The following is a 144,179-nucleotide window of genomic DNA, read 5'->3' as shown; positions in this document are numbered from 1 at the left end:
AGCCTTCAAAATGGGCACATTTGAATTTACAAGTTCAAGTCCTATAGATTTGCATTATGTTTGAAGTTTGCAGTCGAACTTTCGTTGGATTCAGATGTTTGACTTCAAAATGAACAGGAAGGTGTTTGGCTCATCACTAGTAGGGAAACAGTAGTTTAAACACAAGTCTAGACTGAACTTAGGCTGCTTGGGCGTGTGTCCAAATGTCAAACATTTGGCCTATTCGGTGGGAGCCAAACATCATATGTAGTAGTGGTGTATCTTCAGCTTCCTGTTAATGGATGCTAAGGAAGCACCAGGCACTGGCACCCACTACATTCTTAGCAACAAGTAGAGGTCATAGTCTCATTCATTCCCTGGTCGGGACATAGGGCCAGGGCTAGGATTTTTGTCTACTCAGGCAAAGGTGATTTTTCCCTGTGGACTGATCCCAATGATTGACAGCTCATGACCAGGAAGTGATGGCATACACATCACTTCCTGGTCTGTGCACAGGAGAGAATCTTAGAGGATGGTCAACTGAGCCCCCACTCTTCACTGTGACAACTGCCATGACTGCCCCGGGCCCACAAGTGGGACAGCGGAGCCTGGTGAACATGGCGGGGGGGGCACGCAGGAGGGGGCCTTTACATCACGGCGATGGTTGTAGAAGTGATAGGCGGCTTCACAACCACTTGTATCACTTCCACATGAAAGCCAACAGTCAGTTTTACTAAAGTACACACATTGAGTGTAAATAAACAAGTCTGCAGAACAGTTAAAGATTTTAATCCCCAGCAAGTGCGTGGGGATTCAGATTTTACCTCCCTCCCTGTGCTGGCTCCCTAAGACGGCTGCTCTGGCCCTGTTGGGACATCCTGTCTATGTAAACAAAGGGGCAGTGTTAGACATCACTGACTAAATATGGCCATATGGCTATATTTGGGCAATTACATCATCTGGGACATCCTGCCTCTACTGGCACCATGGGGGATTAGATGTGTCTGTCGGTTGGTAGAATTTATTTCTTTTGGCAGGCATCATTCATCATGGTTGATGTAGACCTGCATAGCTTGGCAAAGTGATTGACAAAGGATGTACATGATGGGAGTTTTTTTTAATAAAGAACGTTTCAAAAACTGTGTCTTTATTTACAGTTTACTTTTCTGTTTGAACGAGTAGTACTAATGTAAGTACCCATTACTCATTCACATGGGGAAGGGAGCCAGTATCTGGGTATCCTCTTACCTCAGGGTTTTGGGGAAAAGGTTCTTGTCCTCATCAACCTGGAGAAAAGTACCCCACCCCTATGCTAATGGTTTGTTGCCTGGTATGGTGCAGGAGGGGGACAAAGCATGCTCGTGCTACCCTTTCCTGACCAGACAGGCTGCATGCTTGGATAAGGGTCTGGTATGGTTGTTTTGAGGGGATCCTATGTATTGTTTTTTGTGTGGAGTTCCCCCTTAAAATTTATACCAGACACAAAAAGTCTGGCATAACAAATCCATATCGTGTTTGTGGGCTATCCACAAGGACACCACATCACAATTATATGGGAAAGTATACACTGTGCTACTTGAAAATGGACTTCCAAAGTGCCAAAGGACTACACACATTATCATAAAAAATGTAATAACAAATTTTAAAATATTTACCGCAATATGTTAAAAAAGACCCAATTGGCATTATGTAACTCCCTCCTATTTAGGGAATGCCTGGACCAATCATTTTACAAACCTTATGAACACACATATATTATTAGAAAAATGAATATGTCAAGGTTTATCCTGTTTATCCTGTTGATTCAAACATGTTGATCATAGTAGATGTTTGGTTTTCATTTTCTTAAAGCACCACAATTTACTTTACAGATGAAAATACTCCCTACATGTATACATGGAATCCTATATGTTTTGACACTATAACTGTGAAAAGGGAGGGCGTAATTTTAGCCTAGACTCACTCTACTCTTAGTATGAGTTTTCTTGTCCACCCTAAGAATACAATTTTATTTTCCCCCCTCCAGTTATCCCTTAAATGTGCCCCCGTACTCGCCCTGGGAGATCCAAAGTGTAGAATCAATACATATGAGATTTCATGCACAAGTGTAGAGAGGTAGGCAGGTTAAGGGCACCCCCTAGACATGTTATTTAAAGGATTTCTACATTTTTAATGTTGACCTGAAAAAATTATTAAAATCACTGCTCCCTGCAAATTGAATTTTTAAAAATGTTTTTTGCTTTGGTTCATGTCCCCCAGGGCAGGTCCCACCCCCCAATGCCATTTGTTTGACAATCTCTTGCCTGTTTGCCTAGAAAATGGTCATTATTGTTTTTTTAACCATCGGCTATCATTATCTTCAGTGGGGTTCAGGTTCAGCCTACGAACTTTAGCCATGTTCTTCAAATCTGCCTCAGACAGAACCCAGGTAGATTCAGTTTATCTCTACTCTGTGGTATCTTGATTGTGTCGTAAACCCCCAGCCTGTACTCTTTATCACTAGTAAATTTAGGCCTAGTCATGCTCATTAAAGTGGCCCTACTGTTGGCTAGTTTTACTCTACTGTATAACCTAAAGTCTCCTAATTTGTGTAGCAAAACACTTGCCTTTACTCTTTGATTTTAGTAAAATTCAGCCTATTTATCACGGCTTAAAACTGTCCTGCTATTGGCCAGTCTTATACAGCTGTATACTCTGCAGTATTTCAATTATTGTAGTAAAATCTCAGTCTTTGCTGTTCGTCTTTAGTAAATATATGCCTAGTCTTGCTCAATAAATTTGCCAATTTTGTACTGTGTTTCATCATTAATTTTGCACTAATAATTCATATAGTAAGACACCAACCTGTACTCCTTTTCTCCAGTACATTTCAGCCATTTCTCCCTTATTAAAACTTCCTTTTGCTGGCTACTTTTACACTTTATCATCTGCAGTGTCCTAATTCTTAGTAAGAGCCTGATAGAAAATGTCCAGCAGTAGGACAGGTTTGCATCAGTGATAATAGGGACAGCTAGAGTGAACTACTGGACAATTTCTATATTTCGATCAAAGCAGGTCTAATACCATTTGATGAAAAAAATGTGTTGCTGCTAAAGCTACCGGAAACAAAAGCCTTTTTTTCTCACTGAAATGAAAACAAATTCTGCAGAATTTATGAAATGTATAAAGTCTGAAAAAGGGTTCGTAGTTATCTTGAATTCTTCCATCTTTAATAGGTTTGCCAATAAAGGGTATCACTCCTCTGCATTAATCAATAGCTAACACAATACATTACTCTACTATTTCAAAAATACACAATTGAAAGCCTTTTGTTACATCTGATTGATAAATGCAAAAAACCAACAAAAAAATCAGCTCCTAACATCTTGTACTGGCTGCAATGTTTTTTCAAACAACGTTATCCGCCCTGCTTAGTTCTCCTCTCCGAAGTACAGAATACCTTCCCCTATGTCATGGAGACAAGGATAGGGGTAGGCGTTCTGTACTCACAACACATTTCCTGTCCTAAGGCGATGTTGCTTCTCTTATATAGATACAGTACTGTGAGTGAGGGCAGTAGGTGTATTATCACCAAATGAAAACAAAAGAAAGCCTAAGACTAGAAAACTAATGAAGCCACCACATCTAAAGACTTGTAAACTGCAATATATAAACTGTTTATTCTTGGGTTACTTTTTTATATAATTTTCACATTTATATATGCTTTGTGTTTCCATTTTTTTTATAGCAGAGATTTTAGCCTTTTCAGTAGAAGGAGGGTAAATTAGCAATTGCAATATCTGCTAGCTTAACAAATGTTGATATAAGATGTCAACCACAAGGGAAGCTCATGGTTTTTGGCCAACTCATAGGGGAAGGAGCAGTAAATCCTCACCATTGGGTAACACTGCAAATCAGAACGCAGAGCATTTGAGCACAAATGTTTGCACCCATGTACATTCATAATTAGCGGAGCATGTGTTGATGCAATGCGTTTCGTGGGGAGTGCATGGTTTCCTGGAGAAGTGTCAGGGGTGCCAACAATTTCGGCCATGACTGTATGTGAAAAATGTGGTTGAAATTCATATTTAGGATGATAGCACACAGGTGTCTCTGAGCCCATATAAAGTGTGTAAGGAGTGAAAACACCACCAGTGAGTCCTTTGCAAGAAGGTCACCCATAGGCCACCTACATTGTCACTGTCTTGTGGGTAAGCCATCTTCAGTGAGATATTTAGAGTAGTATTACATTCTGAGCGGTTTTCAGCTTAACACATTGAGCACAATAAAATAAACATTCCTCAGTAAACTATTTTTAAGATGATTACCCCAGCATCTGCTGTTTCCTGCTCTCTCAGTACTACTTTCCTAAACTTCCTAAAACAGTTAAAAGTGAACAGTGCAATTTCCAGAAAGTCTGCTAATTTAGAGAAGGGAGCGGGGATTGAAGGGGAAGCAAGGAAGTGTCTTGCCATCTCAAGCTATAGGTCTTTGTGTTTCTGTTGATGCACACAGTGTAGGGAGACATAACACTGGTCCCTGCATCCCTGCATGAAAGGATGGCTCCATAGGATGCTGCAAGAAAAAGGAGCCACCCTGAAACCCGAAATATAGATCAGCAGTCATGGCACCAGCCCAAACAGGGACATACTGTAAGGTGAACCAATGCATTTCAGGAATCTGTGTCTCCTTCATAAAAATGAATAGTGTACCAGTATGACAAGACAAAGATAAAAAAATTAGGAGTGGGTCATAACAAACAATAACATTTACGCCACCCCCCTCTGCCAATCCCTCCACTGGCTTCCGATTGCGCAACGGATCAAATTCAAAATCCTAACACTGATGTACAAAGCTGTCCATCATACTGCCCCAAATTACATCACCGACCTAATATCCAAGTACCACCCAGCACGCACACTCCGCTCCACACAAGACCTCCTTCCCTCTAGTTCCCTGGTCTCCTCCTCCCATGCCCGCCTCTAGGACTTTTCCAGGGTGTCACCCATCCCCTGGAACTCCCTGCCCCAACCCATCAGATTATCACCTACTCTCCTCTCCTTTAGGCGCACCCTGAAAACCCACCTCTTCTAGGAAGCCTACCCCACCCCCTGCTAACTTGTCGACCTCCTCCACTCTTCCTACCACTCCATCCCCCACAGCTTTCTCCTCCTGTGCCACCATCCCCTCCCTCCTAGATTGTAAGCTCGAAAGAGCAGGGCCCTCGATCCCCTCATGTTTTGCATTGTATTGTATTATTGTTCTGTCACATGTTCTGTCCCCCATTGTAATGTACAGCGCTGAGCGAACTATTGGCGCTTTATAAATACTGTATAATAATAATAATATAATAATTACTAGTTATGCACATGTATGACCTGCTGTGTAGTATATGGTCCATAAACACAAACCTTTCTGTCTGTATGCACAGACTCATCAATTGCAGAATCATATGCTGAAGAGACAGCATAGTTTGTATTGCCTTACAGATCCCAGTATGAGTGAACACATTCTGCTAGTAAATAACAGTGGGATTCTCATTGTATCAACAGAAACACATAGCGTAGTCAATATGGCACAATATGCCAACAGTCAAACCCTTACAATGGCTTATTGTGGAGTGGAAAGATAGTTCTTTAATCACTCAAAGATAGCCACTTTAATCTTTTCTTGAATTAATTTACTCAATAAACTCTAGAAAAAGTGTTAGGGGCCCAGGATACCCACAAGTAGTAATATATCCCAAGTCTCTTCTAGTAGCAGTTAGTATTGTTGGTGGCAGCCTTCTAATAGTAATTGGTCCTTCAGGAGCAGCCAAATAGGTTACAGAGATTAGTAGATTGAGCAGTGAGACATTCTTGCAATGTCTACCAGCAACAGGTTCTCCCAGGTCCCAGGCTCTCCAGGATACTCTTCAGCACAAAGACTCCTTTGAAGACACTTGATCCAGGCAGCCATCTTCATGATCGGCTCCTTCTTGATATACCATCCAGCAGGGCAGCTGAAATTCCACTGATTCTTTAACATAAGCCCCCAACCAGGGCAAGACCCAAAAGAAAGAACTCTTACTGTGATATTCTCACCAGGCAGAAGCCCAAGAGGGAAGAAAAAGAAGCTTCTTGAAGTTTGCACCAAAGATTCATCACCCTCTCTTAGCCAGCACCACTGGACCAAAACCCTCATGATTGGCTAAGATGGATAAACATTCATAATTCATACATTGTTATCTTTCACACTAACTACTGGAGACAGCTCAACAGGGGTAGGCAGGAATAATCAATGTCCAAAGCTTAGGAGAAACCTACAGAGCACCAAAAATGGGCACTCCCTCTTAAAGCAGGGTCCCCACATGTACATCTGGAGAATAGTTGATGGATGGGGTTGTGTAGTTCTGTCTTGTTTCTCTTGTGCAAATACAGAAGGATGAGTAGACATCCTAGTCAACCTAGGACAGGAAGTGTATGACTGGCAACATCAGTGGGTGAATATAAAGGAAAAAAAAAGCAAGACAAATAAGAACTGCAACCAGCACATATAAGGACTGGCAATTCGCTATATATTACATTTTTGGGGAGGTTTATTACTTTAAACAAAACTATTCAATGTAACGTGTTCCATAAACTACCCGTTCCTACACTGAAAGTGACAAAACCACATACATTAATATCTGACCACAACAAAAATGAAAGTCAGGAGGTACCTTTAGCAAACTGGCACCTTGTGGCTACTCTTAGCTCTAATTAATAAGATAGAAAGCAGAAACTTGAAAGTTCCAGAAGACTACATTGAACATCCTTGAGGCACCTGGAGCAACTGAAAAGCTAAGCAGAAAAAAATGGTGGGGGCACAAAACACTTGGATGCTAAAGTACCATTCAAAGATTGTTAATTGCTTGTGCTTCCCTCATTTTATTTTGGCTGGAGAGAAAGAGGTAGAGAGCATGCTCCATAAATTGTACCGACACATGAACTGGCATGGGATTCCAAAGATCACTCTACCAGTTCTTAGAGAAAACCAGTTTGCTTGGCGGTGAACTGAAATTCTTTCTCTGAAACAAACTGGGTTTAGCCCAATTTTCTGCAAATTCCACTTATGGTGGGGAGATCTACTCACATGGGCAGAGCTTGAAGTGTTACAGTGGTTGAATTGGTGATCCCGCCCATTCTCTAGGTCACCCATGCTGCCTCCCTGTCACATTAGGATTTACTGTTCAATAAAGGAATTACAGTTTTGCACCTAAGCTAGTGTCGCCTAGTCTTGGGTGCAATGCTCAGCTATAATACCTTGATCCTGTGGCCCAGCAATGAGGAAGCAGTTCTCTGACGTAATCACCCAATTGGGGTGACAGGTGGTCCGTCACACTGTGTCACTGGGGAAAAGTGCTCACTGTGTCACACTGTATAGGTAATTCAGTAAACATAGAGGGCCCGGGCAGGCTGGGCAGGGGCTCGCCCAGGTCCATCCCAGGCCTTCTGAGTTTCCAGTTTTACCTACATAGGGTGACAGAACAAGCACTTTTCTCCAGGGACTCTCTGCTCAGCCCCCCCTACCCACCTCAACACAGTCCCTCCCATCTCATAACTGTACACACAAGGTGGGGGCAGGCAGGCCACATTTCATGCTGCCAGGTGAAAGTGGTGGGCTTGTATGTGAATCTAGAAGTCAGAGGGCCCAGGCGGGGACCTCTGAGTTTCCTTTTTACATACAAGCCCAACACTTTTACCCAGCAGCTCAGAGTGTGGCCTGCCTGCCCTCACCTTGTGTGCAAGGGCTGCCATCAGCAGGAGAAAGAGAAAAGAGACAGCCACCATAGAGTCACAGAGCATCCTTGTGTAAGTAACACTGGCGTAGAAGTGGTGGGTGGCAGTGGGGGTGCCCCAGGTCAACTTTGTATCGGGGCCCATAAGCTTCGAGCTACACTGTCTTCTCATAAAAATCCATAAAAAATTTGGATCCATCATCTCATGCCTCCTGTTAATTGGCCTGATTTTGGGCAGGAAGCCATAGACAAAACCATTCCTTCCCATCTGTTGGAAACCCTTGACAAAAACAAACTTAATCTAAGAATTTGCAATTTCCCTCTTTCTAGTTCTGAAAACAGGTAAAAGTGAGTTTATCTGAAACCCAGCCAGCAGAATGTATGTCAGACCTAGGAAATACGGTACCCTCGCTCCATCGTTAGCCCGTATTTGCCTTTACGCAGAAGTCCCAGCTGTGAAATCCCAGTAGTGCTAATTACTAATCTCTCTCTGCAGTGTTACTAGGAGGCGACTCACCAAATATTCCCGCTCAGTAGCAGCTCCGGCATGTGGTTACCAGAGCTATTCATCAGCCTGACAGTACATGTTTTCACATTCATAATGACGCTTTTTAGAATAATGTAAAAACAACCAGAGTATATAATTCAGAATTTTCAGAATTCATAAATATTGAATCTGTGATTTATTACCTGCAAGAGGAGGGTGGCTTGGGATTTGAGACATTTTATTACAGCAGCAAAGGAGGGCAGATGTTGGAGTCAATAGCTGCTTGTTTTGGAACAAAAGAAACTTGTCATAGTTACAAGCAATGGCAGTTTTTTTTCTGCAAATGAGCAATCTTTTCTGTTATCATTTTATTTTTTGATTTGTAAAAATTGTTTAATAAAGTGAATTCAGATCTTCTTGAAAGGCAAGATATGGTCTTTAAGTCAAACGCTGCAGAAACCACAAAATATAACCAGCTAAAAATACATTCCAAACATTCCAAATGAGCTTGCATTACAGTGCAATGTCAGCCAACTTTTTTTGTTAACATGGACATGGGCTAAAATCTCTGTTAGGATTTTATTTTTCTTCACCCTTTATGTCCCAGGGACATTGATCACTGGGACAGGAAATGATGGACAATCTCCAAAAGGCAGAAAGCATTGAACAAAAGTTTATTATACTCAGGAGGGATTGGTACCCCCTCATGCTTTTATTTACTGTATGTCTGCAGGCCTAACTTTCACATCAGTATCAGCCGCAAAAGGAGCTTACAATTTAATGGGTCTGTTTATCAATGTTGTCACCCAAGATTCACATATTTTGTAAGGTCACATTCACAAGGGATGATAAAAACAGATGGTTTATCTCCATTTTTATCTTCCTTTGACTGCCCATCTAAAGCTTAACATGGCAGCCAAGGAGGTTCTTTCACATGCTGCAGCCTTTATGCTTTACTTCACAGGCATAGCAAACTTAACTTGGCATTCCAAATTTTACAGTCAGCATCACCTCTCAAATTCACCCATTGAAGCCAAGCACCTACAGTATCTCCCAGAAGTGAGTACACCCCTCACATTTTTGTAAATATTTTATTATATCTTTTCATGTGACAACACTGAAGAAATTACACTTTGCTACAATGTGACGTAGTAAGTGTACAACTTGTATAACAGTGTAAATTTGCTGTCCCCTCAAAATAACTCAACACACCGCCATTAATGTCTAAATCGCTGGCAACAAAAGTGAGTACACCCCTAAGTGAAAATGTCCAAATTGGGCCCAATTAGCCATTTTCCCTCCCCAGTGTCATGTGACTTGTTAGTGTTACAAGGTCTCAGGTGTGAATGGGGAGCATTAAATGTGTTAAATTTCCTCTCACTCTCTCATACTGGTCACTGGAAGTTCAACATGGCACCTCATGGCAAAGAACTTTCTGAGGATCTGAAAAAAAGAATTGTTGCTCTACATAAAGATGGCCTAGGCTATAAGAAGATTGCCAAGACCCTGAAACTGAGCTGTGGCACAGTGGCAAAAACCATACAGCGGTTTAACAGGACAGGTTCCACTCAGAACAGGCCTCACCATGGTTGACCAAAGAAGTTGAGAGCGCGTGCTCAGCGTCATATCCAGAGGTTGTCTTTGGGAAATAGACGTATGAGTGCTGCCAGCATTGCTGCAGAGGTTGAAGGGGTGGGGGGTCAACCTGTCAGTGCTCAGACTATACGCCGCACACTGCATAAAATTGGTCTGCATGGCTGTCATCCCAGAAGGAAGCCTCTTCTAAAGATGATGCACAAGAAAGCCTGCAAACAGTTTGCTGAAGACAAGCAGACTAAGGACATGGATTACTGGAACCATGTTCTGTGGTCTGATGAGACCAAGATAAACTTATTTGGTTCAGATGGTGTCAAGCATGTGGGGCGGCAACCAGGTGAGGAGTACAAAGATAAGTGTGTCTTGCCTACAGTCAAGCATGGTGGTGGGAGTGTCATGGTCTGGGGCTGCATGAGTGCTGCCGGCACTGGGGAGCTACAGTTCATTGAGGGAACCATGAATGCCAACATGTACTGTGACATAGTGAAGCAGAGCATGATCCTCTCCCTTTGGAGACTGGGCAGCAGGGCAGTATTCCAACATGATAAAGACCCCAAACACACCTCCAAGACGACCACTGCCTTGCTAAAGATGCTGAGGGAAAAGGTTATGGACTGGCCAAGCATGTCTTTAGACCTAAGCCCTATTTAGCATCTGTGGGGCATCCTCAAATGGAAGGTGGAGGAGCTCAAGGTCTCTAACATTCACCAGCTCCATAATGTCATCATGGAGGAGTGGAAGAGAACTCCAGTGGCAACCTGTAAATCTTTGGTGAACTCCATGCCCAAGACGGTTAAGGCAGTGCTGGAAAATAATGGTGGCCACACAAAATATTGACACTTTGGGCCCAATTTGGACATTTTCACTTAGAGGTGTACTCACTTTTGTTGCCAGCAGTTTAGACATTAATGGCTGTGTGTTGAGTTATTTTGAGGGGACAGCAAATTTACACTGTTATACAAGCTGTACACTGACTACGTCACATTGTAGCAAAGTGTAATTTCTTCAGTGTTGTCACATGAAAAGATATAATAAAATATTTACAAAAATGTGAGGGGTGAACTCACTTCTGTGAGATACTGTAGCTCGCAGTTGTGGCATGGTATCCTCATGCAAAATCTCTGTTTGGCTGCCTCCACTGAGAATCACTTTTCAGTTAACACTGCCATCCATGTGAAAGAGGCTTTATGGAATCTAATGTGAAAATTGGGTGAAGGTTGAGTGAATCTTGAAAGAAAATATTGATAAATAGAACTCCAAGACTCTTCTTACACCTATTGGGCATACAATGATGAGTGTTATAATGTGTGTTATTGCATATGTGCTTTTGCCTATCAGTGTATATTTTTGAACATGCCCTATATTTATATTTGAAGGAACTTTCAAAAAGTATTCCCCAAAGTACAGTTACAAAAGATTTCAATGGGCCTGTTCAACATATGTTATAGCTCAAATAATGCATCATGCTGAAATGTTTCGTAGTACTGTATAATGGTATAAACTGGCTTCCTTGAAATTAATCAGTGTTTCCTAAATAGTGCTTTGGCATAAAAGTATGTCACCCTCCATATGGGTAAAATCAGCATTTATAGGAATCCATTAAAAAAGCATCACAGCTTGTGGAAGAAAATACTACCCTATGTGCATATAACGCATTTTGACCTGAAGATTGGATTAAAAGAAACATTCACGACAAATGCATTATTTGCATATAGCACAGTGTTTTCTTACAGCAGTTGTGATGTTTTTTTTATTTGATTTCAATAAATACTGTTTTATTCTTTATGTGGAGGCGCTGATCATCTCTCATTAAACTTTACTTTGCCTTACATTGGAGCATGCCGACCCGGGACAAGCACATTCGGTGTGATTCAACTGTTCTCTTTTATGTCTCCTTCCACCTTTACTATGAACAGTTGAATACAGACAGTCCTATTCAATAATAGAAATTTTTGGTGCAGAGACAGTTATAGTTTATTTAACTGAAGGAAAATAACTAGAAAGTGAACTTTGATTTGTTGTTTGGTTATTACATGCAAGAATCAGCACTTAAAAAAATAAAGCAGAAATAAAGCTTAAAATTGAATTTAGTTTGCTAAAGCACTATGTATTACTTATGGTTTCCTATGGGCCTAATGCTCTAATGTTACCCTCACATTTCCCCCAGAGAAACACATACAAACAATATTACATTGTTTTTTTCAACACACATTGGTAAATGTGCCTTTTAGACCTGAAAATTGCTGAAATACCCCAAAATATTATTTATTTTTTGAAAGCAGAGAATACATGGAATATAATGATGGATTGTGAACATTTTTATGTTACACAGTTTTTATTTGTAGCACTAAACCCTCAGGATCCGCTGAGTTTTGGGTCCCCCTATAGTCCTGCACAGCCAGGCAACATGCATTTTCCATTCACACTTGCATCCAGGAGACACTGACCAGTCCTTTAGCTTGATTTTTATGTTTTATTAACCTCCCTAGCGGTATGATTATTTCTGATTTTTGGTGCTGAAAGCGGTACCATTTTTTTGCATGGAAATATGTATTTTTTTTTATTGTAGGCCTGTAATTTAGGAATAACTCACGAAATCTGTCCGAACAAGAGTCTAGTACACATTCCGGATATGATAAAACTTGAAACGCAAAATCATAAATTATAATTTAATAAATAATCATAAAAAATAATAATATAATAATAATACATTTAATTCAATAATATAATCAAACCAAATACACTGAAATTTGAAATATAGCGCCAAGTTCGCACATCGCTGAGCAAAGTCGCAAAATCGTTTTCAGTGTCTGATGACGAATTTCCCCACGAATCATTATCACTCAATTCTGCAAGTGGTTCTGATTTACTATCGCTGTTCTCTAGCCGGTCTAAAACCGCTTTTGAAATAAAGGGACGCTTTTTGGACGCCATGGACTTTTCTAAGTTTCCAGGCAGAAAGAACAGTCAAAATGCAGGCAGGGCACAGGACAAAGCAGTAGGGACAAAACGTATGTGAAATGTTTTGAAACAGCAATGTTTTACTATGTAATAATCATTTTTTTAAAAATGACATTTTTTAAAAAATTTCAAATTTGCCGCCGGTTCGTGATAAACCTGGATGGGGTAAGGGATGTATGGAATGCCCAAGGGTAATGGCAACAGAGGACAATTGTTCTGTGTGTCCAATCTAAGCATTGATAGTGTGATCTCTGTAACTTACAGTTATGATGAGATAGTGATAACTTCAACCTCAGTTGGGGTCCACAGTCAGTGACTCAATCAGAATGATATCTTGCATATCTTGTGAAGTTTATTCCATAAACTGAGAGAATCTTACAAAAAGAAACATTTGATAGGTCAAAAGAACATACTATGTATTGCTCCATGCCATGAGGCTAACTGCAATGCATCTCTGGGAAGGGGGGAGGGCTATCTATGAAACATTAGCTAAACTAAAGGAAAGGGAGGAACAGAGACAAAACGCTGAAAACATTTAAAGGTATATGACAGTCAATATGACAGTCGTGTGAAGCATGACAACAATCCTCCTGAACTGGGGTTCGGCAAAATCCCAATCCCTCCTTCCAAGCTTACTGCCTGTAGGTGAGCTCCTTCCCATCTGGGCTCCCTCCCAGGCTCCTGCTCTCCAGCCTCACTTGTCCATCTTCCTCTCTCCGTCTGCTGCTCCTGAGCAGGCTCTCTCACTTTTAAGGGCTGTCTTAACCCCATGCCAAGTCTCCTTTTGGGGATTGGTCAGGATTCCTCAAAAGTGCAGACCAGCCACTCCTTAACTCCGGCCACTGCTTCTAGAACTTTCTCCAAATTTCCAGTGCAGGGCTAAGTCTCAGAGAGCTTATCTGCAGAGCCTCTCAGCTCTGATCACAATTTGACCCTGCTCTGACTGTTACACCTGGGCTGCTACTCAGCCCTTGTAACTAAAGAATCAACTCTAGCTCCCCCTAGTTATCTAGGAGGGTGCTACATACTATTATACACGATTTGTATAGTCCTAACCACCTTTGCAAGGTGCTTTACAATAGGCAAACAGTACAGTTGCAATACAATTCAGTGCAAGAATCTTAGAAAGGCCTCCTTGTGATAGCTTTCAATCTTTGAGGAGAGGCAAATAATACAAAAGGTAATAACTGTATGGGATAAACTCATGGAGAAAGGAAATGCAGGTTTTTAGGTGGAGATAGGATAGGTTGTCTTGAAGAGATGCATTTTTAGGAGTAGAATAAAGAAGGACAGAATAATAGATAGTCAGAAAGACCCTTGGTGTACAGAGTTCCAGAGGATGAGTGAGACCCTGGAGACGTTTTAGAGGCAAGCATGGAAGGAATTTGCACAACTGTTGTTGAAACATACATTTTCAGCAAAAATACACTAGAAGTAATTCTAGTGCATACAAACAAAATATAATTCACGTATTTGTGAAAATTTTAAAACAAGACTGTGTTGAGTAATAAGAAACCAAATATGTCAAGCCTTCAAGTTGCGCATATCCATGAATAATAAAACACTCAAATAGGAGATACTTTAAAAACCTTAACATCTCATCAGTTTAGAGTTAACCATAAAAAATAGCCCCAGAATTACTTCTCTCTCTCTGTTACACAATGATATTCAATATGTATTAAAGCAATTGTTGTGCATATATGCATGAAAATACCAGAAGACTGCTGCTGGCACAGATATCCTTACTTCTGCCCAAGAGAATGCTGGTCAACCAGCTACTGGTATTCGTAATAGCGGTAGCTGGTTAGTGCAGCAGAGGGTAAAAGAGCCCTGAGCTTTACGGAGCTGGCCTTCTGTGAACGTTCCATGAGGTTCACAGAATATAGACAAGAGATGACACTGGAGATCCAACTGGGAGTTTTAAAGAGGAGTATAATCAATTTACATAGGGTACGGTGCATGACCTGGAAGGGAGGTGAGGAGCACTAGTGGTGGTGTGAATATCTGAGGAGGATGGTGCACTTGATACACTAAGAATATTCTGAGGAGGATTGGTGAAGAAGATACACATATAGACTAAATGCATGGAATCTTTTCTGGAGGGTGAGTAAATATTGAGAACGTTGATTGGTGATGATTACGCAGTGTTAAGGACCGACTGGCAGTAGCCTCTAGCGACCCACAGACCGGAATCCCTCAGGGCGTGGGATGGACTTGAAGCAGCCTGAGACCAGGTTGCGACCCCCGAGTTCAACCAGCTGTGGTAGAGGTGGATTTGCCAGTGGTAGGTAACAAGTGAGAGCCAGATGTGAAGAGGTAGTGTGTAACGTAGTCAAACAGGCCAGGTCGGTAACAGCGGAGGCAGACGGTACAGATCGGCAGGCAAAAGGATAAATGGGTCACAGGCCAGGTTCAGCAACAGGAGGTCAGGTAAATAGGAGAAAGCAGAAGAATGGTCAGACAAGCCAGGGATCAGGGCAGGAGAGAGTCACGATAATCCGGGTCAGGCATTTACTAGGAACAGGAACACAGGAATAAGACCATACGGCTATGTGAGCATTGCAAGAGCTGGTTTAAATAGCCCGCCCGGCGCTGACAGGCGCGCCTGGGTCCTAGTGCCTGCCCGCGCCGTCATTGGTGACAGGCGCTCCTGGGTCCTAGTGCCCGCCTGCCTGTATGTCTTGTCGGGATCCTACGCATGTGCAGATTCATGCGTCGTGGCGATCTTCTTGTTCTCTGACACGCAGTAATTGTGAGGCACACTATATCATTTGAAAAAGTGAGCACATTATATATTTCATTTATTTAATTATTTACAACATACTACACTATATTTGTTTTTTTTATTTTTAAGAACACGGGTAGAGGAGTGGATGGAAGAGAAGAGGAGGATTCATTTCATACAACTCTTTATTGTCGGATGAATCTGGTGAGAGCATAAGGAGATCTCATATTTCACATGGACTTTTGGATGACTATTGCCCTGATTTATTACAGACTAATTGGTCTGCCCAGGGGAGCAGTAATATTCTCAGCTGCAAGACTTTTTTGCAGTAGCAAGGGGTAATTATTCTCAGGGCAGTAGAATCATAAAGCAAGGGGAGAAACAGTCCACATGGTAGAGACTCATGCTGAGGATGCTGGTTGGCCCCAGGCTGCTGGTTAGGTGGTCTGGGTGATGGATGGCTTGTTCAGTAGGGCCTGTGGAGGCAGGTCCCTGGGCAGGCATCTGTTGGGTCCAGAGAAAAATAGAAAGGAGCGCTGAGCACCCTGGGCACAAATCAGGAACCAATGAGAGCAGAAGGCACAGGAAGAGGGGTGGCATACACCTGAGCCAGGGCGCAATCTCGTGGCCCAGGCAATCTGATGCTTAGCATCAGATTGCCTGGGCAACAGGCTCAGCCTCTTCCCATGTGGCCACATCAGGTGTAAGGCTATGGGCAAGCTCTTTGTCTCCAGGTGGGCACAGAGTGGGAAGAAAAGCTTGCTGTGCCCACCAGATGCTGGCTCTGAAAAAAGGAAGTCTGAGGCTGGCATGAGGAGATCTACACACTGCCTGCCACAGGGAATCTGATAGCCTGGCATCATTCACACAGGAGAAGTGAAGTGGCAGGAACTGTGTGTGAGATGCCAGATGTTGGCTGCATGTCTCCCCACACCTATGTGGTATAGGAAGGGAGGAGACGTGCAGAGCAGGGGGAGAAGTCAGCTACACATTTCTGCAAATGTGGATACAAGGTGATAAATATTATAATAATAATAATTATTATTATTATTATTAATAGTTAACAATTTATATTTTTATTTTTTTCTCCTCTACTTCCTCCATATTCTCCTATAATCCAGAGTGGGTGTTTCTTAGTTAGAGAATAGCATTGTTATAATACTATTCTTCATACTATGTAAAATCTATGTGTGATGTTTTAATGAAAGAAATTTATGTGTATATGTTGTTTCAGCAACTCTATATTAAGATTCAAGGTCCTGAAGAAGTGGGTTTTCCACTGAAACACGTCAACCATTTACAAATTCGATCTCAAGAATTTGTGCATGGCTATATTGGATGGGTAAGATGTTTACACGTTTACATTTTTTTTAATGGATTCATGTGATATATGCTAAATAAAGTAACATTATATGTTTTGTCTTTATCATATTTTTGGAGATATATTTAAAGTCCCAGCTCACATTTCTCTTCTTTATATATTAGGTATAGTGAAATTAAACTATTAGTAACATTTCAAAGAAAATCCAAACAAATGTTGAAAGAACATACAAGATTAATTAGGACGGTTTCTCTTGTTTGATGGTCTGCCCATTTGAAAAGTATCTGTATGTATAAAGCAAATAGCATGCATTAACCAACAGAACATTGTAGCATTCACCTTTTCTGAATTAATCACAGAAAAAGGGATAGAACTTTACTAAGAGTCATCATCATTCTGGTTTCATGAGGAAGGCATGATACGTTTTTGTCAAAGTGGAGCGCATTTGCTATTTAACCCATCCTTCCCAGGCTCAGGGTAGTAACCTTGTTTTAACAGCATACTATGGGCACAGTACCCTACAGGGAAATTATCCTACTCTCCCTTATGTGTGGGAACGTATGCAGGTACATGTTGACCACCCTTTACCTTCCTGCTTCAGGTTTTAGACCAACTGACCCTGCTTTGCTCCTTGGGCATCAATTTGATTTCTAAGAGACCTCCCCTTCTGGAGGTTAGGAGAAGGAAGAGTCCAAACCAAGAATGAATTTTAACAAATTACTGAATCAATAGAGCAAAGATATTTAAATACTTCAGTCATCCCTTGACGGTGGTGGAACTCAGTTTAGGTTACAAACAGTCCAGCATAGCTCAGAGACATGTGGCATGAGAAGAGAGACATGAGGGGAGAGATGGGTATCCCAAACCTGTGGATGTGAGTAGTCCTATGAAATGCGTACAAACCTTCCACCGCTTCAGGATTTGCTCCTTAAAGGAAAGCTAAATGAAAAAGGTCCAACTGCCTAAATGTTGCTCTGGTCTGGCCCACCCACATACTGTAGAAAAACAGTATTCCCTCTCCTTGTGGCAGCTAAACCAGACAGCCCTGTGCCTTACATATATACCCTTTCCCAGGGTGCTCCTCACTCCGCAGTGGCAGGGCTGGCACTTAACTCTACTAACTCCTGAGTCTTCTTTGATTTTTTGTGGACATCTAGTGGCCAAGAATGGAATACCAATGAATGATCTCTGTGCCCTAATCTGCAATGCCTAATTACAGCCCTGAGGGCAAAACCATGTTAAAGAATACAGTAATTGAACTTTTGTATAGTGATACTTTAGGTTACTCCAATCCCCTCAGCACCCCCTAAAGTCTTATATTGATCTTTCTTGCCAGATTCATGCTGCATGGCCATTCCTAGCTTTGGAATGGCTGTCTATCATGGGTCAACCTCGGCATAGTAACACGTGTTGAAGAAACAAGACACTAGCCAGGAAAATTTGCAGCAGTGGCCATGTGGCTCACACAATGTTGATCTGGCAGGAGAGTGCTCAGGTGAGTATAAGACTTTGTGGGGTGCTGTGAGGGGAGGAGGGGGATAACTTAAAAGATAACCATACTAAAGTATTGTTACTTTTATCCAATACTGCCTCTGTTAATCACATGTATTTTCAAATCTGTAAAAAATGTATTCATTGGTACATTTTGTTTAGTGCAGTACATTTTATTTCTTCATAGGTGTCCCTTATAGTCTACAGTTCTATTCCTAGATTTCATTCTCTCTTTGTCATGGCAGCTATCCCTGAGGAACAGTCTCAGGACCTCACATGAACTTATACACTCCAAGATGTTAATCTGAATCCTGAAGTGTTTTAGAGTAAATAGCATTGTAGTAAGAAAGTAAAGATCTTTTTTTTCTGTACATTTAATTTTCTCTGCTTCCCCGTGTAAACACTGATGACATTTTTTTCTACCCCAATCAATGGCCTGACATGAACATAGAGAAGCCTATTCTAGTGGGATCTTTTATTAAGCCATTCTTCCACCTCTGAGCTGCTTAAATTTGTGTGGCAAATACATAATCATGTGCCAAATACCAGATTAGCTGTAGCTTGTCAGCAAAAAAGAATTGCAGGGAGGGGACGACGGAATGTGTAAAGAAATATTTGGGATTAATGAAAAGCCGCCAAGGTTCTCCATGAGAGTCTTGAAAACTATACTATTTTCTCCTGAGGTGAAATCCTTTCATTCTCTTCTTGGATGTGCTTGGCCAATACACAGCACTTGAGTGCTTAACATGCTGGGAGACTCTGAGTCTGAAGTTTCAGAGAGTGAAGTGCTTTTGGGAATTTGGTAATGAGAAGTGAAGTGTCTGTCCTGCTTGTCTGTATTGTGTCAAATTTTCTGCTTTATTTTCCAGCATCTGGCTTCTTTTGACCATTTTGTTTAGAAAAGAATTGCAGAGCTATCTTTATAGGCAAGTACGTCCTTTCTTCATTGTCAAAGACATGTATATTGTACGGCCCTAATTGGGATTGAATGGGGAAAACAATGTAGACCTCAACAACTGTACAGGGTCATTTCATACAGAGCAGACATTTCAGCTTTTGGTAGATGCTAGCTAGTTGAATTCTTCTATCTTTGAAGGACTCGAGGCAATGAAAGATTTGCACCTGAGTTCTCATACCACCATCTGTCCAGTCAAATCCAGCGCATTAGAAGAGTGCAGGCATGTTCTCCAAGGTGCTACCATATTAACTGTCTGGTACATGCAATGTTTGAAAAAAGACTGTATGACTATTCCTAACCAGCTCATACTCTACGCTCTAATTATTATATAATAAAAATGACAAAAATTTAATTAAAAAAGCACAGTTGACCAGAGAAAGAAGACACATACTATTTTATATATGAAAATGCATAAGCTAGCCCCTCTTTGATGAAGGTGATGTTCCAGGACCTTCTCCTCGAATGCTGGAAAAGCTGAGGATCCAAAGTCCCACAAGAATGAGCTGGTACCAGGGGTGGACTGACCATTTGGAAACTCGGGCACTGCCCGAGGGCCCGGGGTCAGTAGGGGGCCCCATGAGATGCTCCTGGCACCTTTTTCATAGCCTTTTTTGAGTTTGGGCAAGGACACAGGGGCCCCATGATCCCCTATCGCCCAGGGGCCCCATGAGTTGTCAGTCCGCCCCTGGCTGGTACAGAAGGACTTTATTGTTTTATAGTTCTGATGAAGAGAGGGTACCCTCGAAACACACCAGCTGTCGTGAATCCAGGACAGCGATTCTGTTGGCGCTGGGGTCATTTGGGTCTTCACATCTATTGTGCCATGAATGTTGGTTTCACATGCCATATATTACATGTGTTTCCAAGTATGTTTTTAGCCTTTCATACTACCAGTAAACCCATGAGAATAATGCACTAGACTGGTGTGCCTTTCTATCTTTTCTTTGAATCAAACAGCCATGCCTTCTTACTGCTGCTTACTGCAGGCAGTGCCAGAATATCATTAATATACAAATAACAATGTCTCTATCCTCATAATCATCATCATCATTTCTCCTGGAGTTTCCAAACTGCTAAAGTTACTAAATCTTGCTTTGGCATGTGGTGTTGCTGCATCCCAGGGTATATAAAAAATTAAATTCTTTATTGTTATTACACTCTCTCTCTCTCGATCTAAGACTTGTTGACCTTTTCTGTGATGTTACTGAACTTTGTAAAAATAACTTATAAACAGGTTTTTAATATTTTAACTGCCAATTTCCCAGCCTGATATTGTCAGTGGTCACAGTTCATTATGAAAGTTCATCACGAAATTTTTTGTGATGGTTCTACACCCCCTTGAAGAATATTGTGAACATTCCTGTCTGGTCCAAGTCGAATTTCCATGATGTTTTAGGTGTCGCTGGACCACCCTGGAAAAAATAACATAAGATTTTAGTTTTTAGTTCATCATGAGCCACCCTGACCAGATCAAGATGTTGATGGAAGTATTAGTAAAAACTGTAGAATATTTATTTGCTTTCAGTAAATCTTCATCATCTTCACATGCTAATAAGGAGCCTCAGCAAAACAATTTCCCCACTATTTTATTTATTTTTACATTTTTATATTTTAGTATTTATAATTGGACATACTGTATTTGTCTTGAAGACAAATAGAGATGAAAAAAAACTGTTAGCTCTTAGTAAAATATTGTTGAGATTTGATTTTACTTCTAGGCACTTAACTTTTGCTTAAGAGGTTTTGAAAGGATAAATAGACAACTTTAAAGTCCAAGTGAAGACATTGTACTATCCATCTACAGTTACATAGTCTTCTGTCCACTTTCCTGTTACAGCAGTTGGGAAGGTTTTCTAAATATGACAATGGGAACTCGAGTATAGCCTGGTACACACTAGCAGTTTTCTTCATTCAACCCAGCAGGCTGAACCAAAAAATCTGCAGAGCTTGGGAGGAGCCGCTGTGCTAACAATCCAATGTTAACTAACAATCCAATGTTAGTACAGCGGTCTCCCACACTGAGCTATTGTGTTCTGATAGGGGGATGGACCCCTGCCAGAACACACTGGTCAGCGATCTCAGCCATTGGCTGAGAGGGCTGATCTGGAGCTGATCGGCAGACTTTTTTCGGTCATGCCCCTTCGACAGAAGCCAGCTGAAAGCCTGGCTTATGTCGGACCTGCCGTCGTGCACACAGGCCAAATATCGTTCATTTTTTATTGAACCTGCCAATGCCGCCCGACAATCGGCCTGTGTGTACTAGGCTTTAGTTCCAGTTCTCTCTGTAACAGGCTCTGAGTAACAATTCTTTACAATTCAGGACCCCCTCTCTACAATGAGGACCCCCTGTTGTGAGCTATGTGGCCATTACTCAGCTACGTATATTTGAAAGCATTTATGAGAACAATCAATCACAAAAATAATATACTGAATTATAAGAAAATAAAAATAAGTGAGACTCCAAATGGTCTTTATCTGAAAATAGTCTCAGTTCACAAAGAGCCCCGACAGAAAAATACAATAGTTTTTTTCTCTGGCATTTCTACACAGAATATACTGTATAATGTTTGGGCCACAAAAAAAAAGACTTTCCCAAATGGGACCGTTGCCCCACCTTACCCCATTTCTTTCTTTAAAGTGTAATGACAGGCAAAAAAAAAATTACATATAATATTAAGCTTTTCACTTGTGTACCACCCTGCTATAAATGTTTGATGCAGGATGTTGAAACCAACACAAGATGGCAGTGTCCTCCAGAACAGTGGCGTTCACACATTGAAGAACAGGTCTATGGAAATTGTATGCTGAATCGCAGGGCTTTGCTGAGAAGCATTGCAATTGGAAACTACATTTTCCAGAGGAGCTGGCGTGTGGGTTGGGGCATAGGTATATCAAAGCCCGGAAGACTGGACAGGAAGTGAGAAGGGAGAGATCTAGAGAGAGGAGTGTGTTGATCACCTGAGAACTGGACCAGCCACGGGAGGAGAGAGAAGATAGGCAAGGAGAATCTGCTGATCGCTGACCTTACCACTTGATCTAGAGAGCTGATCTGCCAGCAGCTGACCGGAAGTATCGCTGTAGGCGAGACCGGAGAGAGAGAGAGAGAGTTGGCCCGATCTGGAGAAAGAGTGCAAGGATCTGTCAGAGGCCATTCTTCGGGTGAGAGAGTGCCAGGCCTTGCCTACGGAAAGAACACTGACACTTGCTCCATAGTTGCTATTTCCTCCACACAGTTGCGGACATCGCATATAATCACTATAAGTTGTGGCCTAGTTCCTCCAGCTGCTATTGCTTAACCACACTTGCCACAGCCTTGACACCAGCACTCATAGCAGAACAGCCATCCAGCAGGCCAAGCCCCATCTGTGTCACAGTCATCATCAATTTACCCTTTTAAAGAGACCTTTTCAAATTGTGCCAATAGTCTTGCAGTCCAGAGAGGAACTACCCTGTATCAACAACCACGTCTGCCAGCTCAACATCCTTTTTTCAAATCTACTAGTGACCAGTGCACTTAAAGGGACATTACACCAGTCCACTGCCACTTTCAGGGGGAGTGCTGTTCCTTCTTTGCTTTATTGCATTGCATAGAATCACTATGCATACTTCTTCCCATTGTGAACCAACTGGGCCCCATCTCGCACGCAAAAGACTCTTCACTGCACTTAAAGGGTCATTGGTTACTTTAGGGGTAAAGAGCTTTTTTATTTTAGGCTAAATCCCTGCCATCAGGTCCTGAGGGCCCAAAGTGAGCTAGAGCTGCCTATTTTGATAGTTCTTGCTGCTCATTGGGGACTATAAAGTCACGTCAGGTTGAAGGTTTAGGGTTAGTTTCTGAAAAGCAGGCCTGCTAACACTATTTGTGGTTCTGTTATAGTTTTGTCTTTTCTTTGTTTAACCACCTTCAGCCCACCCTATAGTACAAAGACGGGCGCAAGGTGGTTCTCTCACTCTGATAGGACGTCGTATGACGTCCTACCATTCTCACTGCGCATGCGCGGCTCAGGGAGAGCGGTGATCGCTGGTGTGCTGTGTCCCTCGGACACAGCGGATCACGGAAAGAGCTGAAGATGTCAGCTCGGTCATGTGATCAGCTGTGTCCAATCACAGCTGGTCACATGTAAACACGGAAATGCCGGTTATCGGCATTTCTCTCCTCTCGAGCTGTCATGCTGACAGCTCGAGAGGAGAGCGGGTAATCAGCTTTCCGCGGAGGGGACATGTACACTGATCATCAGGGCACTGATGATCAGTGTGCCCTGATGATCAGTGTGGCCCCAGACGTGCCACCTGTCAGTGCTCATCAGTGCCACGTGCCAGTGCCCATCAGTGCCATGTGCCAGTGCCCATCAGTGCCACATCAATGCCACATATCAGTGCATACCAGTGCACATCAATGCCACATATCAGTGCCCATCTGAGCTGCCTTTCAATGTCACCCATTAGTGCCAGTCAGTGCCACCTATCAATGCCAATCAGTACCACCTATCAGTGCTACCAATCAGTGCCACCTATTAGTGCCAGTCAGTGTCGCCTATCAGTGCGCATCAGTGCCAGTCAGTGCCGCCTATCAGTGCTGCCTATCAGTGCCATATATCAGTGCCATGTATCAGTGCTGCCTTTCAGTGCCCATCAGTGATGCCTGTCAATGCCCATCACTGCAACCTACCAGTGCCTCCTCATCAGTGCCCATCAGTGCCACCTATCAGTGTCCATCAGTGCAGCCTATCAGTGCCCATCACTGCAGCCTCATTAGCGCACATCAGTGAAGGAGAAAAATCACTTATTTACAAAATTGTATAACAAAAACTAAAAAAAACTTTTTTTTTTTTTCAAAATTTTCAGTGGTTTTTGGTTTGTTTAAGAAAAAATAAAAATCCCAGAGGTGACTAAATACCACCAAAATAAAGCTCTGTCTGTCTCAAAAAAATGATAAAAATTTCATATGGGTACAGTGTTGCATGACCGTGCAATTGTCATTCAAAATGTGAGAGCGCTGAAAGCTGGAAATTGGCCTGGGCAGGAAGGGGGTATAAGTGCCCTGTAGGCTAGTGGTTAAAATTGACACAAGTAACAACTGACTCTGCATATGCTGATCTTGTTAGTACGGTGTAACCAAGCTACTTTGGAATCTGCTATAAACCTCTTACCAGTTTTCTCCAATCAGTGTGTGATTTTACTTCCTGGTGGTAATTTCATCCGGTTAAGAGTGTACTGTGGTGTCAGCAGGGGTCGGGTTTTCAGAGAGGGGTCCAGAGCAACAGGGAGCCCAAAAATAATCCAGCAAGGGGGTAGTGCTACACTAGCATTAATGCAGAATTATTTTAGCCCAACCCTTCTTATATACACTTTTATTTTACCTTGTTAATCCTAACAGTTGATCCTTCATGTTTCCACTTCCTATAACAGTGAGACAATGCTGTTCATTCTGCAGCAGGGGCAGACTGACAACTCATGGGGCCCCCGGGCAATAGGGGATCATGGGGCCCCTGAGTCCTTGCCCAAACTCAAAAAAGCCTATGAAAAAGGTACCAGGGGCATCTCATGGGGCCCCCTACTAACCCCGGGCCCTAGGGCAGTGCCCGAGTTTCCCAATGGTCAATCCACCCCTGTTCTGCAGTGACGATGTATAGCTGATGTTGTCACCTTGTGGACAGGGTAGTGTTCTATGGACATGTAGTCTTATCAATACTGCTTTCTCTTTCTATTATAACTACACTCTATAATACAGACACCCAATGCAGACATACCTTCAGTTTTGCTTACACTACCACTGCAGTTCTCTTCCATCCTGTCCTTGAATCTGCCATAGAAATGGAGGAGTCTGTATCCAGAGACATTTTGGTCTCTTTTGTCTATATGGAAGATGTGACACTTGTGTTATAACAGTTGGGGTAGTATATCAGGGATATAGACTACACTATGGCACTGGGATGGCAAGGGCTTTTAACTACAGGTGCGACTAAGCACAGGTGCGCTTCTGCCTGTTTTTGCACATTCCCACGTGTCATGTGTAGGGCAGTCCATCATTGAATTTGGGTTTTGCGCACTTGAAAACACACAAATTTGGAGATTCATGGGGGTGATATTAACTATTAATGGCAATGTTGAGTTTTTGATAAGTGGAAGTGTTTATATGTGTCAGGAAAGGATACGATTTTGCGCATGCTTGCGGACACAAAAATCTGAACCTTGGTTTAGGGTGTGTATGTACATGGAGTCTGTAATCTATAGCATGGGAGTGATGAGGAAGGCAAGGGGGTGGTATAGGGAATTGGTATTTTTTTGTAAAATGTTGTAAGACAAACCAGATTCCCAGGAGCAGAAAACCAGTATGGACTGTTGCTCATCCTCCTGGGCGAATATGCTGTGATGGCTCCACACGTGCGCATATACATATAGCAATTGGCGTGCACACTTGGTGCCCAGCAACCTATTTAAATGGACGTATCACTTGGAGAAGTTGCTGAATGGACTTCAGCTTGTTCCATGTGTCTTGAGATCTGATCAGTTGTGTTCACCTACCTGTGCATGACCCTGCTTCCTGCCAAACTTGCTCACCTGTTTCTCTGACCTCAGCCTGTTTTCTAAGCTTGTCTCTGCTTGCTGCTTTTGTACTGTTTTGCTTGTCTGTTACTGGCCTTTGGCCTGCTTCCTGAACTTGTTCTGCCTGTCAATTCGATCCCTTGCTGCCTGGCTGTCACTGACTACCGTTTACCATCTGCTTTCTGGCCCTGCTATCATCTGCTGCTCTTGTGCCAAGCTGCTTCAGTATCCTGTCCTGAGGACTGCACCATCCAGCTCTACCTACCTAAAGACCATATACCACCAGCCAGCTACTCCAGCACCTATACCACTCCATGCTCCCACACTGTCTCCACCTTCAGGAGTGTTGGATATGAGACGCAAGCAGGGGCGGACTGACCATTTGGAAACTATGGCACTGCCCGAGGGCCCGGGGTCAGTAGGGGGACCCATGAGATGCCCCTGGTACCTTTTTCATAGGCTTTTTTGAGTTTGGGCAAGGACACAGAGGCCCCATGATCCCCTATTGCTCAGGGGCCCCATGAGTTGTCAGTCTGCCTCTGGGCGCAAGAGAGGCCTCCAGAATGTTCCAGTCTTCACCAGGTATGTAATAAGTCTACTGATTCTTTAAGTTTCAGCAAAAAGCGATACATTACTACAAATGTCTCTTTCAGACACTGTCTCTCTAGACTGCATATGTGAGAAAAATCCTCCCATATATAAAGTGGCAGTTCTTGGTTTGGTTTGTTAGTGTAAACACTTTAGGAACAAGTAGGAGCTGTAGAGTTTGGCTGGGAAAATAGAAGTGTACATAATATTACTGAAACTCGGCTGCCCACTTTAGTGTCTATGGCACGGTACATTTAACATTCTGTCCATGGCCCCCATCCTGAAAAGCTGCTGTGCATCTGTCATCCTGTCCACATTAAGCCATGTTCCTCAGTTCCTATGAGAAGGCTATAATATCTCCATTCAGCTAGAAGAATTGTTTTTTCTCTGACGTGGCCTCAAGCTCATTGTCAGAGATGGTGTCATGGGAAACACAAGTCCGGCAAGGGGACATCTTAATTCTGTGCTGAAAGGAATAGGCATGGCAGTTGCAAGACACAGCAAATCATGAAAACATTAGGCCATGCTAGTTGTTTGTAGTGGCTGTGCTACTACAGTTGAACTGCAAGAGATAGTATGATCTAACCCACATGTAGCAATGCACTAACTGAGAAACTAAATGATGTGGACAGCAGCCCCCCTTATCACTAACCATATGACTAAAGCCATAGTACTATACATATATTTTAATTTAAAAACAAATAATTTTTTACTTTCCTACTGCCCCCCCCCCACAGCGGAAGTGCAAAATCACGTTTATAAACATGATTTTGCACAGAACATCCTCTCTGTAGCAGTAAGTCTGCTATAGGATGGACTAAAAGTGGTTAACAACAATAGTGAGGTAGAAACAAAATTACAAATTTGTAAAGAGTTGAATGCCTGCATTTGAAAATGTAAAATATTCATATGCAATACTGCATATACACCTTACTATAAGGCTTTCATTTTTATAATGCAAAATGTGCTTGAAAAAAATCTGTTCTATTTTTTTAAATGTATTTAAATGGTGTGTTTGTTTGGAGGGCACATTTAGAGCAGTTTGATTTATTTAATTTAACGCTCTCCTTTTCTTTTGTACTTGATCATTATTTGTGTAAAGTCACTTTATATTTTTTATTTTACTTTTTACAATTAATTGTTTTTTTTCTTTGAAAAAAATGTGAAATAATGAGGGTCCTTTTTAGCACAAAAACCAATACAAGATAGATGAATAGTGCTATATAAAGTCCATTGCATACGTCATGGCGTTTTCCCAATTCTTCTGAAATCCTTTCTCCTGTCAGGTGAAAAGCAGTGCTAAAATCATTGTTTCATTCCATTGGCTAGAATATTAATGAACACTCAAGTGATAAATGTGCCTATCATTTAGGCATGCTTAGGAATGTTTACATGTGTTTAGGCGGATTGGGCATATTTTTCTGACCAAGCTTTCCTCTCCTGAATGCGATTGGTGCAGTCATATTTCTGCCCCTAAGCACTCTTACCTCTAAACGCCTGTAAACGCCTATGTGTGCATGGACACATATGGGAAGAATTACAAAAACTGGAGAGTGCAAAATCAAGTGCAGCTCTGCATAGAAACAAATCAGCTTCCAGATTTATTGTCACAGCTTAACTGAACAAGCTGAAGTTAGAAGCTGATTGGCTACAATGCGCAGCTATACCAGATTTTGCACTCTCTGCTTTTAGTAAATCTCCTCCATTGGCTAAACTAGAGGAGCGTTTAGAGGCAGATAAAAAGTCAAATGTTCGTTATTTAGCTGCAGTGTGCATGAGGCCTTTAAAACCAGCAAAAACACCTTAATTTTGTCTTCCGCATTGACTACAAAGTGATTTACAGAGATGTCAAAATTTTGCCAGAGCCTTCCAATTTTCACAGAAATTTCAGAGAAAACAAAACTCTCAGACTTGCTTACTCGTAATACCCATCCAATCCACTTTTTTAGGTAAGAAAATATCCCCCACATCATTACACCCCCACTAGCCTGAACCGTTGATACAAGGCAAGATGGATCCATGCTTTCATGTTGTTTACGTCAAAAATTCTGACCCTACCATCTGAATGTCATAGCTGAACCAGTCTGCCCATTCTCCTCTGAACTTTGACATCAACAAGGCAGTTTCGTCCACACAACTGCCACTCACTGGATATTTTCTATTTTTCGGACCATTCTCGGTAAACCCAAGAGATGGTTGTGTGTGAAAATCCCAGTAGATCATCAGTTTTTAACCTCCGTAACGGTATTCCCGAGTGTAGCTTGGGGTAAAATGACTGTACCAAAAGCGGTAACCCCCTCGGGCTTAGCATGCGGCGCTGCATAGGGAGTCCCTGCAGAGCTTACCTTGTCCTTCGCTCCCGCGATGTGTCCCCTGCAGCGTCCCCGGCCATCTCCTCCTGCTGATGCCGGCATCCGGCTCCTGTGTTTCGGTCCCTGTGACGTCGGGATGTACGGGCGCCGGCGGCGGGAAATTTGAAAATTTTAAAAAAATTTCATTTTTTTCAAAACGATTTTACATAGTAAAACATTGCTGTTTCAACCCATTTCACATACATTTTGTCCCTAGTGCTCTGTCCTGTCCCCTGTCTGCATTTTGACTGTTCTTTCTGCCTGGAAAGTGTCCCTTTAGGTCAAAAGCAGGTTTAGATCAGCTAGAGAACAGCGATAGTAAATCAGAACCACTTGCAGAATTGAGTGATAATGATTCGTGGGGGAATTCCTCATCAGACACTGAAAACAATTTTGCGACTTTGCTCAGCGATGTGCTGGCGCTATATTTCAAATTTCAGTGTTTTGGTTTGATTATATTATTGAATTAAATGTATTATTATTATATTATTATTTTTTATGATTATTTATTAAATTATAATTTATGATTTTGTGTTTCAAATTTTATCATACCCGGGATGTTTAATAGACTCTTTTTCGGACAGATTTCAGTGAGTTATTCCTAAATATTACAGCCTACAATAAAAAAACTACATATTTCCATGCAAAATAATGGTACCGCTTTCAGCACCAAAAATCTGAAATAATCATACCGCTAGGGAGGTTAAAATACTCAGACCAACCTGTCTGGCACCAACAATCATGCCATGTTCAAAGTGACTTAGATCCCCTTTCTTCCCCATTCTGATGCTCGGTTTGAACTTCAGCAAGTCGTCTTCATCACTTCTAGATGCTTAAATGCATGAAATTGCTGCCATGTGATAGGCTGCTTAGAAATTTGTGTTACCAAGCAATTGAAGAGGTGTACCTAATCAAGTGGCCAGAGAGTACATGTCCCAGAGACCTCTGCAGAAGATTTCCCCTCTTAGATGTTCCCAGTGTGATGGGTCCTTGTTCTGTGGCCCTCTGTCCTACTTCATAAAAGTGAATAAACTTTACAGTAATTAACATATTTGAAAGAAGCCCTCTAATATATAGATGTGGGCAGGATATACACAGTTTTGTGGTAAAAGGAAATATTGGCACAGAGTGGTAGACACTCGCCCCCTCCTGCCGGATTCTCACACACAAAAACAACTTATTCCAATAGCAGGCATTTATTAAATGTATGATTTGTGTCACTCTCTGGAAAGCCGTTACATATACTTTCACTCCCCCCTCTGCTTCAACTGAAAACACATACATTAACAGTATTAGTCATTTGGTCTAAGATAGAAAAACCTCACAGTTCATTAATAATGTTACATTTATCGCACACATCAAATGAGCTTGTGTGATTGAGGGAAAATGGCTTGAGCTTATCGCCGTGTGAGACACATTTGTCTTAATACAAGGATAAAATCATCTACTTCTTAATGGCTGGATTGAATCTGTAACCAATCTCCCTAATTGGAAGCAGTTCTCCCGATGTGGAAGATCGGGTAAAAGAGAGGTTAGTAGGAGCTTGTGGCTGTTCTTTGTTGACAATGTTGACAGGGCTATGCAGAGCTGACTTTCATTTAGCAGGCAGTAAAAAAGAGTTGCATAGCTGCATGATGTAATGTAAAGTGGACCTGTGCCAAGACTATTTACACTAAAGTTTTTACACATTCTAAAGAAGCAGCAAAAACACTTTAAAACACACCCTCATTCACCTATGTAACTATGGGCATTGTGAATAATTCCATCTTAAATTTTTCTACAGAGGCATTGAAATCTCATCCTTTTTTGCTATAGCTTTCTGAGGATGGTGAAAGAAGGTTTGCAGGTATAGAGAAGGCGATACCTCCTGATGTCTGTTTTTGTTTTTTTTTTTTTGCTTTCTTTTATTTTTTAATTTTTATTTTTTGCTGTGGAATGGTGATTTTACATTGTGGGACCACACAGCAACTGCATAGGAGAGTTTAATAGACAGAAAATTGCATAGGAGAATTTCAAACAGGAAACATTTCTCCATTTCTCCAGGCTTTCTTCAGTATTGGTCATATGGCAATGCTGCTCTATTGGTATTTGCCTGATAGGGCTGGGAATATGGCATTTAGCATAGCCAGCTAATTATTGGCTCTTTAGTTTACATTTATACTCACCTAAGTGGATGCAGCATCTGTTCTCAATTCTAAGACTGAGAACTTAGCAATCAAATACTGCTGACCGCTCAGTTCTCAGCCTTCACTGAGCAGAGAGCCGGTGACTGTCAGTCACCAGCTCTCTGCTCTGCCCCCCAGCACTAACTGGAGCACCAGGCTGTGGAGCAACTGGCTCAGGCTCTCAGCGGCTCACTCAGAGACTGAGCTAGCTGCCAGTCCAGGCATTTGGGTGGACCCTGACTTCCTGTTGGTTGAAAACAGGTCATAGGAGTACAGAATGGACTGCACTCCAGTGACCCACAGGAGAAGTAGAGCTAACCGAGCTGTGGCTGTACTTCTCCTTAAACAGCTGTCTTCTTATCCAACAGCCTGGAGGACTATTTTTCTCTTCAACTTTTTACCATTTATAAATTTGACAAATCAGAATTTGAACAATAAAGCCTTACAATTTGACTATAGGTCAGCCACAAAGCAAAGGACACTGATAATTGTCAAAAGGAAATTGCCAGTCTCTGACTCTTGGGCTGCCTAAGTAATGATGGAGCCTGGAGCCGTGATGAATGCAGCCTGAGAAGTGAAGTGCTACTGAGACATTCATCCAAAACAAACAAAACATATGCTCAAGCTACTAACTAAAGCCAGGTCAGTTTCTGAGGAACAGGGTGTCCACTAATTGGTTCCTCAAAACAGTCAAACAGCACTTGTACCTTTTTGTGTTCTGTCAGCAGTCAACCTTTTCATCCAGCAGCAGGCTCCCACAGCAGATAAAGAGAGAGGGAGCCAGCAGCATCAGTCAGCTCCCATATATAAAGGCCTATGGACAGCTAAGACTAATTAATAAGCTTTAGCTACCAGGGATCGTTGTGGACTTTAGAATGGAGGCTTTTCCTACCCAAAGCTCTATAAAGTCTCTGGGCTCCAGGAACTAGGACAGAACTTAAAATTCCAAGGAAACAAAGTTTGTTTCCTCCACATCAGGCACAAATCCTGGAGCCTCTTACCATGTGTAGGTGAAAGTACTGGGTGATACATATACACTGTTCACAATCTTGCAACCCTTGCCTCACTATATACTGTATATACAGTATAACAGCAGAAGTTATGCAGGTATGCAAAAATAGTTTCTGCAGAACGGAAAAAAAATGAAAGTGGAACTTTCATCCCCCCCCTCCTCAAAAAATTGCCAACGGACAGTCTTATTAATATGGAAGAGACCCAGTATGTCCCTCCTGCATTACAGTTTTTAACTTGCTTGTCCACATGTTACACTTTTGGCATCTGTTGAGACAAGTGAACTCCCACACTTGTACAGGAGTTATGTCATCTTGGCATGGCTAATCAAAGCAGCAGAAGATCAGAACCCAGAAGCCCTGGAAGAAGATGTCAGTGGTCGGTAGGGAGCTCTTGGACACTAAATCACTGGAGTAAGTATAGTTCCACTTTAAATGAAAGCAGATGATGGAGCAGAAGCAGAGAGATGTACTCCCCCATGTGTTCTGTGTATGGTGTATATCTGGAAGTTACAATAAATTAACCACTGAATGGTGAACCCATTAAAGCAGCGGAAAGTTGGGTCCGTGACGTAGGTATGGCTTGACAGAGCAGGAGAGAGTGATGGGAACAGAACCGACAAGAGCACTGCCTGGAAAATGAAACACACGCACTAATTGATATTTATGGAACTGGGTTTTCACGGCAAGACGTGTTTAGGTTTTAGGTGGAAAGTGTTTACATTGTAGTCAGCATGAAGCCTGGATGCAAAGCAGACTGTGTAATTAGAGTGTTTGGCATTGACTTATAATGATGTTTCCACCAATGTACGCACTGCGGATACAACATATGTGGACAAAATACAGGCTAAAATAAAAATAGAGACTGCTTTGTATTGAGGAGTCTTGAAATGAGCTCCTTGTTTTGTTTAAACTTGTCAGACGTGTCATCATGTAATATAGTGTGTAGTACTACCCCTCTTAAAGGGTTGCTTAGTGATTTTTGGGTTCTCTGTTGATCTGGACCTCTTGTTGAAAGCCCAACCTCTGCTGACACCACCATGCTCTTGTGACCAAAATAAATCACAACTGTAAAATGGACTCACACACAAGTTATTATAAACCAGTATGATGTTTATACTGGAATTAAAATTAACTTGGTCAAAAAGATCAAAATAATACTGATATATGCAGCAAATATAATCACTCTTGGCAATTATGTAACAACATTCACAGTAAAGCAACAATAACTGTTAGCAGGTCTACTTTCACAAATAATCCATTGTCTGCAACCTGAGGGGACTGCTGAATCCCCAGTGAGCAGGAACAACTTTCAAGAAATAGGTAAGCTCACTGTGGGTTCTCAGAACTGGATGACAAGGATTAGATGTGAAGTAAAGAGAATTTTCATTTGAAGTTGAGCAATGTCCCTTTAAAAACACTACAGTGTCTTCTGCATGCTTGTTGGGGCCCAGTTGGTATGAAGTTGAGTTGAGGTGTGGAGTATAGTTCCTCAGGATGGTAACACAAAGATAGTGAGGAAAAAGGGGAGATTTAACACTTTTCCTGTTGGCAGTAGTGAATTAGTGGGGGGTCCCCTTTAATGCCCTAAAGATAGTCCAGGCAACGAATAGCAACAATTGGCATAAGTGTCTATGGACAAAGACAACCACCTATGAATATCAAAGGCAAAATGAACAGTAGTAAGAATCCTGCTTTGCTGAAAAAGGGAAACTTGTTGTTTCAGTTGGCACTGCGGTATCCTGGCCTGCAACTGTATGTCCAGTGGTCAGCTTGTACAATAAACTGTAATGCAGATGCATTGCAACAATGGCGGCTTGGAGAACCAGGCCGCAAACTAGGGCAACCATATGTAATGTTCACAACTATGTGTAGGTAGATAGCTGAGGTGGCAGACTGTCAGTATTCACTTGCTTAGTGGGTGCATGGGTCTCTCTCTCACTCTCTCCCGATAAAAGTAGTTTGGCAGATCATAGCAGTCTGTCTTTCCCTGCAGGCAGGGTCAGTCCACGGACTCTGCGGTTCAGACTCGGTGTCCCGTCTGGTCTCCTGCTGTCAGATTGGCCTGCTTGGCAACGTGGCAGACTGGGTGATCAGTAGACTCTTTCCGCTCTTCCTCTCTCTCCAGCCCTGGCTCCGCGGCCTAGTTCAGCACTTCAGCTGTCAGCACACCTCCTAGTCCTTAATTCTGTCCCCGCTCTCTCCTGGCCAATCTTCCGGGCTTTGATATTTATATGCCCCTACCCACACGCTACCTTTCTTGGGAAATGTAGTCCCTGACCGCCCTGCTCACCACTCCTGGTGTTCAGCATACAAGTTCCAGAGGGCTGTTCTGTCTATGTGAGTTGCCCTGAATGGCAGGCCATCTAATGTCCATCTTAATGTATTGCAAGTAATAACATTTCAGTGAGTTACAAGTGTATCAGTCACTTGAAGTCATTTTAAAAGTTTTTTCATTTATAAATGCATTTTAATTACTACAAGATACTGTATATTAGTTTTTTTTATTGCACACTGTATTTCACAAATTTTGTAATAAAATAAAAACCTAAAAATCATTTATACTAAAGCTGGTCATAGACTATGTGGATTTCATTTGGTTCCTGAGGAATTAGCCAAAATTCACTCCATGTGTCGGAATGAAAGACTGTCACACACCCGTGACATCACTAAATCCAAGTTTATTCTATAGAGCAATCATAACCCACACAGTAGCACACAAGAAGCAGTTTCTACCTTAGGACCACCCCCACTAACTCATTTCACTGCTATTGTGTGCTATGGTGTGCATTCTGGTTGCTCTATGGAATTCCTACTGTAGTGATGTCATCAGTGCGCGGTGGACTTTCATGCCTGCAGCATGGACATCTCTAACATTCCTCAGCACCTGGCATTCAGGTGGCAGGGGGAAGATCCAGCATTAAAGCGACGATGAATGGGACATGTCATCTAAACATTGGTGGCCTGATGCCACCATCCCACGTAATACTCTTCTTTTACAAAGGATTTTATTGCAGAATAGATAACAGCAGAGAACCAGTCAAAGACAGATGCACTGACCGACATGAATAAAACATACAAGTATTCTGGTGAATAATATAGAGTATGTACTGATGGAAAGACAAGAAAATAAACTTTGTACACAAGTGTCGTATATAAAAAAGGAAAACAAAACAATAGGTTGCAAAAATGGTAGACATTTAGAAACCAATGACATAATAAACTATAAGAAAAAGTTGTCACCATATCAGCATACAGAAGGCGGGGAAGATGAGAATCGGAGCCTCACTGAATGCAAGTAGGTACTCCATATGCAGGGCTCTCGATGGAGTCCAGCATATGGATATAGTATTGCTGGTATGGCACTCAAAGCAGAAATCACAATCAGCACAAATAGCGTAGAAACAGACTAAACAGAAGGAAAGAGAGGAACGAGGAGAAAAGGAGACAAAAAAAAAAGATAAGGGCTCCAGGGGGACTGCGACGGAAAAAAACAACAATATAGTAATATGTAAATTTTATATCGACAAGAGGGACTGATCGAATCTCGACGGTTGGGCTATATCAAGCCAGGGACACTAGGTCTGCAGGAACTTTGTATGGGTGTCTAACAGTATAGCCGTCAGCTTTTCGTTAACCATTATAAAGTTCATTCGGTTTTTGACAGCCTCGAAGCTGAAGAGGGGAGTCTTCCAAGCCCTTGCGATCGTCAGCTTGATAGCCATGAATAGATGCGATGCCAGCTGCCGTTTGGGACGAAGTAGGCCCACTAATGGTTTAAAAAAGAGCGCTTCACATGGGTTGCGTTTAATGTCTGTGTGAAACATAGTACGGAGAAGGGCATAAACTCTGATCCACAATCTGCAAACCTTGGGGCAAGTCCACCAAATATGGACAATGGTGCCTATTTGTTGACAACCCTGAAAGCAAGTCGGGAAGTATGCGGGAATAAAACGAGCCAGACGAGCAGGCGTGTAATACCATTAGAGATGAGCGAATCGAACTCGGCGAAGTGGAATTCGTTTCGAATATTAGGAAAATTTAGGAAAATTCGCGCCGAATCCGAAAATTAGCAGACTTCGGATGCGCGAATCGAAATTTTTCCAAAAATGGCGACGACATGTGCGGCGACGGAGCGGGGATCTCTGGGAAGGCGCGCAGACAAGGCGCGCTGACCCATAATGCATTCATTCATGACATGTGATTGCATTAGCCAATCAGCAGCCAGCCAGCCAGCACTGTGTAATGGTGGAGCTATAAATTGCGGCCATCTTAAAATTCTCCATTTGCCTCTGGTCATTCAAGAGAGACAGACCTCTCTGTATTAGGGACACAGAATCGTTACTTAGGGACACAGAACCATTACTTAGGGACACAGAACCGTTACTTAGGGACACAGAACCGTTACTTAGGGACACAGAACCGTTACTTAGGGACACACAATCGTTACTTAGGGACACAGAACCGTTACTTAGGGACACAGAACCGTTACTTAGGGACACACAATCGTTACTTAGGGACACAGAACCGTTACTTAGGGACACAGAACCGTTACTTAGGGACACAGAATTGTTACTCAGGGACAGACACAGAATTGTTACTCAGGGACAGACACAGAATTGTTACTGAGGGACACAGAATTGTTACTGAGGGACACAGAATTGTTACTGAGGGACACAGAATTGTTACTCAGGGACAGACACAGAATTGTTACTCAGGGACAGACACAGAATTGTTACTCAGGGACAGACACAGAATTGTTACTCAGGGACAGACACAGAATTGTTACTGAGGGACACAGAATTGTTACTGAGGGACACAGAATTGTTACTCAGGGACAGACACAGAATTGTTACTCAGGGACAGACACAGAATTGTTACTCAGGGACAGGCACAGAATTGTTACTCAGGGACAGACACAGAATTGTTACTGAGGGACACAGAATTGTTACTCAGGGACAGACACAGAATTGTTACTCAGGGACAGACACAGAATTGTTACTCAGGGACAGACACAGAATTGTTACTCAGGGACAGACACAGAATTTTTACTGAGGGACACAAAATTGTTACTCAGGGACACAGAATTGTTACTCAGGGACACAGAATTGTTACTCAGGGACAGACACAGAATTGTTACTGAGGGACACAGAATTGTTACTGAGGGACACAGAATCGTTACTCAGGGACACAGAATTGTTACTGAGGGACACAGAATTGTTACTGAGGGACACAGAATTGTTACTCAGGGACACAGAATTGTTACTCAGGGACAGACACAGAATTGTTACTGAGGGACACAGAATTGTTACTCAGGGACAGACACAGAATTGTTACTGAGGGACACAGAATTGTTACTGAGGGACACAGAATTGTTACTCAGGGATACAGAATTGTTACTCAGGGACACAGAATTGTTACTCAGGGACAGACACAGAATTGTTACTGAGGGACACAGAATTGTTACTCAGGGACACAGAATTGTTACTCAGGGACAGACGCAGAATTGTTACTGAGGGACACAGAATTGTTACTGAGGGACACAGAATTGTTACTCAGGGACAGACGCAGAATTGTTACTGAGGGACACAGAATTGTTACTGAGGGACACAGAATTGTTACTCAGGGACAGACACAGAATTGTTACTGAGGGACACAGAATTGTTACTGAGGGACACAGAATTGTTACTCAGGGACAGACACAGAATTGTTACTGAGGGACACAGAATTGTTACTGGGGGACACAGAATTGTTACTCAGGGACACAGAATTGTTACTCAGGGACACAGAATTGTTACTCAGGGACAGACACAGAATTGTTACTGAGGGACACAGAATTGTTACTCAGGGACAGACACAGAATTGTTACTGAGGGACACAGAATTGTTACTGAGGGACACAGAATTGTTACTGAGGGACACAGAATTGTTACTCAGGGACACAGAATTGTTACTCAGGGACAGACACAGAATTGTTACTGAGGGACACAGAATTGTTACTCAGGGACACAGAATTGTTACTCAGGGACAGACACAGAATTGTTACTCAGGGACAGACACAGAATTGTTACTGAGGGACACAGAATTGTTACTGAGGGACACAGAATTGTTACTCAGGGACAGACACAGAATTTTTACTGAGGGACACAGAATTGTTACTCAGGGACACAGAATTGTTACTGAGGGACACAGAATTGTTACTCAGGGACACAGAATTGTTTCTCAGGGACACAGAATTGTTACTGAGGGACACAGAATTGTTACTCAGGGACAGACACAGAATTGTTACTGAGGGACACAGAATTGTTACTCAGGGACAGACACAGAATTGTTACTGAGGGACACAGAATTGTTACTGAGGGACACAGAATTGTTACTGAGGGACACAGAATTGTTACTCAGGGACACAGAATTGTTACTGAGGGACACAGAATTGTTACTGAGGGACACAGAATTGTTACTCAGGGACACAGAATTGTTACTCAGGGACAGACACAGAATTGTTACTGAGGGACACAGAATTGTTACTCAGGGACACAGAATCGTTGAATTAAAGAGTATGTCAGACAACACGCAGAGGAGTGGCAGAGGAGGCAATGTTTTAGGAGCGAGCAGACGTGGCAGCAGAGGAAGGGGTCAAGGCAGCACTAGTCGCAGCCAGAGGCCAGTGCTCCCGGTGTCATCCAGCGGTCGTGTCTCCACCGACAACCCTGCCGTCATCGATTGGTTGGCTCGGTCGTCTTCCTCTTCCCAGGTCACCTCTGACACCTACAGCCAACGATCGGTGGGTACGTCAGGCACAACCGTTAGTTGGCATGGCCCGGGAGCAAGCCCACTGAAATCACGTGTCCTCTACCTGCCCCTGTCCTTTGGTGTTCCCTCACCAAGCGAAGTATCGCATGCTGTGGGCTCAGCCCCACTGTACAGTGAGGAAGAGCTAACAGAGGGCGGTCAGGAACGGGGGGAGACATCCGCCTCTTCAGCAGCCAGGCGAAGAAGTACTGGCGAGGAGAGTGGCTCGGTAGCCGGTCTAGAGACAGGTCTGTCTCCTGACCCACACGCAGCCGAGGGGGCTAGTAGTGAGGCGGAGACCCTAATTGATGATGATGAGGCTGATCGCACTTAGCAGCCTCGTCGTCATCAGGCTATTGCTTCCACATCATCAGGAGAAGAGGGTGCCAGCTTGGCAGCGAGCAAAACAGTCGGTGGGTTGCCCAGGAGGCAGCAAGGTCGCAGCAGTGTCAGTGGAGGCAAACGGCCACGGAGTACAGCACCAGCTCCACTGCAGCCTACCACCACGGCCAGTAGTGGTGCCGGTGTGCACGGAGGAAGTAGCAGTCAGCCAGTGAGGAGTAGCGGGGGCAAAGTTTCCTACTCGGCTGTGTGGCAATTTTTTGTCAAGCCACCCGAGGAAGTAAACGTAGCCGTATGTCAACTATGTGGCCAGAAAGTCAAGCGTGGCCAGGGGGCCCATGTTGGGACTACAGCGTTGCGTCAGCATATGCAGCGTCGCCATTTGGTGGCCTGGGAAAACCGTGATAAAGATACGGCGGTTCTGCCTGCCTCCTCATGCTGCTGCCAGGTCCAGAGTGTGTCATGGGTCCCTGTACGGCCTCCCATTGCTGCTGTCTCCATCGCCACACTCTGCCATGTGCCACTTTCAGGTCTCCTCACACTGCTGGTGTGTTCCATTTTGTCATAGGGTGCTGGCAGATTACGGGCCTCCCATTGCTGCTGCCAGGCCCGTAATCTGCCATGGGCCCCCGTACCGCCTCCTCATGCTGCTGCCAGGTCTAGAGTCTCTCATGGGTCCCTGTACGGCCTCCCATTGCTGCTGTCTCCATTGCCACACTCTGCCATGTGCCACTTTCAGGTCTCCTCACACTGCTGGTGTGTTCCATTTTGTCATAGGGTGCTGGCAGATTACGGGCCTCCCATTGCTGCTGCCAGGCCCGTAATCTGCCATGGGCCCCCGTACCGCCTCCTCATGCTGCTGCCAGGTCCAGAGTCTCCCATGGGTCCCTGTACGGCCTCCCATTGCTGCTGTCTCCATTGCCACACTCTGCCATGTACCACTTTCAGGTCTCCTCACACTGCTGGTGGGTTCCATTTTGTCATAGGGTGCTGGCAGATTTCGGGCCTCCCATTGCTGCTGCCAGGCCCGTAATCTGCCATGGGCCCCCGTACCGCCTCCTCATGCTGCTGCCAGGTCCAGAGTGTCTCATGGGTCCCTGTATGGCCTCCCATTGCTGCTGTCTCCATCGCCACACTCTGCCATGTGCCACTTTCAGATCTCCTCACACTGCTGGTGTTTTCCATTTTGTCATAGGGTGCTGGCAGATTACGGGCCTCCCATTGCTGCTGCCAGGCCCGTAATCTGCCATGGGCCCCTGTACCGCCTCCTCATGCTGCTGCCAGGTCCAGAGTGTGTCATGGGTCCCTGTACGGCCTCCCATTGCTGCTGTCTCCATCACCACACTCTGCCATGTGCCACTTTCAGGTCTCCTCACACTGCTGGTGGGTTCCATTTTGTCATAGGGTGCTGGCAGATTACGGGCCTCCCATTGCTGCTGTCAGGCCCGTAATCTGCCATGGGCCCCCGTACCGCCTCCTCATGCTGCTGCCAGGTCCACAGTGTCTCATGGGTCCCTGTACGGCCTCCCATTGCTGCTGTCTCCATCGCCACACTCTGCCATGTGCCACTTTCAGGTCTCCTCACACTGCTGGTGCTGTCCATTTTGTCATAGGGTGCTGGCAGATTACGGGCCTCCCATTGCTGCTGCCAGGCCTGTAATCTGCCATGGGCCCCTGTACCGCCTCCTCATGCTGCTGCCAGGTCCAGAGTGTCTCATGGGTCCCTGTACGGCCTCCCATTGCTGCTGTCTCCATCGCCACACTCTGCCATGTGCCACTTTCAGGTCTCCTCACACTGCTGGTGCTGTCCATTTTGTCATAGGGTGCTGGCAGATTACGGGCCTCCCATTGCTGCTGCCAGGCCTGTAATCTGCCATGGGCCCCTGTACCGCCTCCTCATGCTGCTGCCAGGTCCAGAGTGTCTCATGGGTCCCTGTACGGCCTCCCATTGCTGCTGTCTCCATCGCCACACTCTGCCATGTGCCACTTTCAGGTCTCCTCACACTGCTGGTGCTGTCCATTTTGTCATAGGGTGCTGGCAGATTACGGGCCTCCCATTGCTGCTGCCAGGCCTGTAATCTGCCATGGGCCCCTGTACCGCCTCCTCATGCTGCTGCCAGGTCCAGAGTGTCTCATGGGTCCCTGTACGGCCTCCCATTGCTGCTGTCTCCATCGCCACACTCTGCCATGTGCCACTTTCAGGTCTCCTCACACTGCTGGTGTTTTCCATTTTGTCATAGGGTGCTGGCAGATTACGGGCCTCCCATTGCTGCTGCCAGGCCCGTAATCTGCCATGGGCCCCCGTACCGCCTCCTCATGCTGCTGCCAGGTGCAGAGTCTCTCATGGGTCCCTGTACGGCCTCCCATTGCTGCTGTCTCCATCGCCACACTCTGCCATGTGCCACTTTCAGGTCTCCTCACACTGCTGGTGTGTTCCATTTTGTCATAGGGTGCTGGCAGATTACGGGCCTCCCATTGCTGCTGCCAGGCCCGTAATCTGCCATGGGCCCCTGTACCGCCTCCTCATGCTGCTGCCAGGTCCACAGTGTCTCATGGGTCCCTGTACGGCCTCCCATTGCTGCTGTCTCCATCGCCACACTCTGCCATGTGCCACTTTCAGGTCTCCTCACACTGCTGGTGGGTTACATTTTGTCATAGGGTGCTGGCAGATTACGAGCCTCCCATAGCTGCTGCCAGGCCCGTAATCTGCCATGGGCCCCCGTACCGACTCCTCATGCTGCTGCCAGGCCCTTAATCTGTCATGGGCCCCTGTACCGCCTCCTCATGCTGCTGCCAGGTCCAGAGTGTGTCATGGGTCCCTGTACGGCCTCCCATTGCTGCTGTCTCCATCGCCACACTCTGCCATGTGCCACTTTCAGGTCTCCTCACACTGCTGGTGGGTTCCATTTTTTCATAGGGTGCTGGCAGATTACGGGCTTCCCATTGCTGCTGCCAGGCCCGTAATCTGCCATGGGCCCCCGTACCGACTCCTCATGCTGTGACGTTGCAACAAGGTGGAATTCAACCCTACATATGTTAGACCGCCTTTACGAACAGCGAAAGGCCATCACCGATTTCCTGATGTTACAAGCGGATAAAGGTACTCCCCTGTGTAACTTCGATGTCAGCCATTGGCAGCTCATGCGTGACACCTGCCGCTTGCTCAGGCCCTTTGAGGAGGCCACGCTATTCGTGAGTCGGCAGGACTATGGGATGAATGACGTCATTCCTCTGTTGCACGTCCTGGAACAAATGCTGTTAACAATGGCTGGTCAGGGTGCGGTAGACGTGGCGCACAGATCTCAACGCCACATGACCCCTGTGGGGGCAGGACAGGAAGAAGAGGAGGAGGTAGAGGAGGACATTGGTGCTCAGGAATTATTGAGTGAAATGGGTGGTTTTTCCACTCAGCGGACAGGAGTGGAGGAGCAGGAGCATCTGGTAGAGGAGGAGGAGACAGAGGACCCAGACGCACCGTGGCAGTATGCTGTGGAGATGGAGGCAGGGAGTCCCTCGAATTCCTTGGCACAAATGGCCCATAGCATGCTCGGTTGCTTGCGTAGCGACAGCCGAATAACAACCATCAGACACAGGGATGACTTTTGGCTGTCCACCTTGTTGGACCCTCGCTACCGTTCAAAAATGGTGGCCTTTTTCACACCTGCTGAGAGGGAGGCCAAAATAAAGTACTATAAAAACCACCTATGTAGTCAGTTGGTCTCTGCCTTTCTGCGCCAACGTCCATCCTCAGACACTGTGGGCCCTGTGCGCTCGCGTTCCGCTGCCATGGCAGCAGGGGAGGGGTGGGGTGGTAGGAGCAGTGGCAGCTCCAACAGCAGCGGCTGCCTCAGTCTGCAGCCGATGATGAGTAGCTTTCTTCACCAGCGCAGTGAGGAAACTACTAACCAGCCGCAGCAGCAGCAGCATCAGGTGGACCTGGAGCAGGACCTCAAACAACAGGCTTGGGCCTACTTGGACAGCACCCTGCCAACCGAGGTAGACAATCCCCTTGACTACTGGGCAACGAAACTTGACCTTTGGCCCCAACTAGCTGAATTTGCCCTTGAAAGGCTGTCATGCCCGGCCAGTAGCGTGGCATCGGAGCGCGTGTTTAGTGCGGCAGGAGGTATTGTAACTCCACGGAGGACACGACTGTCCACCCAAAGTGTGGAGAGACTCACGTTTGTGAAAATGAATCAGGCGTGGATTAGTCTGGATTTCAAACCACCAGTTCCTGACACAACTGACTAAATCCGCCATGAATCATGCCCCAAACATGTGCCACTTTCAGGTCTCCTCACACTGCTGGTGGGTTCCATTTTGTCATAGGGTGCTGGCAGATTAAGGGCCTCCCATTGCTGCTGCCAGGCCCGTAATCTGCCATGGGCCCCTGTACCGCCTCCTCATGCTGCTGCCAGGTCCAGAGTGTGTCATGGGTCCCTGTACGGCCTCCCATTGCTGCTGTCTCCATCGCCACACTCTGCCATGTGCCACTTTCAGGTCTCCTCACACTGCTGGTGGGTTCCATTTTGTCATAGGGTGCTGGCAGATTACGGGCCTCCCATTGCTGCTGCCAGGCCTGTAATCTGCCATGGGCCCCCGTACCGCCTCCTCATGCTGCTGCCAGGTCCAGAGTGTCTCATGGGTCCCTGTACGGCCTCCCATTGCTGCTGTCTCCATCGCCACACTCTGCCATGTGCCACTTTCAGGTCTCCTCACACTGCTGGTGGGTTCCATTTTGTCATAGGGTGCTGGCAGATTACGGGCCTCCCATTGCTGCTGCCAGGCCCGTAATCTGCCATGGGCCCCCGTACCACCTCCTCATGCTGCTGCCAGGTCCACAGTGTCTCATGGGTCCCTGTACGGCCTCCCATTGCTGCTGTCTCCATCGCCACGCTCTGCCATGTGCCACTTTCAGGTCTCCTCACACTGCTGGTGGGTTCCATTTTGTCATAGGGTGCTGGCAGATTACGGGCCTCCCATTGCTGCTGCCAGGCCCGTAATCTGCCATGGGCCCCCGTACCGCCTCCTCATGCTGCTGCCAGGTCCAGAGTGTCTCATGGGTCCCTGTACAGCCTCCCATTGCTGCTGTCTCCATCGCCACACTCTGCCATGTGCCACTTTCAGGTCTCCTCACACTGCTGGTGGGTTCCATTTTGTCATAGGGTGCTGGCAGATTACGGGCCTCCCATTGCTGCTGCCAGGCCCGTAATCTGCCATGGGCCCCCGTACCGCCTCCTCATGCTGCTGCCAGGTCCAGAGTGTCTCATGGGTCCCTGTACGGCCTCCCATTGCTGCTGTCTCCATCGCCACACTCTGCCATGTGCCACTTTCAGGTCTCCTCACACTGCTGGTGGGTTCCATTTTGTCATAGGGTGCTGGCAGATTACGGGCCTCCCATTGCTGCTGCCAGGCCCGTAATCTGCCATGGGCCCCCGTTCCGCCTTCTCATGCTGCTGCCAGGTCCAGAGTGTCTCATGGGTCCCTGTATGGCCTCCCATTGCTGCTGTCTCCATCGCCACACTCTGCCATGTGCCACTTTCAGGTCTCCTCACACTGCTAGTGGGTTCCATTTTGTCATAGGGTGCTGTATGGCCTCCCATTGCTGCTGCCTCCACCGCCACACTGTGGCTCCACACTCTGGTTTTGGCCCCGTGACTGCCCAAATGAGTGAAGTGTGCGGTGATTCTAAGATCGACGGCACTCATCTGCATGTCATACTGACTGACAGTATTATTTCTCTTCCCCAGCAGACTCCAAGGGCATTTAAATTAAAGGTACAGTGTTCTGCACTAATATAAAGGCTCTCTGAAGCCTAGAAACACCCTTTTATAAGTTAAATTCGCAGCGAATATATTCGCCTCGAATCAAATTTATTCCTCGATTTCGCCGAATCAGCCGAATCGAATTTTTGAATACTTCGCTCATCTCTAAATACCATCTATAACGAACCTTATAGGCATTTCCTAAAATGATAACATTCCTAGAACATTTAGATAATGCTTGGGTCATAGTCCGCCAATCCTGCTGATCCAGAGTGCCCCCGAGTTCTGACTGCCAACGCTGATGATAAGAACGGACCGGAGGCGTTCTTATCTAGGTTTATTATACTGGTATGGGTTTATTATACTGGTATTGTTATCTTAAAGTATTAATGTTGATGTAAATTATCTGATACCTGGGCAAGTGACTTATACTCCCCAGAAGATCTCCACAATCTCCTTGGCTTGTAGTGTGATGTAAAAATAGTTGAAATTGAAGCGCCACACCACTGCTAAGAGGACCGGATACAACATTATTTCCTTAAAGGTCAGAAATACTATTCAAAAAGTAGCCAACACGTTTTGGGGGTCTAAGTGCCCCCTTCATCAGGACTTGACTGTCAACAATGTGAACAAACCAGAAGTGAACTGGACCTCTACAATGGTAGTCTTTCCAGTGTGAATTAAAAGCACAGACCTAATTAGCAGCCTGTTTGGCAGCCTAATTGTACCCCTGACCTTTAATGGAATGAAGTTGTATCTGGACCTCTTAGCAGTGGTGTGGTGCTTCAATTTCAGCTCCTGGGATGTGTAATATAACCATTCCAGGAACCATTTGTGATATGTTGTGGGCATGTACACACACACACCACAGGCATAGGACCTTGCAGAGCCTCAGGATCTCAATTAAAGAAGATGATGCTGGACAAGAATGGAGAGCTTTTGCTTCAAGCAAGGTAATGATGGACTCCATGGTCTAGTAAGTATTTTTTTAAGATTTAGAGAAATGTTAGGGATTTTATTTTGTTGGGAGTTGTGCAAAGTTAGGTTCCTCTGTAAGGAACACAGTAGCATCAGTAAAGCTGGCAATACACTTTTAGAATAAAGATCTAGCAGATAAACATTCAACCAATCATTTGAATCTCCCCTCCCTATACTCTGGATACTTCCTTCAGAGGCAGTGGGAGTGATCAAACGCTCAGCTCAGGAAACATTCAACAGGAAAATGCAATCAGTCACTGCTCCACTCACTACAATAGAGCCAAAATCTACATTTGTACAGCAGCCTAACTAGAAGAGGGTGCTACAGGTCAGGCATAGCTGCACGTGCAGGGGATCGTGATGTCATTCTGGCCCAGGCCAGAGTCAGAAAATAAAAGAATAAAATAAAAAGCAAGGTTTTACATTTCAATGTTTTTTTTCTTAAAAGGAAGGCGGGAGGAGTCACGAGAAGCAGGAGAGAAGATCGTGGGTAAGGTTCAACTTTAAGTCTTGCAGAAAGTCTTGCAGAATAAAATTGCTGGTAGAATCTTTAGCATTTGCACTTCCAGGAGTGTCAGGTGACTGCATCCCCCGCCATGTGCTGTGGTTCCATCTGCAGATACCTACATCATCACAGGATACAACAGACTTAAAGCGGTTGTAAAGAAATTTTTTTTTAGTAAAATAATAAACATGTTATACTTATCTGCTCTGTGCAATGGTATTGCACAATGTGGTCCCAGTTCTCTTCTGGGGTCTCCTGCTGGCATTCTTGGCACCTCTTTTTCTCTGTGTGTCCCTATAACAAGCTTCTTTCTATGGGGGCACCCCTGCGGGCTCGCTCTCGAGTGGGGCTGTGTGCGTCTAATCGACACACACAGTGCAGTTCGGCTCCACCCCCTGCTCCCTCCTCACATAATTTGATTGACAACAGCAAGATCCAATGGCTCCTGCTGCTTCCTCTATGTCCTGTGAGGAGAGGAACACAGGTTAGCTCTGCTGTTGATGGGCAGATTGCTAGATCAAGGTAGGACAGTATTTAGAGGGGTGAGGGGGGCGATACAACTAGTGGGACATTTTTCATATTAATGGGGGGAATGCATTAAGGTAAAAAATATCTTGGCTTTAGAACCACAGTTGTGCTGAATATAACCATGGGGGGCAGGGGGACACACATCCATTAGTTGGATGTGAAGATTCTGCTGGTGGTTCTGCTCTGCAAGAGGGCAAAGACTGCAAAAACAGGCAGCTCCTTTGGTAAGTATAATGGGTTTTCCTCTGCATTTTTTAAAATGTATTTAAATCTGAGTTTTTTTGCAAGTATATATCCATCCAAAGTATTTTTTTTTTTCGCTTTGGATAGTGTGGTGACAAGTTAAAACCACACTCAGGTTATTATGTTTGTCACCAAGACAGGAAGTGAGGGGAAATCTCCAACAGGGACACAAACTACAGGTCAATGATGTTTTAGATGCTGGAGAGTTAAACCCCCTCTGGCATCAGGCTCAATTTGTAAAGGAAATACGGAAAAAAGTTACAGCTATTTTTAGCTGAGCCCAATGAGATTTAAAAATTATAGTCACATGGCTAAAATAAAGATCCTTATCCTTGTGCTAAAACTTTGTGAATTGAGCCTAATGACTTTCAATAAAATGCTTGAATTGAATATGGAATGCAAAGGAGCCCCAGCAGAGACATAAAATTGTTTTTGCTGGCTTTTATACACAGGATATCCTTTCAGCAGATTCCAATGAGATTAGAAAATTAAAGTCAATTGGCTTAAATAGGTCCTAATTATTAATTGTCATCTGTGTGTTAAAGCTTTGTGAACTGAAGTGTAAAATATATATAACCACATTTTCCAATCATAAAATGCTTTGCATTAATTTATAAAAAAGCAAAGCATTCTCTGATTGGCACACATGCCGAGCTTTTGACCCCCTGTGTTCAGAAAGTACCCAGAAGCAAGTGGAGATGACTGGAGTAGTGGTGGTCTACTGCAATGATTTCTAGCTTCCAGGGGCATCAGCCAGGTATTGGACCAATGTAACTATGAATAAAATATCTATACCTGGAATTCCTCTATAAAGTACAACTGTACTGTAATAATAAACACAACATAATAGAGGGGAATGTACTGTAGATGGGTATGTGTTGTGTTTGGTTCCAGCGATGAAGTGTTTAGTGCATTTTGGGAAGATAGCACCCTACTCTACACTTGTGAGTAGTGCCAGATTTTTTTAGGGGACTAAAAAAGGGGCAGCACTACACAAAAAATAAAAATGATTAAACATAATGACTTTCTTTAGTAAAATGTATCCTGGGAAGCAATAGTTCTAGTCCAATAGACTTACCTTAGAACGAAGCCCTCCAGTGGTGTGCTATCACCGCTGATAGAACTTCCATCTTTACCTGGTCTTCTGTTCGGGTTAGCGGGCTCTGGACGCTTGATTGGCTGATCCGCAATGCGCACAGGAGTCTTGGCCGCAGCACAGAGCTCTGAAAAAAAACAGCACAGGTATGCTTCAGAGCGCATGCAACGTTGATGCCATCAGCTACAGGGACACTGAATATCTCCTAAACGATGCAAGTTTAGGAGATACTCCTTGTACCTACAGGTCAGCTTTATTATAAGCTTGCCTGTAGGTACACGTGTCCAGTGGGAGTTTACTTCCACTTTAAGGATAGGTTCACCTAATAAATAAATAAATGCCCTTTGTTTTTGTTTTTTTGTAGGTACATGTGTATTTACAAATTTTTTTGGAGCCTGGAAAGCATTGCTTTCAAAAGATTGCTGGTGCCATGCAGGACTTTTACAGACTGTCAGTGTATCTGTGTACTCGTATCCCGTAAGGGCAGGCAGTTTCACACTTACAGGAAGAATCAGTGAACTACGACAGTGCTCCACAGTGCCATAATAGTTCATTGAGAACTACAAGTCGACAGCCGCAAAGGCTGTCGGGACTTGTAGTTCATTCATTCACAGAACTCTGTCAACGAATAACACAGCTTTGTGGGCAGTGCCCCATGTGGCCACGCTGTTTTCAAAAAGTGACAGCTGGTATAGGGAACCTCTTCCCGTACTGTTGTCACAGGGAGAGTGGGCAGCGGGCGGAACATGTAACATGTTCCCAAAGGTGAACTTATCCTTTAAAGTTGAGTTCTGGCCCTCCCACCAAAAAAAAATTAAAAGTCATCAGCTACAAATACTATAGCTGCTGACTTTTAATATTATGGCACTTACCTGTCCAGGGATTCAGTGGTGTCCTCACCCTGAGCTGATTCTTCAATTGGCCGTCGGGTGTTGGTGCTGCCGTTTTGACTTGTGGCTTCAGAGCCAAATTCCTATGCTCATGCATGAAGCGTGCTGAACTTTGCGAAAGGGCTGCAGTCCTCTGGGACTTGTGAAATGTCCCATAGTGCTGAGGGGGGGGGTCCGAACTTCCAGCTTAGTTAGCTGCGGCGATTTGAGCCAGAAGTGGGATAAGGTACCTGTCAAAACCCGGTACCTGATCCCCCCTCCCCCCCAAAAGGTGCTAAATGTGGTAGCAGAGGAGGCAGATAAGTGGAGCTTCTACTTTTGGGTGGAACACCGCTTTAAGGAAGGTAGGCTACAACACGCAACTTCATGATGACTTTGTGTAGAAAGTAGTGTTCTAAAAATGTTACAGCTTGTGGAGTCCATTAAAGGTCTTTCAGATGCCAAATATAGAAAAAAAAATATTTTGTAGATACTGAAGTGTGATGCTATAGTTGTAAGTTGGTAAATTGATATAACTAAGGGGCTTCTTTCTTCTTTCACACTAGTAGAAGTTCTTAACCCCCCCCCCAAACATGGATCACTGGAGGAGGTTTGCAGGCGTTGAGGAAGTGATACTGCTACTTCCTGATTCCTTTTTTTTTTACTTCCATTGTAGGACCTCGTGAAAATGTCAGCCAAGTGACTAGCTTTTGGTTGAGGCGTAGTCTCATTCACATAACATGGGAGTGTTTTATAGGTAATGCCAATTGTCAATCTTGGCATATCACATTAAAATCACTGTGGCAATGTGTACTCACCTGAGTGGCATCATGTCCGCTTGTGTGGTTGGCAGCAGGTGGTTGATCCCCGGACCGCAATTGTGAAAGGATTATTACTGTACTTACTTACTTTAGATAAACTTATATATTTTACAACTAAATGTTCAGAGTTTAATTTTGTTGTGTAAATTATTCAGTCAGTCATCGTTATCTATGAAAACTAAAAAGTACATATAACAGCAAACCTATGTTTTTTGTAATTCGTCTTACCTAAAATGTATATTTAATGTTACTGCTATATATATACATGTAACACACATTTACTTCAGATATATAACTCATTTGTATACCTGTTGTGACACTGCTAGGCCCTCCCACTGTGTGACTAAGGAAAAGCAACGCAGGGTTCATATTAATGCAGAGTGCGGGGCCTCGGAGTATTGTGTCTGAGTGGAGAAGGCAGAGGTTTTAGTTTTCTTTGGGTTTTGTATTCTCAGATTGGGGTCTGGAGTTTGGAGTCTTCAAAGAGATTTGGGTGAAAAGAAGTCTCCAATCCTGTGTCCAGGTCTTACCAGACACCTGCAGGTTGGGTGTGCACACCAGCTATACACAAGTCCTGGCCATAGCTCAGAGCTCCTATCAGGAGACAGCACTCCATGTTGGAGGAAAACTTCCTTACCCACAGGACTGAGAGAGCCAGGACAGCTAAGCGAGTCTGGAGGACTTGGAGAACTGAGGCAACTAGGTGTGTTGGGGACTGAGGGAATCTGTAAGTCTTGGAGGACCCTCAGATGTCTGGAAATCCTCTACTGAGAGGCCAAGGAGTAGGCAGACTGTAGAATGCTGCTGCCAGACTTATCTACCTTACCAACTGCTCACTGTGCCAATCTTTCCACTGGCTTCCAATTGCCCAGTGAATTAATTTCAAAATGCTAACAACAATATGCAAAGCAACTCTGCCCCCAGCTACATCACCAATCTTGTCTCCAAATATCACCCAAACCGTCCTCTCTTCTCCTCTCATGATCTCCTGCTCTCAAGCTCCCTTGTCTCCTCTTCCCATGCTTGTCTCCAGGACTTTGCCAGAGCCTCTCCCATCCTCTGTAACTCTCTAATTTTGTTATGTTTTGTTTTATATATGAAAATCCCCTGTATGGGCAACTTTTGGTGAACTTTTACTTTCCTTGTTTAATAACAGTGGGCCGGCAAACTTTAAAATCACAGCTTGGACTGGCATGGACTCACTGAAACACTGATCTGGATTCTCCAAGATTACACTGTATTTCATAGGTGCTCAACCTGTTGCCCTACAGGTGTTGCGGAACTAAAAATCCAATGAGGCATTGCAAGGCTGACAGTTACAAGCATGACTCCCAAAAGCGGAGGCATTATGGGATTTGTAGTTCCACAGCAGCTGGAGGGCCATACGTTGAGCACCCATTTACTCCAGATATATAACTCATTATAACCTTATACATACGTATAACCTGTTGGTTCCAATGACATGCAACTAATGGAATTTGATACAAAAATGTGGGGATTTGCCATGTATTTTAAAACCTGTGTACCGTACCTCTTGTTCCCAGGGCCACCCAAGGAATAAATCTGGCCCTGGCAATGTGCCTTTATGCTTTATGATGCTTACCATTTAACCATTGCACTAACAGCAAATTAGTCGATGGAAGAATAAAAGAGCAACTTCTTTTTTTTTTTTACTAATTTGCCTCTGCCATGTGCATAAATAGGGCTTAGGAATTAATATTTACCATATCCACCATTCTGTTTTCACTGCCAGGTTCAACTGTCATTTAGCACTTCAGAAAATCTAGGGACACCAGCCTAACCTTTTTAAGGGAACATAGAAAAAAGGTAATTCCTAACAGTAAGTAGGTATGTAACACACTACATTGTTGCTGAATGAAGATTGTAAAATGGCCACTAGATAGCAGCGCTCTACAGCTCAGTTGTCACAGGAAATCGTACAGCAATGCTAAGAATGCTGGGACTTGTATGCTGCAAGCAGAATTTCTTTATTCAGTTTAGCTGGCATATAGCTACACATCCCAGGTTAGTCATCAAAGGGGTGGGAACATATAAAAGGAGAAACCTGAGAAGAGAGAAGAAGAAAGATGAGAGAGTGTGTGAGAGCAGAGTGCAGATCCAGTGGGCCTCAGGCTGGATCAGGTTGGACTGGAGGGTGGAGAAGTGAATTTCCAGATCGCTGATAATACTGAGTGGCAGGATAGTATACCCTGCATGAACGTAGATCAGGTCATCGCTATTGGCACCAATATCTCCACAAGAAGACAGCGAGAAAAGGGAGCCCCCCAGTGACAGGACCATCAAAAAAACACGAAGGACTACTTTGAAGGACTGGATGAGAGGGTTCCTAACCCATACCGCACCACCACATGTTACAAATTCAGTTCTTGTTCCGTTCTTACTTCCATGATTCTTACAACACAGACTACCACATAGAAACACAGACTCTGTAGCCCAATTAGTGCTGTGGCCTATCCACACCAGTAGCCCATGGAAGTACTGCACACAGTATATCAGCCTTAATCATTTCTGCTTGCCTGATGAGCAGGAACTATAAAAACTATAAGCATAGAACCTCAGGCCTATTCAACTCAAAGAAGCAACAAGTTCCACCAGCCAAGTCTCGTACTTAAAGGGACATACTTCTGCTAAAGTCTGCTCCCACCCCTCCTCAGATGAATAATTATTATACCCTTTTTGAGGCATTTAAAGTAAACTCCCAGATTGTTGCCTATATTAAAGGGGAACTTTGCTTTCTGTGTCATCATTTCTAGGGAAGTAACATTTCTCATAAAAAGGGACTGCAGCTCCACTGTGCACCAATGTAAAGAGCTCCACCAAAGCCAGCAGAAGAGTTTCTCCTGCTTGCAGAAACCCACAAAGAGTAAAGCACTGGTTCTGGTTACTGGGAGCCCACAAGCATGCTAGCCTAACGTTCTTGCTCTCTCCTTTTTCACTCCTTTGTGGAAAATTCTCTTGGTAGGAGAATTCTGAGTCCTGCAGGACAATTGGGACTATTTAAAGTGGTATTGTGCTGTATTCTGTTGTTTATTTCTCCTGTGTGGTTCACTTTTATGCACATCAGTCACTGATTCTTCGTGTGTATATCTTTGCTACTTTGACTTTAACCACTTACCGACCGGCCGTTGCATATAAACGGCCGGACGGTGGCAGTGCAGAGTCGGGTGGCCGTTTATAAACGGCCTCCCCACACCCTGCTTGTGCACAGCACCGCGATCCGGTGCCCGCTGTGTCCTGCGGACACAGTGAAACACCGATCATCGGATGGGACCTCTGTACGAGGTCCCGATCATGTGATCACTGATTGGCTAATCAGTGATCACATGCAAAGTAGTAAGCAAGATGTCACTTGTGACATCATTGCTTACTACGTGTGAAATCTGTGAATGATCACAGAGGTCACATGGTACAAGGCTATTCACAACAGCCTTGTACCATGTGACAAGCTGTGACCAATCACAGCTCACTCAGTACTTCTCAATGAGTGCAAGAATGCACACAGAGAGAAAGAGAAATGATTGCTTTTACATCCTATATGGGTGTAAAAGCAAGCAGTGTAAAAAAAAAAAACCGAAATCTTCATCATCCCCCACAAGTAGTACAGTGTCACCATGGTGACACTGTACTGCTAGGGTGACAGTATGTAAAAAAAAAACAAAATAATAATAATATATAAAAATAAAGTAAAAATGTAAAAAAAAATAATAATTAATAATTTGTTTTTTACTAAAAAGATAACGGAATACATTTTGGCAAAGATTTATGATGAAATATTATTTATTTGCAAAATTTTATTTAAAAAAACACTTTTTAAAAATTTTTTTGGACTTTTTCATTTACATAGCAAAAAAAATAAAAATCCCAGCGGTGAATAAATACCACCAAAATAAAGCTTTATCTGTCTCAAAAAAATGGTAAAAAATTAATTTGGGTACAGTGTTGCATGACCGCGCAATTGTCATTCAAAGTGTGATAGCGCTGAAAGCTGAAAATTGCCCTGGTCAGGAAGGGGGTAAAAGTGTCCGGTCTGGAAGTGGTTAATACAGACTGATTTTCTGTTCATCAAATGCTGTGTAATTATTTTGTGTGTTATAGCCAGGGGAATAAAGTAAAATATTATTGACATAACATAAAGGGAGCCCACCCCTCTATAACACCTTATAGAATGGGTGGGCTCCCTTTATGTGCACCTGCCCTTGGTCTATCCTTTAAATGCATGTGCCTCTACTATGGAGACTCAAATTTGTAGAGTTAGGACCACAGAATATCAGGGTGCTGTGATGTGGCTCTGTGGCTTACGTATGTATTTGCAAATGTGTGCTAATTAAACCCCTGTTTTTAACGCATACTGTTAGACAGGTTAATTTGGTTGTTGGCAAGCTGGCTGGCGAGTTGATTTTTGAACACCCTTTTTTTATTTTTCCTTTTATTACTGACATGCGTTGCCTGGTTCATGTGGTCCTTGCTTCATAAGCCAGTTATAGACCGAGGCAGGTGCCATGTTTTACTTTACTGCTGTTTTTAAGGTGAGTGCATTGGGCGCCCTGGCTGCCATTGTGCTACCTGCTGGGTGTTCTTTTCACTCCTGTACCTTTAGAAGGGGTGAGCTCCCTTTATGTGCACCTGCCCTTGGTCTATCCTTTAAATGCATGTGCCTCTACTATGGGGACTCAAATTTGTAGAGTTAGGACCACAGAATATCAGGGTGCCGTGATGTGGCTCTGTGGCTTACGCATGTATTTGCAAATGTGTGCTAACTAAACCCCTGTTTTTAACGCATACTGTTAGACAGGTTAATTTCGTTGTTGGCAAGCTGGCTGGCGAGTTGATTTTTGAACCCCCCTTTTTTATTTTTCCTTTTATTATAGCCAGGGGAATACCTGGGCCAAGGCATCTTGGTGGTGTCAGCAGGGGTTGTGCTCCAGCCAGGGCTCAGAAGCGGACGGGAAACAAAAAATATCAGCGGCTCTTGAGGGGGGTAGCGCTACAGGTGGATTAGCAGGAGGAGTGGGTGAATTGGTTCAGTAGGAAGTGCTTAGTACCATTATTTCAAATTATTATTATTATTATTATTATACAGGATTTATATAGCGCCAACAGTTTGCGCAGCGCTTTACAAAATGAAGGCAGACATTACAGTTACAATACAATTTGGTACAAGAGGAAACAGAGGGCCCGGCTCGTTAGAGCTTACAATCAATTACAACACTTTTATAATTACAAAAAAAAAAAAGAAAAAGTAATGCCTATGCCATCCTAGGGCTTCCTTATAGTATATGTGAACCCTTTCTTTGTAAAACAACTCATTCAGTTTAAAAAAGAAATGAGAACCAAAACATTTGGTATATAATATATATATATATATATATATATACTTTTTTTTTATATATATATCATCTCTGTTCTCAGCTGCATAAGGGGGTTAGAGAGGTAGAGGTGGAGAAACAGCACTACACTGATCTCCCCAGTGAATAGCTGTTCAAGGGGGTGTGGCAGCACAAGTCTCACCTTTCGAGGACAGGCAGGCTATACTCCCAGCACAGCCAGAAAACTGACCACACCGATATTAATGTACTCTCATGCCTAGCGTGGTCAGAAATGCAAGGGAACTTCCAGGAATACCAGGTATTTCACATAAAGGAAGCAATACAAAGAGAATAGGATACTTTCAAAACCAACCAGACACATACACATATCAGGAATATGAAATTTTGGGGTAATGTATTTTTTTACCAGCATATCTTTGATGTGTTATAAGCTAAGTACATTCAGATGCACAATAAATCTGAAACAAAATTTTAAATGATTACACGTTCCCTTTAAGAAAACAAAAGTAATATATTTACATATAATTGGCCCAAATCTCCTCTTAGCTGGGTAATCTACAGTCACTTGCCCACGCCTCACCTCCTTCACAATCCCTATTGAAATACCATTGGGAGCTACGTAAGAGAATTACAGTGTATTATAAATATGTTAGCATATAAATAACTTTCTCTTAACATTCTGGCAAATGGCTGCTCGAAGTTCATAGATGTTCATTATAAAGTTTATAGAGACTCATTATTAAGCTCAATAAATCTCCCCGGATCAAGACCTCCATAAGGGTGATGACTGCATGATGTGGACTTTATAACTGACATACAGTTCTTGCCGTCATCTTTATTACTTAGGAGATGCACATCACATTTATTTTGTTACTTTGATGTGTTCTGTATCATTTAATGGTGTCTTCCCTTTTTATTGAAATCATTGGGAGATAAAGCCTGTGTGCTCGCAGCCTGCAACCTGCAGACCAGTAATTGCTGCTGGCAGTGCGCATGGGAACAGGATGACTAGTGTGATACAGATGTTAACTTTCATCTTCTTCCAAACACACAGAGACTATTCTCATCATCTGCTACTATGAAGCTGCCTGTCTGTTCATCTCTTCATTACGTGACAGGTACAATCGCCCACAATTGCGCTGCATTGTCTCTTTACAGAATCCCAATTCCAGGGAAAATGGGATAGAGGTAAATCTGATAGACAGAGATTGGAATAAATCTGGACCATTGCAACCAGACTTAAAGAGGTAATAAACCCAAAAGCAAACATGTATTATATTACAGCTTACCAATTCTTAGATGTCTGCATTAGTTTTCTTTTTAAGACTTTCTTTCCTTTATTTTCACCTGGTGATCCAGCCACTAAGTCTGTTGTTTTTCAACAAAACAAGCTGTCCTGTGGATGTAGCAGTTAGGGAGTTGAGACAAACCATTTAACACTGATAGGGGTATGTATAATGATCAGCTTTTTTCATTTATGTAAAACCTTTATCACAAAAAAGGAAAAAATGTGGCTGTAACTGCTTAACCTCCTTGGCGGTATGATTCTTTCCGATTTTTTGTTCTGAAAGCGGTACCATTTTTTTGCATGGAAATATGTAGTTTTTTATTGTAGGCTGTAATTTTTAGGAACAACTCACTGAAATCTGTACGAACAAGAGTCTATTAAACATCCCGGGTATGATAAAATTTGAAACACGAAATCATAAATTATAATTTAATAAATAATCATAAAAAATATTAATATAATAATAATAAATGTAATTCAATAATATAATCAAACCAAAAACACTGAAATTTGAAATACAGAGGCAAATTCGCACATCGCTGAGCAAAGTCGCAAAATCGTTTTCGGTGTCTGATGACGAATTTCCCCCACGAATCATTATCACTCAATTCTGCAAGTGGTTCTGATTTACTATCGCTGTTCTAAAACCGCTTTTGACATAAAGGGACGCTTTTTGGACGCCATGGACTTTTCTAGGTTTCCAGGCAGAAAGAACAGTCAAAATGCAGGCAGGGCACAGGACAAAGCAGTAGGGACAAAATATATGTGAAATGCATTGAAACAGCAATGACAGCAAAAATGACATTTTTTAAAAATTTCAAATTTCCCGCCGGTTCCGGCGCCCGTACGTCCCGACATCACAGGGACCGGAACACAGAAGCCGGATGCCGGCATCGGCTGGAGGAGATGGCCGGGGACGCTGCAGGGGACACATCGTGGGAGCGAAGGACAAGGTAAGTGCTGCAGGGACCCCCTGAGCAATGCCGCATGGTAAGCCCGAGTGTAGCTCGGGGTTACCACTCTTGGTATAGAAATTTTACCCCGAGCTAAACTCGGGAACACCGCTAAGGAGGTTAAAGTGGAAATTATAATAAAGCTTACCTGTAGGTTAAATGAATATCTCCTAAACATGCAGCGTTTAGGAGATATTCGCTCTTTTTGAGAGTTGGCGCATGCACTCTGAACAAACTGCGTACCCATGCCGTTCCTTCAGAGCACTGTGCTTTGGCCTGGGACTCCAACATGCATATGCGAAAGTGACGTCATCGTGGCTTGGCCAGTCAGATGGCCGGAGCTGGCGAACCTGGAAAGAAGACTCTGCAGCAGTTACAGCGTGCTTTGTTTTAAGGTAAGTCCTTCATAATGTACTAAAATGTGATGCATACTAGCACATTATGACTTTACTGTACCGCTTTATAAGGTATTTGCTGTAGTTTTGACTTTAATTTGTTAGTGTATCTAAATATGCTAGTCCATCTAACACTTCCCTACCCCCAGACTGACATTGCTGGTGTCCAAAGGTGTCTCTGTTGCTCCTTCAGAGTAGAGGCACTCTTAATACAGGAGGGTTGTCACTGGCCAGATCACCAGGTGAAAACAGCCTAAAAACTGGAAAAATAATGTAGCCAGAACATCTAATGATTGGTGAGCTGCAATATATTACATTTTTTTCTTTGGTTTTAATACCACTTTGACTAATAAAATACCCTTATTGGTGAAGGGTGACCACAGGTTTTTGGTCCTTACAAAAAGCAGTGACAATGATTTTTCAAGGACATCTCGGCATCTGTATTTTCTACTGTAGGAAGTTAGTCTGTTATATAGAGGATCTTGGTGCAGGAGGGGTGAGCTTAAAAATTAAGGAAGGGATAATGTTAGGATTGCATAAAGTGCTAGTGTTAGGGTTACAGGGAAGATTAGTATTAGGATTGCATGGAAGGTTAGTGTTAGGGTTACAGGAATGTTAGTGTTAGGGTTACAGGGGAGGTTAGTGTTAGAATTGCATGCAAGGTTAGTGGTAGAGTTACAGGAAGCTTAGTGTTATGGTTACAGGAAGTAGTATTAAGATTGCATGGAGGGCTAGTGTTAGGGTTACAGGAAGGTTAGTGTTGGGGTTACAGGGGAGGTTAGTGTTAGAATTGCCTTGAAGGTTAGTGCTAGGGTTACAAGGAGGATTAGTGTTAGGGTTACAAGGAAGGTTAGTATTAGGATTGCATAGAGGGTTAGTGTTAGGATTACAGGAAGGATTAGTGTTAGGGTTACAGGGAAGGTTAGTATTAGGATTGCATGGAGAGTTAGTGTTAGGCTTACAGGAAGGATTTGTGTTAGGTTACAGGGAAGGTTAATAATAGGATTGCATTGAGGGTTAGTGTTAGGGTTACAGGAAGGATTAGTGCTAGGGTTTCAGGGATGGTTAGTGTTAAGGTTACAGGGAAGGTTAGTATTAGGATTGCATGGAGGGTTAGAGTTAGGGTTACAGGAAGGATTAGTGTTAGGGTTACAAAGAGGATTAGTGTTAGGGTTACAGGGAAGGTTAGTATTAGGCTTGCATGGAAGGTTAGCGTTAGGGTTACAGGGAGGATTAGCGTTAGGGTTACAGGGAAGGTTAGTGTTAGGGTTACAGGGAGGATTAGTGTTATGGTCACAGGGAGGATTAGTGTTAGGGTTACAGGAAGGATTAGTGTTAGGGTTACAGGAAGCATTACTATTAGGGTTACAGGGAGGGTTAGTGTTACGGTCACAGGGAAGGTTAGTATTAGGATTGCATGGAGGGTTAGTGTTAGGGTTACTGGAAGGATTAGTGTTAGGGTTACAGGGAAGGTTAGTATTAGGATTGCATGGAGGGTTAGTGTTAGGGTTACAGGAAGGATTAGTGTTAGGGTTACAGGGAAGGTTAGTATTAGGATTGCATGGAGGGTCAGTGTTAGGGTTACAAGGAAGATTAGTGTTAGGCTTACAGGGAAGGTTAGCATTTGGATTAAAGAGAGTTTAATGTGAGGGTTGTAGGAAGAGTCAGTGTGAGGTCTTCAGGACTGAGATTGAGCTCTGCAGTCACTTTTTTCTTATTCTGGGTCACAATCCTGCACAATGTCCTTTTGTCGCTCTTGGTCAGTTGACCATGTCAACCGTGCCTATTGTTATCACACATTGTTTTCCCAGAAACTGTATATGCCGTCACATCCTTTCATACTGTACCTTGCGACATGTCAAATAAATTGGCAACTTCAGTCACAGAGGCACCAGCTAAGCAGAACCAACAATTTGCTCTCTTTGAAGCACAGTAAGCTCTGACGTGACTCCGTATTACTAGCAGCGCACACAGTAAATTATGAAAGTGAGGCTTCCCACCTATTAGGTGTCTCATCACACAGCAGAATCAAAAGAATATTACATCACTTCCACTTTCAATTCGAAACATGTCGTCACTTTCACATCTGCAAATCAATTCATGTTTCCATTTTTTTGTCTAACCCCTGTACCTCTCTTGTTCCTTTAATTTTGCTACCCTTTTCCTTCTCTCCTTGAATATTTGACCCATGGTGTGTTTTTTATTGAACAAAACTACAACCTTTGGTTTATGCTGATATATTTAAACTTCATGGTCGTCTATGTAGATTTTATATGGTGACCTTATTAACATTTGTCCATATGATGGTTATGTACTCTCTGTACATTGTTTCTTTATCCTGCTGTTCCTAGCCTTACCTGATGGTATCTTCCCATTCCTTGTCAGAGATTGAAGATTTGATTTCTTTTTTTCTTTGTTAAATTTGTAATTCTTGAAATACCCAATAAATATACAATTATAAAAAAAAAATGCTTGCGGCATTCCTATAGATGTGACAAATGTGTGAGATGCCTCCACTGTCAGGGCATTGGGAAAATGTAAGACTTTTTCGGTACACATTTTGAACATTTTTTATGCGCATTTTAAATCACTTTTTCCTGCGATTTATAAATCAGCAACACAAATATTATTCATCATATAGGAAAATCGGGACCTAACTCCTCAATAAGCCTACCTAAGGATGAGCGCTTTGTATGGAGATTGTTCTCTGTTGCTATAGTCACAAAATGTTATGCAAAGTAAGTTGTTTATTGAAAAATGTCGGCATTTGTCTGCGCGGCTAGAGAAAAGTTTTATGAAAATACAGCACTTAGGAACAGATGTTCCACCCTTTCTGCGCCAAGGATTCCAGACAGTAAGAACTTATCATTTTCTTTCTGTTATGTCATTTTTTTTTAATCTTAAGCAATAGAGTATCGTGCTACTGCTGCTGATTTATTCCTCACATTGCTTGGTAGACTTGAGAGCTATGTAACCATGATACCACAATCATGAAATAAATCTAGAGGCTTTTTAAAAACATACACTATATTGCCAAAAGTATTGGGACACCCTTCTAAATCATTGGATTCAGGTGTTCCAATCATCTCCATGACCACAGGTGTATACAACAAGCACCTAGGCATGCAGACTGCTTCTACAAATATATGTGAAAGAACGGGTCGCTTTCAGGAGCTCAGTGAATTCAAGCGTGGTACTGTGATAGGTTGCCACCTGTGCAATAAGTCCATCTGTGAAATTTCTTTGCTCCTAAACATTCCACAGCAGCAACTCAGCCACCAAGTGGTAGGCCATGAAAAATGACAAAGCGGGGACATGCTGAAGTGCACAGTGTGCAGAAGTCACCAACTGTCTGCAGAGTCAATAGCTAAAGACCTCCAAACTTCATGTGGCCCTCAGATTAGCACAACAACAGTGCATAGAGAGCTTCCTTGAATGGATTTCCATGGCCAAGCAGCTGCATCCAAGCCTTACATCACCAAGTGCAATGCAAAGCGTCGGATGCAGTGGTGTAAAGCACGCCACCACTGGACTCTAGGGCAGTGGAGATGTGTTCTCTGGAGTGATCAATTACACTTCTCTGTCTGGCAATCTGATGGATGTGTCTGGGTTTTGCGATTGCCAGGATAATGGTACTTGCCTGATTGCATTGTGCCAATTGTAAAGTTTGGTGGATGGGGATCGTGGTGTGGGGATGTTTTTCAGGGGTTGGGCTTGGCCCCTTAGTTCCATTGAAGGGAACTCTTAAGTCATCAGCAAACCAAGACATTTTGGACAATTTCATGTTCCCAACTTTGTGGGAAAAGTTTGGGGATGACCCCTTCCTTTTCCAACATGAATGCGCACCAATGCACAAAGCAAGGCCTATAGAGACATGGTTGAGTGAGCTTGGGGTGGAGGAACTTGACTTGCCTGCAGAGTCCTGACCTCAACCCGACAGAACACCTTTGGGATGAATTTGAGTGGAGACTGTGAGCCAGGCCTTCTCATCCAACATCAGTGCCTGACCTCACAAATGTGCTTCTGGAAGAATGATCAAACATTCCCATAGACACACTCCTAAACCTTGTGGACAGCCCTCCCAGAAGAGTTGAAGCTGTTATAGCTGCAAAGGGCGAGCCAACTCAATACTGAACCCTACGGACTAAGACTGGGATGCCATTAAAGTTCATGTGCGTGTAAAGGAAGGCGCCTCAATACTTTTGGCAATATAATGTATGTGTCAATGAGGATTTGTTTAAAGTGGTATCAAACCCAAAAACAAATATTTAACCCCTTGGCGCCAGCACCTCCCAATCCTTTAAGGGGGTTCAGATGTCAGGAGACGGGGTTTGTGATTATGTGACCGCCATGATTTGCTGTCACAGCCATCGCATGATTGGAAAGCTCCCAATCGCAAATAGAGAATGAGAGCTTTCTGTTAGCCACTGATAACAGTGCCGGGAGCGTGCACAGTGTACTCTCTCGGCACAGTTCTGTTTTTCTTTGGGTACGCATATATGTGGCCTCTCGGCATTAAGGCCCACCTGCTGAGAGGGCTCATATACGCATGTGGCTGGCGGGAAGGAGTTAATATATTGCAACTTATCAATTCATAGAAGTGATGACTACATTATTTTTCTTTTTTAGGATTTCTTTTCTCTATTTTCACCTGGTGATCCAGCCACTAAGTCTGTTGTTTTTCAACAGAACAAGCTGTTCTGCAGATGTAGCGGTTAGGGAGTTGTGACAAACCATTTAACACTGACAGGGGTGCTTACAATGATCAGCTTTTATTTATTTATATAAAACCTTATATAAAACCAAAAGGAAAAAAGAAACTGTTTCTGTAACTGCTGATCCCTCCATTGGCTTCCGCTCGCCCAACAAATAAAATTCAGAATACAAACAACTTACAAAGCCATCCACCTTACCTCCTGCTCTCTATCTCCCTTGTCACTTCCTCCTATGGTTGCCTCTAGGATTTCTCCAGACCCTCTATTATCCTCTGGAACTCCCAACCTATCCGACTATTTCCTACTGCATCCTCATTTAGGCAATTCCTGAAAAACCATGTCTTAAGAGATGCCTATCCTGCTTCTAACTAATAAACTGTACTTTTACTTTCGCCATCCGCTCATCCCCACAGTTGTTACTTTTTTGTATCACCTGATCTTCCCTCTTATTAATACTACTACTAATAACAATCATGCTATATATGACTGTCAACATCCTCTAGAAGAAATCCCATGAAGAGTGTTTTTGTAGTTTTTTGGAAACAACAGTAGGGTTACATCAGTTCAGATGTAATCTGTTTAGCAGTGTTCTTCTTTAATATGTCTCTATTCCTGAAAAATGGTCCTTTCCAACATACTGCATAAACATACAAAACATGAATGTTCACGGCTTACTGAACAAAAACTTTCCTACAGGTCATATAAAAATCATAGGAAGCTGGAAGCCTCAGTTTTATCTCTTGCCAAAGCAGGATTAACTCCCAATCATTCCCAGGCCTACTTGTTTTGCTATTTTTCCCTATTGAACAGTAATCTAGCGGAGACAAGTCAGCTCTCCAAACAGCTGTCTGTTATTTGAACAGAGTCAGCTCCTAATCCGACACAACTGCCACTAGAAGCCAGTGGAGTGGAAATGTTACGAGCGCCCAAACAAAGCTCCTGGCAAGAAGTTGTGTTTAAGGGGCTTTTACCTTCCCTCCAGTTTCCAGGCAATGCTCCCGCAGAATGCAAACTATCCATTATAGAAATCATTAAGAAAAGACGCATTGTGCGTTGAAACAAGATGTCATCAGGCTTCAGGTTGTATATCATTTTCTTCTTATCCCACAGGATAAGCAGGGTGGGACTATTAAGGTGTAAAAATATATATCTGAGACCAAATATTTAAAATCATACAATTGTACTTTATTACATATATTATTATTATACAGTATTTATAAAGCGCCGATAGTTCGCTCAGCGCTGTACATTACAAAGGGGGACAGAACATGTGACAGAACAATACCAATACAATGCAAAACATGAGGGGATCGAGGGCCCTGCTCTTTCTAGCTTACAATCTAGGAGGGAGGGGATGGTGGCACAGGAGGAGATAGCTGTGGGGGATGGAGTGGTAGGAAGAGTGGAGGAGGTCTGCAAGTTAGCAGGGGGTGGGGTAGGCTTCCCTGAAGAGGTGGGTTTTCAGGGTGCACCTAAAGGAGAGGAGAGTAGGTGATAATCTGATGGGTTGGGGCAGGGAGTTCCAGAGGATGAGTGACACCCTGGAGAAGTCCCGGAGGCGGGCATGGGAGGAGGAGACCAGGGAACTAGAGAGAAGGAGGTCTTGTGAGGAGCGGAGTGTGCGTGCTGGGTGGTACTTGGATATTAGGTCAGTGATGTAACTTGGGGCAGTATGGTGGACGGCTTTGTACGTCAGTGTTAGGATTTTGAATTTGATCTGTTGCGCAATCGGAAGCCAGTGGAGGGGGGTGGCGGAGATGGAGTGGTTGGAAAGGTGAATGAGTCTGGCTGCCGTATTCAGGATCGACTGAAACGGGGATAGCCAGCGGCGAGGCAGGCCAGTAAGGAGGGAGTTGCAGTAATCGAGTCTTGATATGATGAGGGAGTGGATGAGCTGTTTAGTGGTTTCAGGGGTTAGGAACGTGCGGATTTTGGCGATGTTGCGGAGGTGGAGTCTGCACAAGCTTGTTAAAGATTGGACTTGGGGCTGGAAGGATAGGTTGGAGTCCAGAATGACATTGAGGTAAAAAAAGCAGAAGAAATGCCTAGCTATAAGGGTTTGCTCACACTACTGGGCCCCATAGTTTTAGCTGCAGAAGCAGCGGCCGGGGTGTATACATGCTTTGGCAGTAATTATAACCCTGTCACTTCAAGTAAATAGGACCATACTCCAAGTGCCCCACAAATGCATGCAATGCAAACAGTTGAGGCATGCTGGTGTGAGGTTTGAGGGGTTAAGGCAGATGTTGAGGAGGCAAGTTTTCAGGAACCATTAACCAGGTGAAGAGGGAAAGTACAGTTAAAATCACACCTTTAATGAAATAGCAAAAATAACACAGTTCAGGAACGTAGTCAAAGACAGAAGCCAGGGTTTGGATTCCAGAGCGAGTGCTCAGATGAGCCGAGGTCAGGAAACCAGAAGTCAGCATAACCAGAAGCAAGGAGGGCATGAGCAAAGCTGCTAAAATAGCATAAATGGCTGGCTGTGGGCTGGACAAATGGTAATGGTATCCAGGTGAGTCACTGTAGAGAGAACGAGTGGCTGGTTAAGTAGCAGGAGCCCAGCCCTGACACAAGTGTGTGCAGTTTTTAATGCTCTCCAGTCCTGTCACGTAATACTGCAACTCCAGTTCACAGCATGCTCTACAAAAGCTCTGAATTCCGGAGCTGTGAGGCCACCTTCAGACTCCCATGGTCCAGCCATTGTGGGTGCTCCCTGCTCTCCCCTGCAGCAGCTGCTTACTGTCACAGGAGAGCTGGCGATTCAGGATTACATGACCAGGCAGAAGCAGATCAAAAATAGGGAAGTATAATAATGGGAGGTATAAAAACGTTTCTTTATACATGTTAGGCAGCACAGGTAGAAAAAGGGGGAAGGGAAAATTGTTAAGAACAGATGTTGTAGTAGATGTAGCTTGTTTTGCACTTTAAAAAATATTATTCACATTTTACACTGCATTGTACATTTACCAAAACTTTAGACTGTGATAATATTTGTATTATTGCCTCTCAACACCTCCAGGTGTATGTTCTCTATGTACTGTACCCATATACTTCCCATGCTGTTCATTTGCACAGCCCACTTCAGATGTAAACATAATAGGTGGTCATTGCTTGCATTGTGTTTTGCTATCCACTACTTCAGGCAATTGATGGAAGAGGTGCCATGTCATTTTTCACACCACAAAACTAGTGTCCTGTAATTTTCTCCATAGGTAAGGTGTATATTATGTTTAAAGTGTTCCTGGAACCTTCCGATTTCAAAGGTATGTCCACTGTTTGTGTCTAAACCAAGCAAATCCAAGCTCAACACATGAAAATCTTTACAATATATGTTCTTTTTTGTATTTTTTTTATATTATTATCTTTGGGCATACTGAGCCATATGTCTTTCCTGGAGAGGATTGCACCAGACTGGGGGAAGGCACACTGCCTCCCTAGGCACCTGCTGCCATGTGGCCTCAGGTGGGTAACTTGAGGGCCTGAAGTAAGAGAAAGAGTGACTCTGGTTCTTCAGTAAGCTGACTGAGGGGAGCTGTCTGCCAAAGATCTGTCTGGTATCACTGGAGGGAATCGCTTGAAGGATTGGAAGGAAGCTATCATTCTGTCCTTGGGCCTTGTGAGTACAAACACTGAGGGATCTTGGGAACTCTGTGTGCTTTGCTACCCCCTCTGGTGCTTTATAGTCAACATGGGTCTGTAAAAGGGGACACCGGTTAGTGTCCTGAACCCGTTTAACCTTTTCCTCACATTGGGACTTTGCTCAAGGCTGCTGCTAGTTCTGCCTCTGGCTTCCTCTGTATCCAAGTAACCTAGGAAGGTACTCGATGTATAGGTGGAATTCATGCAGAATACAGTATAAATATTCCCATATTTCTTCATTCTCCAAGCGGTGGCTTCCATACCTTCTTTATGGCCTATAATTGTATAAAGGGATGATACACCTGCAGTTGCCATAATAATATTACTGCAATTATCCTCTAATTCATAAAACAGCTGTATGAGATGCTTAGTGTCCCTCAAAAAGGACCTGGTTTCCTTGACTAAAGGTTGTAGAAATACATCAACGTATTGTCCTAAACGGGCCAATAAAGACCCAATCCCATTTACTATAGGACATCCTGGGGGTTTACTTTTATTCTTATGTATCTTAGGAATGGTATATATAATAGGGATTCTACATACGTCTTGTACTAAATACCTCGCTTCTTTTTTATTTAAATATTCTTTCTCCAATCCTTTTTTAATCAGTCTATCTAACTCCTTTTTGTATTTCAAAGTAGGGTCCTTCCTTAATGCTTGGTAAGTACCATTATCCTCCAATTGTGTACCTAATTCTTCCAGGTAATATTCCTTTGACATAACAACTATGCCACCTCCTTTATCTGCCGCCCTTATAACGATGTCTTTTCTGCTTTTAAGGGTTTTAATTCCAGTCTGTATAGCCACATTTGGCCGTATTTTCGGTAATTTAAGAGTATCTAAATCCTGACTAACCATCATTTTAAAGGCCTCAACTTGACTATTACCAGTGATTTGGGGATTAAATAAAGATTTGTTCCGCAAGGTAGTGTGACGAATCTCACTACCAGGAGCACTACCTAAAACATTTTTAGCACCTGGTAAACCTATAAAATGCTTTTTAATATTAAGTTTTTTAATAAATTTTTGCAAATCAACAAAAATGTCAAACTTGTCTGCTGATTTGGGTGGGGCAAATTTTAATCCCTTATCTAAAACCAAGGTTTCCGCCTTCACGAGCTCAATATCACTAATGTTAAAAAATACCTTCTCCTACTATTCTCTTTTTCTCTTGGGCCTTCCGTCCGGATCTACATCCTCTTGTCTTCCTGGGCTTCTGCTCATCCACCCTTCTCTCTTTGGACTCCTTACCATATACTCCTTCCCTAAAAAACTTTTCTGTAATACTCGTATTCTAATGGTTCATATCTGTTAAATACAGGTACAGGGCTCCTTCCTTCAAACCTAGGTCCTTGCCACCCTTCATAATATTGTCTAGGGCTTCTTGGATGAAAGGACCTATTATCCTGTCTAGGAGGATAAGATTGTCTATACGATGGATAATAATAATTTGGTTTGGAGTAATAGGGTCTAAATGGAGGGCGAAATGGCTTCCCATTCATATTATTCCTACCCTGTGGTTTCTTATGAATAGAACCCCCATTTTTGGGCCTCCATCCATTATGTGGTGTGTGATATGCTCTTTCTCCTTGTGGGTGATTCATTTGGGGATTCTCTTTCAAATGGCTTCTATAAGGTACTGAATTTTCATTAACCGGCCCTTTAATAGATTATATTTGTACTTCCTTAACAGGTGTAGTATTAGCTGAATTTAAATCTGTTTTCACATTGGAGGATTGCCACTTAAAAACTTGATGTTTGTTAAAATCATTCACATCTCGGTATTTTTTCATCTTTTTATTTTTCGCTTCTAGATCTATCTTCTCTAGATCCTTATTTAATCTTTTTGCTAAATTTCCCATTTCTGGGGAATCTTTGAGAGGTTCCATTTTTTCTTTTATATCTAAAATCTGTGTCTCTAAAATCCGCATCTTCCTCTGTCCACTTATTTATATCGATACATGTAGGTGATTCTTGTGATTTCAGGCTTCTAATATATGGCCCCGTTATAAATATGCTAATGTGGCGAGATAATGGTTTGCCGGGTAGTGTAGAAGCTTCCTGTGGTCTACATTAATATGGCCGCGGGAGACGAGGGTGGTACCATCGTGTAGCGAGGGATCCGCTTTGGGGGAGTTTTTTCTCATTATGCTTCGTATTTAAGGGAGGTCCGTCACTATGATTGCCAGCCCTGAGGAAGTCACATGGGATTGTGATGCAACGCGTCGGCCTGACGTAGTGACGCACTTTCGGTGTGGACGCCATCTTGGCACACCTTTTTTCATACCCCATGCATACAGACTACACCCAAAAGCATGAGGTTTTAGGCTGTTATCATTCAAGATCCATGTGAGTGCGCATTTTATATTTTTGTCTTATTTATTCTAATAAACATATTACACTATGGATGGATGTGTTTTATGTTTTAAATGAGATATTGGTGCTATATCTTACCCTATCTGCAGAGGAGCCATTATCAGAGTGCTGCCCCTTTGAGGGAGATTTGTGTGTGGTGGAAGCAGACCAGTGGAGAGGCTTCATACTTGAAGGATCTGAGGGTGGGATCCCACAAAATGCTTTGACCCGTACACATCGAAGTCCTAAGGTGAGAGGCTCATCTAGCCGGTGGTCGGATTGTTTTTGTGTCAGCAGTTACCCACTCTCACACACTATCAGCACGAGTGTCATCTTCAATTGGATAAAGTGATTTTATCCACATCATATTGGACTTTATGAGCACAGATCAGACGTTGTAGTTTGATCCTATTTATGTGTTGTTGCACAGCGTTTGCACAATATCGTACACTGATTTTATATATATTGTGTTTCACAGATTGGGATTTTTTATTTGTGTACCTTTAAGAGGTACGTGTCCTCTGGTATATGTTGTGTGGTATTTTAGGTATCTATTGCATGTATATGCAATAGTTTTTTGTATGTTTATGTTGTATATTCCTCCACTCTTCCTACCACTCCATCCCCCACAGCTATCTCCTCCTGTGCCACCACCCCCTCCCTCCTAGATTGTAAGCTCGAAAGAGCAGGGCCCTCGATCCCCTCATGTTTTGCATTGTATTGGTATTGTTCTGTCACATGTTCTGTCCCCCTTTGTAATGTACAGCGCTGAGCAAACTATTGGCGCTTTATAAATACTGTATAATAATAATAATAATATTTAATTTGCAGTAGTAGAGAGACATATATGTTTGTACTATCATTCACCATCACTTTTTGGGTTCAGCTATAAAATCACATTAGTTTGTGGTATTGTATTAAGTATTATATGCATGATTATTATCTCACATTTATATATATATTTATATTGTGGCACGGAGTGAGCATTATTTTTTTTTTTCACAGATTTTTTACACAGTGTGTCACTATGTATTTGTGGATGTATTTATTTATTTTTGTGAGTAGCGCTACATTGTGATTTATTCATTTATATTTGTAGATCATAAGTATATGATTTAATGTTAGCAGCTTCTCTTGGTAGGTTACATATCTTGAGATTAATAGCGCAGGAGGTTCACACCACTATAGTATAAATATTAATGCCACTCCAGCCAGTCCTAGGGAGTGCAGTCCTGAGGAATGCTGGGAAAAGGTATTTATTCTTTGGGCATACTGAGCCATGTGTCTTTCCTGGAGAGGATTGCACCAGCCTGGGGGAAGGCGCGCTGCCTTCCTAGGCACCTGCTGCAATGTCGCCTCAGGTGGGTAAGCTGAGGGCCTGAAGTAAGAGAAGACCCTGGTTCTTCAGTAACCTGACTGACGGGAGCTGTCAGTCAAAGATCTGTCTGGTATCACTGGAAGGAATCGCTTGGAAGATTGGAAGGAGGCTATCATTCTGTCCTTTGACCTTGTGAGTACAAACACTGAAGGATCTTGAGGACTCTGTGTGCTTTGCTACCCCCTCTGGTGCTTCATAGTCAGCGTGAGTCTGTAAATGGGGACACCGGCTGGTGTCCTGAAGAGCACTACCCGTTTAACCTTTTCCTCACATTGGGACTTTGCTCAAGGTTGCTACTTAAGGAAGTTCTGTCCTCAACTGCAATTAGTTCTATTTCTGGAGCATCGTACTAAATTCCCCATTCCTGTCCAAGTTCTCCAATTATAACACAAGAACAAAAACAACAACCACTAGACTGGTTATTGGAGACAACAAGTGAAAATGTGTGTGCACCTGGCTGTGGAAACTAACTTGTGCCTGGCTGCAGGGCAAAATTATAGAAGACCGGGACAAAACTACAGCAGCTCCTTCGGGGGTAAGCGCTACATTCGAAAAGCAGTTTAGTTGGTAAAAGAAATGTAGAGAAGTTGGTAATCTATAGCCACCAATTTGATTTCAGGTTACTTCTAAATATAACTTTTATTTTCCAAACCCTAAATCTCAACCTAAAAATAATGAGAGCAAAGTCACAACATTTTTGGTGTAATAATATGGCAAAAGTAAATACGCTAAATACACCTAATTCCTTCCAACTCAATGCTGGAAGATGTCTGTAAACAGTTCCCTTATAAATATTTGAGTCTGGAAATGCAAAATGTCTCTCTCCAAAAGAGGCCAGTTAATTATCTCTAATCCTTACCAGTAGATGATGCGGTTCAGATATCAAACCTATGAGTCATCCTCTGGGTCATTCGTCTGATATGTAAATTAAAATGAAATGACATTTATCTTGCTGATAAAGAGTTTAAAGGACGGCTGTCCTGTAGAGCAAGGAAATTTGTTCTGAACATTTTTGTAAAGCTTAGACTACATATTACTGACAATTAGCCTCAACATGACTGTTATCTTTTCCTGAAACTTTCTTTTTAGAAAACAAAAAAATGAAGAAAAGAGCACATATCATAGTTATGGCTTTTTGCATAGTAAGACTCTTGCAGACATGAAACTTGGGCAGAGGAATACCCAAACTTTCTTCCCCTCTACCCCACAGTCCTCCACATCTTCCTATACTAAATCATACCAATGCTGGAAAGTACTCCAGCTTACTGATTAGACAATGAAGGAGCCACAGAAGCCTAGTCACCTTGTACTCAACCCTTTTGTAAGCCAGTTTTTAAACTGGTTGTTTCAAGCAATAGCACCCCATTGTCTCATAGTGCTGCCCCTCCATCTCTCAATTTGAGTCTTGAAAGATTACAGCAGGGTTTCTTACCCAAGGTTCCATAGAACCATGTAGTTCTTCCAGAGGTTGCTAGGGGGTCCTTGAGGAATGTATGACTCTCAGATAAGTTCCCACTGACACCATTTATATTTTTAGCTATCTATAAAGTGATTATCCTTCCCAAGGACCACAAGTGTAAGGAGCATTCTTCCCACTTATCATCACACTAATGTATCATGAGTTGTAGATATAGTCATTATTGGCAGGGGTTCCCTAAGACCAGAATGTTTTTCAAGGGTTCCTCTGGGGTAGATTTATTAAAACTGGAGCACTCAGAATCTGGTGCAGCTGTACATGATAGCCATTCAGCATCTTACTTCAGCTTGTTCCATCAAGCTTTGGCAATAAAACCTAGAAGCTGATTGGTTTCTAAAGTTACACTTTCCAGTTTTAGTAATTAAATCCCTCTGTGTTGAAATGGTTGAGAAATACTGGATTACAGAAAGCTCAAGCCTGAAGGTGAGTAGTCCCTGAAATAAAACAACTCTTTCACCTTTTTGGTGGCCCATATCTTCTACCATCACCCGTTCCAATGCTGCAGCCTCTGTCAAACTCTGGAGCTTTTGACATTTCAAGGTGTGTTGGATGCCTGTGTCTCCTACTTCACTCTGCAGCTCCATCCTCCAACGTCTACATCAGTGGTTTATAATGACTTAGGGGTTGAAGGATGGAACCCAGACATCAGACACACCTTGAAAATTGTGAAAAGCTGAAGAGACAATTGGAGGCTGCAGCACTAGGTAGGAGAGTACAATATCTCTTCTGTTGCAAGAACCTCTAACAGCCTCATGTACACTGGGCTCTTATCCCTGGTGCATAAGGCATTTAGCTGTCTTCCAGCCGCAGTTACACTGCAAAGCCTCATGCACTGGGACTAAATGCCCAGTGTGCACGAATCCTCTAGAATATTTAAACCCAAAAAACAAAATGTAATATATTGCAGTTTATCATTCCCAAGATGTGGTGATTGCATTAGTTTCTTTTCTTCCATCTTTTTATGCTTTATTTTTATCTGGTGATTTTACCAGTAACACATTCCAAATTTACAATGACAACACTTGTCACCCTACTGTATCAGAACAACAGAAATGGAATAGGTCTACATGACTTCGGCCCTTCTGGCAACATCAGCTGGTATTTTTTTTGGTACTTTTCAAACAGATGAAACAAAAGACTTTCAAAGTATTTTAACCTCCTTGGCGGTATGATTCTTTCTGATTTTTTGTGCTGAAAGCGGTACCATTTTTTGCATGGAAATATGTAGTTTTTTATTGTAGGCTGTAATTTTTAGGAATAACTCACTGAAATCTGTCCGAACAAGAGTCTAGTAAACATTCCGGATATGATAAAATTTGAAACACGAAATCATAAATTATAATTTAATAAATAATCATAAAAAATAATAATATAATAATAATAAATTTAATTCAATAATATAATCAAACCAAAAACACTGAAATTTGAAATACAGAGGCAAATTCGCACATCGCTGAGCAAAGTCGCAAAATCGCTTTCAGTGTCTGATGATGAATTTCCCCACGAATCATTATCACTCAGTTCTGCAAGTGGTTCTGATTTACTATCGCTGATCTAAAACTGCTTTTGATGTAAAGGGGCGCTTTTTGGACGCCATGGACTTTTCTCAGTTTCCAGGCAGAAAGAACATTCAAAATGCAGGCAGGGCACAGGACAAAGCAGTAAGGACAAAATATATGTGAAATGCATTGAAACAGCAATGACAGCAAAAATTAAATTTTTAAAAAATTTCAAATTTCCCACCGGTTTCGGCGCCCGTACGTCCCGACGTCACAGGGACCGGAACACAGAAGCCGGATGCCGGCATCGGCCGGGGACGCAGCAGGGGGCACATCGCGGGAGCGAAGGACAAGGTAAGTGCTGCAGGAACCCCCAGAGCAGCGCCGCATGGTAAGCCCGAGTGTAGCTCGGGGTTACCGCTTTTGGTATAGAAATTTTACCCCGAGCTACACTCGGTATTACCGCTAAGGAGGTTAACAGTCCAAATAAGAAAAGGTTATTGTTTGAATGAGTATGTAGATACAGTATATCCATTCAGTTGTATCTGAGCCATGGCAATTATATGGGCTAGCTCTCTGGACACCATGTCTGAAAAGCCTGAAAGCCAGAAAATGTTCTTGTCAATTTTTTGTTTTAGGAGGTAGGTCATCAGGTATTTCCCAACAAACAAACAAAAATTTCTCAGCACATTTATCAGCTAGAATGCGAACAAACAACATTGACCCTGTTTAACAGTTCACGTAAAAAAAGAGGGCTTTGTTGCACATATTTGCAAATATATGTGGAAGCCGCAGTGACCACTTCAAGGCTCTTCTGTACACTGCAGTCCTGACTCTATATTTTTCAGAGTCCCCAAGTTGAAGCACATATAGCAGGGGATAAATTAAGGGCAGGTTTGCCTGGAGGAAGCCCACTCCTCCTTAAAGGGCACAGGGACACACTGGATGCCCAGCAAGAGCACAATGGCAGTTGAAGGCATCCAAAGTATCCCCACATCAAATCAACACGCAAGCAATATAAAAAGATGACAACCACCCCAATTTATAACTAGCCTTTGCAGTAAAGTGCACATGGAAGGGAAACGGACATTGCAAACAAATACAAATGTCTCAGCAAGCCTACCACCTAGCCTGAAAACAAACCAAATTGAATTAAGGAGGGTTTCATTGCACACATTTGCAAATATATGCAGCATCTCCTCAACTGGATGAGCTTGGGACCAGCATGCAGAATGCGCATAGCCAATTTGTACACACATACTAGGGCCAATTAACCTACCAGAATGTGTTTGGAGTGTAGGAGGAAACCCACACAAGCTCCATACAGATAGTGTCCTGGGTGAGATTTAAACCAAGGACCCCAATACCACAAGGCATAAGTGATAACCACTAAATCACTGTCCTGCCCTGTAAGGGTCCTTTCACATGGGCAATCCGATCGGGTCATTTTTTCAGGTGGACCTGATCGGGTGGTCCATGCAATTCTTTGGACTGGCAGGTATAAACTGACATCTGTCCGTTTACACCCACCTATCTCCAGGCCTGCTAAAAAAAAACAGAGGAGGACTGTGTCCTCTTCTGTTTGTGTGGACCGGATCAGAGGCAGCCATGTGTAAACAAACAGCGGTCTCCATTTATTCCCAGCCAGCCATAAAGCATTTGCTTCCCGATGCAGGACACGCCCCTGATGACGTCACTGATGATGAAATGCGTAGGCAAGAGTCAGACGTACCGGAACGTGGTGGCCATCTTTATGCTTTGAAACATACCATCCATTGTTATGTTGACATGCTGTTTTTAACTTTTTCATGCTTTAAGGCAATAAATATTTTTGGAAATACTACGCTATGAAGTTTTTTCTGCCTTTGGAATTGAATTGTCCTCTGTGAGGTGAATTCATGTTTTACAGGTTTAATTCTTTCATCTACTTTTGAAGGTCAAGTTTTGGGCAGCTATCAATAATCTGAACACAGTTTGCTGCTGGAATTGGGTCTACAGGTGCTTATCCTTGCACAACGGGGGTCCATCCCTGCTTCTTTCAAGTTAACATATATCCTGGTTTACGCCATTTCCTTTGGAATTTGCATTGCGCATTTTGACCCGTTCGTAATTGGGGGTCAACTTCTTCTGGTAAGAGGCAGAGTTTTTTGGTGTTGGTGAAGGTGGTTCCCCTGTGTTTCCTTGACCAGATTGAAGTATATATGATGCTACAGATGTCCCTATGAAGAGGGGCTTATGGTATTCTTGTTATATACTAATTGGACTTTTTATTTTCATATGTTATAGATATCTTGAGCGCCGTACTCTTATGTAATTTATATTTTATGTATTGTTGCCTGCAATGCTGAGTTGGCTGCTTTAGTGATTTATTCCATATCATAGTGCAGTTTTTTCATAATTTTTATACCCATAGAGCAGAGCAAAATGTTTCCGTGTCCACTCTGCATAAACTGAGCAGATATGGACCCATCATACGGCCACTTTGCTCCAGTCAGCAGGGGATCAGTGGACAGGTCCCCTGCTGAACGGAATGGAAGGCACCTGTGTGAAAGGTGCATTAAAGTGGAGTTCCACTCAACATATCAAAAAATAAAAGTCAGCAGCTACAAAAACTGTAGCTGCTGACTTTTAAAAAACAGCCACTTACCTGTCCCTCGTTCCCGTGGTGTGTCCACTGCAGCCCGTTTCACCGGCCATCCTGTATTCCAGGAGGCTGGCATCTTCATTGTGGGCACCTAGCTGTGATATCTTGCAGCTTCACAGCCAGGTACCCACTGGGCATGCACAAGTAGCGCTGGACTTCATGAATGGTCCTGTATTCTTTTGGGACTTGTCACGTGTCCCAAAAGACTACAGGGAGGGAGGGAGGGTGGACACCATCCGCTTCTGATCGTCTAGGTGAGCGGGTACCTGTCAAATTCAGGTACCCGCTCCCCCCCACCCCCTAAAGGTGCCAATCCTTAATGGGGAGCAGTCCTTAAAGTTGAACTTCCCCTTTTGGGTGGAGCTCTGCTTTAAGGTTTCCATACCCTTTCTTGGCTATATACTGTAACTGGACCATTTGCTGTTCCCATACAACCTAACCTAGCCTGTGAAAGCTTTGTTCTGAGAAAACAGAAATTTGTGCTTTTGTTCAGTTATCTTCTCGCACAAAAATTGCAAGCTAATGTAACATAACTCCCAGATTTTCAGACTTCATAACAAACTCCAAAGGTGTCCAGCTGAAATCTTGCAGACTCAGACAGATGCAAATTAAAATTGTGAATTTCAGCTTTTTTTAAAATTCACTATTTTTGTGTGACAAAGAAAGGGAGGGTGAAGCAGTAATCTTTTGCCTAATAGTTATCTCAAACAAACATTATGTTCACATGTTCACATGTTAATTACACATTAAAGCCAGCAAATGTTTATGAAATCCAGACGCCTCCCGTCTTCTGTTATTAATTCCAAAGGGAACAGTGGAGTGAGAGAAGAGACGCTTTCCTCTGTGTTATTTTTTAATCTACGTGTTTGACAATGATAAACAAGACAGAAAACTGCCAACTTCATCCAGAACTTCAAAAAAACAAAAAATAATTGTGTCCATTGTTGGCCAGAGTCAATGAAAACATTGGAAAGTTGGCAACGTTGTGGAAAACACTAAATAAATTTTCTGCACACAAATGGACCTACAATGACTTTATACTGAAAGAGGAAGAAGACTTTCTCAGTTCCTTTCTGTTCAAGAAGGAAACTGTTCTTGGCAACGATGACTACACTTTACTGTAGAGTCTTCTATGTATTTTTGTTTCTTTTTGTCTTCACAGCAAGCAATAAATATAGCACTGGCACTGGTCACAAAAAATATATAACATTAGGGGAAAAAGGCCTTTTTAGTCTGCGAAAGGAGATTTAGTGGTACTACACTTTTACTGCCAGCTCTAAAGATGCTTAGACTTCATTGTTTGTTGTCAAGATTACGTGAAAAAGCTATATAGGGTAAAAGAACAAAAATGAATATGTAAGAAAAAAGTCATTTTCTTTGTAATTCTTTTTACAGTGCAGGAAGCTATTTTATTTTAATGGCATGAGAGAATCATGGTGGCTGCCATTGTTGAACTCTGTTTAAAAGTACAAGTTCCCTGGCCATCATGTTGATGTTTGGATGTCATGTTCCCTGAGTTGCTGACCTGGAACAGGTGTAGAGATGAGGGATCCTGACATTTTTGGTGCAGTTAACCACTTACCCATCGCCCTATAGCAAAAATACTTCTACAGGGTGGGAGGGCTGCGCAAAATCACATACAGTTGTGTTCAAAATAATAGCAGTCAGACATCACTAACCTGATCAATCACTGGTTTTGGTAGAAATGATATTTCTACATGGAAAATAATTTACTAGCAGGTGTAGTAGAGTAATAGAAATCCAACAGACCCAACAGTCATGACATGCATGCTGCTGATTCTGTGTAATTGAATAACTAATTTAAAGGGGCATGTTCAAAATAATAGCAGTGTGGAGTTCTAATAGTGAGGTCATTCATTCTTTGAAAAACAGGTGGCAATTATTGCCCTTATTTAAGGAAGGAAGGCAGCAAATGTTGTACATGCTGGTTACAGTGCATTTCTCTCTGAAATTCTGAGGAAAATGGGTCGTTCCAGACATTGTTCAGAAGAACAGCGTACCTTGATTAAAAAGGTGATTGGAGAGAGGAAAACATATAAAGAAGTGCAGAAAATGATAGGCTAGTCAGGTAAAATGATCGCAAATGCTTTAAAATGGCAACCAAAACCTGAAAGACATGGAAGAAAGCGAAAAACTACCATTCGAATGGATAGAAGAATAGCCAAAATGGCAAGGACTCAGCCAACAATCAGCTCCAGGAAGATCAAAGAAGGTGTAAAGTTACCTGTGAGTACTGTTACAATTAGAAGACGCCTATATGAAGCCAAGCTATCTGCAAGAAGCCCCCGCAAAGTCCCACTGTTGAAAAAAAGACATGTGCTGAAGAGGTTACAATTTGCCAAAGAGCACATTGACTGGCCTAAAGAGAAATGGCGCAACATTTTGTGGACTGATGGAAGTAAGATTGTTCTTTTTGGGTCTAGTGGCCAGAGACAGTTTGTCAGACGACCCCCAAACACTGAATTCAAGCCACAGTACACTGTGAAGACAGTGAAGCATGGTGGTGCAAGCATCATGATATGGGGATGTTTCTCATACTACGGTGTTTGGCCTATTTATCGCATACCAGGGATCATGGATCAGTTTGAATACATCAGAATACTTGAAGAGGTCATGCTGTCTTATGCTGAAGAGGAAATGCCCTTGAAATTTTTTTTTTTGAACAGTCTAATATTCACTTATCTTTTTTAGAGGAACAACACAAATTTGATATATTTTTCTTCATGTTTTGATTTGGAATAGAATGTGTCGTGTTCCCAATGCATTTGTGTGTATGGAAATAAAAGCTATAAGAAGGATTTTGAGCTTTAATCACTTTTTTCAACACACTGCTATTATTTTGAACACAACTGTATATATACGTGATTTTGCATTTCCGGGTAGGGGGCGCGCAGATTCACCACCCTACCCGCGCCACCATTGGCGGCTACAGATGTCGATCACCAGGTTCCTGCCGGAGATTCCCTGCTGGCACCCAGCAATCATCGAGAAACAGTGACAGGGGAGACACCTGTGTGTAAACAAAGAGGTCTCTCTCCTGCCAGCAAAAACATGCTGCTGTGTATATCTCTGCACAGCAGAGAAATACACAGCTGCATATTTCCCTAGTAAAACACACACAGCGCATACAGTAAAACAGCACACAGTTAACCCTTTGATCGCCCCAGATGTTATCCCCTTCCTGCCCAGTGTCATTAGTACAGTGTCAGTGTTTTTTATTAGCACTGATCACTGTATTATTGTCATTGGGATGTCAGTGGCAGTTAGTCAGTTTCTACCAAGTGTCAGAATGCCCACCGCAGTCCCACAGCCCTGCTATAAGTCGCTGATCACCGCCATTACTAGTATAAAAAAAAATAAAAGAAAAAATTCCAGTATATATATTTACACTACCATTTGTAGATGCTATAACTTTCACGTAAACTAATTAATTTACATGTATTGGGATTTTTTTTAGCAAAGACATGTAGCAGAATACATTTTGGCTTACATTTATGACAAAATTAGATTTAGTAAATTTTTTATTGGAAATGTTTTTATAGCAAAAAGTCATACATTTTTTTTTCAAAATAGTCGGTTTTTTTTGTTTGTAGTGCAAAAAATAAAAAACACACAGGTGATCAAATACCACCGAAGAAAGCTCTATTTGTGGAAAAAAAGGACATAAATTGGCAGTTAATATATTGCAGCGGCATAGTGCAACAAATGGCCTGGTCAGGAAGGGGGGTCCTCTGAAGGGCTATGTGGTTATAGCATGCTTGTTCTGGGTTTGTAATTCAAAAGTACTTACAGAGTAACACTCTTGGAAAAAAAAATTCCCCTCTTGGTGATCAATGTAAATTGCAGGGATTTTAACAAACTTTGTTGCAGTTTTCCACCATTTGTTGCTCTGAAGAAATAGCTGTTTGGTTCACCATGTCCTTTGCAGACAGACTCTGATTGGGAGGGACTGCCTCATTATAATCACCTGGTAGATTTCCAGTGTTCTAATAAAAAAGCTCTGCAAGCTCTGTATCCCCCTTAGGAACTTAAATTCCTTTTGCAGGGGATTCCTAAAACTTGTATCTTACTGCAGATTTTGGAAAAATCAGTTGGGAGCTAATCACACAAGTAGGAAATTATATTTCTAGGGGTGTTCTGTGTACCAAACTGTACAGACTGCATTAATAAATAGAATATTAAATAGAATTGTACAGGAAATTACAGTGGCTGCAGATTTAAAAAAGATTTTAAACAATAATTTATTTATTTTTTTGGTATTTGTTTTCAAGAAAGGCAGACACAGCCAGGCAACTAGCATTTTCAATGAAAGACCAGCAATGTCAGCCTCTGTACTTCTGACAAAATCACTTGTATTATGTTGCATTTGCAACATGAACTACCTACCACTCATTACCGAACTTTGGCTTGTTCCTTGACTACATTTTTGCTTGATCCCAACCTGTAACTACTTGTTACTGACCTTTGGCTTGTTTATTGACTATGCTTCTGCTTGATCCCTACCTGCTATATCTGCTACTGCACCGAGGCTTACTCACCTCCTTAGGGGTGATCCTGAGGGCCGGAACCTGGTACTGCATACAGCAAAATCCATCTCCACCATCAGGAGCTCTAGTGAGTACCGGTTAGTGCTCAGACTCTGCACTTCAGGTGAGCCCACATCATCTGCCAGGGAGATCTGCTTGTATACCTATCCTGCTGGTTGGTGGGAGCCTCTCTACTGCTATAGCTACTGATCTTCAAGCCTAACCTCAGGTCATGACAGTTGTTCATCTGGGCTTATCACTGGCACAAAGATAAACAGCCAACATATAATTTTCTGAAAGTTAAGACTAGGCTGTGTTTTCCTTAAAGTCTACATTTGCCGAAGGATCCCCCTCAAACCTCTTTAATTTTTATTGATTTGCAGTTGGAAATTCTATTACTAAATCCCCCACACAGCACTTTCTAAAGCATGTCCTTTGAGCTTGTATTGAATTCTAAGTGGGTGGACTTCCCCATAGGCCAATATTTACCGATGAAAACATGACAAGGTCCAACTTCATGGATCTGATGACTCGCAGGCGTTGCACATATTTGTTTGACAGAAAACTATTCAATGTATCTATTGATTGTCTGGTTTTGCATAGTTCAAACTTGAAAGCCGATGAATTATTTTTGAAAGGTAACATAAACACGAGATTTCAGTTTTCATTTCTATGGAGCTGCCAGAAACATATAGAAAAAACATACATGTAAATGTAACATCTCTGGGAAAGTAGAATATTTGAATTTCCATGGGCTCTTGTGAAAACCTTTATGGTTTTTAGACTGTTTCATAGAGTTTTGTATATGGTTCTGAGTTGCTCTATGAGAAATTGTTGAAGTCTGATTTTTTTCAGCTTCTTAGAAGGAGTATTACCTCAATATTTTCCCATTATACCACATTTCTCTAATATAAGAACAGTGTGCCCCTGTCTGTGAGGTCTGTGCCACTGGTAATATACTGTATGTCTTCACTCCAAGTGGTACATGATAAGGCTCACTATGTCAAAGTCTATAACATTTTCAGTATGCAGTATAATGGCCACACTGATTTTCAGTTTGTTTGGTAAAGTTCATATTAATGAATGTTTAACCACTTCCAGACCGGACACTTTTACCCCCTTCCTGACCAGTGCAATTTTCAGCTTTCATCAGCGCTATCACACTTTGAATTACAATTGCGCGGTCATGCAACACTGTACCCATATGAATTTTTTACCATTTTTTTGAGACAGATAAAGCTTTATTTTGGTGGTATTTATTCACCGCTGGGATTTTTTTTTTTTTTGCTATGTAAATGAAAAAGTCCAAAAATTAGATAATTTATATATATAATTATTATTATTTAATATTTCATCATAAATCTTTGCCAAAATGTATTCCGTTATCTTTTTAGTAAAAAAAAAATCCAAATTAGTTTATAACCAAAAATTATAATTTTTAAACATTTTGTTTTACATTTTTATTTTATTTTTTTATATTATTATTTTTTTTTTTTTTTTTTTTTTACATACTGTCACCCTAGCAGTACAGTGCCACCATGGTGACACTGTACTACTTGTGGGGGGTGATGAAGATTTTTTTTTTTTTTTTTTACACTGATTGCTTTTACACCCATATAGGATGTAAAAGCAATCATTTCTCCTCCTCTCTTGCTGCATTCTTGCACTCATTGAGAAGTACTGAGTGAGCTGTGATTAGTCACAGCTTGTCACATGGTACAAGCCTGTTGTGAATAGGCTTGTACCATGTGACCTCTGTGATCATTCACAGATTTCACACGTAGTAAGCAATGATGTCACAAGTGAAATCTTGCTTACTACTTTGCATGTGATCACTGATTGGCCAATCAGTGATCACATGATCGGGACCTCGTACAGAGGTCCCGTCCGACGATCGGTGTTTCACTGTGTCCAGAGGACACAGTGGGCACCGGATCGCGGTGCTGCGCGCTCCCAGGGAGCGCGCACAAGCAGGGTGCAGGGAGGCCGTTTATAAACGGCCACCCGACCCTGCACTGCCACCGTCCGGCCTTTTATATGCAACGGCCGGTCGGGAAGTGGTTAAAGTAGAGCTAAAGCCAAAACGTTTTTCTCATTTTGGATAGAGTAAGGGAGGGTAATAACCCCTGTCATTTTTTTTTTTTTTGCCATCTGTGTCCCATTTTGGAGATTTTCCTTCACCTCCGAACCTCCCCTTCTCAGGTCCCCGAGACCCGAGAGGTCCCTGGCCAGACCTGGCAATGACCCACGGCATGTCCTGTATGTGCCTGATCCGCATGCACCAGATCTTCCAAACTGCCACCTGGGTTGTGTGATGTAGGCAAGGGGGCAGCCAGACTTCCTTCTTATATTCATACCTTGCTATGTCACAATACAGCACAGTATAAAATTATATCATTTAATTTGACCGCTTTCACACCTGGGACTATATAACTTTACAATTTTCAAAAACCAACATCTACATTTTATCCAGCAGAGCATGCTGTCCATACTGAAAAGATTGAATATATATTATGAATAGCCCATTGTTGGGGAGAAATTTCAACTTGGTCACTTTATTTTTCTTCCATGGTGTTATTATTCCAGCAATGCATGAGAGCCCACTCATATTTTATGTTATTTTTTTTCATTGTCGCGGCTATGTCAGTAGGAATGTAAGAAGAGAAAATAGAGTGCAGCAGTTAAAGCCAGGATTAATCCATTAGGCCAGTCTGTGAATGGCAGATCCAATAAACTGTCACTGGTTAGGAAGAATGAGTAAAGAGATGGACTGCTGGAGACACACTAGAAATAAAGTGTGACAATCTGCAAGGCAAAGCTTGAGAAGAGAGGTGAAGCTTGATTTTATTTTGACGGTGCACGTATGTCTTATGTATTAGTTTAGAATGGTAATAGCAAGAGCTAGTTATTTCATTGCAAGGAGACAGACAAATAAATGTGGTATCACAATTTGTTTTAAGTGCACCTGTTATTTCTAGCAAACAAACAAAAAGGAAGAAAAAGACATTGCAAAGGAGCAAAAGAGGTAGACAATGTCATTATTTGCAATATTAAAGCTGAACCAAACTCTGGACAAATATAAAAGACACAAATGAATGTAGATCTGTAACTATTTTCATATAATTAAAAGCATTTTTTTAATGCAAGCAGTATAAGCATCTATAAAATGGGAGTAGATGTGAGCGCAGAAATAAATAAGGATAAAAGCAGCTAGCATATAAAGGTAAAACCTCAATACCTTAAAATGACAAATAAAAATAAATATTCAGCGCTGAAAAACATGAAATCTACAATATTGATAATAATAAGTAAATATATGTAAACATAAGTTATAGGTGAGCGCTGCTATTGGTGCAAAGATAGTGCAGTGATGACTGCGTCTATGAGTGACGCATCAGTATAGTAAAAGCCAAATGATAAAGTGACAATGGTGGTGAGTCCAATTACAAAATATAGTAGTCCATAATGCGAGGTGATCCATGCTCCGTGTTGATAATTTCTGGTGCCAAGATCCAGTAAAATTATGCACTTACCAGAAGTACATATAATATGCGCATTATATGTATATCCTTATAATGGGGTCATCTGGGTCTGACCTAGGGCTGCTGGATCATCAGGCTCAAAAGTGGTCACTCAGGATGATGCAACTCACACTCAGGGGTCTCACTCCGCTCACAGACTCATCAAGACAGCTCCACGTAATAGCTTCCCATTCCAAAATGGCTCCACCTTATGGGGCTCGTAACGACCAAGCCAGAGGACAAAATAATACTGATAGTGTACTATGTTTATTAGGAAGTATCCAAGTAAAAAAAGAGCAAATTCACATGTGGTCACAAAATGGCTACCGGCCTTTCTCACAGCGTGTGCGGCTTGGCATCAATCTGGTGTGCCCACTGACGCGTTTCGTGCAACAAGCACTTTGTCAAAGGGGTGAGCGCACCCAGAAGACGCCGAGATTAAATAATAGATCGCGCATGCTCGGACGCGATCACACGCCGTGTGAAGAGATAGGCGCATGTGCGGGCAAGTCACCAAGCGCGTCATGCGGAGTGACGTGCGCATGCGCAGCCACGTCACCACATAGTTATGCGCATGCACGAGCCTGTAATCGGAACGGTGACAGAACGTCACTCGATGTCCGAAAGTGCCGTGTTATACGGAATTAATGCATAATCAATAGGATATGGTTTGGTAAGGATATGCCCAACTCAAAGGAAATTTTTGGGGAAACAAATACATTAGAAAACTATTAACAATACAAACAAACTGCAAATCAGTGTGGCCATTATACTGCATACTAAAAATGTTATAGACTTTGACATAGTGAGCCGTGAGGAAGGCCGGCGGCCATTTTGTGACCACATGTGAGTTTGCTCTTTTTTTACCTGGATACTTTTATATTCCTAATAAACATACTACACTATCAGTAGTATTTTGTCCTCTGGCTTGGTCATTACGAGCCCCATAAGGTGGAGCCATTTTGGAATGGGAAGCTATTACGTGGAGCTGTCTTGATGAGTCTGTGAGTGGAGTGAGACCTGAGTGTGAGTTGCATCATCCTGAGTGTCCACTTTTGAGCTTGATGACCCAGCAGCCCTAGGTCAGACCCATATGACCCCATTATAAGGATATACATATAATGCGCATATTATAAGTATAAGCATCTGATTCTGACCTGGCATTAGCCTCTTGCAGTCCTTGTACAGCATGGCTGGACTATGAAATAAAGAAGCATTACAAGGAGCCAATCAGATCATGTCCTGACCAGAAGCATGTTGATAGGAGGGGAAAGGGGAGTGACAGAGAGATTAACGTATTACTATGCTGTTTCTGTGTCCATTCACAGGCGAAGGCAGTCCAGGACACCCTGGGCTCAGTAGAAATGGGTTGAATGATACTGGCCATCAGACTCAGCACATCCAGCTGCAGAAAAAATGTACTTCAGGGGAAATTTCTGGATTGAAGGTGACTTTTGCAGAAAAAGCTGTTTTTTAAATGTAAAACCTAATGAGCTTATCATTTTTATTTTATTTTTCTACTTTAATGTCTAATTTCATATATTGAGTTTTCTCCTTTATTCCTGTGTAAATTTTGTTATGGAACTGCCATATTTTCCAGAGCAAGGAGAGAGCTTATTTGTTTTTGAGTCCTGCTTACCGTCGATGTCTTGCAAGCCATAAGGCCTTGTTAAAAAAGAAAAAAAAATGTGTTACTCTTAAAGCCCAGCTATAGTCACACACAATCACTACTGGCAAGAGATCATTGAAAATATGAATGAAGTTGCCCAGACCTGTTTAGCTCCCAAACCCAGAATGAAATGTGCTTGTTGAGCTTGGTGGAAGATGTAGCCCCTACCACAGCTGAATGAACGTCCTTTGGTCTCCTGCTGTTTTATGCCAGGAAAGCCATTAATATGAGCTGGAAAAAGTCAACTCCTTCTTCTATTCAGTTCTGGAAACAACTAGTGGACTCATAACTACCACTATATGCATTTAATAACAGTGTATGTCCTCGGAAATCCACCAATGTCTGCGCAAGATTGCCGGAGGATGCCACAGCAGTACTAAGTGTCATAGTCTGATTTGCTATGTGGGGAACTTCTGCACTATTGTCAATTTTCCTGTTTTACAAGGGTATATTCTATTTTAATAATGATGAATATTTGAATTGGATCTTTTTGTGAAGACTGAAGGACCAAGTTTAATTGACACTATCTTTACACTGTATTATGTGGGCATTATTTTGGACGTGGTATATACAGAATAGGGGATTGGTGACACAGGAGAGCACGGGTTATTGTGGTGTGCACAATTTTCTTAATTTCTGAATTAAACCCTCCGTTGCTTTTAATGGATGTTTCCACCAGCTAGTCATGACCCATTCAAGTAAATGGGGCCACTCTGCAATCACCTTACAATTGTATGGAATTTTGGTGCACTTTCAGAAAGTGCATCAAGCCTGTAGGATGTAATAGAAGTCTACAGCTAAGTGCAGCAAACCTGCAGGAAATCTGAAGGTACACTGCATTGCATCTGTGGGCTAGGTAAACTGCAGCTCATCAATGTGAAAGCAGCCTTAGATTATTATGCCCAGTGTATTGCTTCACACTGACCTGAAGATCTCTTTTTTTCTGCTGCTGGCACTACTCTTGGAACTGCTAGCCGGGATAAGAGGTGGAGTGCAGTTGGTATCACTCTGACAGGGACAGGAGCCAGCACTACAGAGGAGGCAATGGCTTATGCGGCTCTTGCTCCCTACTACAGCTCCAACTTTAGTCCCTCTGCATTGTACTCTCTTTGATGTTCTGGGATGGTGGGTCAGCGAGCCCAGATCATGATCTACCAGACACCTGGACGCGATCTACTGGTTGCTGACCCCCCGTACCACACTATTGAGGTATTTGGAAGGCCACCTATATTGTGAGGACTTGAGTCTTGGAGGATTTTCTATACAAAGGAAAATTAGAGTTGCAATTTATACAATTTGGCGATTTGGTAAGATTTGGTAAGAGTATATGGACATGTGGGATTGAAGAATGAATACACGGCACTGGGTGTTGAGTGGCACGTAATCACTTACATATGTGAGCACGTTACATTTTTAAGTTTGGTATAATTTTGAGGATGCTATATCATATAATTTTTTCCTTTAATTTTTGGTGACAACATGATGGTGAACAAAGGTAACACACAGTCATGGCTTTGGGATTATGCTTTTTTTTAATCCACATTCACTAGGGGTCATATAATCTAGTAAGAGGTGAAGGTATTAAAAATATACAAGAAAATAAGCCCTTAAGAATTTGTTGGACTTTTGTTATGGACTTCGTGTTACAAAGTGCTCAGTAAAGCTATTGGACAGTTGCCTGGGGGTATTATAATTCTTCCAGTTGATGTCGGAGGTGACTGGGCTTCACTTGTGAGCTAACAAATACAGTGAATATCAAGGTGATTGGGAGGATGTCTTTTCCATAACTTTGAGAAAAGATCTTGAGTGGGCAAAATTTCTTACTCTTGATGAATATGATCTCAAACTTAAATGAGCCACAAACCTGCCACTAGCCAAAAACCTGCGTAGGTCAAGCCACTTGAAATATGTATTTTATAAAACAAGTCACACACCTACTTTTGTCTGTATTTTTGCATTGCTATATTTTATAATTTTAGCTGATTTATGCCCCATTTACTTTTTCAGCTTCAGTGCTCCATGCTGGTAGAGCTGAGAAATAAAAGAGATCTGTCCGACCAGCTGATAGTGCCCCAGACAGCATGGCCAAACTCTGGTACCTAATGGTCTGCACAGTCATATTTTGACACATTGCTATATCTGCTATGCCAGAAACTTGAAGGTTTTTGTGCAATGTCCACCTTACTAAATATCTACTGTATTTCTGTGACTTTATTTTGGCTCTACAGAGTGTATAGAACGTAATTTATAGTGCAGTGTAACACACGGTACTTAGTGCAGTGCCCCAATACATTGGTGGTTGGTATAATACCCCCTCAAACTGGTGGTTTGTGTAGTACACTTACATTGCTGGTCAATGTAGTGCATATTTTGTAAAATGGTAATAACTATAGTACACATTTGCATTGGTGGTGGTTAGCAGGGATGAGCAAATCTACCTGGGTTCAACTCTCCTAAGTTCTGTTAACTCAAACTTAGCAGCGTATCCCATTGAAGTCATTTTTAAAGCTAATACTTCTACTAATACTACTGTGAAAAAGCCATTGGGAGCTAGGCATGGCCATGAGGGACATGTATAAATACATTTTAAAAAAAACATATCATGAAGAGGATCTTTTCATGCAGCTTTGAGGGCAGCAGTGAAAATATACAAATCCTTTAAATAACATACAACGTACATTGACTATGCATATTTGGCTGTAGAATTGATTTTTTTTTCTTTAACAGTTAGTTGTTTACATACAGGAGCAGCAACCCAATCTTGTATATTTCACTTTGAAAAAAAAGGCTTTTTGGGTACTTTTAGCAGTGACACGCTTTTTTGACAAACAGTAATAGACCCACTTTGACCAGCAGATAAAAACTGGTCAGTAGTTCACTGTGACCAATCAAGCTGTCATTGGGTATTAGGAGACTGCAGATGATTCAGAAGTGAAAATTTAGCTAGCACCAGGACATGTTCAAATAGCGAAGCCAGGCCTAAATTTACTAGAGACAAAGAGCACTGGCTGGGAATTTACTACAAAAATTAAAATATAAATAAAGGCAAAACTTTTTTTTAGGATATGTATACAGAGGTGAGAAGTAAGTGTTTATTGCTGCCTGTGTTACTGTCAGAAATATTCACTCTCTCTAATTGGCTTGATCACCAATGCCACAAATAAAGAAAATGAGGGTAAATCCAAAATTATGAGTCGCAATTAGAACAGGAATAGACGGTAACTCTAACGGATCTCCTCTAACTTCCTGTTGAGTCTTCAGAGCAGAAAATGATCACTAATGAATCACTAATAATAACTAATGACAAAAAAAAAAACAATTACAGTGGTTTTATTTATTTTCTACTCTATCCAAAATGTAAAGACATTTGGTTTTACATATACATTATATTGCCAAAAGTATTGGGACGACTGCCTTTGCACGCACATGAATTTTAATGGCATCCCAGTCTTAGTCCGTAGGGTTCAATATTGAGTTGGCCCCGCCCTTTGCAGCTATAACAGCTTCAGCTCTTCTGGGAAGGCTGTCCACAAGGTTTAGGAGTGTGTCTATGGGAATGTTTGACTATTTGTGAGGTCATTTGTGAGGTCAGGCACTGATATCAGACGAGAAGGTCTCCGCTCTAATTCATATTCTATTCTGTTCTATTGGGTTGAGGTCAGTCAAGTTCCTCCACCCCAAACTCACTCATCCATGTCTTTATGGACCTTGCTTTGTGCACTGGTGCGCAGTCATGTTGAAACAGGAATGAGCCATCCCCAAACTGTTCCCACAAAGTTGGGAGCATGAAATTGTCTAAAATGTCTTGGTATGCTGACGTCTTAAGAGTTCCCTTCACTGGAACTAAGGGGCCAAGCCCAACCCCTGAAAAACAACCCCACACCATAATCCCCCCTCCACCAAACTTTACACTTGGCAAAATGCAGTCAGGCAAGTACCATTATCCTGGCAATCGCAAAAGCCAGACACGTCCATCAGATTGCCAGACAGAGAAGTGTAATTGGTCACTCCAGAGAACACATCTCCACTGCTCTAGAGTCCAGTGGTGGCGTGCTTTACACCACTGCATCCGACGCTTTGCATTGCAGTTGGTGATGTAAGGCTTGGATGCAGCTGCTTGGCCATGGAAACCCATTCCATGAAGCTCTCTATGCAGTATTGTTGTGCTAATCTGAGGGCCACATGAAATTTAGAGATCTTTAGCTATTAACTCTGCAGACAGTTGGTGACTTCTGTGCACTATGCGCTTCAGCATGCACTGACCCCGTTCTGCCATTTTACGTGGCCTTGGCCATTTTATGAGTTGCTGTTGTTCCCAGTTGCTTCCACTTTCATATAATCCCACTTACAGTTGTACATGCTTGAATTCACGGAGCTCCTGAGAGCGACCCATTTTTTCACAAATGTTTGTAGAAGCAGTCTGCATGCCTAGGTGTTTGATTTTATACACCTGTGGCCATGGACTTGAATGGAACACCTGAATCCAATGATTTGGAAGGCTGGCCCAATACTTTTGGCAATATAGTGTACTTTAAGATACTGCAGGTGATACACCAGTGTAAAATGGGACAATACCATTGTACAGAGCAGGTAAGTATAACATGTTTGTTATTTTAAGGAAAAAAATAGACCTTTTGGAGCTGCTGTATAACCGCTTGCTGACCTGCTGCAGTACATTTACTGCAACATGTTTGCTTGCACAGGCACAATCATGTACCTGTACATCACAGCTTTCTTCCGGGAAGACTGTGCTGTCATTCTCTGCAGCACAAGCTGATCAGCGGGTCCCAGCCAATGATTTTTGGCTGGGACCCACTGATTGGCTCAACAGAAGAGAGAAGAGAGCCCTGTGTTGGTAAACAACACAGAGCTCTCTTAAGACAGCAGTGATGTGCCTTTTTTTCTGCCTGCAAAGGCAGTAAAAACTGGCACATTGCTTAGCAAAACACCACACAGTAAACACACTAAATATTGTTAGGCAAACATTTTACCCCTTGATCACCCTAGATGTTGATCTCTTCCCAGCCAGTGTTATTAGTACAGTGACAGTGAATATTTTTAGCACTGATCACTGTATTAGTGTCATCGGAGATGTCAGTGTCAGTCAGTTCCCCCCCAGCGTCATTTAGTGTAAGATTGCCCAACGCACAGTCCCACTATAAGTCACTGATCACCATCATTACTAGTATAAAAATAAATAAATAAAAATTCCACTACATATACCATAGTTTGTAGACGCTATAACTTTCAGGCAAACTAATCAATATACACTTATTGGGATTTTTTTTTTACCAAAGACATGTAGCAGAATACATTTTGGCCTAAATTTATGAAGAAATTCGATTATGATTTTTTATTTTTTTTTTATTGGATATGTTTTAAAGTAGAAGTATTGTATTTCTTTCTAAAGTTTGGGTCTTTTTTAGTTTATATTAGTTTATATTGCTAAAAATAAAAAACTCAGTGATGACCAAATGCCACCAAAAGAAAGCTCTATTTGTGTGAAACAAATTATATAAAGCTTGTTTGTGTACAGCAATGCATGATATACAATTGCCAGTTAAACTATCACAGTGCCGAACAGCAAAAAATGGTCCGGTCATGAAGGGGGTAAAATCTTCTGGAGCTGATTAAAGCTGGAAAGTATTTATTTCCAATTTTATAAACCTTCCTAAAATGCGCATGTCATTGTGTCATCTTCCAAATATTGTTCATAAGGCGTTTAAGAAGAGCATCAAAACAGCATGACATTTTTGGTATTTATGCTTTTAGTTAGACCAGAGCAGTTAATATACAATAAATAAAACATTTAGGTCTCACATTTTATATTTCTCGTGGCTTCCACACCTTACTGATGACCTGGCTCAGATCAGAGCTATGTATATCCAGCACAAGCTTCAACATTTACTTGAGGCTCTCCTACATGAACCATTTTTTTCAACATAACTGTCCTTTAATCTTCCACACTTTTTCAAACATTCTTCTTGACATTTTTCAGGGTTCTGCTATGTGTATCTGTAGATGCCATGAGGAATGTCACACAATTCAGCCAGGAATTAGAGCCCAGCTTACATTACCTGTATATCTCATGCTAGATCAAAGGAGGTTGCTCTGTTTTCTACAATTCAAAGAATTTTGCACTGCTCTCGCTTAGATATTATATTGTGTTACATATTTCTCGAATCGTATAAACCAAGCTTATCCTCACATATACAAGACTTGGGATGAAAGGAGAAGAATGCATAGAAATTAGATACATTTTACTTACAAATAAATCATAATTATAATGTGTTTACAGAGAGGAGTGAACCAAGTCCAGAGAAAACTAATTCTAACCAAACTAAGCCCGGATATCTGAAGATAATCTTAGCATTTGCTTGATCTACTTTGATTTTTCTAACCTTATTTAAAATACAAAAAATATCATTTTCCTCCCAAAACCAACTCTATAATAAAGTGGGTGGCAGGTGTGACAGGCAGCGGTTTGAATGTCAATCAGCTCCTGAAGATAAATGTCTTGTGTTGAGGAACAGGTAGGTTCCACTGTCATTTTTTCTGTGAACCAGTACAAGAACCCTTTGGAAATATAGACCACCTCTAATAAATTGATTAAAAATAAAACGTTAAAGTGGTATTAAAGGCAATATTAAAAATAATTAACAAACATGTTATACGTACTTGCTCTGTGCAGTAATTTTGCACAGAACAGCCCCAATCCTCCTCTTCTTGTGTTCCCTGCCAGTCCTCCTTGCCCCTCCCTACTACCAAGTGGATGCAGCTTGCTATGGGAGCTGCTGCCCTGTGTGTCCATTCAAACAGAGCTGTGGCTTGGTCCCCCCCTCCTCATTGGCTCACTGGCTGTGAAAAAATGCATGATGGTAAAAAACCTTGAACCTTTACAACTACTTGAAAGCCCAACTCCAGAAACTTTAGAACCATCCTTTGTAGTGGGGCTGTGTGTGTACTGCAAGGGTAAATTGCTTGTTTTGTCTAGGGGAGGGGGAAGCACTTTACCTTACCTGATCCCCCATTTCCCTGGCAGATAATGCTCCCTAATGCTCTGGCAGTGGACTGTCAACAAGTGTCATCACGTCCATTTTAGGCTTAAGGACCCTGCATTGTTCTTGATGATGTCACCACCCTTGACTGCTGGATCATGGGGGAGAAGAAGCTGTGGGGACCAATCTGTCAGAAAGAAGGAGTGGAGGATTGTATAAGTAAATTTACTTTTCTTTGCTCCCAAAATGAGAAAGCAACCCTTGCAGTACGGGTGCAGCCCCTCTGAATGGGATAAAGTTTCTTGGCGTTATACAGGTACATAGTTTTTTCTGGTTAAAAAAAAAAGACACAAATCCATCCAGTTCAACCAACAGAAAAAAAGCAACACTCACAAACAGATAACCACCATATACACAATCCTATACCCACAGCTGATCCAAAGGAAGGCAAAAAAAACCAATAATGATCCAATTTGCTCCAGTGGGGGGAAAAATTCCTTCCTGATCTCCCAAGAGGCAATCAGATATTCCCTGCATCAATTTTACCTATAAATGTTAGTATCCAGTAATACAATTCTAAATAATTAATAGCAACTCTTTATTAACCACTTGCCTACCAGGCACTTATACCCCCTTCCTTACCAGGCCAATTTTCAGCTTTCAGCGCTGCCGCACTTTGATTGACAATTGCGCGGTCATGCAACATTGTACCCATATGAAATTTTGATCATTTTTTTCTCACAAATAGAGCTTTCTTTTGGTGGTATTTATTCGCCACTGGGCGCTTTACTTTTTGCGCTATAAATTAAAAAAAGTGCAAAAAATTTGAAAAAAAAAAAAAGTTTATTTGTTTCTTTTATAAAATTTTTCAAACAGGTATTTTTTCTCCTTCACTGATTTGCGTTGATGAGGTGGCACTGATGGGCACTGATAGGCGGCACTGATGGGCACTGATAGGCAGCACTAAAGGGCACTGATAGGCAGTACTAATGAGGTGGCACGGATAGGCGGCACTGATAGACAGCACTAATTAGGGGTCACGGATAGGCGGCACTGATATGCAGCACTGATAGGCGGCACTGATAGGTGACACTGATGATGGGTACTGATAGACGGCACTGACTGGCATCACTTCTGGGCACTGACTGGCGGCACTGACTGGCACAACCCCTGGGCACTGACTGGTGGCACTGACTGGCAGCACTGCTGGGCTGCACTGGTGGGTGGCACTGGTGGGCAGCACTGGTGGGTGGGCACAGGTGGGTGGCACTGGTGGGCACAGGTGGGTGGCACTGGTGGGTGGGCACAGGTGGGTGGGCACAGGTGGGTGGCACTGCTGGGCACATGTAGGTGGCACTTCTGGGCACAGGTAGGTGGCACTGCAGAATGGCACAGGTGGGGGCACTGCTGGGCACAGGTGGGGGCACTGCTGGGCACAGGTGGGGGCACTGCTGGGAATGGGTGGGCGGGGCTAGTGGGCGCACTGCTGGGCGGAACTTGCGGGTGTCACTGCTGGGCACCGATCATCAGGGCACTGATCATCAGTGCCCTGATGATCGGTGCCGATCCCCGCTCTGACAACTGCCGGTTCTCGGCAGTACTTTCCTCACGATCTGACAGCGTGAGGAAAGTGCAGCCGAGAACCGGCACTTGCATTTCCCTGTGATCAGCGTGTCATTGGACACCGCTGATCACGTGGTAAAAGGCCGGTGGGATCGGCCTTTCACCACATCACGTGATCAGCTGTGTCCGTAGGACACAGCGATCACGGAGATCGCCGGGTGCGCGCCCCCTGGGGCGCGCAGGAGAGCGCGTGCTGGGAGGACGTCATATGACGTCCACTCAGAACTGGCCGGCCGCGGTGAAGCCGTCATTCGGTTAATTACTAAATCCTTTAAGCTCAATGAACACTAAGTTTACATCAGCTAAATACATTTCAGGTACAGAAAAAAAGGTGTTCAGTCTCTTTCAGTTCAATTTCTTTCTAAAGCAACTACAGCCTGAGTAGAAAAGCCAATAATGTCCCCTGCCAGCAGATGCAAGGTGGGAACTTTGTTCTCTGTGGGGAGGTAGTTGCTTCATTGCAGAGGTTTGACACGCCACCTACTGGGTTGGACCAATAGCTCTGCAATCAGCAATGCTCATGCTCCCCACTGATTGGAGAGCTCTGGCTTTGATTCAGCATGGTGGACCTCTGCAGAGAGGCCATTGCTTTTCCACCGAGAGCAAGAGTCCCACTCTGCAGCTGCTAGCAGGGGAAAGGCTCTTCTACTATGGCTGCTTTCTGAAGAAAACAAACTGTAAGACTTTGCACACCTTTGTTTTGATGCATCTGGAATGTGGCTAGCTGATTGAAACTGAAGGCTCAATTTAATGCCTTAATAATGATTACAGTGCTGCAATAATTTGGGTCTTTTATATGTTTAGCAGACATGTGCAATTTGGTTTGTTACGAATTGAAATGTGGAAATTTTCATTATTTGGAGATTTGGATGTATAGTTGTGCTCAAAAGTTTGCATACCCTGGGTTTTTCTTTGAACAATTCGAACAATTCTTCTGTCAGTTATGGCTGCAATCTTTCTTGGTCTACCTGACCTTGGCTTAGTATCAAGAGATCCCTGAACTTTCCGCTACTTAATAGGTGATTTAACAGTACTGATTGGCATATTCAAGGCTTTGGACATCTTTTTATGTCCTTTTCCATCTTTATAAAGTTCCATTACCTTGTTACGCAGGACTTTTGACAGTTCTTTTCTGATCCCCATGGCTCAGTATCTAGCGTACTCAGTGCATCTACGTAAGAGCTAACAAACTCATTGACTATTTATACACTGACACTAATTGCAATTTAAAAAGCCACAGATGTGGGACATTAACCTCTAATTGGCATTTTAACCCGTGAGTGTCACCTTGTGTGTCTGTACCAAGGCCAAACATTCCAGGGTATGTAAACATTTGATCATGGCCGTTTGGGTGATTTCTATTATCATTATGATTTAAAAAGGAGCCAAACAACTATATGATAAGAAATGGCTTCATACGATCATCATCCTTCAATAACAGAGCATTTTTTGGCATGATCAGTCATATTTTCAATATCAATGCCAAAATTTCACAATTTCTGCCAGGGTATGTAAAGTTTTGAGAACAACTGTATATGAATCTCTAAATCACAGTAGTAATGAATTTCAACAAATCTGAAATAAATGATAATGAAAACAAGTTCATTTGTATTCATTTGTTTCATTTGGATGACATGATGCGATAGTTTGGGCCTTTTGTTAATGTTTAAAGCGTCCGAAATAGCGGCATCATTTATGATCCGAATTGATTCAGATCCATTCGTTTTTTTCTCCAGTGAGCATACCATGAATATTCTAGTAATCAGCTGATTCTTTTTGCATAAGCATTTTTCATTATTATAAAAAATGTATATATATCGAATCATATTGTAATAAATACAGTAAGGTAGAAAAGTGAACTTTAGCCAGCCATAGATGGAGCAATTTTCTTTCCAGCATCCACGGGTCACAGTCATGTGATGGGGGAATCCCCCCCTCAGAGCTATTGTGTTCTCATGGAGGGGGAGAGCTGTCCATACCGGGAGAGCACAGTGATTGCTGCTAATGGCTATAATTACCACCAGCAATAATTGCATGTAAAATCCAACAGACTGGTTACAATATACCCAAGTTGATCGATCAATGAACTTGGCTACATTCAGCCTGGCCATGCATGGTTCGAATCTCGGTTGGCCCCTGATGAACCAGTCAAGGTTTGAGCTGTCTATGTCCAGCTTAAGATGATGATTCCTACGTATTATGTTTGGGTTGGATGAAGGTAGATCCATCAGAATCCTTGAATCATAACACAGCGAACGACTCCAAAATGAATTTTGTTCCATTCCTTATTTTCAGACGCATACGACTCCATACGATATCATCCAATCAGCTCATTCTATTTCTCTTTGTGAAATATAAAATAAGTATGCAGCGCTAAAATAAATAATATAAAATCAGGTAAAGAATCAGATAGATCAGAAATTGCATAATATCATATTTCAGCAACTCAGTCCATACATAGTGGTACAGCAAAGTGATTATGTGCAAGTGTTCATGAATCCGCAATAGAAGGATAACCCTGACTCTTGTGCTCTTGAGAGTGTACAAACATTGCACTAACCAGATAGCGCATTAGCTGCGCGTGGAGCAATTAAGACCTGCTCCTGGTGCTCTGGACTTGTAATACCAGGAAGATGTCATCGGTGTGTAGGCCACTAGATGTCATCAGTCTAGGTGTACTCTTAAACCTTCCACCATGCCAATCACCAGCGGGGGAGGGAGAGGTCACACACCAATCCAGGTCATCAGGAACCTTCAAAAGTGGGCTCCCATGGAAATGATGAGCCCAGAGAAAGCTTCCAATAGTGTAGTAGGTCTTTAATTCACAAAATTCCAACATAAACAGAATAAAAACAAAACTTACATCCGGATCTGATATGGCCACCAAGGTGTAAATCAGGATGGCCTTGCGGTATATGTACAAAGGTCAGGGGCACCTCCCTAACGCGTTTCATGTGATAATACTTCCTCAGAGGGAGTTGGACTAGCAGGGATGACTTAGAGTGTATAAGTAATCTCCCAAAATAACGAATTACACGTTAAAATGAATATTGCCAATTCTCCTAAAATACAAATCTATTCAAGACAACTAATTTACTAAACAAATCTGAATATACAAACTGAATTCTGAGAACAAATCATTCTAACATAACGATTATGATGAAACAAAGTTATCTATTTAACAAACAAATCTGAAACTAAACTAATTTTTAGTCCTGCACATCAACAGAGTTTAGATATAAAATAGAATGTTAAAGCGGAGTTCCAGTCACACTGTGAAAAAAGAAAACAGTTTTTGTAGCTGCTGACTTTTAAAAAACAACCACTCACCTGTCCCACAATCTTGTGGTGTCCTCCCTGCAGCCCGTTTCACCAGCTGTCTGGTGTTCCAGGCGCTGGTGTCTTCAGTGTGGGCACCCGGCTGTGACAGCTTGCGGCTTTACAGCCGGGTGCCCACTGCGCATGCGTGAGTTGAGCTGCGCTTTCTGAATGGCCCCGTAGGACCTGTCATGTGTCTCAGAAGACTACAGGGAGGGAGGGAAGGAGGACAACTTCCGCTTCTGATCTCCTTGGGAGATCGCAGTGGATATGGGAGCGGGTACCTGTAAATTTTGGGTACCCACTCCCCAAAGATACCAATCCTTAATGGGGAGTGGGGGACCAGTCTTTAATGTGTAACTTCCCCTTTTGGGTGGAGCTCCACTTTAAGAAAGACTTGGGCCTGGCAGTCATGGTATCATGAGGAATCCTCCACCCCAAACCCATGCCTAAACATGCTACCCTACTGCAAGACTGCAATGGGGGAGTATCAGGCAGACAAATAATTTTTTTGAAAATTATCAGGGCGCGGGGTCAGTAGGGGGCCCCATGAGATGCCCCTGGTACCTTTTTCATAGGCTTTTTTGAGTTTGGGCAAGGACATAGGGGCCCCATGATCCCCTATTGCCCGGGGGCCCCATGAGTTGTCAGTCCACCCCTGATCAGGGGTATTTATTATTGGAGTATGACTACCTCAGGCATACCTTTGCCGTGTCTACAGAGAGACTCAAAATGGGTGGAGTTGGGAATCAATCTGCTGCCAAATTACTTAACTGAGATTAGGTGTTCCCAGACCACCAGGACACTCTGTGACCAGATGACTTTACACTTTTGGATGACATGGATGTGCATTCAAACAAACAAAAACAGATGATATTTGTTCCCTATATGTATTTCCAAGATAAATGTACAATGTTGACCAAATTGTACATTTAAAATATTGTTACTTCTTTTAGGACCAATGTGGGTCCAGGGAAGTGTGCCCTTTTTTTTAATATTTTTTTTCTTTAGTCTTTTAGCCAATGTGATCTTTAGTCTTTTTTCAGACTCTCTTATTTTTTCTGTGAAAGTGAATCTCCACCTCACCCCATCCCGATTTACATAAAGCTCTCTATGGTTTGCATTCATGGTAAAATCTTTTCATTATTAACCTCTGCTGAAAGAATAATACAATTTCATTGGGGCAGATCAATAAAACCTTTGACTATTTATGACAGTTCACAAAAACGTTGAAAGGAAATAACCCTTTCTGACGAGTTACAGAGGGAATTTTCCAGGCAAGCAGATGGACTGCATATTATCATAGAAAATTACCTAGAGCTCTGTCTATTTTCTTGCAGATTCCTGTGCTGGTCTTCTAGGAACTTACGTGATTCCCCTGGTGACAGTGACAGAGTAAGAAATAAAAAAAAGTTGTGATTCGAGGTGAATTTATTGATGTATTTTCAATGTTATAGCTGAACTCCCAGCAAGCAGCTAAATACACATAAATGGAACTTTATTACCTGTCAAGGGATTTGTGTGTCCATCCAGTTCTGAGATTTACACAGCTCTAGTACAAATAATGGCACTGTCTGGCAGGGCAGAAGACTTTCTTTTTCTCTCCTGCAATTAAGTAACACATACAAGTAGGGATTGAGCCAAATTGCCCTGGGTTTGGTTCAAGAATTGTTCCATGAACTTCAAAGAAGGTGGGATGCCGAACACCAACCCCATTGAAATCAATAGGAGTTTTAACTATCAAATGAAAAATGGCAATTTTCTGCACTAATAGGAAAGGGGGTTGTCCTGAGAAATATGTAAAAAAATTCCTTTCAGCCAAGGTCAGTGATTTTTTTTAAAGTGGGATATTAAAAAACACCCAGTTCCTTGAACAACTTCCCCTCTTGCACCTGTTCACCCCCATTTGGACCAGAGCAATTATTACATTTTTACTATAGGCTTGTTGTTTTGGCAATAAATGTGTCATTATGTAAGGTAACAATGTATTTACATACAGGTATATTCTTTTTACGGACAATGAAGGCTATGTTTTTGTGATATTGTCTTGCAAAAATGGTTTATTTAGACAAATAACTGTTTATTAACCCCTTCCAGTCCGGACACTTTTACCCCCTTCCTGTCCAGGCCAATTTTCAGCTTTCAGTGCTATCACATTTTGAATGACAATTGCGCGGTCATGCAACACTACACCCATATGAGTTTTTTTAGCATTTATTTGAGACAGATAAAGCTTTATTTTGGTGGTATTTATTCACCACTGGGATTTTTATTTTTTTACTATGTAAATGAAAAAGTCCATTTCAAAGGGATTTATAAATGAAATAAAGTGTGTTTTTTTTTTTTCCGTTTTGCACTTTTTCAAATGTGAAACGTGTAAATATATGTTAAATGTGTAAAAATATTAACAAACAAAAGATAAAAAACAAAAGCGTTTAAATATTAACCATTTGCCCTCCTGAGGATTTACCCCCCTACCTGACCAGGCCATTTTTTGCATTATGGCGCTAGGTTACTTTAACTGACAATTGCACGGTCATGCAACGCTGCACACAAATTAAATTTACATTCTTTTTTTCCCACTAATTGAGCTTTCTTTTGGTGGTATTTGATCGCCTGTGCGGTTTTTCTTTTTTGTGCTATGAAAAAAAAAAGAACTGACAATTTTGAAAAAAAAAAACAATATTTTCGACATTTTGCTATTAAACATGTCCAGTAAGAAAAGTTTAAAAATCAAATTCAGGCCAACATGTACTGTATTCTGCTACACGTCTTTGCCAATATGTGTAAATTAATTGGTTTTATGTGATTGAAAGTTATAGCGTTTACAAATGGTGGTATAAATATTGCCCCCCACAGTGACTACCTATTGTACCATTCACCCCGCCCTACTAGATTGTAAGCTCCAAGGATCAGGGCCCTCCTAACCCTCTTGTATTGAACTGTATTGTTGCTGTATTGTCTCCCGTTATATTGTAAAGCGCTGAGCAAACTGTTGGCGCTATATAAATCCTGTATAATAATAATAATAATATTGAGCTTCTTTTTTTAATTTTTACTAGTAATGGCGGTGATCAGCGACTTATAGTGGGACTGCGGTGGAACTGACTTGGTTTCACTGACATCCCCAGTGACACCTTGTTCTCACAGTCCTGGTAAGTGGTTGTGGGGGTCTGATTAAAATTTAGAAGCCCCCTTTAATAATAAGAGGGGGGCAACCAAGTACTGATCACTTATGTGAGGGTGTATAGGGTGCATAGTAGCCCTACTCATTTACAAAAAATAAAGATTCAACCTAAAAATAAAGACACCCAAACATTTGACAAGTCTTTTGTTAAAAAAAAAAAATACCCCCCAAAAATCTGTGACCCAGCACACGTCTGTTACACAACCGATTGGCTCTGTGTACTGCTTCTCCCTCTCCCAGAGTTCAGATATCTAGTTAAATTCAGGTAAATGCACTACTTGCATTAAAAGTTACATAGTTAGTCTGGCCCGAAAAAAAGACAAAAGTCCATCCAGTTCCACCATTAAAAAAAAAGTTTTAATCCTACACCCACAGTTGATCCAGAGGAAGACAAAAAAAAAGCCCAGCAAAGCATGATCCAATTTGCTCCTGCAGGGAAATAATTCCTTTCTGATCCCCCGAGAGGCAATCAGATATTCCCTGGATCAACTTTACCTATAAATGTTAGTATCCAGTTATATTCTGTGTATCTAGGAAAGAATCCAGGCCTTTTTTAAAGCAATCCACTGAGCTGGCCAGAACCAACTCTTGAGGGAGTCTATTCCACATTTTCACAGCTCTTACTGTGAAGAAACCTTTCCGTGTTTGGAGATTACATTTCTTTTTGTCCAGACGTAGAGTGCCTCCTTGTCCTCTGTGATGACAAGTGCCATGATATATTCATAAATGTATTGGTGCATTTATTTGTATCTTTTATATTTTGAAAGAAATGTGGAGGCTGCCTCTAGCTATTGCTCCTGAAAATACTACTTGCTCGGTTATCATACCCACCCTCTGGCTTCAGTACTTTTAGCAACTGACTTGTTATATTTACAGCATACTTGTTTGGGGTCAGTGACTCGGTATTGGCAAATAAGCTTTGCAAAGTCTGTGAAATATAAAATATTAAAGAAGATTACCCAGTGAGAATAATACAACTCGCATTCATAAATGTCATCTCACCCGCCCTCCCCCCCAATAATATTCAGCTCCTGGATTTGATTCCCTATGGAGGAAACCTTATGGATCTTTCATTGTTGAACCAAGACTGTAGCATCTTGTTCAAAGCAACATCAAACAGCAGATGAGCTCGTCACTCCTGATATTCCAGTGTATCCCAAGATCAGAGGAGAGAACACCACGTTTCATAAATGTTTAGCTCTGAACAATCCACCCAGCAACAATATGGTGTTCATGTGTCAAAGCTACAGGGAAGCGTGATTGAACGCATTTACCACCCCCCCCCAATCCTACAAGATGAAACCTCAAGATGTAACAATAACACGTAACACTTAAAATGAAGAAACATGCTGAGATACTCTGTTCATTGATCTTGTGGTGTTTTGCTATGTGACTTACTATAATGTCTGCATTTATTTATTTCAGGTACTTATATAGCGCCGTCAATTTACACAGCACTTTACATATGTATTGTACATTCACGTCAGTCCCTAACCCTCATGGGGCGTACAATCTAAAGTCCCTAACTTACATACACATACTAGGGCCAATTTAGACAGGCACCAATTCACCTACCAGCATGTCTTTGGAGTGTGGGAGGAAACCAGAGTACCCAGTGGGTAGCACAGTGGCTAAATGGTTAGCACTTCCGCCTGGCAGTATTAGGGTCATTGGTTCAAATCCCAGCCACTGCACCACCTGCCCGGAGTTTGCATGTTCTCCCTGTACCTGCGTGGGTTTCCTCTCAGTACTCTGGTTTCCTCCCACGCTCCAAAGACATGCTGGTAGGTTAATTGGATCCTGTCTAAATTGGCCCTAGTATGTGTATGTATGAATGTAAGTTAGGGACTTTAGATTGTACACCCCTTGAAGGTCTTGGACTGATGTGAATGTATAATATATATGTAAAGCACTGTGTAAATTGACTGCGCTATATAAGTACCTATAATAAATAAAATACCGAGAGGAAACCCACTCAGGCACAGGGAGAACATGCAAACTCCAGGCAGGTGGTGCCGTGGTTGGGATTCAAACCAACAACCCTAGTGCTGCCAGGCGGTAGTGCTAACCATTTAGCCACTGTGCTGCCCATGTCCATATGTCTAGATATATAATATATTAATCAAATGTAAATAGCGCAGAAATTGGTGGAGGTCTTTACAAAATGACGGCAGTACAGTTACAATGCAATTCAAGACAAGAGGGTCAGGAGGGTCCTGCATGTAAGAGCCTACAATCCCAAAGGGAAGCGTAATTAAAATAAAAAAAATACTAGTTGTGAATAGACATTTACAGAATGTAAAAAACTTGTTTCTTTTCACTTCAGATCGATTTGTTAAGTTACTAATTTCGTTTTGTTGCAGTCGTAACAAAATTCATTTCATTTTGTTTATTCATTTTCTGCCAGATTCAAATTTATCTAATGGATTAGAAGTATTTGAATCTAAAATATCGAATTAATCTGGATTCATTTTGAAGAATAGCTGGTTCTGTTCGAATTTTGGTTCGAATTTGAAAGCTGGTTCGAATTCGAAATGTGAATTTCAGAAGATGGCTATATCTATTCTATTTTATTCTATTCAATTATTTTTTATTTTTTTATTTTTTCTGTTCTATTCTTTTCTATTCTGTTTTATGTTATTCTTTTCTGTTCTATTCTATTCTGTTTTAGTCTATTCTAATCGAAATTTAAATTTTGGAAGACAGCTATTTTCTTTCTATTTTATTCTATCCGAAATTCAAATTTCAAAATTTGAATTTCATAAGAAGACTATATCCTTTCTATTCTATTCTTTTCTATACTATTCTATTCTGTACTATTCTTTATTTTCTACTATATTCTGTTGATATTTTATTCCATTGCATTCTATACTATTCAGTTTTTTCTATTTTATTCTTTTCAAAATTGGAACTCCAGAAGATGGCTATAATCTATTTTATTCTATTCTATTTGAAATTATAATTTTGAAATTTGAATTTCAGAAGACAGCTATTTTATTCTATTCTATTTTATTCTATTCATTTTGAAATTCAAATTTAGATCGATTTTCTTTTTATTTTATCCTATTCTATTTAAAAATTAAATTTCTAAATTTCAAAATTCAAATTCTGAAAGACAGCTATATTTTTCCTTTTTCATTCTATTCTATTCTATTTGAAATTAAACATTTTGGAAGATGGCTATATTATTTCTATTTTAATTTATTTTATTTTATTACATTTTTTCTTTTGTTTTATTTTCTATTCTTTTCTGTTTTTCTTTATTCTAATTTGATTTGAATTTAGATGATTTGTTATTTTGGCTATGCTTTTTTGTTTCTAAGTTTATGTATCTTTTCTAGACATACAAATATCCCCTGAGGAAGCGACGGTTGTCATGTCGGGCCAATTCTCCAGAGTCAGAATGTCCCTCACCCCCCGATAGGATCATCCTGGTGGTCTTTTCCATGCCTCATCACTGGTTGTACTCCTTTTGTATATGGTGGGCTCTGGGACATTCGTTGCGGGGATATTACCAAATAGGTTCTTAATACTATGGTCTATGTGTGATATATATGTCAAATAAAGCAAACATTGATTTTCTAGTCTTTGTGCCTATAAAGTCCATTTGTAGCTTTTTTGTTTCTATTGACTAGTCTAACTAGGACGTGGCACCAGTGTATAATTTGGAGGGACCCTTTACCCAAGGGCACCCCAAGGAAGCCCCTTCACCTCCTTTTTTATTTAATTTTGGCTATGCTGTTCAAGACATAGATAACATGTGGTGGGCTGAGTGACACTATAGATTGCACAGTGTCCCTTAAAAAATGAACTTCTGGTTCAAGTGCTGATTGCCGGCAGAACTGAATAAAAATGGTGTAGCGCTAAATAAATACTATAACATGTGCATCAATATATGAGAAATAAATCAATATATGAAAAATAAATAAATACATAAATGACGTGTAAACACACACAAGTGAAATATCACAACCTATAAAGTGACCCCCCAGCAACATATATATCCCCGATCAAATGAAAGTGAAACAAGTGATTCCCTACTTGGGAACGCAACTATACATAAACACAAGTGCAAGTGTACAATAATCATAAACACATTATGTGATAAATCATAAATGTCCATTCAAATGAAAGTCCACTAAATCCACTAATTTGTGCACAAAACATAAATAGATCACGTGTAAATTGAATCAGCACAACGTGAGGTGAAATATGGTGCCAAACAACTCGTGATATTGTATCCTTAAGTGGCCAGAGCGCCCCCTCACCTCCTCACAGTGACCACAAGGGCCGGATCGCTTTATGGATAAACCACGTCCGCACAGGAACTACCACGTCGCCGAAAAGATCCTCCTAGATACTCCAGCAGACCTAATAATCCTCCTGAGCATACTATGGGTGTACTTGCATGGTTTCTGGTCTCCCAATATGGCGCCCGTGCTGGAAATGCCGTCACCGCGCACCGGACGTCCTGTCACCGTGTACCGCATTTCCGGCGCAGGTGCCATATTGGGACACCAGGAACCATGCAAGTACACCCATAGTATGGGGAAAAGCTGGATGTACACTTATATTATGTGAGTGGGCAATTTTATCATGTTTTTGACTGAATAAAATACTGATTCACACTATGGAGGATCTTTTTTGTCTTTGCTATGATCCTTTGGTGTGAGTACCAGGTGATTGGAGAGCTCAGAAGGATTATTAAGTCTGCTGGAGTATCTAGGAGGATCTTTTCGGTGACGTGGTAGTTCCTGTGCGAACGTGGTTTATCCATAAAGCGAGCCGGCCCTCGTGGTCACTGTGAGGAGGTGAGGGGGCGCTCTGGCCCCTTAAGGATACAATATCACGAGTTGTTTGGCACCATATTTCACCTCACGTTGTGCTGATTCAATTTACACATGATCTATTTGTGTTTTGTGCACAAATTAGTGGATTTAGTGGACTTTCATTTGAGTGGACATTTATGATTTATCACATATTGTGTTTATGATTATTGTACACTTGCACTTGTGTTTATGTATAGTTGCATTCCCGAGTAGGGAATCACTTGTTTCACTTTAATTTGATCCCCCAGATTGGGGATATATATGTTGCTGGGGGGTCACTTTATAGGTTGTGATATTTCACTTGTGTGTGTTTACATGTCATTTATGTATTTATTTATTTATTTTTCATATATTGATTTATTTCTCATATATTGATGCACATGTTATAGTATTTATTTTGCACTACACCATTTTTATTCAGTTATTTTCGCTTTGTAGTTAAAGGAAGGTGTGAGCAGCTTAGGGTAGGGAATATCCATTCAAGCGCAGGGGGGGTTTCTTATTATTGCAGTCAGAAGCCAACACTGTGCTATGTATTAATCAAAGTACATGATTCCTCCATCCCAGGGGCGGACTGACAACTCATGGGACCCCCGGTCAATAGGAGATCATGGGGCCCCTGTGTCCTTTCCCAAACTCAAAAAAGCCTATGAAAAAGGTACCAGGGGCATCTCATGGGGCCCCATACTGACCCCGGGCCCTCGGGCAGTGCCCGAGTTTCCAAATGGTCAGTCCGCCCCTGCTCTATCCACACCACACGGCATGGATAAATCACCTGCTGCTGCAATTTTTTTGACGGCTGGCAGTAGGGTGCCATTCACAGTGGCCCAACCCCATGTAATGTGCAGTATTGCAACATCATGTTGTGAATTGGCCCTTAATGATTACAGAGCTCCATTATTTGTGTCTTTTATATCTGCCTAGAGTTCATCATTAACAAATTTCTCAGGTTTAATATGTCACTCAAATTATCACATCAAATATATCAGTACTGTCACTTCTTCACATTCCACTTTCACGGAACAGTAGATTTAGTAGTAGATAGTAGAATTAAAAACCTCTAAAATCAGCTCTTGACTCTAATATTGTCCAAAAATATGATCCCTGTAATAAAGATAATACGGCTAAATAAGCAAAAGCAGGTTGGTGGCTTGAATACAGATACAGCTATAGCAAAAGAAATACTCCCATGATGAGCTGCTTTTTGGATTTTGTTCCACCAAGGCTCATTTCAAAGCCACAGTGAAGTCATTCATTAAGGGCTCGTTCTATCAAAGCCTCTGGTGTATTTTATGAAAGCGTATGGTAAAACCACTGTTCCTCATACTGCAATTTGGGTTTGTGTTCATTTTCTCTATGACCAAAATCATCAGAAGTTCTGAAGTCTGCAGAAATGGACATGAAGGGGGAAAGGCAGGGGGGACTCTTATACAAAAACCACCTATCACGTAAGTAAATAAGGATGGCTAAAAGCCGCAGGGGCCCGGTGCACGTCTCAACAGTTGGCCTCTTATATCGTATACAGCAGCTTTTAGTGCAGAGGTGCTTATTTTCTTGACTAATGAGTTTAGGCCTACTACAGAAGATGTCATGCTTAAAAGGTCATAAGCGATTCTTAGTTATAGGAGGAACCTAGTGGAGTTAGCAGCCAGATTCTAACATGTCTCGTAGAATCCAACAGTTAGATCCACTTTCTGCAGTTCTTGTCCACCTGAAAGTCTTGAGCATATAGATACATGGAACCACTCCAAATGTTTGCACACTTGACCACCGTTGGCTCAGGTGCACATCCAACTTTCCACTGGAACCTCATGTGTACATAATGAAAAGATGACAAAATATTTCTGGGTTCTATATTAGTCCATAACATTTGCTGAACAGCAGATTACAGGATTAAAACTTTTTGCGCGTTTTACACACGTAGACGGTTACTCATAGACTTACTGTCAATGAGTGAGCACCTGTAGGCGAGAGACGTGTAAAACTACATGTACACTGGAACTCCCCTAGACGTTAACTCTCCTGGCAGTAGAAAAATGCTAAGATCAGCAAAAACGCGTGGAAATTCAGTACTGCGTTTAGACGCATTGAGCGCTTGGATGTCTATTCATTTCATTGGCTAGCCATTGAAATGAATAGTCGCCCAAGTACTAAACGCAGGTAACACTTAGGCACTTTTACTCGTGAGGTTTTTGGCCAAAACATTCCTCTCCTGAACGTGATTTTGCATTCAGGAGAGGAAAATTTAACTGCCTCTAAACTCTGCTGCTCCTAAATTCTGGTAAAAGCCTATCTGTACATGGACACATAGGCTTTTATTGAGTTAAGTTCAGGGGCTTTGAAAAAAAAACACCAAAAGCACCTAAACTCATGCCTAAGGCCTCATGCATACTTTTGCTCCTAAACTCATGTTCAGGTGCTTTTGGAGTTTTTTGTAAGTTTGGTAATCATTAAAAAGTAAAGTATATCTGTGGCCAGAATATGGACATTTAAGTATTTGTTTACCCTTAACAAGCAGTATATACATTTTAAGCACCTCAGTACCGTGTCATAGCTGATAGATGTCTACAGCATGGCTCTCTTGTTCTGGGAGGGCATCCATGTATGTCCTCTCAAAATACGCCTGCTACACGCAACACTGGGGTGAGCATTGAGCAGGCTCTGTGACTGCTGTGTCTTTTGGACATGACTGATTACAGATTGAGGTAAAGGAAAAATCACAGGGGCCCTTTACCATGTGATCAGCTCTGTCCAATCACAGCTGATCCCATGTAAACAAACGTTGTGAGGAAAGGGGAGCCGATAACTGGCAAGACTGACAGGGCACATTTACACTGATAATCAGGGCACTGATCATCAGTGGTCCTGATTATCAGTGCAGCTTATCAGTGCCCATTGGTGCTGCCTATCAGTGCTCATCAGTGACGTCAATCAGTTCCCATCAGTTTTACCTCATCAGTGCCTCATCAAGGCACATCGGTGCAGCCTCATCAGTGCCCATCAGTACAGCCTCATCAGAGGCCCATCAGTGCAGCCTCATTAGTGCCCATCAGTACAGACTCATCAGAGGCCCATCAGTGCAGCCTCATTAGTGCCAATCAGTACAGCCTCATCAGAGGCCCATCAGTGCAGCCTCATTAGTGCCCATCAGTACAGCCTCATCAGAGGCCCATCAGTGCAGCCTCATTAGTGCCCATCAGTGCAGCCTCATCAGCGCACATCAGTTCAGAAGAAAAATTATTTTAAAAATTTTGCAACAGAAACTATGTAACTAATTTTTGGTCTGTTTGCATTTGATTAGCAAAATATAAAAAACCCAGTGGTGATTAAAAACCACCAAAAGAAATATCTGTCTCAAAAAAATGATAAAAATGTAATATGGGTACAGTTTTGTATGACCTCACAAGTGTCATTCAAAGTGTGACAGCACTGAAAATTGTCCTGCACAAGAAGGGGGTGAAAGCAGTAGTGGATTTTGGTTTTGTGCTTCCCTAGGCAAGATTAAAATCGGGCACCTCTCCCATCTAAATTCGTCCCAACCCTCCATGTTTGGGATCCACCCCTTCATCTGTAAACTCCACCCCTTCCTCTTTAGGTTCCACTTCTTCAGCGATGGGAGAGAGAATGGGGCGGGGGGTGAGAGAGGGAGGGGGTAAGAGAGACAAAGAGGGTGAGAGAGAGGAGGAATGAGAGAGAAAAAAGGGCTGGGGGGAGAGAGAGAGGGTGTGAAAGAGAGAGGGTGTTAGGGAGAGAGGGGGTGATAGAGATAAACCCCATATGCCCCCACTCCTAGATAACACCAGACTCCCTGAATTTCCCCACTCCTAGATAACATCAGACACCCCCAATACCCCCTTTACTTCTAGATAACACCAGATCCCTCATACCCCCTGTACTCCTAGATTATACCAGAACCCCCCCATACACCCTGTACTCCTGGATAACACCAGACCCCTCATACCCCAACTCCTGGAAAACACCAGACCTCCTATTCCCCCTGTACATCTAGATAACATCAGACCCCCCTATACCCCCCACTCCTAGATAACACCACACCCCCTATACCCCCTGTACTCCTAGATAACACCAGACCCCTCTATACCTCCCTCTTCTAAAAACACTAGACCCCCCTATAGACCCCCTCCAGATTCCCTGTACTCCTAGATAGTACCCAGCTCCTTGTATTCCTTAAGGTAATATGAGTTCACCTTCATTCCCAGTCTCCTCCAGCCCAGCGCAGAGCCCCCTTGTCTGTGTCATTGCCCCCCATTCCCAGAGTCAGAGCCCCCAATTATCAGAATTTAGATCCCCCTATGTTTGAAGTCAGAACCCCATTATTAGCAAAGTCGGTGCCCCAGGTCTCATCTGCTCTCTGTGAGTGAGTTGGTGAGGACAGTGAGAGGAGAGGTGACAGCTGGAGAACGGCCCGTAGGAGGACAATTCCGACACCCTCAGCTGAGGAGACACTGACTAGGGAAGCTATTTATTCACTTCTGGGAAAGGGGGGCAGGGAGAGCTGAGCTGATGAGTCACTGCTAGGAGGGGAAGCTGAGCTGACTTTGGCAATGACTTTAGTGCTTACATGAAATTTGAGGATGAATTGCTCTAAATTACCTGCAGCTACAGAGGTCAGTAAAAATTCAATTTAAATCTCATTTACTGCTTGTTAAGAATATGTAACCACTTGGATGTCCACAGCCTAACCACAGGTTCACTTTAAATAACATTTAAAAAAACAAAAACAAAATGTAAAAGTACAAACCCCAATTCTCTATCAGGAATTCCACAAGTTGTTCTAGGGCTGTGATTTCACACAGTGAAGCTAAACATATTCAACTTCAATGGCATTAACTAGAATGTCAGGAAATGGCAAGTTGCAACACAACCTTCTAAGACAGAAGTATTACTTTGTCACTTTGAATAGCAAACTAAAACATTACAGTCTCCGTGTAGTTCTCAAGCCATGGGGCCTGAGCTGCACATACAATTACATGCCGATTGAATCATAATTTTTATTATTAAGTGTTCTTGCATGGCAAGACCACTTACTGTTATCTCACATATATATTCTTATTATTATAGTTAAATTTACCACCCTAACTCCTCCCACAGTTTTTACACTACATAGACAGTAATAAACCGAAACGTGCGGATTGTTCCTGATTGGTGTGCTATTACTTTGTGGAACATTTCGCCGAATGCTTCACGAAATATCTGCATTTTTGTGGTGAAATTGGTCCCATAGGAATGAATGGTGGAATGTTCAAAACTAGAGTGGAAGCTGACAAAAGCTAGAGTGTGAGCTGAAAAATCAGGACATAATTTCTAAACTGCAATTACTCCCTCATTCTCAAGCCCACCTACACAAATCTTATATCAAAACATTCAGCTATCCCTGCTGCCACTAAAAATGTCCACGGCTAAGCCATAGTCCTGATAGTTTTTACAATATGACCATTTGTTTGCAACTCATGCCGCCCATTGACATTCATTGAAACTCCACTCTAGCCACCTCAAATTTGAAGGGCAATTTCTAAACTGCGACTGTGCCTTCATTTTTAATATTTCAGAGACATACTATGCATCAAAATGTAGGTCTGGGTCTTGTGATTCTTACAATATAAAGCTCTTCAGGATTTATAATTTTTAAACTACAACCGTCTGAAGATGACAACAGACAGTGAAGTGAGCAAGTTAGAGCAGTTTGTTTTTAACCGCTCTTCTCTGCCCTTGCTGTAGAGTGAGTAGCCATAGGAACCCAGGTGTGTGAGCAGGCAGCAGAGTGACAAAAGCTAGAGTGTGAGCTGAAAAATCAGGACATGATTTCTAAACTGCCATCGCTCCCTCATTTTCAAGCCCTAGACTACTGGTGGAGGCAAGAACACTTCACACAATTTCCCCAGAAATTGTAGCTTTTCTAGTTTTTATTGAATTCATACATAATTAATTTCCATAATCAGAGCAATCACCATAGACAATTAAACAACTGTGAAAGTCCTTTGGAATAAACTTCAAACCACTTGCTCTAAATTTAACCAAAAGAATAAGAAAACCCATAAGATAACAAATAAATCATTTTTTTTTTCTGTGATATAATAACTTCATAGAAAATAATAAACAGATTGCAAGTTGTATTATACATGTGAAATGAATGGCTGGTGACCCAGATGGCAGTGTATTCAGCTGACACAGGCAATATGGCAAGTATCAGAATTTCATCACGGTTAATTTATTGTATCACCAGAGAATACACAGAGGCAGATGCATCAGAAAATTTATATTCAGTTTCCCTTATACTTAACTTAGCTGTGCTATTTAATCACCCATATGAGCAGCAAGGTTCAAAGTGCAAGCAGCTCAATTTCATGCAGTATAATTTAATAAGGGAAGGATTCGCAGATCAATATTATTAATGAAGCATTTTGCTACTTTTGTAATTAAAACAGACATATCAATTAAGTACTGGAGACAGTCATACTGTGCCTTAGCTTACTTGAATAAGGTGAATCTGTACTCATTTTGAACATCAAATTATGTGTAGGGAAATTTAAAAAAAAAAAGAAAAAAAATTTGCTGGCACATTACTAGAGTGAATGCAAATTCATCTTCACTAAGGGATCACTTACTTTTCAAAGAACATTCTTTACTTATAAGTTTATGTATAGCTAGAACTTTCTAAAACTTTTTTTTATAGATTAGTGAAGGGTAAAAACCCCTGCTTGGGTATATTTATGCTCTCTGTCTAACACTGGGGATATTGTTCTTCAATTTCTGTCCCAGAGATGCTACAGGAAGTTAAAGGAAATCTACCAAAGTGAGTGGAATTACCTCTTAGAGAGTTGTCCCAGAACAGGGGTCCCCAAAGGCAGATTTACCCTTACCTCTTGTTCTGGGGACAGCTCTGAAATTTTGGATTTCCGCTCGTTTTCTTAGAAAGTCACAATGATTACCAGAACAAAAAAAGGGATGAATCTCCTCAATGAGGACGCAGACAGCAAAAAGAATTTGACAGAGGAGTTAACCCTTCGCTATTGTCCCATATGGAAGAAAAATATATTTGAAATATATTTTAAAAATATTCTTCCCAAATATATTGACATATATTTGAAATACTACAATTTAATGCAAAATGTAAATGATTTTGGCATTTTTATTGTTGACCATAAAACATTATTAAAATTGCTGCTCCCTGCCAAAGAGAATTCTTAAAGGATAAGTTCCCATTTGGAACATGTTCCACCTATTTTTGGTCTGGAACACGTAGCATGTTGCAGCTCTTGTCTTATCTCCCCCCAAATTCCTCCCCCCCTTGCTTGTATTTCTCAATGAACTGCAAGAGTCCTGGTGAACACTCTCATAGTTCATTGGTTCTTGCTGCAATTTAGTAACTGCCTGTCCACATAGGATGTACAGGAAAACAGTGTACTGAGAGTCTGCAGGAGCCTGGCATTGCACTAGTGATCTACTGATCGTGGGTACAATTATTTACAGACTGCAGGGGGAAAAAACGAACATATTTTTTATCTGCAAATAGTGCATGTGACAGACCCAACCCAGACAGGAGCTTTTGGGGGGGGGGGGGGGACTGCAAGCTTGCCTGCTGACCATGGCCCTGTCATCTGAGGGGGCTCTTTTCTTTGGTGTGTGCCTGGTGGGATCTTTGGAACAGTTTACTTCGGATTCAAGTCCAAATCTCCCCAAAACATACAGACTCTGAGAACTAGAGGACCAGTAGACAGATTTGGAGTCTCTGTGCCCAAACCAGCCTTGACTGCTTCATCCCCCCCCTCCTAGTCTCTGAGACTCTAAGAAGATAATAATATATTCAGCTGAAAACAAAGCTGATGCTGAGGACTCTTGATATAATCTGTTTATTACGGTGTTATGTATTTACTATCTTTCTCCCATTGTGTTCCACCTAGGTGTGCATTCCATAGTTATTTGAGTTAACTGAGACACCTATTGTTTGTCTGTTGGCAAGTCTTCTTGGAATCTGCTGCATGATGGGATTAGTCTGATGTCAGCTTTACCTTGTTATCTATTCAGTGTGTGATGTTTATCCTAATGTGAAATATTTGTTTTATTGTTCATGGGAGGACTGCCCCTATTTGTAATGTGTATAAAAACCTGTGATTTATGTTCAATGAAGTAGTTCCAATAAAGTAGTCTAGTCTTGGGTGCAATGCCAGGCTATAATACCTTGGTCCTGTGTCCTAGTGGCGAGGAAGCAGTTCTCTGATAGAATCACCTAATCTGGGTGACAGGTGTTCCTTCACAGTGCATTTAATATTTTTTTTAAAGTTGAATTTATCCTTTAAATATTTTTGTTTGCTTTGGTACATGTCCCCCAGGGCAGTTCCCAGTCCTCCATGCCATGTGTTTGAGAATCCCATGTCTATTACCCTAGAAATCTATTACTGATTTTTAACATTCAGCTTCTATAGTCTTCAGTGGGGTTCACATTAGACACCTGAACTTTAGTTATGTTCCACAAACCTGTCTCGAACTGGACCCAGTGTAGGGGGACACTTTTCATAGTATGTGTTTCTTTTATGGTCATTATTATTCATTATCATGATTATTATCAATTTATAGAGCAAGGGAGTGTTATAATTCAGCAAAAGTGGACTTTCCTTTAAAGTAATATTAAATGTTCTTCTTTTTTTTTAATTACCAACACATCATACTTACCTGCTCTGTGCAGTGGTTTTACACAGAGCAGCCCCAATTCTCCTCTTCCCAAGTCCCCCGCCTGTGCTCCTTCCCCCCCCTCCCAACTGCCTAGTGCCTCCAGAATAAGCGGCTTACTGTGGGGGTAGCCAAGCAGGCTAGCTCCTGAGCCGCTTCTCTGTGTGTTTCTCATATGCAGAGCCGCTTTTCAACCCCGCCCCCTCTCTCTCCTTATTAGCTCACTGGCTGTGATTGACAGCAGCGGGAAGGTCCCCGGAGAGTCGGGGCTGTCGTGCACATTGCTTGATTGGGATTGGGCTCAGATAAGTAATGGAGGGGGGGGTCTGCTGCACACAGAAGGTTTTTTACCTTCATGGATAGAATGCATAAATGTAAAACACCTTGAGCCTTTACAACCACTTTAAGTGAATCCTAATTACAACAAAACAAAGAAGAAAAAATAATTAAAAAAATTATATATATATATATATATATATATACACAGTATATATATGTTTGTTAAGTGGGATTACCCTATTGTTCCCTATTTACAGTCCAGTACAGCAAGTGTTATATGCCATATGCTGAGAAGTGGGCAAATTGCTCAGGTTTGCCTCAAAGATGTCAACAGTGAAATTTCATATATTTTTTAATTTTTTACAAGAGGAGCAGTATTTTATTTTTATCTCATGCCTTTGATAAAACAGATGACACGAGGTTGCTGTAAAAACTAGGTCAAAGTTAGACAAATATTGAAAATGTATCCACTAAGGCAGGGTTGTTTTTCTAGCGCACAGAAACCTTAATGAGGACTTCCTGGAAATCTATTTTTAAGGTTAGGATGATACATTGCCTTGTGTGTTACATTGTGCTAAGAAAATACCTTAAGGAATGTTTGATGTTTGTCATTTATAAAATCATACAATAACAATGGCAGATAAAGACTGTGTACAGATCTATGGAATAAAGGAAAACACAAAGTACAGTCACCCGGATCAACCAATAAGAAGTCCCTTTCTCTGATTCGACTTCTCTAAGCTTAGATCTGATTGATTGCTATAACTTACTACACTTTGGGGATTTTAAAGTGTAACTATGGGCGAAATGAAAATGACAGTATAGAAATTTACATGTTTTGATTTGATCTTTTGTAAGTCTATAAAAATGCATTATTCAACTACCAAGAGTGTTATAAAAGACTAAACCTTTCATCCAGACCCTATATTATTGCATTTATTACTATTTAACTGGTATAAAGGAAAAGCAGTTGTGAAAATTGTGGGTCTAATCAATTATTTATGGTTTATTAATTCTTCAGGGAGCTAAGGGGGAAGAGGGTCTGCTTCAACATGTTACATGTTACATCCTAAGTACAGGTGAACCTATCCTTTAAATCAGTGGTCTCCAAACTGCAACCCGGTGGCCAAATGTAGCCTTTTGTTTGGTTTTATCTGGGCCTTGAGGCATTTTTTCCCCTCACTGTCAGCAACAGTGGGGCATAGTTCCTGCCGCTGACACCAACAATAAGGCACTAGTCCTTTCACTGACACCAACGATGGGACACTATTCCTACCACTGACGTCATCTATGGAATACTATTTATCTATTTTATTTAATACAGGTACTTATATACCACCATCAATTTATGCAGCACTTAACATATACAGTTGTGTTCAAAATAATAGCAATCAGACATCACTAACCTGATCAATCACTGTTTTTGGTAGAAATGATATTTCTACATGGCAAATAATTTACTAGCAGGTGTAGTAGAGTAATAGAAATCCAACAGACCCAACAGTGATGACATGCATGCTGCTGATTCTGTGTACTTGAATCACTAATTGAAAGGGGCATGTTCAAAATAATAGCAGTGTGGAGTTCTATTAGTGAGGTCATTCATTCTTTGAAAAACAGGTGGCAATTAATACCCTTATTTAAGGAAGGAAGGCAGCAAATGTGGTACATGCTGGTTACAGTGCATTTCTCTCTGAAATTCTGAGGAAAATGGGTTGTTCCAGACATTGTTCAGAAGAACAGCGTACCTTGATTAAAAAGTTGATTGGAGAGGGGAAAACATATAAAGAAGTGCAGAAAATGATAGGCTGCTCAGCTAAAATGATCACAAATGCTTTAAAATGGCAACCAGAACCTGAAAGCCGTGGAAGAAAGCGAAAAACTACCATTCAAATGGATAGAAGAATAACCAAAATGGCAAGGACTCAGCCAACAATCAGCTCCAGGAAGATCAAAGAAGGTGTAAAGTTCCCTGTGAGTACTGTTACAATTAGAAGACACCTATGTGAAGCCAAGCTATCTGCAAGAAGCCCCCGCAAAGTCCCACTGTTGAAAAAAAGACATGTGCTGAAGAGGTTACAATTTGCCAAAGAGCACATTGACTGGCCTAAAGAGAAATGGTGCAAAATTTTGTGGACTGATGAAAGTAAGATTGTTCTTTTTGGGTCTAGTGGCTGGAGACAGTTTGTCAGACGACCCCCAAACACTGAATTCAAGCCACAGTACACTGTGAAGACAGTGAAGCATGGTGGTGCAAGCATCATGATATGGGGATGTTTCTCATACTACGGTGTTGGGGATCATGGATCAGTTTGAATACATCAGAATACTTGAAGAGGTCATGCTGCCTTATGCTGAAGAGGAAATGCCCTTGAAATGGGTGTTCCAACAAGACAACGACCCTAAACACACCAGTAAACGTGCAACATCTTGGTTCCAGATCAACAAGATGGACGTTATGGAGTGGCCAGCACAATCCCCGGATCTTAATCCAATAGAAAACTTGTGGGGTGACATCAAAAATGCAGTTTCTGAGGCAAAACCAAGAAATAGAGAAGAACTGTGGAATGTAGTCCAATCATCCTGGGCTGGAATACCTGTTCACAGATGCCAGAAGTTGGGTGACTCCATGCAACACAGATGTACAGCAGTCCTCAGAAACAGTGCTTATACAACCAAATATTCATTAAGTGATTCAAAGGAAAGATAAATCTTCAAACATTTTTCAGTTTATATAGTGAATGTTTGAGTTTGTAAAGACGAATACAAACACTGCTATTTTTTTGAACAGTCTAATATTCACTTTTCTTCAGTTTTTTTAGAGGAACAACACAAATTTGATATATTTTTCTTCATGTTTTGATTTGGAATAGAATGTGTAATGTTCCCAATGCATTTGTGTGTATGGAAATAAAAGCTATTAGAAGGATTTTGAGCTTTATTCACTCTTTTTAACACACTACTATTACTTTGAACAGAACTGTATATTGTACATTCACATCAGTCCCTAACCCTCAAGGGGCGTACAATCTAAGGTCCCTAACTTACATTCATACATACACATACTAGGGCCAATTTAGGCAGGATCCAATTAACCTACCAGCATGCCTTTGGAGTGTGGGAGGAGACTGGAGTACTCGGAGGAAACTCATGCAGACACACACAGGGAAAACATGCAAACTCCAGGCAGGTGGTGCCATGGCTGGGATTCGAACCACCGACCCTGCCAGGCAGAAGTTCTAATCATTTAGCCACTGTGCTGTAGAGATACAGGTAGAGACAAGCTTATTGAGCTGGCACCCTGGGCATTCACAGAGTGAGTGAGGTGCAGGTCTTGAGCAGTGCTACAGCTCTGGGAGGTTTGAACTACAGCTGTATATTGTTACGTCAGGGACAGGGGTGGACTGACAACTCATGGGGCCCCCGGGCAATAGGGGATCATGGGGCCCCTGTGTTCTCGCCCACACTCAAACTACACCCAAAAAAGCCTATGAAATGTACCAGGGGCATCTCATGGGGCCCCCTACTGACCCTGGGCCCTCGGGCAGTGCCCGAGTACCCTAATGGTCAGTCCACCCTTGGTCAGGGATTATTCCATGCAGACAGGAAATCCCTGATTTTGTTGCTGTGTCCCCATTGAAGAGATTTTCTACTATTAAAAAAAAATGTTTTTGTTGCTTTTTATGTTTCCATTGAAGAAACGTCCTACTAATATTAATCCCTCTGTCAGAGTGCCACTTTTTGGTTCCGATTTTCCAACCAGTCATCCATTTGTTCTTCGATATCTTCAATGCTCACACCTCCATTGATAACAACAATATGGCACAATTCCTCAGATAGATACCAACAATAAGGTACTATTTCTCCCACTGACACCAATGATAGCGCACTAGCCCTCCCACTGACACCAACGATGGGGCACTATTCCTCCCATTGATACCAACAATGGGGTGCTATTCCTCCCATTGATACCAACAACGGAGCACTATTACTATCCTTAATACCAATAATGGGGCATTGTTTACTGACACTAGGATATTTTCTACTCCCATTGGCCACAGTCCGGCCCCCCTAAAGTCTGGAGGATGGAAATGTGGCCCTTTGTTTAGAAAGTTTGGACCCCTACTTAAAATCATATGAATAAAAGCTAACCACTGTAAGTACCCTGACAGTTTTAAATAGTTTTTCCCCTTGTTTTATGTATTATATTTTTCTATTTCTTACCTTTTGAGATGTTTCTGAGGAGGTGGTATCATAGCTGACTCCAAGGTTTTTTTTTCAACAATACTAGAGTGAGCCTTTCCCAAGTCTGTCTTCATTAACATACAAATCAAGAAGCCCAGCCTCTACACCTCTAGGACAGTGTTCAAATTCAGGTACGATTAATAGTGAAGCTCTGCCTGCATAGTACAGACAGGGTTAATTATGACAAACACAGCTGCCCAGCCCCCTCATAAACAAAGAGAGCCATATAGGATCTTTTCTCGATGGACGGTCCAGAACAGAACATCTAACAAAGGTAAGCTGCAATTTTTTAAGCTCTGCTATGTGATTGGGGCAGGGGCAGACTGACCATTTGGAAACTCGGGCACTTCCCGAGGGCCTGGGGTCAGTAGGGGGCCCCATGAGATGCCCCTGGTACCTTTTTCATAGGCTTTTTTGAGTTTGGGCAAGGACACAGGGGCCCCATGATCCCCTATTGCCAGGGGGCCCCATGAGTTGTCAGTCCGCCCCTGGATTGGGGACATATAACAAGTATAAAGCAGGTGTTACTGTATATAGCTGCAAAAGTTTAAATACTTATTAAATCTTCAGACATGTAGCTAACACTAACCGAATCTGAACCAGCAGGTTTCCGAATTTCAGCTCCTATATTAACAAGGAGGCCTCTTTTGCACTGGATCATGTACCTGGTACGTGATTAGCACTTCTGGGTAGGCTACGTGCGCACCCGCCGACCCAGTTGTGCTGTGATTCATTACTGCACAAGCCAATCAATGGAAAAAAACAAGATCCATTAAGAAAAGCAGCTCATACTACCCACATTAACAGATGTTAGGCGCTCATGTAACCCCTTGATTGCCCCTAGATGTTAGCCCCTTCCTAACCAGTGTCATTAGTACAGTGACAGCATATAGTATTAGCACTGATCCCTCTTGTACTGTCACTGGTGATGTCAGTGTCAGTTAGTCAGTTCCCACAAAATGTCAGATTGCAGTACATTCATAGTCCGGCTATAAGTCGCTGATCGCCGCCATTACTAGTATAAAAAAATACATAAAAATTCCAGTATATATCCAATACATTCAAAATTCCAGTATACATCCAGTCCAGTGTTTGTAGATGCTTTAACTTTCATGCAAAAAAATTAATATGCATGTATTGGGAATTTTATTTTTTTTTTACTAAAAGACATGTAGCAGAACATATTTTGGCCTAAATGTATGAAGATATTTGATTTTTTTAATTTTTTGTTTTGGATATGTTTTTTTAGCAGAAAGCAAATAATATTGTTTTTTTTTTCAAAATGTTTGGTGTTTAAAAAAAAAAAAAAACCCACAGTGTTGATCAAAAGAAAGCTCTATTTGTGTGGAAAAAAATATGTGAATTTCATTTGGGTGCAGTGTTGCATGACCGCACAATTGTCAGTTAAAGCAGTGCAGTGCCTGGGTTAAAAACTTCCGGGGGGGGGGAGTGGTTAATTTTGCAAACTCTAGCAAGAAAATAAACACAGCCTTATATTAACATCTGTTTATAGGTCCTCTGTGGGTGCTGGAGTTGCTAGAGTTTCTTGTTTGACTGACGTATACCTTTAATTCTCTAGTTTCTGCAAATGGTTCTATTCATCTGAATGCCAATAAAGCATCTAAAACACATGTCTATATCCTGTCTTGTAGACTTGCTTGTGGCTTTTGCAACGTGGCACACTTGTACTTTCATGTATACAATTCATACATCTTCACATCTATCCACTGACAGGACTTATGCAACCACCTCTCAATGTCAACACAGCTTGAACAGAGTAAACTTGGTTATATATACAGAGATCTCCCGTAGGCTGTAAACACATTAACAGGCCATGGGGGCTACTGTCACACACGTAGTAATGACATTAGCAGATTGTGTTATAAAGCTTCAGTGTGAGCGAAGACTCCATTTTCCATTTCTTTGCTATGTTCACCGATCCAGAAAAATTGGTTCAGATGAACTAATGGGTATAATTATTATGCCATCACTGTAGGAACCTCACAGTAAATGTAAGTAATAAAATGTTAATCTTACTATTGCCGAGCAAGAGGCCGTCATGATTACTTTGTAATTCCAGTTCAGCGGTGTGCCTATTTTTCACTCCCTTTGGGCTTTAAGGAGTCTCTTTTTTTAGATACTCTAAAGGTCAGATAGGAAGTTGCTTGCAGTAACTTGGTCTTATGCAATATATTGGTAAAAAAGTACTTGTCTTCATTACACCATTAGGCAGTTGCTTAAAGGATGTATGAAGAGAATCAATCACAAAGCAAAATTCCTTGTTTTAGAAGTCTCTGATGGAACCTTCCGTCCCACCATACAGGTGAAACTCGAAAAATTAGAGTATCGTGCAAAAGTTCATTTATTTCAGTAATGCAACTTAAAAGGTTTTCAGAGGTCTGATATTGTTCTATGTACAATCCTTGTTTTATTGATTGCATGTAATATTCTAATTTTCTGAGATTGTGGATTTGGGGTTTTCATGAGCTGTAAGCCATAATCATCACAATTATGACAAATCACGGCTTGGACTATCTTGCTTTGCATGTAATAAGTCTATCTCATATATTAGTTTCACCTTTTAAGTTGCATTACTGAAATAAATGAACTTTTGCATGATATTCTAATTTTTCGAGCAAACAGCACCCCCTACTGACAGGGTTGTGGGGATGAGGCGCACTGGACTGATATAGTCCCAGTTGAGTGGTATGCCTTGTGCAGTTGTCTCCGGGTTCTTGTAGTTTTTTCAAGGTTCTTTTAGTAATGTCCCAGATGTCCCAAAGGTCAGCTAGTAAGTGCTTTGCGGTAACTTGCTCTTATGCAATAGATTGGTACCAATGTATTTGTTTGCCTTACACCATTGGCCAGTTGCTCAAAAGTTTTGTAAAGAGAATCAATCACAAAGAAAGATTTCTGTTCTCAAAAGTCTCTCATGGAACCTTCCATCCCTCATACAATGGTAGTTACAGTTAGTGAATCTGTGTGGGTTCAGTTTGAAAATAGTTTCACAAGCCTTGCTTGAAGTTTGGAAACTTTGTGGTGAAACCCATTGACGGTGGATTGGGGAGGGGTCAGCAAATCTTGTTATTCAATTTTAGCCATTTGTAATAGCCAATAAACCAGCTATTGTGAAACAAATGACATGGGAAAGTCAGACACTGTCATGTGGGACATACACCAATCCTAAATTTAAAATAAATAAATAAATACATTACATAAAAAAAAGAGGGAAATGGTTATTCACTGTATTATAGCTTATTCCTACTGCCAAAGATTCTATATTCAGGAACTTCATGAATTGTGAGGACTCATAGCAAACCCATTCTCGTGGCAAGCTTAAACTGCACCTATATTTGCAGTGTTGTAGGGATAAGGAGCACTGGACTGATTTTTTTTTACTGTTTGTTTTCTATTTCTAGTCTGTAGTGTGGTGCGCAAACAATCCAAAGTGTACAAAAAGTGTCTGTAAACAACAAACATAGAAAAGTGCACTTAAGTGTGTCATATGGTTCCCTCCTGAAGTTGAAGGACCCTTCCCTGAAACCCCTGGAGGGGTGTAAGGCACACTTAGGTCCACTTAGCCGAAAAGGCCTGGTTGACTCGGCCAAAGTTGACCAATGAGTACTGATTGAAGGGCTTTCCTGAAAGGGAGTCCACCCAGGCAGGGGAGGAAGGAAACTAAAACATAAATATGAAGAGTGCCACAGTGAAAACATTTACTCATTGGACTGTATTTTTAAAGGTGCAGCATTGTTACCTTAAACAGGAGGTGTGTTAGGACAATGGAACTTCTCCCCCTCTCCTCATCTCAGTAAAATAGGGGAACATTGTTCTGTAGTTCAGCAGAGATAACTGATAAACATGCAGCACCGGCAGAGATGGTAATATATCAGAAAATAGAGATCAGATAGCTATGGTAAAGTATGAGGAAATAGACTGCTTAATTGCAAGTAAAGTATGTATATTGTTACAAATTAAGGGTAAATTACCATGCATGAATGAATTGGTCAGTGGATGAAAAACCTTTTCACCCTCAATAAGTTAACCGCTACAAGCATTGAATTATAGCAAATAAATCTTAACAATTGTGCCACAAGAGCATAAATCTGAAGAAAAACAATATCAGCAATGAACAGTATAAAAAAAAAGATGGACAACCGCACTGCTTCTCTGCAGTCAGTAGTCAGTGAACATGTTAGAGTGTACTCTGCATGTATAACCTACAGGTTTATGAGCAACTAACTATATGGTCCCTATGATGCAGTCAGGAGATAGTTGGCTCCTAGCTCTCAACCTTAAGTTGGCTATTTGGTGAGACCCAGTCTTTAAGGTGGTGCACAAGCTCTGCATGCAGTGGTTTGATGCTCAGTCCCTCCCTCTCTCGCTCTGCTAGCAGTGGTAATTCAAACACAGCAAGTGGCCAATGACAAGTCCCATGCACACAGCGGACTGCAATCTGGATCCTTGGCTGTCAGTAGTTCCTCTGCACTTAGGCCAAATTCTTCCCTTGGTGGCTCTGGCTTCCAGCTGTCCAGTACGCAGTCTCAGGCCTTGGGTTGAAGCTGGCAACTGCAAACAGTAGATCAAAGGTGTACACAGCTCTTATTCCCTCACATTAAGAGGAAGTCCTTTGCCCCATAGCCTGGGAGAACTGCTCACTCTCTCCTCCCCTTGATAGGTGTGCTTGAAGAGGTAAGTCAGACAATGTTGTTTTCCATTGGTGTGTGGTGAAAGGTATATGTCCTAATATATTGGGTTTGTAATTTTTTGTGTCTTTTGGATACTGGTTTATTAGTAAATAAATATTTGAGTTTTGAGCATATGCCATGAGTGTTTTCATATGATAACTGCTATTTGAGCTCTAGTGTCTATACTGCAGTGTGAGGGTTTCCTTTTTCTTTTTATGAATTATCTGGGTTATAGTGACCACACTAATTTATGTGAGTTGGCATAGTCAACAAATAAATGTATACCTACTGTATATGTTATTTTAAAGGGTTATCACAGTACAGCTTGGTCAGTCCAGGTGTCAAAGCCTTGAAGAGGATACAGGGATCTTCCCGGAGTAGAGCCACAGCTTCAGTTACCCATAATTGACAGGTGCAGATGAACTCTTTACACAATTCTCTATCAGCTTCCTCCATCGGAGAGGAAATGAGCAGAAGGAAACCCTGGGGGTGACATGGATGCTGTAGCAACCACTTAAGGCAGTGGCGTTGCCTTCAGGAACTCTCGGGGCTGGTTTCCCACACTCTAAGCTGAATCAAGAAAGCCTCGGCATCATTAATCAATTGGAAACTAGCTCTGTGGAAACAGGTGGGAATTCCCCTCCTCTTCTTTAACAGTACAAAGGTATGAGAGCCGGTTTGATCTGTTTTCATGTCCAGTATAAACACTCGCTGATTAGGAACTAATGCCATCACTGCTTGGTGGATGTACTTTTCAGTCCAGGCATCTCTGGGAATGTTGGCCAGTACACTTGACTCCTGCTGGCCAATTTGCTCTTGACACCACATAGTGGCAGCAGTAGGATACATGTTGAATGTCTCTAGCTCGTTGTCTACATCACTCACTCACAGAACAGAGGCATCCCGGGCGAGCCCTCACATGTAGCACTTTCCCCAGGGGGTCACTTAGAATGACCCAGGTTTTCCTTACCTGTTCAGAGGCTACCAGTTCCAAGCACACTGACAAATCACAGGCTCAGTCCAGGGACTATCTCATTGTAGATTTATTGCAGTGCTTCAAACAGGAGAGAGGGATGAGGGTACAAGATACTCCAAAACTCAAAACAGATACAGGAGGATAAATTCTCAAGCAAAAAAAATCTCTAACAGCAGCCTTTTGATGGAGGTAGAAGGGATAGCCAGCTAATCTGAGACTGTATGTGGGCAGTCCCAGTCCATGTAGCAACCTCTGGCATTCAAGCACACCTGGAGTCCCAGATCTAGGTCCTACTCACAATGTCCAAGGACAGTTGTCTGCCACCCAGCCTCCATGTGACACTCTCCAGTGAGGAAAAAAAAGTTTCCTTCTCCAGACCAACCTCCACAGGTGAGAACCCCCAGCAAATATCCTTTAGTCAAACTTCTTTTAGGCTCTCAGCCAAGCACATGCTTAGACCCAACATCATCTCTTCTCAGTGATATATACTGGCTGCCACCCAGGGGCAGCAGTCCCAGGAGAATGACACTACTGAACAAGTTTCCCAAGCATTTATCTTCTCCCAAGCCAACTTTTAGGTGCTCACCTCTCAGCGATTGACTGAGGTCAGATAAATATTCATAACTCAGTGACTGATCCTCCTACTCTGTTTTTGGAAAATTCTTCCAGAGGCAGAAAGGAGCGATCAACCACCAAGCTTAGGGAAACCTAGCCAGACCTAGAAAATAGATTGCTGCTTCACTGAGTACAACAGAATCAAAAAGCAGACTAGGGCAGGGTGCTACTTGTGTGTACTTACCTATTTTTAATCCATGCTAGTCCAGTCACTTGATCCCACAGCTCTGGCTCCCACATGTCAGCAAGGAACTGTTTTTGGGAAGAGTTTTGAGTGCCTACGATGGCCTATTCATAGCTCATTGTCGAGTACAGCTGCAAGGGAGAGGAGGGAGAGCTTGACAAAGGCTGGGAATTCTAGGAGCCATGATGTCAACCATAGGTTTTCATGGCCCAGCCGTTGTTGGCACTCCCTTGCAGCAGTAACTTACCAACAAAAAATAGGTAAGTACATGCATATTTTTTATACAGGTTAGGCAGTATAGGTAGGAGGACTCAGGAGGAGGGGAACATTATTAAGAATAGTTAGACTTAGGCTTTTTTTTCCACTTTAAAGGAAAGCAACAGCCACTAAATCTTTATCCTCTCGTAATGGAAAGATCTATGACATATTGGATGGATTCTAGTCTTAGTGTAAATATACGCACAATGATGATTAGGGAATTGACAGATCTCTGCTGAGATAACAATATTATCTAACATGACAAATAATGCTTACAAAGTCAATTTAGACACTTCCTACTTCTGTCTATTTACAAATGGGTTTTGGAGTAAAATGTTTCCGTTGTGGGACTGTTGTTCTTTGTTGCAAAATAATGAATGGAATTCCTTGCGGTTTTAAGGGGAAAAAAAAAATACATTGCGCTGCCCCATGTAGACAACATCATTTCAGATAATTAAAATCATCTGTGGTGGTTTCCTCTATTTTTACTTCATTGATGGCCTCTCCTGTGGTTACTCAAAGGAAGTATTTGTTAACAGTGCTGCGGGGAAATCGTTGTTTGGGTTCCAACAAAACACCAGAACATTTTCTGATTGTGTTATAGATTAGCCATTTAAACACATTACACATAATTTGTCCGCAGGTATGCAAAACTGTTTCCTTAGGTGTCAAACCTTCAATAATGTTAAACTTTTTTTTTCTTTTTTTTTGGTCATTTAGACAGAGGGAACCAAAAGTGCATATTGTATCTTTTGTAGTTTTGTTAATATTGTCCATTACATATTCTTCCCCACCCCTTCAATGGAAGACACATACCTCAGTACTGACCTTCAGCCCAGGAACCTCGTTGTGCTGCTCCTACACAGAAAAACTGTGGTCCGCACTCTAGATGGTTGAGGTAGCCATGAGTACAGACAAAACCATGGGGATGAATGGAGCAAATGTTGTCACAGGAAGTAAGGGGAAATGCTCATCAGGAAGGCAGATGACAGTCTGCATGGATAAAGCACAAGTTTCCTTTAAAGTGACTGTTCCCCACTACACGTTTCCCTGTGTGTAACTTGACATGCAGCTAAACCTTCCTATTCTGCAATAGACCAGACTAAATGTAATCTTGAAACTTTATTGACAAAACAGGGTGAGTGAAACTACTGGGAAAAAAAGATAAGAAATATATAAATAAATATACGAAACATACAAAATACAATGAAATAATTATGCTGCAGATAGCAATAAGTTAATGCTGACCAGCGATGCTGCCTGTAGGGTATGTAAGTTCAGTCCACAACATCTGCTTCAGGGATGATAGTGGTTTCCTCTCCCTCAGTTCTTAACCCCTTGGCGCCGGTGCCTCCTGGCCCTTTAAGGGGTTTGTGACACTGGGAGACAGGGCGGGGTTTAGGGTCATGTGACCGCCGTGATTGACTGTCCCAGCGGTCACATGATCAGAAAAGTCCTGATCGCAAATAGTGATCGGGACCTTTCCGTGAGGCAGGTAAATATGCAACCTGGGCTCTTAACACATGCGTGTTTACTTTGGACAAGCAAATATGCGGCCTCTCAGCATCAAGGCCCTGCCGCTGAGAGGCCACAAATTTGCAAACCGTCTGTGCCAATAGGTTAAGATAGAGTCTGAACTCCCAGGATGCATCTGTTTCCTTCTCTTAGAATGAAGGATGATGGGAGCTTTTATTAAAGCTGGACAGCTTTCAGTTTCTGTAAAGCAGTACATTTATTTTGGGCTCCATCTAGTGGCAAAATTTAAAATTGCAGGCAGGACAGGCATAATAAATTTCCCTATTAGAGGCAGAACAGTGACACTAAACAATATCTATATTCTTCAAAAATAATAAATGCACATCCATTACCTAATGCCCCTGTAATTTATTTTTATAAAATAGTTTCTTACCATGTATATGTGCCTTCTTGTAATGTCCTCTGTGAGCTCCCAAAGTTCTCCTTTTCCCCCTCTCTTCCGTTTGTCTGGAGCAATGCACTACTCTATGCACACTACACATTGCACAGTCCATAGTCCATTAGAGAAGCCAGCAAGAGAGTGTGGCTATGTTCCTACATGAAGTGGGACTATAGAGAATGTATGTATCACCCACTAACAGGAAATAGCAACACAGCAGCAAGAAAAAAAAAAAGAGAACAAAAAAAAAGAATTCATGAATTCATTTTCATGAATTTTTATGTATTATCAAAAATCACGTTTTCATGCTCAGTCACTGTAGGAAGTAAAACATGCACTGACACATCAAAAACCAGACAAAACATGCTATTGCACTGCACGGATGTAACCTAGCACAATTTACCTACTTGTGGACCGCCCACCACATTTTTACTGTGGCAGGGTGGTCCTGCTGCACTGAATCAGGTACATACACTTGATCTAGCATTCTGGGGTAGGGGGGCCTCATCTGTGCTGTCATTTGCTTCAGCACAAGCCGACTAGCAGGTCTCAACCAATGATTTATGGCTGGGACCTGCTGATCAGCTTAGAAAATGACAGTAGAGAGCAGGGGTGGACTGACAATTCATGGGGCCCCCGGGCAATAGAGGATCATGGGGCCCAAGTGTCCTCACCCACACCCAAAAAAGCCTATGAAAAAGCCAATGAAAGGTACCAGGGGCATTTCATGGGGCCCCCTACTGACCCCGGGCCCTCGGGCAGTGCCTGAGTGCTCGAATGGTCAGTCCGCCCCGGTAGAGAGCACTGAGTTTACTAACACTGACCCCTAAAGGTTTAGCTGCTAGTCACTTTGTCCATGTAGAGAGTAAGAAAAAATTTACTTTCAGGCAGGCATCAGCTCCAAAAAAAGTATTTTCTCACTACAAAAACTGATATCTTTTGCAGATAAACAATGACTTGAAAGATCTGATTAAACAATTCTCCAAACAACAGAGGTATTATAGCAGTTTGACAACATCGTATTTAAATAACAGATTTCGAGAACAGCTTCTCTTTGATTTGACTCAAGCTTGTCAATATCTGACTTGGTTGTTAACATTCAAATTTATCCTCATAAAAACAGTGTAAATGAAGGTATTTTTATAATGTTTTTCTTTTTGCAACATTCAAGCTGTTTCAGCTATGTATGTGATGCTTCACAGAGAAACAAGTGTTCAACGATACCAAGTGTACCTGTCTCAGCCCTCATACTGAATATGGTGAATCCCATGGAGACCTCAAGACCCTCTAATCATAAAAGTGCACCTGACTCAACCCTCATACTGAATATGGTGAATCCTGTGGAGACCCCAAGACCCCATAATCATAAAAGTGTACCTGTCTCAGCCCTCATATTGAATATGGTGGATCTCATGGAGACCCAAAGACCCTCTAATCATAAAAGTGTACTTGGCTCAACCCTCATACTGAATATAGTAAATCCCATGGAGACCCCAAGACCCTCTAATAATAAAACTGTACCTGTCTCAGCCCTCACACTACATATGGCGAATCCTGAGGAGACCCCAAGACCCTCTAATCATAAAAGTGTACCTGTGTCAGCCCTCATACTGAATAGGGTGAATTCCATGGAGACCCTAAGACCCTCTAATAGTAAAAGTGTACCTGTCTCAGCCTGTGTACTGAATATGGTGAATCCCATGGGGAACCCAAGACCCTCTGATCATAAATATGTACCTGTCTCAGCCCTCACACTATATATGGTGAATCCCATGGAGACCCCAAGATCCTCTAATAGTAAAAGTGTACCTGTCCTAGCTCTCATACTGAATATGGTGAATCCCATGGAGACTCCAGGACCCTCTAATAATAAAAGTGTACCTGTCCTAGCTCTCATACTGAATATGGTGGATCCTGTGGAGACCCCAAGACCCTCTAATTGTAAAAGTTAACCTGTCTCATCCTTCATACTGAATATGGTGAATCCCATGGAGACCCCCAAGACACTCAAATAATAAAAGTGTACTTGTCTCAACCCTCATAATAAATATAGTGAATTCTATTGAGACCCCAAGACCCTCTAGTAGTAAAAGTGCACCAATCTCAACCCTCATACTGAATATGGTGAATCCCATGGAGACCCCAAAACCCTCTAATAATAAAAGTATACCTGTCTCAGCCCCCGTACTGAATATGGTGAATCCTGTGGAAACCCAAGACTCTCTAATAATAAAAGTGTATCTGTCCTAGCCCTCATACTGAATATGGTGAATCCCATGGAGCCCCCAAGACCCTTTAATAGTAAAAGTGTACCTGTTTCAACCCTCATATTGAATATGGTGAATCCCGTGGAGATCCCAAGACCCTCTAATAATAAAAGTGTACTTGTCCTAACCCTCATACTGAATATGGTGAATCCAGTGGAGACTCCAAGACCCACTAATAATAAAAGTGTACCTGTCCTAGCCCTCATACTGAATATAGTGAATCTCGTGGAGACCCCAAGACCCTCTAATTGTAAAAGTATACCTGTCTCAGCCCTCATAATGAATATGGTGAATCCCTCGGAGACCCCAAGATCCTCTAATAGTAAAAGTGTACCTGTCTCAGCTATCATATTGAATATGGTAAATCCTGCAGAGCAGAAACCCCAAGACCCTCTAATAATAAAAGTCTACCTGTCTCAGCCCTCATGCTGAATATGGTGAATCCCAGGAAGACTCTGAGACCCTCTAATAATAAAAGTGTACCTATCTCAGCCTTTCAGTATGGTGAATCATGCAGAGACCCAGAGACTCTCTAATTGAAAACGTGTATGTGTCTCAGACCTCATACTGAATATGGTAATCATGTGGAGACAGACCCTGAGACTCTTTAATAATAAAAGTGTACCTGTCTCACCCTTTATACTGAGTATGGTGAATCCCACAAAGATCATTAGACTTTCAAAAAATAAAAGATACAGGTGGGCAGAGCTGTGAACTCAAGTTCACACTTTTTGCTGGCCCAGACTTGTAAGAAACTAGAGAAATAGTCAGTTTACAAATATCAACTTGGAACTGGAATACTGACCATGGGTGAAGTGACCATTTATTACACTTAGAATAGACAGAACACATAGGGGCCAAAGTAAGGATGTGCAAATTCTTCATGTCCAAGAAACGAGAACATGAACCATTCATTAATTTCTGGGGTAAAATATGTCTGTTTTGCAATGGTCTATTTATAATCTTTTTAGAATAATGCCTTACACATCCAATTCCATAGAGAACTGGGCTAGCAGGTCATTTGTTACACTCGTATGTGAAATAGATACTGTGCGGTTAATGCATGGAACACTGCTTACACAAATTACAGGGTTTACAGAAATCATGTTTACTATTCAGCATATTTTCCAAAGTTTATATATTTTTTAATTTTCAGTCAAGGGACCTTAACCCTTATAAGATGGAAAAAAATATATTATATGAAAAAGCAATGGCGTTTCATTATTTAATATTGTAATGCAGTGAGGCTGCATATACATGTAGTAACCTCATAGATAGGTGCTAGGATTAGTTAGATTTAGTGCTGGCTCACTGTGTTCAGTGAAACTGTGTGTATTTTTGTCAGGTAAATTTAGCTGGCCTTACTGTAATCAGTGTAGCTGCAGGTGATTAGTTAGGTCTGTTGAGTGTTCTCAGCTGCTGCCAGTTTAGCAGTTCCCTCTGCTTTCCAGAAATCAGTAGAACCTTTTGGATTATAGGTGTGGAGCTATGCAGATGGCAGCATGAATATTTATACAGCCCTGGTCAATCCCAGGGAGCAGAGCCCTGAAGGATGCTGGGAGACTGTATATAGTCTATGAGCACACTGAGCTCTGGGTCTTTTCTGATAGGAGAGGAATAGAGCCTACAGATGGTTATTTGCTCCTCAGGCTATCCTGCCATGTGCTTGCTGTTGGAGAGGCCTGAGGTGGACGGCCTGAGGGCCTGGATGCTGAAGCTACTGAGAGCTGACTGAGGGGATGTCTGATGATCAAGTCTAGTATAACTGGAGGAAAATGTTGCTTGGAATTTGGAAGGAGGTAACCAGTTGTCCCTGGACCTTTGTGAGTACAGACTGCTGAGAGATCTTAGAAAATTTTGGGCTGCTGCCAAGCCACCCTTCTTGTGCTAGAGAGCCAGCTGTGTGTTTGCTAAAAGGGACATCTGCTGGTGTCCTGAAGAGCTTAGTCTGCCTAGTTCTCCGTGAATGGAAAAAAGAAGCCTGTGTCCTTTTACTGTTCTGCTACAAGCCAAGTCCTCAGTTGTCTATACGGAAGGACTTCTCCTTCGGCCTTACAGAAAGGAGAGTCCTGTCCTCAATTTGTACATCGTTCCTGTTTTTGGGTTATCCCACTCAGTTCCCTCAACCCTATCCAAGTTCTCCAAACATAAAAACAACAAAATACCCCTAGACTGGTTTTGAGGAAACACGTGACTGTGTTCATGTGCCTGGCTGCAGGAGCTATCCATTTGGGAGGAACATGGGCAAATTACAGCGGCTCCTATGGGAGTAAGCGCTACATACAGTATCTGGTATTTTTTTTAATTTATAAGGCATCATGAGTTAACATACCCTGTGCTTGCTGCATGCTAGAGAATCATTTTGCTTCCCAGTGGTCTCACAGTGTTCCAATTAGTAGCGCTAAAGCAATACATTGATTGGAGCACTGGGCAGCCTGTGATTGACAGACTCAGCTCTGTTTCTGTGTGCTATGGAAAGAGGGGCTGTCCCTTCCCTTCAATCAGATCTCAGAGCTCTCCTCACTGAGTTCTGCAGTGTGTAATTTTAGTTCTTAGCTGAAATTCTGTAGTATGCTGACATCTAGTGGCGGTTTAGTCCCACTAAAACATGTTTGCTTATGTGATTTGGTATCTCCATCTGTATTCCTCTCCTGTTTAGTCCTAGTAGTTCAGTCCTAGCTAGATCCTCCCTGTTTGTTCCATGTGCCCTCAGTCAGTGAGACTAGGCTTAGGAAAGTCATTGTCTCCTTACACTTAAAAAAATAGAAAAACTCTCTGCACTCTTAAACTTAGAAACTGTCTGCTACATAACATATATATATATATATAAAATGCCCATACTTTGCACGCAGAGAAAACACACACACACACACACAGAATCACTGTGAGAATGGTCTTACGACTTTAGTACAGCTAAGAGATGAAGTTAGATCATGTGTCAATTTCCTGGAACAATACAGTTCTATACATTTGTGGGTGCTCAAGGTCAATGCACCTATACATACAAAATGTTATCTTATTTTTCCTCATGAGAATGCAGCTGAAGAAAATAAGTTTAAGGAAGAACCCTATGTGTATAACAAAAAGGAAACAGAGTCTCTAAAGCAATGCTGAGCGAGGCCAACTTGTTCAGTAGTTTAATTATCTGAAGCAAAGTTATATTAGATTCAGTTTCTGTGTTATAGAGTTAGGCTGCCTGTGGATGGTGTCAGGTCAGCAGGTAACCATACTATCCAGGCAGACTGGGTCTAAGGAGGTAATTTAATGCATATAGCAGCATTTGGAATAGAACAGGGGCTGTCTTTTGTGTTCAGCAGGGGATCCATGAACAGATTCCCCGATGAATTGGAGCAGGACAGGGTGGATGTCACTTTTGTAAAATTGCTGCCAAGTTTGATTTTTACTTGTATTTTAAAACCAGAGCTTGCTAAGTTCAGGTTGGATTCATGGCCAGCTGGATGAAAATGGACTTGTGTCCATTTATATCAAGCTATCTCCAATTTGTCATATTTCGGTCTGGAAAAACATAAAAATATGGAGACATTTTAGATTTGTTTTCTAGACCTGGACGGACTCAGAGGTAAGAAAATTTGCTTGCCCCGTAGACTCACATGGAGCAACTAATCAGGTCTGCCCGAAAAACTGATCACACTGCACAGATGAAAGGAGCCTTAAGGCATCTGGAGGAACAGTAACTTTTCTTTTCTTTCTTTTTTTTAACAGAAAGTATTTTTTTTTTCTTTTTGATCACTTTCTTTTATTTCATTCAAACGTCTATGGTGCAGGTAGGTTAAATATAAGCCATGTTTTGCAGAGCTCTTCTTTAATCAGTTCCTCTACTGCAGTGTTAAACCTTCTGTGTCCATTTAATTCAGCCTTATGCATTTAAGATGCAAATGGCTGTAAGAGCTGAATACTCCATTGTTTAGGCCTAATTGTTGAAAATCTTGACATTTTGCGAACAATCCTCAGCGCTCCCGCTTTAACTAGGTATAAATAGAAAGTCGCCTTACATTCTCCTTACCGCTTATTAACACTTCATTTAAGGAACAGGAAGTTCAGAATAAATAAACGCATGCTGGACTTCAGTCTTGGATTGAGTCGAGTATAAAAAAAGACACTTTGCTAATTGCTTGTTAGAATCAGCATTCATTGTGATTTTTTTTCCTCGCGTCTTCTTATAAATGTATTCTTACAAGACATAAGTATTGTTTATTAGACAGCTCCAGGCTAGCACAAAATGAACTAATTGATTCCAGCGATGTAAGGCCTGAATGGGTTTGCTAACTTACTTCTTGGCATTCCACAGGACAAGTGATTAATATTTGGTACCTTAGGCCCGAATCGCCTTTTTTCATGTAAAGCTGAAGGATTTGATTCTCACAGATTATTCTCACAGCCGCTTTGCTCCGAGATATCTTGTCTACGAGATGACATAGAGCAGGTCAGGGCATCTTTGGAGAAAAGAGGGACAAGTAGTTGTGTGACGGTGAAAAGAACTTTAGAATGGGTCCTTTAGGCTTGTTCTGGGGGAATTGGGGGCATGTTAACAGCCTGGAGGTTATAACTGAACACAAAGCATTCCTATCGCATGGGATATTGCGCTGTGCCACTTCATGGAAGGAAACAAAGACTATTAGCTTGTTATTTCCAAAAAATAAATTAATTATCATGCTCGATTCACAAATCCAGTCTGTCATTCTGTGCAGTGTTGAATGAAATAAGACTTTAAATCTGAAACACACTGGTAAGCAGGGCACACTTACATGGTGTGTTTTTATAAGTATAAAGTCACCCCTAAAGGAGCTGCTGGGTAATTTGGGGTTCTCTGTTCAGTGCTCGACTCCAACAACAACCTCAGCCCCGCTGACACACCTGGTTGAATGTAAAACACTTCAGGCATTTATAGAAAATACCTTTATCCTGGTTATAGATACTGTCAAAGAATGAACACACACACCTGTTTAGAAATAAATATACTTAAAGCAGAGATCCACTTAAAATAGGGAAGTTCTGCTTTAAGGTCTCGCCCCCGCTTCCTGTTAAGGATTGGCATCTTTGGGGAGCGGGTACCCAATTTTGACAGGTACCCGCTCCCACCTCTGCTGTGATCGCCTAGGTGATCGGAAGTGGAATTTGTCCACCCTGCCCAATGGGACCATTGACAAGGTGCAGTGTTACTCATGCATGCACAGTGGGCACCTGGCTGTGAAGCAATAAGCTGTCATAGCCTCGTGCCCACATTTAGGATGCCAGCACTGGGGAGAGAGGGTTGCCGATGAACCCGGCTGGGGTAAGCACATTGCTGGATAAAGGAACAGGTGAGTATCTGTTTTTAAAAGTCAGCAGCTACTTCTATATTTTTAGATATTGACTGGAGCTCCGCTTTATCTACTTGTATGAGCTTAGTATAAAGAGCAGTAGAACATAAATGTATGCACAGCAGGTAAAGTAGAACAAATTCTGCTAGACAGAGGTAATAACTATGAAAACAAAGAAACACAGCACTTCTAAGTGTGTACTGTGAAGGTATTTAATAGAAAGATAAGTAGTAACTCACATCTTAGAATTTAAAAACAGGCTCATGGGTAAGAGGGTGAGACGTCTGTAGCCAGATGTTGTTGTGTGACTGATCCAGACAGGAGATCGATTGAGTCCGCCAGCAGGTGGTGCTGTGCATATGCAACATGGGTGGTAAGCCTGGTGGAATCTTCAAGGTGTCTGCCAGCAGATGGTGCTGTGCATATGCAGCATAGATGGTGAAGCCTGGCAGAGTCTCCAAGATGTCCGGGATCAGCACACGTGGTGCCTGACATCATCAAATTGCGACGCGTTTCTGAGCATGTGCAGGACGGGATGAGTCCAGGAGTGCTCCTTCATCAGGCAGCTGCTTTCACTAGCAAAATGGGCAAAGGAGGGGCACACACCTTGGGGAAACAATGGTTAGGGGCAATTTTTAGTCCTGATCCTTCAGCCATCTAAACGTTGGAGCTCTGTAACTGTCGGGGCACTTTGAGGCAGTCAGTAAGGCCTGCAGGAAATATTAGGGATGTAAGGTATCTGGTTAGGTAGTTCCTAATGGCTCAGTCTATAGCAGAGGTATCAAGTAATGAGTGCAAGGCCCTCTCACCAGGCCCAGCAACACAGAGGTAGCAGTTCCATCGACCAGGTGTGAACTCACTCTGGGTTGTTTGTGGTGACTTCAAAAGGCAGCACAGCAGATCTGTGTCCTGGCAATGGCTCCGGCTCTCCGCACACAGGTCATAGCTATGCATGGTCTGGCTCCAGTAGCAGTTGTAGTCTCTGTCTCTGGGATGGTACCCTTCAACCGAACATTCTGCTCGGCTGTCTTGCTCAGGTCTGACTTTTTTTTCTCCTTCTTTTCCCACCAACTTCTCTGCCTCTCTTTCTCCTTGTTCCAGAGCTTCCTGTGGGCTGTAGTCCATCCACTGTTATTCCCAATGGGCCGCCTGTCTCTCAGGATTATATGTCCCATGATGCTTCTCTCTGTCTCTGATTGGTCCTTTGCTGTAGCCAGGAGGGGGGAGGAGGAGAAATAGAGGGGGTGGTGAGCAGAGAGTTCACAGAACTTGCAGCTGTGCTCCTCCCCCACAATCCAGCTGCTGTATATCCCCCGGCAGTGGGAGAGAAGTGGGAGGGGAAAGACCAGAGAAAGAGTGAAAGCAGAGATGCCAGGTACCACCCGCTACACAAGGCTCCTCCTATTTCCCCACCACTTCTGCTATATAATGATAATTTTATTTAAACAAGGCCTCAAAATGTCTCAGGCCCAAATCGGAGGGGGGGGGGGGGCAGGTGCTGCTGTTCCAAAACACCCATCAGTCATGTATTTTTCCTATGTCCCTTTACAGTTATCACAGGTTTGGTAGAGCAAAGATAATGATACAAAGATCTTATATCTTTTACTGGTATAAATAAGCAACAAAGGTTGGTGAGGGACCAAAAGACTCTAAATATCCAATTCCTGAGCGGCCCGTCCACCGGCAATGTACTGCGGATGGGTGGCCCATGTAGATACAGTGGCATACTAGTATGTCGCTGCCTGCTTCCTTGTTTAGGGTGCGCACATGCTCGCCACAGCAGGGGTCTGTCAGTAGGTCCCAGCTAATGATTCATGGCTGGTATCTGCTGTTCAGCTGTGACAATCAACACAGGGCTCTGTACAGAGGGAACAATCTCTCTGCTGCTTTGCACGAATGAGAAACAAAAAAAGTCTTAGTAAAAGTAGGACATAATACACACATTACACATTGTTTGACACATATTTAACCCTTTGGTTGTCCTAGATGTTAACCCCTTCCCAGCCAGCGTTATTAGTACAATGACAGTATATCATATTATCACTGATCACTGTCTAATTGTCACTTGTGATGTCAGTGGCAGATAGTTAGTTAGTGCCAGATTGACACCACCGTAGCGTAGTCCCATTATAAGTTGGTGATCACCACCATTAGTAGTATAAAAAATAAATAAATAAAAATTCCTTTACCACAGTTTGTGGAAGCTATAACTTTCACGCAAATCAATCGGTATACACTTATTTGAATTTTTGTTTTACCAAAGACATGTAGCAGAATACATTTTGCCCATCATTTATGAAGAAATGTGATTTAAAATTTTTTTTATTGGATATGTTTTACAGCAGAAAGTAAAAAATATTTGTTTTTTCCAAAATGTTTTTTTTTATATATCGCAAAAAAAATAAAAAACACAGTGGTGATCAAATACCATCAAAAGAAAGCTCTATTTGTGTGGAAAAATATAAATTTGTTTGGGTACAGTCTTGTTTGACCAGTTAAAGTAGCACAGCACTGAATAGGAAAAAAATGGCCTGGTCGTGAAGGGGGTTAACCTTCCAGAGCTCAATTGAATATGTGGCAGGCATTATAATGCAGGTTGGATAAAGACCAATGGAAAAAATGGAATAAAGACCAATGGAAAAAATAGAGATCTGTAGATAGGAATTGTCCAACATGCAGTAAAATATATGTTTGTTATAATGAGCACTTTCTGCACTTTGAAGTGCCCATTATTGTTATATAGTTATGGTTAAATTGGCTCACTCATGACAACAACCCTCAAATCAGTTGCACTGCTTGGTTGTATTGGTGTAAGCCCAATGTCATCAGCATCGTATCATCAAAAACAACTAATGATGTCCACAAAGAGCTTGTAAACAATCTCTCCCTAACACAGCAAGCTTGAATACCATACACGGCTCCTTCTTGTTCATTTGTTGACCATCACCCTGTTTTATAGTCTTCTTTCTTTCACATGCGACTTTCATTAACAGCTTATTCCTCCCCTTGAACTTTTAAGCCAAAGTTCCAAACTCAAATAAGCTTCTTCTAATTACACTGAGCTCAAGAGGAGAACTTCAATCTCTTCCAACTCTTGCCTGAAGTCCTGTGCAAGCAAGTGAGAGAATTTCATTAAACTAATTACCTTGATTGGATTGTTTAATCAATTGCTTACTTAATTGGGTCCTGCTTCTAATGAATGGTATGATCCGAGGACTGGTGTCACTCTATGTGACACAACAGCGGTAGTATGTCAGTGTTCCGAGCTAGGTGAAAAGACGTATTCTCATCCATATCGCTGGTGGAGTATGAGAGCTCTAAAACCTGATTAGGAATCTTTTAATAGGCCAAGTGGCTTCACAGTTAATTAATGTTTTGGCACCAAAACAAAAACTTTAAAAAAAAGTGTTTTCCTTGTGGAATCACAGGAGGTATTTTCTTACAGCTTCTTTCACACTTTTGAATTTAATCTTCTGGAAAATAACTGAAAACAATACAATTTTCTCAGACATTTTCTGTTGCTGGGTAAAATGAGAATGCTTGCTCTGCTGAAACTGTATTTCCAGCAAAAGATGGACCACAATATCAGAATGCTTTAGTGCAGAGAATTAATGTTGGATCCCAAGCCCATTACTTTTAGCCCTGGGTTCACACTGATGCAGTGCGGAATTCAAAGCGTTTGCAGTGCGAATTCGGCACCGCATCAGAATTGCACCCTGTTCATGCGAACTGCTGCGGGTGTGTACATTAACAACACCCCGAAAGTGGTCCGCAAAACATGGTGCGATGTGAAGAATCGGATTGCATAGGTGTGAATATCTATGTGATCCGATTCTAGTGCGGACCCAAAAAAGCATCGTGCACATTTTTGGAGTGGGTGTGGTGGGAATAGAGCCATACAAAATGTATGGCTCCGATCTCACCACACACAAATCACATGTGATCACATGTGCGAAATAACATGCGGTATACGGAGCCGCACATATGTGAACCCAGGCTTAGGCTCCAAGAAGCCCTGTATAGTACATTTGGAAGAGATGGCCACATCTGGTCACTAAGCATCATAGGTATTTCTTATAATACTTAGCTCCATTTAGTGACCAAATGTAGCATTTTCATCAATGATTTACATTTGAACAGCACAGTTATAGCCTTTTTACAATTGTGTTTTGCCTCATTTGCACAGAACAAATGTACATGTACTTTCTCTGGGCAATGGCTATGTATATTTTTATATATCAACCCTGTATTTTCTCTAGGCTTATTGAAAAACAGTGCCATTTTTTAAAGAAAGATAATTAAAGGAAGGGTAAAAATTGTGCTGGACCCATACGGTTATCTTATTTTTATTGCTATGTTAAAGAATTGATGGTGGCCTATACACCCCAGAGAACCTTCATAGTCCCCTTGGTTTGCAGTGTAATGTAACAAAAAAAAAGGAGATTGAAGCACTATACCACTGCTAATAGGTCCAGGTACAACTTTATTCCAATAAAAGTCAGGGGAACAATCCAAAACGTTTCCAATGTGTTTTTTTGAGGGGTCAAAAACATCCACTTTATCAGGGATTGATTGGATACTATGTGAAAAGACTAGAAGCGTATATCATTTTCTGTACCCCTGCATATCTTGCACCCTATGAAGACCACAGATAATGTAGTAACATCAAGAAGGTGCATACTTAGAAAATAGGTCAACCCATCGCCTCCAACATTGGAAAGGGTACAGAGAGATATAAAGAATTTGCTATATTTAGAAAATCTATCAATTAAAATAGGTGATGGGGGGAGAAAAATTTTAAGAAAATGCATTAACGATGGGCTCTATATATGGAGAAATCTCTTACAACACAGGAAAAAGATATGTTGTCACCCAATTGGGTATATACAAACTGTAAATCTAGAATATGATAGGTGACCTTATATACTGTATATTTTTTTCTTATTTGTTATATTTTTTGTTATGTTATATTTTACATCTAAGATTCTAGATTTTGATCTATATGTAATAAGTTTGTATATACGAAAGAAAGAGTTGTGGTAGCAAGAAATTAATAGTAAATTAAGTATATAGGAATTTGGTTGTTAGAGTTGGTCAGGTGATGGGGTATAGAAAGGAACTAGGAAAAGATGGGGATAATTGATAATTTATATTTTTTTCTTTTAATACAAATATTGGTGCAAAATAAAATATCCTGTGATTGATATTTGGTATTGTAGGTATAAATATAGTATAGATATTGGACTCCTTCTTTTTTAATGTGTAATTAATGTGTTTGTTTTCGTAAAGAAATGTAAAAAAAAAATAAAAAACATAAAATACATATGTAAAGGGGAAAATATCACTGTCCCTGTGCCCATATACATTTTAAATTAATTTATTTTAGGTATTTATAGAGAGCTGACTTTATGCAGTTCTTTTACATACTGTAAGTTCACATTAAACCCTGTCTTCAAGGAGCTTACAATATAATATAACTTAAAAATATACAGAGAAAGAAAACCCACATCAAGCTAATCTCTTTTTTATTTATATCTACAAAAATACAAACTATATTTCACCTTCAAGTAATCTTGAATATATTCAAATGTATCTACACTGAACATTCCTTTGTCTACAACAGGTTCTCTTCTTAAATTACACATGGAGACACTAAAAAGGTACTTGCAGACATAATAGTAAGTTGTCCCGGCAGAACTTGAATTTTTATGTTTGTTTTGAAAAACTCAAATACATTTAATAGCATAAAGCTGCAGGTTAACTGGTTCCAGACCACATTAAAGTTTCTTAACATGAGGTCCCATGCTGAAAGAATGTTAATCTCTGCTCCATTTCACAGCCAAGAGATCACACATTTATTGCATATTTTATTAAAACTACATACTCAAGTGTGTTTATAAAAATATTATTTAAAAAATATTTGAAAAACATTAATATATTTTATTTAAAAATATATACACAAATTTGTTTCACAAATAAACATTTAGCACACGACAAAGGATCCACAGGTGGGGCTGCTTCCCGTGTTTCTCTGGTTGTAACATTGGACTGTGCCATGCCATAAGAGGTGAGTCATTGAGATAAAACATTGGGGATTAAAAATCCTCTTCTATGTGTAAATTAAAGTGTAAGTTCACCTTTTCAAAAAAAATAATAAAACGGTGAACAAACACTGCAGTTAGAATAAAGAAAGAATAAATACTTTACACTAATGGGTACTGGACTCTTCAGAACATCCTGTGAGCAGGTCAGGGTTCTGGCTGGGGGGGGGGGGCATGCCAGTTTCCAATTAGGTTCTATTTACCTTCCATGACCCCACCACCTACATGAACCCCTCAACCTGGTGTGTACTGGGTTGGCAGTTTACAAGGGATCACAGAATATTTAAAGTGGCTCTTCACTCTCTCATTCAACAACAACAAAAAGGTCATTTGAGGGATATTTGTACTGTCCTGGCATTTTAGGACATATTATCCCCAAGTACCCACCCTTCATATCCACAACTCCCTTTCCTGTGTTCTTCCTATTCCTCCTATCTCTCCTAAACTCTCTGTAACTTCCATCTCCTCCTTCCATTCTTCTAAGTTCTCTTTTCTCTATTTTTCTTCTTGTTGTTTTTCTTTTTCTCTCCTCTTCCTTCCCTCTCCTTTTCATTCCCTCTCCTTTTTCCTTTTCTTTCCTTCTTTTCCCTCTATTGTTCCTTTTCCCTTTTAGATATTATTCTTTCTTCTCTTCAATCACTATTCCTACTAGTTCAGCATATCAATTTGAACCCATTCCATTTTCCCATGTTCTTTTACATTTCTCAATTTTATGTTCTGCAATATGGTATAATTTCTTCATTATATATATATATATATATATATATATATATATATATATATATAGTCTACCCTACTTATCCATTCTTTTATTTTTGGTGGCTCTTGAACATGCCAAAATTTTGGTATTAATCCCTTTATCAAATGGAACATTATTGTATTCTTATACTTTTCCACTGAGAGCTCATTCGTGTGGATTAAACATATACCTGGATCCTTCAAGATACTAATTTCCAGAATCTCCTGTATTTGGTGAGTTATTTCTTCCAAGATACTCCTGTATCTTGGGGCAATCCCACCATACACTGTATGTACCATTGCACCCTTAATCCCACACCCTCTCCAACACATAGGTGACTTCTCTACTTGTTGCTTATGTGCCACATTAGGTGTAATATACCATCTTGCTAGGCATTTATAATTCATTTCTACCACCTTCATGTCTACCGCCCCCTGTGTTAATCTAAATATTTTCTTTTTTGCTGTTCATTAAATAGTATTCCAAGTTCCCTTTCCCACTTTCCCATATACAACAGAGAGGTGGATCCTGCTACTGCAGTAAGGATCTTAGAAATATGAGAAGTACTGTGTTTCCGTATCTTACTTGCACTAAACAATTGTGCAAATGGGTTCAAATCCTTCATTGTCCTAAGTGATTGTGGGAGCATTGAGACAAAATGTTTTAACTGAAAATATCGTTATTCAGCTATCATAAAGAACAACCCCTATTTTTTAACTCCTGAAAGGAGCATATTTCTCCTTTTTCCAGTATATCTTTTAATTGTGCATCCCCATTTTTAATCCATTTACAAAAAATATCCTCTTTCCTTGGCGGGAAATAATTTATTCCCACCAGCGGTATTAACAATGAATTATACTCCCCTCCCATTTGTTTGTAAATTACATCCCGTATCTTAATTAAATTCCGTGTGAAAGTGCTTGTGTTTTCAGCCAACATACGGTGCTGATGTGGAAGCCAAATAATTCTATCTAATTGTGACTCAATGTGTTTTCTATTTTAACCCAACTTTTCCCTAGTGCGTTGTATATTCAATCAAATATTCGTGATAACAATACAAAATGATAATACCGCTTAAAATTTGGTACATTTAGACCTCCATTTTCTTTGTCTCTACTCAGCACTTTGTTTTTTATTTCCCCATATATATCTCAATATAATTTTTTTGACTGTTTTAACCTCCTTGGCGGTATTCCCGAGTGTAGCTCGGGGTAACATTTCAGTACCAAAAGCGGTAACCCCGAGCTACACTCGGGCTTACCCTGCGGCACTGCTCCGGCAAGTGTTCTTCACTTACCTTACCCTGCGCTCCCACGATGTGTCCCCTGCAGCGTCCCCGGCCATCTCCTTCGGCCGATGCCGGCATCCGGCTTCTGTGTCCTGTCCCTGTGACGTCGGGACGTACGGGCGCCGCCGCCGCCGCCGGCGGCGGGAAATTTAAAAATTTTAAAAAATGTCATTTTTTTTTTTTTACATTTTACATAGTAAAACATTGCTGTCTCAACCAATTTCACATACATATTGTCCCTAGTGCTTTGTCCTGCGCCCTGCCTGCATTTTGTCTGTTCTTTCTGCCTGGAAACTGAGAAATGTCCACGGCGTCCAAAAAGTGTCCCTTTAGGTCAAAAGCGGTTTAGATCAGCTAGAGAACAGCGATAGTAAATCAGAACCACTTGCAGAATTGAGTGATAATGATTCGTGGGGGACATTTGTCATCAGACACTGAAAACGATTTTGCGACTGAGCTCAGCAATGTGCGAACTTGGCGCTCTATTTCACATTTCAGTGTTTTTGGTTTGATTATATTATTGAATTAAATTTTTTATTATTTTTATATTATTTTTATGATTATTTATTAAATTATAATTTATGATTTTGTGTTTCAAATTTTATCATACCCGGGATGCTTACTAGACTCTTGTTCGGACAGATTTCAGTGAGTTTTTCCTAAAAATTACAGCCTACAATAAAAAAAATACATATTTCCATGCAAAAAAATGGTACCGCTTTCAGCACCAAAAATCTGAAATAATCATACCGCCAGGGAGGTTAAAATACATTCCCAGTGGATATATTGGTAACATATATAGTTTATATAGGATTTTCAGCAATATTATTATTATTATTATACAGGATTTATATAGTGCCAACAGTTTGCACAGTGCTTTACAATATAAATATTAACATCTTTACCATATTTTTTCATCCAAGAAAAAAAATTATCCTCTAGAGATTTTCCTCAATTTATCTTTTATCTCATTTATTTATGGAATATAGTTTACTTTGTATACCTTTTTGAGGGATGAGGACAATTTTATTCCCAGGTATTTTAGTTCTTTTTCTCTCCGTGTAAAAGGAAATTCCCTTTGTAAGGCCTTTTTTTCTATTATCAGGACATTGATATTTAACCACTTCCTGACTGCCCTATAGCAGAAATACTCTACAGGGCGGCATGGGCGTGCAAAATCACGTATATATACGTGATTTTCCATTTCCAGGTAGGGGATGCACGCGAGCCGCGCATGCGCCATACCTGCGCCGCCATTTGCAGCTGTCAATCACCAGGTCCCGGCCGGTAATTACTCGCCGGCACCCGGTGATTTCCAACAATCATCGATGGGGAGGAGGACTGTTTTGTTTACTAACAGTCTTCCTCCTTGTCA

At 41.8% G+C, this 144,179-nt stretch overlaps 1 long non-coding RNA gene across 1 annotated transcript; it reads right to left on the bottom strand.

Annotated features, from left to right (window-relative positions):
• Positions 1 to 46,250: 46,250 nt before the first annotated feature.
• LOC149450139 (uncharacterized) lies at positions 46,251 to 104,824 on the bottom strand. Its single transcript, XR_016315288.1, has 3 exons — positions 104,680 to 104,824; positions 48,147 to 48,291; positions 46,251 to 46,415 (listed from the first exon to the last, which is right to left on the bottom strand). It is a non-coding gene; the product is annotated as an uncharacterized LOC149450139 (long non-coding RNA).
• Positions 104,825 to 144,179: the final 39,355 nt, after the last annotated feature.

Source organism: Staurois parvus, unplaced genomic scaffold (assembly GCF_062004578.1).
Source record: "Staurois parvus isolate SC_StPar_1 unplaced genomic scaffold, SC_StPar_1.0 ptg000581l, whole genome shotgun sequence".
Lineage (NCBI taxonomy): Eukaryota > Metazoa > Chordata > Amphibia > Anura > Ranidae > Staurois > Staurois parvus.
This window is presented reverse-complemented; position numbering and strand designations above follow the sequence as displayed.